We start from the raw sequence: 144,179 nt of genomic DNA on the forward strand, positions 1-144,179 counted from the left end.
TGGTGCAAATGTGCTTTAGGAAAGATATCTATATATAACTTGGAATATGGAATGTACAGAAGTGCAGACAGTATGGAGTTCCCAATCAGCAAGGGGGGCTATCAAACCTGTAGTTCCACTTTCGGGCCTTTCTGTTTTTATTAGGATGTATAGTTGGGGTATGACCAATCGTCTCATTAGAAAATATACTGAAAACTGAATTATTATGATTAATGGTGTGGCCTGCAGGGGACACACTAGCTTCCCAGACCCAACACAGACAGACATGAGGTACAAGTCCAACACAAAACAGGCTTTTATTCAGCTGTGGGAAATACTTCCCAAACTGTTTCCCACCAGCACAGTACAAAGCACAGTAACCAGAAGCACAAATAAAGTATACACCACTTTGTCTTCTCTCTCTCTCTCTCCTTCTGCCTCCACTCCTCCTCCAGCAAGCTTTGCCACTTTCCTTTGACTCTGGCTCCTAAAATGAGGGCAGCGGTCTTCTTTCATGCTACATCCGCAAGTACTTCCGGTGGACTGTTAGTATGGTCCAGAAGCACTTCCAGGTAAAGCAGAAATCCAACAAAGTAGGGCTCTGCAATTGCCAGAGTACCGCCTAGTAGAACCCATGGAGCCCAATAGGGTTGAGTTGCAGAACTCTGTGTCCCATGGTGCCCTGTGGGAATCCGAGGCACTGCTGCGACCCAGGGAGACTGCCATCTATCACTCAAGAGGAGATAACGACCTGACTACACTTGCTCTCCCAGTCTTTCCATTAATAAGGCATCCTGGACCAACAAGATCACCAGCTATCCATCACAATGGTTTGGCTACTGTTATTCAGAGGAGGGTCAGATATGTCTTGTTCTTTCATATTTCAATTAAAAGAAGATAGGGGTTTGTCAATTTCATGTTCTAAGTTTTGAAATATTTCTAATTGATTAAGTTGCAATAAATTCAATTCATTAGGTTGTGATACAGGCATATCTTTAGATGAAGACTCTGTAAATCTAAGAATAAAATGCTTTCACTGTAAGCTAGGTGCAGAAGAACCCCTAGAGGATTTGCCAAGACTGTTAGTGCCAGTATTAAACTCCACTTTGTGTGCCCTATCCTCCTGTATGACTAATGTATTTACTTTACATGTTTCAGACAAATACAGAATCCGGTCAGAGCATGACCGGACATCCACAGAAATAATGTCCAGTCAGAATCAACCTTATGGATTATTCATTCCTCAAGCCTAATGTAAGCAGGGCTTCAGAAAATAGTTTGATGGATACACTTGGATTTTCTGCTATTGTTGATAGATACTGTTGTTTAGCCTCTTGTACATGCTAGATGTAGATTAAGTGATTAAGTATAAAGAACATTTAAGTTCCTGGTTTCTGTTTTCTCTTTTTACTAACCTCATTTCAACAGAAAACAAAAGGTTAGATACTAGAACAGTCATATCTTCCATCTGAAATCAAATCCTCACCTTACTGTATTAGAATAATATTTTCACTTACTTATCAGACAGTTTTGGATTCATAACAATGCCTAACCCTATTTCACCTCTGTTTAAGGTAACACTCAACAAGACTTTGCTGCTTCACAATCTAATTTGGTATCTTATATTACATTGCTGGCATGTCATCTACTATTACTTGAATTTTGAAAAATAAATAAATAAAATCAGAGGCAACTGCTCAAAACCTTTTTAAAATTTACCAGACATTTATTTATGTGGTAGGTCATTGGGTCACATTGCAGCCTCACAGATCCAGCATCCTGTACCCGGACATCTGGAGTTTGCGTATTCTCCCCATCTCTGTGTGGGTTTTGCTCCAGGGACGCTGCTTTTCCGTCCACATCCCCAAAGGCACGCATGTTAGTTTAACTGGCAATGAGTCTGAGTGTGGGTGTGTGAGTGACCGGGCTTGTGAAGGATTGTGCCCTGCCTTGCACCCAGTGCTGTTAGTTTCTCATGTTCCTGAATCAAATTATGTGGACTTAATGTTATGCTATTAACGTTGACCTTAACTAAGCAGGGTGAAACTCTGCTAGCCCCAGTATCTTGAGTGATCACTTCATACTAAATCTGATGATTATTTGCTCGACAGATGAGTAGTGAAGGGGATATTGGGTTTGATTTCAGTACAGTATTTTATGTCTGACTGACTTTTAATTAATTCACTGTAACAAAATTTATAAATTCAATAAAAATTATAGACAAGTTAGAAAATGTATGAAGGTGTAACATTCAGGTTCATCCAGGGGCTTACTCATAGTTAACTGACTTAAAAGTTAAAACATTTTAATTTAATTTAATTATTTGTTTAGTTATTTCATAACAGTATCAGTATTCACATTTGTGCTTATTAAATATTTTTGCAACATTGAGTCACATACAAAATACCAGTGATAACAGAATACAATTATGTACATTAGTAAACTAAATTAAATAAATGCTTTTTAATAGTACCTTACCATGTTAAGTTGTTAAAAAGGCTTGTGGTGGCTCAGTATTTTTAATAGACAGCAAAATCAATTTCAGTTGATGTGCTGATGTTCGTTGTGGAGTGTCTATGACTAATTGTAGTAGTAGTTCAAATTTCTTAACCCTAACATTTTTGAAAAACAAACCCAATGGAGGATTAAAATTTCTGCAGAAGGCTTACGTTAGAAATTGTTGGTTGCTTTGGACCAGGATGGAAAGCAGGTGGAGAGCACTGCCAATAAGTTGTGTGTCAGAGAAAAATTAAATCATAATAACATTCAGATAATGTAGCCTTCAGTTTGTTTTTAGTATACTGTAAATACTGAGTATATTATTGTCCAGTCTGTGCTTTTAGAGCAACAATTACAGTGTATACTCTATATACAGTATATAAAAGCCAAATACCACTGACTCATTCATCATGAAATCTCCCGAACCATGAGGACTTGGGACTTGAAATTTAAAGTTACCTTTGGCTCATAGGTGCTTGCTAAGAAACGGATTTAAAAATTTCGTAGTCCAAACACGAAATGTCTTATAGTTTTTTAGACCCGTTTGTATGTCTGTCCGCTTTTCATGAGAGAACTACTTAACAGATTTAGATTGAGTTTTTTTCTATAATTTGCTTGAACATTCAAAAACTTTCTCATCGCGCTAAGTATCATAGTTCGCTTGTGCTACCGATTTATTAGCGCGAATCCAAGAAAGACTCATCGGGCTACAGCAGGGGGCAGGGCCCTCCTCGCTCATGCATCTGCTGCTGGGCATAACCTTAACTCCACTTAGTTAGCAAACAAGAGAACTACTTAATGGATTTAGATCTTTTTTTTCCTATAATTTGCTTGAACATTCCGGTTGATTTTGTGAGTTCTCTCATTGCGCTAAGAATCATAGTTCATTTGCAGGAGCAATATATTCACGCTAATCCGAGACAGAGGCTGCGGGCCGAGGGAAGGGGGAAGAGTGACTTCAGGAGTAGAGAGCTAGGCAGGGCCCTCCTCACTGTCCTATTTCACTAATACGCGGGCAAAGCCGCGGGGGATGGCTAGTACTATATAATTCTTTATCTTGCATATTCATTTCTAGATAAGTAAGTTTAATATTACTTTTACTGTTATCTTGCCTCAAGCAGCAAGAGAAGTGAATGAGTTTACCCCTCCTGGGATTTGACTAACCTGAATCAGGGATCTGTTCTGCCATTAGAAGCAGTTGTCGGACAGATTATAGAGGTAAATATACACAATATACAATTTGAAGTAACCTCTCTCAAGGTAAAAAGCAGTGAGTTTAAAAATTCACCAATGCCTTTCAAAGGGAGATTTTAAAATTCAAAAATGTGTATAGTCTGTTCTTTTTGGGATATGTCAACAGAAATTGAACATCCCTTGCAAATGTCCTTGCAGAATGAATGTGCCAAATTTTAACAAAATCATTCCATTGGGGGCTAAATTGTTTCATACAGATAGAGAAAGACATACCAATGAGAGTAGGTGCTTATCACATGTCAAGCCATGCCTGTCTTCCCCTTCCCCTGAACACAGTACTCCAGATGAGGCTTTGCTAATGCGTTATATAATTTAAATAACTTAAGCAGAACCTCCATAGGTTTGTACTCCTCGCATTGTGTCATGTAACCTAACATCCTATTACCTTTCTTGATTGCTTCTCTCCACTGTCTTAATGTAGATGGTAATGGGTCCACTATGACTCCTAGCTAATTCTTACAAAGTGAACTTTCAAGTTTCAGATCTCCCATTACATATTTAAATCTAACTTTTTAATATCCTACAAGAAATACTTTATATTTACTTACATTAAATTTAATCTGCCAAAAATCTACTCCCTGGTAACAATTTAGGTGATTCTGCATTATCTGTCCTTCCACCTAGTTTGGTATCATCTGCAAACTTAACCAACTTATTGGTTACCTTCTTGTCTGGATCATTTATGTACAGTATATCAAAAAGAGCAGCAGCCCCAACACTGATCCCTGAGTGACACCACTTTTATCATCTCCTAATTCTGAAATATTGTCCCTCACCATCACCGTTTACATCCTGTGTTTAAGCCAATTTTGTATCCACCTACACACCACACCCTGAATTGCCACTTGTTTCTGTTTCATCCTAACCTTTTGTGTTTCACCTCATCAAAAGCCTTCTGAAAACAAAGATAAATTAATACAGTATATCAAATACCAAAATAATATTGTATGATTTTGTTGCTTCTTTAAATGATTCCATAATATTAGTGAGAAACAGCCTCCCTCATCTGAACCCATGTTGCGTATGTGCTAATATGTCTGCCTGTTCTAGACATGTGCAGCTCAACACTTTTCTTAATAATTCCTTTCTAATTTACCTGTGATGCACATTAAGCTTACTGGCTTATGCAGTAATTATTTGAATAAACCCAATCACCCTTTTTATACAATGGGATACCATTTGCTAGCCTTCAGTCTTTAGGAATTTCCCATATGCCGAGAGTTTTGAAAAATATGTGGCAAGGGTTATATTTGTATTCAATAAATTAATTTGCTATGGTTCCTGGGTTTTATTATGTATAGTGTCTTTTTTCATTTCATACAACAAAGTGCATTTTTTAAAAGACCATAAAGTAATTTGGTTTAATTTATGATAAAGTGTCCAATTTATACACATTTTTAATAATTCTTTTTACATTTTAGGAAACATTTCAACAAAATTGATTTCCAATAAATTTCTGCAGGTAATCCAAAATGTAAAATACATACTTCGTTATCCAGCACAATATAAAGGGCATCATATCTTCTCACATAAAATATGTTTGACATATCTGAGTTATTAAGTGGTCAGAAAGACAGTTTGCAAGGCTATAAAAGTAAACAGTTAGATTATATCCATATGGTGGAAGCTAAGATTAAAATTACTATAAAGTGATCTACAAGTCCATAAAGCAGACTGTGTCATAACATTGTGGGAAACATTTAGTAGGCCTTTCACACCTCATGAGATTTCATTTCTACTTATAAAGACACCAAATACTGGTCAGGGTTACATCCTGTCTGTCAGTTGATTTTAATGAAGAGAGAAAAATAACACAATAAAAAAGATGTGTTTGAGCATCAGTGTTTTAGAAGCAAACTGTCAGGAGCCAATATTTGCCAGCATGAGTCTGAAGTAGATTTATGGCTTTATTAGCGTATTTCATCAGGCAGTCCTATAAACTGTTTATAACCTGTATAGTGTTTCTTTTTTTTCTAAATCATTACTACCGTTCACATCAGGTTTTGTTATTGCTGATTCTAGTCTTGTAAGCCATAAAATGTCTCAATAGTGTCTTAAAAAGAAAAATGATAAATATTAATGCATATAGCAATTAAACATTGATTACCTATGGGCAATAGGTAAAAAATAATACCAAAAAAAAAAAAAAAATGTAAGATTTTATACATTATAAATTTGTAGCAATTTTCAGCTATAAGTTGCTCTGTAGAGTATATTGGAATGTCAAGGCCTTATGAAAGCATTTTACTTGGACTTCAAATGTTTGTAAGAGTTGATTTAGCACTTGCTATTTCCTAAAAATGTCAAAAATATAAACAAGACTTTTACCAACCTTGTTGTGTGTCACAATGCACTGAGAGGAATATTTTCTATATAGCCTCGACCTGGGTTTGATAATCAAGCCACGCTATTAAATAAAGGGTTGCAACATTGTTTATTGTTATGGAAAAAAACTTTCTTTCAATGCCAGCAAACCAATGTCATTATAAATTTGATAATAGTTTTGCCTGAAGAAGGGGCTGGAGTTGCCTCAAAAGCTTGCATATTGTAATCTTTTTAGTTAGCCAATAAATGGTGTCATTTTGCTTGACTTTTCACTACATTCATAATGGCTAACACGGTACAACACCCTAGTACTATAAATTTGATAACAAAAAAGACAAGGAAAGATGCATGAATTTTTAAAATGACATTTTTGCTTTCACTTGTCTTGATAAAAGGCAGTTTGTTGAATTTATGCTGATCCTGGTTTGATCCCTGGCTATTGAGGCTTCTGTGTGGACACTGCAGATTCTCCTTGCTTTTATCTGCATTTCCTTCTGGGATCTTGAATCCATATAGGGTGACTGGAAGCTCTAAAATATATTTGTATGGTTTTCCAGATAGTCGACAAGGCTCTGAAGATAAAACCAAGTTGCATTCAGATCTGGGAAAACTCATTTTTGTACAATGACCATTTCAAATGAGCCCTGTGGATGTAGGTGCTTTGGGACCCATTTTCAAAATTGTTTGCCATGCTTTTCCTCTTTTTGGGGCTTGGTCGACTAGAACATCAATATCACTTCAGATTCACACTGTTTCTTGACCATCCTTACATACTTTGATGATACTGTAAACTCCCTTCTTTCTGGTGTAATGAAATAACAAAACTTCCACGAAGAAAAAGAGTTGGGGACCGTCCCTGTATAATGTCCAGTGGACAAAAGAATGCAAAAAAGGCAAATCGTTGATCAAAATACTCTTTACAGCAGTTGACAAATGTGACTTACAAAGATGGCGTTTTTATACTGCAACAAAATGGCTGGCGGAAATGATGTGGCAGGAGATGACGTCATGACTGTCAGACAGATGTGATGTCATCAGAAGGAAACGGAAGTGATATAATGGTGGAAGTGACGTCATCTTCTGTCAGCCGGACATGACATCATTGAGATGGAGCCGGCAGTGATGTGTTTGCGATGAGGCCGGATATGACGTTATCAGAGGGAGCTGGATGTGGAAATGACGTTTGGTGGCCATCTTTGTAACCTGGAAGTATGGAAGGTATGTTATTTTTCTTCTTTTTGTCTGACAAAGAAGAGAGAGAGGCATTAGTGCTCCAAATCAACCCCTTCTCTCAGAATATTTCACTCGCCTCAGGGCTTGTTGACTGCCTCCTAAGCACACGTGTGTGACACTGGGTATGAGATCCCAGGTAGCCGCCTGCAACATTCATTTACAGAACCTTACTAAACAACTGAGGAACTTTGAAATCGCTTTAACTGCCTATTAAAAGTATTCACCCACTGGAAATTTTCACATTTTCTAATTATAATTGATTCATTTTTAACAAGGTGAAAACAGATCTCTGTAAAATGATCTAAATGAATTTCAAATACCAAATACAAAATAATTGATCACATAGGCATTAACCCCCTTACAGGCAGTATTTGGCAGCCATTCCAGCCTGGACTCTGTGTGCAGAGGTCTCTATCAACTTTACACATCTGGACACTGCAACATTTCCCCATTGTTCTTTGAAAAAGTGCTGAATCTCTGCCAGGTTGCATGGGGAACATGAATGAGCAGCTTTCTTTAATTGTTGTTTTTAAGCCATTCCTGTGCAGCTTTGGCTTTATGCCTTGGGTTGCTGTCTTGCTGGAAATGAAACATCTCAAAGTGCAGGTTTCTTACAGACAACATTAGGTTTTCCTTCAGGAATTTCTTATATTTTGCCCCATTCTTCTAGGACCTGCTGCTTTAAAAATATCCCCACAGCATGATGCTGCCACCACCATACTTCGCCAATGAAATGGTATGTTTTTGATAACAGGTAGTGTTCTAACATGGAGTTTAGTCTGATGGACTAAAAGCTCAATTTTGGTCTCATTAGTCAATGGATCCTTCTTCCAGCTGACTTCAGAGATTCCCATATATCTTCTGGTAAACTGTAGCTGAGCTGTGTGACATTCCTCCATTTCAGGATTGTAGGGTACTGAAGCCAATCACAGAACCATTAGGTGCAAGCTAGGAGCCAATCATATGCAAGTGGCCAATCTATAAGAAAGATCTGAAGGCAGCTTTTATTTTCTGTGAAGTATTCGTGGCAGCCAAACCAGAGGGCTGCAATACTGCATTAAGCTGCATACAAATATAATTCTCAACTCTAAATTAGCCCAGTATGAGTTTGTGAGTAAGTAAAATGGTGGAAATCCAGACTACATTCCTGTCCTGTGACCCAGCGCTGTCAGGATAGGCTCTAATCACCTATAACCCATCATTGAATTAAGAAGGTTTGAGTAACCCATATTTCTTCCATATTCATGCTTACAAAATATTGTACTAAATGGAAGAACACTCTCTTGCCTCTAGTATACAGTTAGTTTAAATACCAACAAAGGATAAAGTCAACGTGTGAGCCTCTGATGGACTTTTGTCCTTGCTGGATTAAGTTCTCAGTTTTACAGATTGCTTGCAGGGTATCTAAAATGGATAAAGCTTATTCAAAAACTGGACAGACATACAGTATACTAGGAAATACTCAGACCCCCCAGTCCTCGAAGAAAGGTGGTGTTATACGTTTCTTACAAATCACAGCACCCAAGGTCACTCTGACAAAGATGTCGCCACTTCTTTCATGCCTTAACAGTGTGAATGACTTTTGTGCTCGGAGTGTATGACTTGCGTTTGCACTGAAAACAATCAGACGGCCTGTGCAATGTACTTCACTGTAAGCAGATGTCAATGAAGTTCTTTCCCCGCCAACCATGTCACGAGGCCACACAGCCGTTTGCTGTGAGAAGGACCCGAAGCCCAATGACATGGTAGCAAGGCACCTCCAATTATTTGGTCATGTATGATATTTCTTTGACTTGAGTTTGCAATGAAGATTATCAGTTGGCCTGTGCAATGTGCTGTACTATCAGCATATGTTACCACAGTTTGTTTCCGCAGTGACGCATGCCCGTACTGCTGTTCTTTTTCTGTCAACCACAGCAAATGGCCGCAGTGCCACTTGCCTTGAGACGGACCCAAAGCACAATTATTGAGTGGTGTTACATGTATCACATCATAAGCTCTCGATTAAAACCGAGATCAAGGTTCAAGGCCCAGTGGTTTGTGAGTTTTTGTTTGGCAGATTGACAACCCTTAGAATTTGAAATATATGTATAGAAAATTACGGAAAAGATAACACAGCCCCCTTGTATCACATAATACTTTTCATGGAAGCCTGTTTTCTTTTTTGTGCTATTTGGAGCAATGTAAAACAAACTTACTGCGCTTAGTGCTTTCAGAAAGATTTGCACACAAGGGTTTAGGGATTTTTTCTGTAATTCTTCTCTGCAGATTCTCTCAAGCTCTGTCAAGTTGGAGGATGACCATTGTTGGACAGCTATTTTCATATCTTTTTAGAGGTATTCGATTGAGGTCAAGTCCTGACGCTGCTCAGCCCAGACAGGGACATTCACAGAGTTGTCCCTGAGTGACGTCTGTGTTATCATTGCTGGCTACTGTATCTCTTTACTCCATTTCATTCATCTCCTTCTAAGCCTGCCATTGAAAAACAATCCCACAACATGATGCTGCCACCACCATGCTTCACTGTTGAAATGACATTGCACGGGTGGTTAGCATGCAGTATGTGGTTTCCTCCAGAAGTTACAAAAAGAACTGAAAGTCTTGGTTTCATCAGACCAGATAATCTTCTTACAGTCTGAGAGTCCTTTAGATTTTCTGCAAACTCCAAGTGGACGTTCCTGTGTCTTTTACAATGTAGAGGCTTCCTTCTGGCCTCTTTGCCATAGAGTTCAGAACAGTGGAGCGTTGCATTGATGGGTTTCCTCCTGGACGTTTCTTCTATCTCCACACAGGATCTCTAGATGTTGTCCAAAGTGAGCATCAGGCTCTTGGTTACTTCACTTACCAAGGTCTTTATTCCCCAATTGTTTAGTTTGGCCTGGCATCTAGGTCTAGAAATGGTCATGGTTGTTCCAAACCTTTAAGAATTATGGAAGCTCTATATTCTTTGGAAACCTTAATTTCTGCAAAACTTTTTTTGAGCCTTCCCCAGATCAGTGCCTTGTCACAATCTTGTCTCTTAGCTTTGCCATCAACTCCTTTAACCCATGGTGTGTTTTTTGCTCTGACACACATTTACGTTTTTTGAGGGTTGCTTAATGAATAGCATACGCCTGCACCAGAACAAAATGTGAAAAAAGTGAATGGCACTGATTACTTTCTAAATGCACTGTGCAAAATTTTATTGTCTTTTCTATGTATTAAGCAGCAAATCAGCTCACTCTCCCCCTGGAAACAGTGATAGAAAATGAACATATACCAGGCATTGAGATTTACATTGCTTGTGAAATTGAAGTATATGGCCTGTGATATTTTTCAAGTTTAACAACCTGATAAAACATGATGACAGAATGCAGTTGAATCAGTGCTGGCTCCCTGTCACCACACATTTCTTGGTAGGAAGATGTTTTGCAATTATTAAGCTTGGGGCATTCGTGGCACTGCCAGCCACAATGCAGGACTACAGGTTAAAGCTATAATGTAAAGTCCCAGTCATGCTAAAACAGGAGTGAAGCCTCCAAAATAAGCTCCAAAAGACAAGTTAGGCCCCTTCCTGACCTGTTCAAAAAGGCCTCACCAAAGGGAGACTAACCCCAATTATATACTGACCAGCTTCGACCTACAAATACCCAAAAGGGAGTTTGACTTCATAAATACTAGATGTGGCAAAAATATGTCAAAAATGCTTTTATTGAGACAAGTTTGACTAAAAAAAATCTTTGCAATAGAAAAATGTCTATTAACAGAGTAGGGAAACATATCACAAAAACCTCAAAAAGACCACAAAAGAGTTGCCTAAAAGATAACCCAAAGGCTTGTATGTAACAAGTCCCTGTATGTTATCCAATAAGAGGAAAACAAGAACACAAGCAAAAATTCACAAAATCAGAAATAACAAAAGAAAAAAGCAAATATTTACAATAATCTCCACAAAGTCAATGTACCACTGCTGAGATCCTCGGTATACAGAAGAGCCAGAGGGAAGTGTCAGCACTAGTGATGTCAGGGTGGCCACATATATTTGAGGAACACCCAGAAAGCACAAGAATTAGATAAAAATTTAACATGACAGTGCATAATTACTTAATTGTAGACAAACATAAAATAATTTACATCAAAATATTAAAGGTAATTAAAAAATAATAGAAATGACAATAAAACAGAAAATAAAGTTAACCCGAGGAATAAACTCTGGCTGTAATATAACAGCTGAATTGTAAACTGTTTTTTTGCTGTGGCAAAAATGAGTTCTTATCCTATGTTTGAAGGCAAGTATAAATGCATTGCAGTACAACTAAATATCTATACAGCCCACAGAGAGGTATGGCATTGTGTTTTTTTCCCATCTGGCAGTAAATGAGGATAGAGAGTCTTGGCTTGTGTTTGTATTCTGCAGACTGGTTTACATTATTCACAGATGACTTAACGTAAACTACCTGTTGAGAGACAGAGTAATGATACAAAGTGGTTTAGAAAATAACAAAGGAACCTGAAAAGAAGTGTAAAGGAGGAAAGGTTAACCTTAGTACTTTGTTACGGTGCCATGAATCAGAAAAAAACCATCAGGTGAAAATGTACTAAAAATAACCACATCGGCTGTTTTCAGATTGCCATAATCAGGGTATGGCACTACCAACTAAAAGAGTTAGTTCTGTTCTGGATTCGAACCTGTACACATCTGTACTAAAAATACATCCATTTTCAGCCAGGAAAAATTATATGGTTGGCTGCCCCAACTCTTTTTTTTGGCTCTTGTCTCATCTTTGACAAACGTATCTAGTTTCCATTTCTTCTCTCTTTTCCCGTTTCTTTCCTTTTCCTCCATATCACATTCTTAGACATTTGTTTGGATTGGTCTGAAGTAACAGGTAGTATGCACTTAAAATGCATTGTCCCCCTCCCTCATATACCAAAAGTTTGATTCTGCCTAAAGACTTTAGTTCAACCTGCACAAACAGGTATGAAGCCAATGGTCATTCCCATTTCACACAACCTATATGTTACAATGAACTTGAAAGGATATTTCTGTCATTTGTAATTTTCTGTGGGTATTCACCTGGTTCTGCCTTTGTTTGTATAGTATATTTTTTTCTGCTACATGTGATATATGTCACTAGCTGAGCCACTCGTCTAAAGATGGGTTTATATCAAGCAATCAACATAGACCTTATGTTTTTTTTTGTTTTTTTTTGATAAATGGATTATCCATTTGGCTGGTATAATGATATGCACCCGATCCTGCTCCCCCATGGCAGCGTTTTCCTCTTTGGATACAGCCACCCATTTTCATTGCTTCCTCTCAATGCTAACATATCAACCTAGCTTTAGGAACTCTGGCCTAGTTGTGAAGGGGGTTTGTTTCCCGATGTGTACATCGAATCATCATTATTTTCACTTATCCAAGTTATCCATCATTAGAATTATAGGTATAACCCTCATTCACGTGGCCAGTGCAATTTCAAAAATGTCACTACCATGCTGCATATAATGTTGTACAATAGAATAGGCTGATTAAACCAATTTTCTTATTTTTAGACTCTTATTTGATACTTTTATTATTTTTTTATATTCTTTTGAAACTTTTTCAACACGTATTGCCTATTAAATCTTTTTCTTCCTAACCCTAGCAACACATTAATGTTTTCAGAGCACCATCTATTGAAATGTATTTTGTAATTCATATATTAATAAAATGTGTTGCATTTTTCATTCCAACAGATGATGCATGATAAACATTAGTACTCTTTTTACCATTTCATATCAAATAGCATATAACAGAGACATAGCAAGTGGATGGACACACAGATACACAGCCACTTGTCCTGTATAACGTAGAAAATTTCTGTTGTATTTGTTGATTGGAATACGCCACTATTTACTTGGTTTCTGTAACTTATGTGTTGTTATTTCTGCTTATATTTGTATATATATATATTGTCAACTAAACAAACTACACGCCATGGTGCAGCATGAAGGGACTTCATCTCTGACGCTGACATCCGAGGTTCGATCCCCACAAGGGGAGCATAGAGTGTGTACGCCTGATGAGCCCAAATGAAGGTGAAACACGTGTCTTGTACTCTTTGCATTATTTAACAGTAAACTATGCAACATTAATATGTTTTCTATTTTGTATTCTTTTCTGTAAATATGTTAACATGATGTATTCATTATATTGAATCCTGCTTATACTTGTCATTAATACAGGGTGGTGCAGGGAAACAAGAAATTTTGGATCTAGATGTTGGTGACCCTGGGTCATCGGCACTTGTTTGGGACCAAGGCAACCTTGTTTAGAACTCCTTACCATTAGTTATAATGGAGCAGTGGAGTGGTGCACAATGAGCCTTCACTGTGAAAGCCATTTATAAAAATTGTGATAGTGGGACTACTGAGCAAATGGAATTTTGGCATCATTACCAGTTAGGACATCATGATTGTGCCCTGTTTGCTCATGTGATTACAACATGGGTGCATAATTTTGAAGAAAAGGGTTCAGCCTTAAAAAAGAAGTCCCCAGGTGGAGCCACTTCACATACTGCGCGACAATCGATGGCAGCTATTCAACAATTGTTTTAATGCAATCGTGACATTCCATGGCCTCTGATATCCCGAGATCTCACTCTTTGTGTGTTTTCTGGTTTTTCTGTTTTTTTTTCTAGTTCATTGCTGAACTAAAAAGGAGGATTGAGGAGGAAATCACTGGCATTCCTCTTGACGTGTTACGTCGAGCAATGCAGAATTTCCACAACAGGCTGTCAGAATGTGTACGGAGAAAAGGACAACATCTTCATGATGTTTTCTTCAAAACCAAAAATGAATATTGATTATTATCATTAATTGCATCCATCCATCCATTTTCCAACCCACTGAATCCGAACACAGGGTCACAGGGGTCTGCTGGAGCCAATCCCAGCCAACACAGGAACCAATCTAGGGCAGGGTGCCAACCCACCACAGGACACACACAAACACACCAAGCACACACTAGGATCGCCAATCCACCTAACTGACATGTCTTTGGACTGTGGGAGGAAACTGGAGTGCCCGGAGAAAACCCACGCAGACACGGGGAGAACATGCAAACTCCACGCAGGGAGGACCCGGGAAGCGAACCCAGGTCTCCTAACTGCGAGGCAGCAGCGCTACCACTACCGTGCCGCCCTTCATTAATTGCATATCCTGTAAAATACATTTCTTCATTAATGTAATGTGTTTATTCATGAACATCAATTGAAAAGTTCCTGTTTCCCTCCGCTACCCTGCACTAAGGTTTTATTATAAGCAGGCCTCTGACTACCTTGATGGTGTTTTTTGGTATAGCAATGATTGTTTCCTATGGAAAATATGCTGGCAAGGTATCAGTCACTGGTACAATGCTAAATGTTTCTTAAGTTTGCAATGTAAGCATTTATTTAGAAAGAGCAGGCGACTTGCAGGACTGAGCTTGAAACTGCCAAGCATGTGAAGAGAAGCATGTGGAATAAATGAAGCGGGCAAGTTTAATTTCACATTTAATTTGGCTTTCATAAAACTCAGTAAAACAGAAGCAGGGAAAAATTTACAAATTTGTGTTATATTTAATGCTCACTTTGTGTTTTATTGATTTTAAAATAAAACTTTTAAAACAGATTTTTCCCCAAACATAATATTATTTATTATTTTGGCCATTGTTCCAAAAATATATTGTATCATGGGAGTATTTTATTAAAACTTCAATGCAGACTAATTATATTGACTCATATTTAGTAAGGATACACATGAGGGGTGGCAAAAATGTGCCTTGCTTCTGCTGCCCTGTTTAACATGCTGGTCCTGCTGTTGCTATGAATGTTAAAATTGGAACGTGAGTTGGGATAGGGGTTTAAGTGGCAAGCAGTAAGTCCATAGTGAGGGAGAAGAATAAGTGTGTTGTTTTGAATGGTTGGTAATCAAATTAACAATTCTGTAATCTTAACAGTTGTAAAAATGCAGCATTTGGACACAGTGAAACAGGTACAATTTAGTTTTGTTATTGTTTTTTTCTTATATTATTATTATCCCTTTGATCATCCCCCTATGTGTTCTTTTAACATAAAAATATTTTTGTATAGCTAGATTTTTGAAGTTTTTGAATTTAGGGTAGCATACAAGTGTTTCCTGTTAGACATGGAAGAAATGGTTTATGAGGGATAAGGTCACACAAACTAGTGTGAGGTGGTGACATGAATTGTAAATATACTTTGGTTATTTTAAATGTATTTAGTTTTAAAGAGTAGATAAGATAACAAAGCAAGGACAGCCTTGCTAAACTTTAGGATTTATGTAAGCAAGTGGATGGCATAAAACTAGAGTTCAGTATTATTATTTCTATGTCTAGTTTGCATTGCCATTTTTAAATTGTACTCAACAAAATTCAGTTATGAAACAGTTAATCAATTAACACAGATAATTCATTATTAAGCCATGTTAATGTTTTGCTGCCTTAGACTTTAGAATGGGATTTTTAATAAAATTAATAGCTTGCATCTGCAAAGCACACACACACAGTTTCTGAATTTCAAAATGCTACTGAAATTTATTTTTTCTTAAGCTAAGATTTTCAGTAAACCACATTTTATTGCATTGTATTCAAATCTAGCCATTAAGAAGACTACTATGATTGCATTTTAATGTTACGGCATTCTCACTGGAAACAATGAACTAAGTGCTTCCTGGGTAAGTGAGCCTCTGTGCCCTTGACATTGGGTAATCACAGGCTGCTGGCTCAGTGTTTGCTAGGAAACACTGGAGTCCTCTGTTTCCTTCCTCTTTTCAGAATGAATAGTTAGATTATTTTGAGAAGGTTCCTTTTGTGATGTAACTCCCAGGGAATGTGGACCCTGTTAGTCAGTCTTTCCAATTTCAACACGTTCTTAGTGTCCGTGTGTGAAAATGCTGGAGAAGAAGAATGTTTCAGCTTGCGGGTGGCACAAAGATGCCCAGACCAGTTTGAATTGTGTGATTATAAAAATTCTTTGTCTCCAGAACTGATTAAAAGTTGAAATAGTTGCAAGTAAATTAAAAGTCCAAATATAACTCTTTATTATTTGGTCATTTGTACCTTCTTTGTTCTTCACTATGCTGAAATTAAACAGAAATAATGATGGGGACTTTTTGAAAGGATGCTTATTTGGCAATGGATTTCTTGCTCCAAAAATATCTCCAGGAGGACAGTTTTGATAAAGCTAGGCGAACCCCAGAGAGAGATTGAGGATCTTCTATAATGGCAATAACAGTGCATATCAGTGTGACAAAAGCCTTATATATAAAATGGGTAACTGGAAGAAAGAAAGTTAAGGGCACCAGAGGGACAAAGAGAAAGCAATGCAATGGAAGGATTCAGAACTGATTGACAAAGGGACCCAGAAGGCAGGAGATAAGTATGGGAACTGAAAACAGACAAGGAGGATTAGTGAAATGTCTGGAGGTTTAAAGTGCAGCGCATAGCCCCTTACTGGAAGTAGTGGGAAAGCATTTCTCTTTTAATATAAGAAGCATAGAAGGGCCTTTTAAATGCTACTGAGGGCTCTGGTGGTTGTCTTCTTGTCTCTCTAGCTACACAGATCAGGTTACAGAGATTATGTTTTTAAGGTTTATTTATTTTGGTGTTTTTGATATAAATATATATAATACTTACATATTGCAATTTTCCCCCCATATCCTTATGGTCTAGACCATTTTCTGAAACTTTCAAATCTTCCGATTCTACGTGTATGGCCATAGGTTGCAAGGCAGGAAGAAACCCTTGGAAGGTCACCAGTCCATCGCAGGGCTAACACAAACACATACACACACCAATTTAACATCACCAATTCACCTAATCTGCATGACCTTGGACAGTGGGAGAAAACCCATGCTGCACTGCTCTAGGCACACCTTTGCTCATGTCCACACATGTACAGCCTGAACTTTTCATTTCCACCTTGGTTCTTGATTCCTAGATCCATTTAAGCAACCCATTACTTGGTCTTTGTCAAACGATTTACAGAATGCATAAACTTGCAATTCTTTTTTGGTTGAGTCAATGTCAATTACTTATATAGAATCTAATTTAGCACTTTGCCCACTGAACAAAAATTGGATATTTTAGTAACTGTTGAATTTCTGCATTAAGTGTTGTAACAACACTAGGGGATATGCCAGCCACCCAGCCCAACACAGACAGATGCTAAAGGCACACTGATAAAAACAAAGACATTTGTATTTTCATTTTTCTTCACCTGTGGGCAATGTCTTCCCTGTTTCCCACAGGCACGCAACACAGTCTCGAACACAAGTACAATCCACACAATACTTTACTTTCAATTTCTTTTTCTTTCTCCTCCACTTCTCTCTGGCAAGCTTTGTCTCCCTTCTCCTGACTCAGGCTCTCGGAGTTGTGGCTGCTGGCTCCTTTTATACCCCACCCAGAAGTGCACCAGGTCCTTGATGACACTTCCGAGTGTGGCGGAAAAACTGCTCTGTAGCACTCAGCAGCAGCTACAGTCTCCCCTGGCGACGCTCACGGAACTCAAGAAGGCTGCACCAAACTCCAACTCCCATGAAGCCCTGCAGGAGTCCTAGGCACTGCTGCAACCCAGGGGGCTGCCATCTAGCGTTCTGTAGGAGATACAGTCCTGACCAGTCCTGCTCCCCCGGTCTATACAGTGAAGAGGCATCCCAACTGGACAATCCATGTGGATTCAATAACCTTTTTCTGCTTCATCCATTGCCTGCACATTCACACACATCTGCACTCATTTTCCCCAACTCCATTTCTCAAAGTTTTAACCTCTCACTTTATGTAACTTCAAGTAAAATGATAGGTAAAAAATACAGTTTTATGTGAACTGTACTTTTACTTCTGCAGACACTATTTTAATGGTGAAGGAGGCTAAGTTTTGAAAAAAGATGGCAGATATGCATTTTCATTTGCAGTTTAGGTTATGAAAAGCAGAAAAACAATCTTATTGTGAAATAGTATTTTAAGAAAATTAAAATGTAAGGATTTTTCTTTTTTTTACGATCACTAATTTGAAGAAGATTCTGCGCAAAAAACATTGTACAATATATGTGTAGGTGTGCTAAATCCAGATTTGAATTGAAATTTCAAATGAAATCTTGGAATTTCTCTACAACAAACTATTTCTGTGAAATTTCAAATTACGTGAAAAACACTTAAAAAATTAAAATTATTTATGTTTATTTTATGGTATTTTTGATGCTCAGAATATCATTTAACGTACATTTTGACCTGCAAAATGTCAGTCTTTCTCAATCTTAACATTAGTTGAGGTGAAAACAACACAAATCAAATATTAGCTGCACGTTTATTTATTTATTTATTTGCTCTCAATCAGATTTTTTCCACTCTTTATCATTTTTTCAAATCTGAATAATTCATTTTCTAAATATATTACTTTTTTCTCAGAAAAGTTTTTTCCTTATAAAGTTTTATCTGTCAAAAACTGATTTAGATTCAGTATCCTCAAGTTGAAGAAGAACACCTACAAATTTTTAACATTTTTGAAATTTTTTTGAAGGAGTGAAAATCTTTTTTTTTTTGCAGACCAGTTTATTCAAAACAAACTACACAGATTATCAGACGCTGGAACTGCTCAGCTGCTCAGTGATTTTTTGTAAAGGTTTTGAGACAGACATTCTAAATAACAACAGATCAGGCTAAGATCAATGTAGATACAGAATGGGGATAGCAAATTCATACATTATACAGTATGTTCAAAAGAGAGCAACATAAGAAATATGATTAATTACAGCTTTGTCACAGATAATTGGTGTTGTGAGCATAGAATAATGCCGATCCACTATATCTATGGCGGCAGTACCACATTTGATAACTCCCAGTATCCTGAACAAATCATATTACACAATGCATAAAAGCTTTTTTCTTTTATGAAAGACATAATGAGGTTCTGGTTGTGTATAAAGACCAATATAAAACACCTATTTGCCATTTTTTACTCTGGCTAATTATTGTGTAACATTTAGTGGGAGTAACTGTATTTGCAAGGGGCTCATGCTTCCAGACAAACCTATTAATTTACCTTGAATCCTATTGTGATCTAAAAGACATACACACTTAGAACAGGTGGTAAAGGACAAAACTCTTGAATGGTAAAGAATAAAAAGCACTTAGCTTGACTTGTGATGCTGATTTAACTTCTTCAAACAGCTATGGGAGTACAGGGAAGATCCACAACAATCCCTACAAAAAAAAATAAGAAAGTATCATTTCTGTATTGAGTGTCTTGCTATATTCAGATGTCTAGATTCACAGAAAATGTGAAAAGACTGGATGACTCAATGATTTCCAACAATAATTCACATTACTGTTATTTTTAATAATTTCAATTATTTATTGCAATGATTGTCATATATTCTCCAGTGGCACTGTGTGTGATATCAAGATTATCAGCACTATTTAATATGGTGCCCAAGTATCACATGTGTCCAGGTTCAAGATTTTTGCATAACAAATTTTTTTCCCTTGCAAATTGTGCTTTGATGCCTATTTCTGTGAAATCATAGTTCAGACCAAAGTCTTTTTTATAAATATTCTTTTCGTTGCCCCTATTGGTACCTTAACATATGTCCCTCAGGGAAGACTAGTTCTGTTTACATCACCAGGCTTTATGTTGTCACCCGAGACTCTGGAAATGATGAGTATTATACCAAAAGGAAGTAATCATGGGCCCTTGTCTGAGAAATTCCCTCAATTTGCCAGAACAGTGTGTTTGGGGTTGGAAGGTAGATCTGGACAAAGCTCAACTGGTGGTAGGAAGTAAGGTGAGAGTGATGATGGAGAGTGGAGATGGAAGTAGAAGGTGAGCAGGTACAGTGTACAGAAGGTAAGTGGAGCAACCACCCTATGAAGTGGGCCTGAGGAGCATAGTTGCTTTTGTTGAATTCTGTCCCATGTTATAATTATTCTCTCAGCTTGTAAGCATTTTCTGTAGTCTACCACACACACACACACATCATATAAAAGTATATATATATATATGTGTGTGTATGTGTGTAAAAGAAACACACACAGTTACAAATTAAGGTTCATTGTAGTATAAGTATGCGGATGTCAGTAATCTTTGTAAACTGACTCACCATAATGATTCATTATTCATCATCTCCTTTTTTATTGTTTATGAATTTGCACATAGTCTCTGAATGAATAAGTTTTTCCTTAGTGCATGTAGACAAGCAAAAACAAAAGTAAAAAAATTGACTTATCTATCAACGACTTAACAACATTTCTTAGAATCCACTCTGCAAACTACAAATGAAATGAAAAGAAAAGAAGAGTAGAAACAATAGTAAAAGTCTACACTTCAATCACATAATGATTGCTTATTTCAAATCCATTGTGGGGGTGCACAGAGCCAAAATTAAGACAATTGTGTCACTGTACAAATATTTATGGACCTGACTATAAATGGTACCAGTTAGCAATAAGCAGTATTAGAATTTTGTCACAAGAAAATTGTCCCTTATTATTTTTAACAGGTGCAGTTCTTAAATACCTCATGGAATAGATATGAACATATGAGGGGTACAGGTTCATATACTTTGTATCAGAGCAGTTTAATTGATGATGTGCACATTGCCCAGATTGTCCATAAAAGATACATGACTAAGAAAGTAATAAGTGACTGAGAATTAAAAATTTCACTTATAAACTTAAGCCATATTCAGTAATGAATGCCACCTAGAGCTGCAACATAAAAGTGGCATATTATAAACATGCTCATTTTGCTTGACACATTTCCAACACAATCCCTCATCCAGCCCACTCCACCACATGTAACAGAGACAAAAATAAATTAATTACTGAATGATCAACTTAAGCTGATGTTAAACCTGGCAACTGTGAGATGAATTTCCAGCACCATTACACATTTCCAAAATATTGCCAGCTCACCATTTTTTCCCATGCAAAGGCTTTACAGGTATGTCGAGTTAAACTGCAACCTCAGATCATTTTTCGCTTTCCATTTTGTCATGATACATAAAACATCCAACAGATGAGTCTCTTTTCTGTTCGTCAGGTCCAATACACCATTGTTACTTAATCATTGTAGCTGTGTTACATGCATTGTACTTCCGGCTGAGCATTCATTGGTTGTCAGCTCCCATACACACACAAGCCCACCTCTACGACTTAGAACAAAATTAAACCTGTTCGATTTTGTCAGGGCGATTTGCAGAATGGTGAGACTGAGTCACAGGGCATATCAGACATGTCACAAAAGTGCAGTGTGACCCACTCCATCTCGCTAAGACTATATAAAATAAGTTTGTGACTGAAAATCGTTGGAAAAGTTGTCTAATGTGACAGAGCTCTTGGCTGTGTCATTTACAGATAACTTGATAGTTTTATCACTTTGTTTTATAATAATGATCAAACAACCTGGAAGCATATAATTAGTTAGTGCATTTGATGTCTACTAACCAAATTATTTAATCTTAGATGAAAGCTCTTTGAGTAGTGAAAAAAGCGCTATATAAATGCAAAGAATTATTATTATTATTAAAACCCTTATGCACACATCAAAAGATGCTAGTAAATACACATATTTGAAGCTTAAAAATGAATTTAGGTAGAAATAACTTATCCAAGTGTTCACAAATACAGTATACTGTATCTGATGGAATTAGCTTGTCATTGACATTAACCATATGTGTATACATTCCTTTATTTTTATTTATTTTACAATAAGTAGAGCCCCCGGATGTTTTACAGTATAGGGTATGTCAATATAGTGATGTAAGTAGTGGAGATTATTGATAGTTTTAAATATCTGGGGACAATCATATAATCAAAATGGACTTCTGATGAAAACACAGAAGCCATCTGCAGATAGGGACAGCAGCACATCTACAGTTTAAGGAAGATGAGTCTTTTGAGTGTGAATCCCACCATTATGTCATGCTTTTATAAATGTTGTATTGAGTCATCTATCTTTTTTACATTCTGCTGGCCAGGTTTGGATATCTTAATGTCATCAACAAAAACAAAATATATTAAATTGGAAAATGGAGCTAAAAAGTAACAGGGTCTGAACAGTTCAGTCTAAGAGGCCTGTTTAACAAGCAATTGTCTTGGAAACCAGAGTGAGTTCTGTCAGACCGGACTCACCCACTACATTCTCAGTTTCATTTGTTGCTTTCAGGTTAAAGGTTCAATAATTCTTTGCATTTATATAGCACTTTTCTCACTACTCAAAGTGCTCAGCAATTGCAGGTTAAGGGCCTTGCTCAAGGGCCCAACTGAGCAGAGTCCCTAGTGGCATTTACAGGATTCGAACCAGCAACCTTCTGATTGCCAGTGCAGATCCCTAGCCTCAGAGCCACGACTCCGCCTAAAGGCCCCAAGGCTAAAAAGCAAACAGTTCAAATACTCTTTCAGTCCAACCTGCTATTAATCTTCTCAAAAAATTAAATTTTAATAAACATCCATTGGCTCCAGTCAACCCCCGTGACCCTGTAGTTAGGATATAGCGGGTTGGATAATGGATGGATGGATGGATAAACATCCACAGGCTTCAATCATAGAATGAACAGTTAGCATTTGCATCAATCGTGTTCTCCCTGGCCATTTGACCATAGGATTGGACTTATCTTAAAACTTTAAATTAAGATTTTGCTGCTTGTGTATTTGTGTTACAGTACGTAGGTGCATATTTATTCTTTATAAATTATTTTTTTATAATTTATTTATTTAGTTATATATAACTATCTATTTCTAACTTACTGTTTTTTCTCTTTTATATTGTGTAAAGCACTTTGAGCTACTGTATATACTTGCATATAAGTTGGGTCTTAAAACCCGAAAACTCGATCATAAAATCAGACCCTGACTTGTATGCCCGTTCAAAAACACGACACTTAGATTTTTTTTTTTTACATGTTCTTGCTTCCCTTAATCTTGCATCTGTTTCTCAGATACATGAAATTTTGTTTTAGCAGTGCAGTTACCAATTTCTTTCGCCACTTCAACAACTTTAAATTTAAAACCAGCTTCATATTTTTATCTGATCGAACACTCCATCGTAGATAAGGAATGCTCTTCCGATAAAGGTGTATGAGGGTATGAGATACAAAAAAACACAAAACAGTGCAAATGTCACCTTGGAATAATTCTGTGGTCATGTAGGCACAATACATAGAAAAACAGGCTGTGTGCTTCGTGGTTACTCTGTCAGGTGGGCGTTAGCATATCATAATCACTTGGACCAATAGCGTGAGTTTTCCGCATTCGACTTATACGACCGACATTATTAAATACTGGAAATTATACTGTAAAATCAAGCCCCAACTTATCCACGGAAGAACTTATCTGCAAGTATATACGGTACATTTCTTGTATGAAATTTTGCTATAGAAATAAAAATAATGTTGTTGTAAGCATAATATTCATTGCTAACTTTCATTTTATTTGTAGTGTTTATTTCTGATGGTGGTGTTTTTTGTTGATGTTTTTAATGTTATATCATGGTCTCATTTCCCTCTTGGAACAATAAAATTGAATTCAATTGAATAAGTATTAGAATCTAATATTGTACTTATTAGATTATTTACAAATTTTAAACATTTCACTAAAATGGAACATATACTGTATACCCAAAGGAAAAAAATCAGATGTAAAATGTATGATTAGTCTCTTAGAAAATATGGTTATTTACATGAAATTAAATATTCCTTACATTTTTTTCTACATCTTAAAGAGGACACTGCCCCAAACATCTACCTATTTTGCCTACTAAATGATATTAGGTTGTGCAGTAGTTAGCATTGCAGGCTCTTATGTCCAGAAACCACATTCTTTGTCCGTGTGGAGGTTATACACTCTGTATACCAGTTTCTTCCTACATTCCACAGACGTGCGTGGTAAATAAACTGGAGACTGTAAATTGGCCCAATAGTAGTTGACAAAGCATCATTTATAGGGTTGTTCCTGCTTTGAATTCACTGTTGCTTTCATAGACTCTTTCTCAAGCTCTGTTATGGAAAAAGCAGGTTTCCAAAATCGACAGAGAAATGTCTAGAAAAGAAACCCTAGTTTGATTATGAACCATGCAAAGCTCAGATTAATGTTAGAGATTGTAATTATAGAATAAATGCATCCCAATGAGTCAGCAACATCTTTAAATAAGGAATGCATTGCCTGCCAGAAAACAATTTGCTCAGATTCATACCATTAGCTGTTTTCTCATGCTAAACACATAAATTAGCAGTGTGCAGACTGAATGTCATATCCATTGCGCGACTCTATTGATTTGCTGAAAATACTCATTTTGAACAAGAAAACTGTTATTTCAGTGTGCAAACCTCACATTGTAACAAATAAAATACATAAAATTAGAAATATAGGCAGAATAACGGATCAGAACACCATGCACTGTAAAAAAAAAAGGATTGCCTATAGTGGGGAATTATTATAAATTGACTTATAGCTAGAGAAGGCAAAGCCTGTAATTTTAAAATTGAAGAATTTGAAAAAATATTTTTATTTGTACTGTAGGAATATTTATTTCAGCTTGCAGTGGTTGCATAGTGTTGTTAGCTTTAGAGTGACAGCTAAGAGTCCCTGTGCCTGCAGCTGTGCAAAATGATTACATTGAGAACAAGTAAATGATCAAAACAGCAGGGGAAAAATCAAACACAGATGCAATCAGGCTAACAGAGCCACTTTCCAAATAGTAAACAAAGCATTCATTCTGTACGTAGTGTAAGAGATTAACTGTGAGAAATCTGGGGAAAATGAGTGAAGGCAACATTATAGAGCATATGGTACCCACATAAATATGTAAAATGTTAAAACAATTCAATGGCTGATATTTTTAGATTACATTTGGAATAGGAAGTATGTCGGCAATGTCCATATGCGTGCCTGCAGTTGTGCACATCTGTGCCTGTGTGCACACCCCTTTTCCTAAATTCCTTTCTAAGGAGGAACTGATAATATAAGTAAAGTGGATATTAAACTTTTTTTCCCAAAAAGAATAAAACTCCAAAGTGTGAGGTCTAATATTTATTGAAAACAAAACTTCATAATGGAGATCAGGTGGGACATCTTAGCATGGTTTTGATAATCTCGGTCAACATACCATTGCTTGCAATGACAAATGAAATTTCAGCTGCCCTGAGGCTGTGGCCTAGCTCTGCTATTTATTTGCTATTTCCTGAGGTTACATATTTTCTCCTGGATGTTGATGGGAAAGTGCCAATTCCTGATGTTTTCATTGGAGGGGAAGAGCATGGGAACAGGCTTGATCTCCTTAGAGGTTTGTAATGTCTCCCCGCTTTGCAGCTGACTTTTACGGCACACGCCTGAAACTTGAAGAAGAATTCTCTGACATTAGTTTTCTCTTATGGTATTTAATTTATTCAACAGAATTCATTTAATATGTCCCTTGTTACAGTTATTAGACTGTTAGGTATAGTACAAGGTGATCTGCAAACTATCTTGTGTAATGAAATAAAACTTTATAGTTTATAGCTTTATTATTTTAAAGTGAAATTAATAGTATTATTGATTTTATTCTATAAAAGTGTTAAATTGAAATGGCACACCGAAATGCAACAGGGACAGTTACAGTTACATAAGAACATAAACGGTTTGACAAAGGAGAAGAGGCCTTTAATACATCAAACTTATTTGTTTACCAAATAGCTAAGATGCCCTAATATCTCAGATACATTTTAAAGTTGTAAAGGTTTCTACTTCAGCAACATGAGTACAGTCTTAAAAACACTTATTCTTAACTTCCAGCAATGTTCTTGAGTGCATGATTTACTACTTAATTGAAGTAACTGTATTTAGATAAGGATTGCATGCAAATGTCTCTACCCAAGACTAAAAAAGTTTGATTTCCTTAGCCTGTCACAAAAGGTCATGTCCTTTTTTGGCATGTGTAATGTGGTCAGGCCCCAAACAATAAATGTTGGGGTGCCAATCTGCTTGTCCCCATTTACTTCCCAACAAAAACTAATTAAATACAAGCAGCCAATGGCATAGAGGTAGTGAAATAAATAAAAATAAAAGAGAGCCACAATCGCGCTTTGTATATCATTTCATGCTTCTTTTAGGTCATTTGCTTAGGAGCTTTGTCCTGTGTCATGCTCTTTTCACAAGGTGATGCCTCCCTCCATTGACCCCATGATGATATAGGCAGGAAACTGCAAGGGGTGGAGTTAGGTGCCCTCACTGGGCATCTTCCCAGTTCTGTGGAAGGAATAAAAGAGCATATGATTAGTGGTAACACCCCCTTGATCCTTGATCCCCTTGACAAACGTACATATGTGACAGAATTTGTGTTTTTTTTTTTTTTCAAATTTTATTTTTTTTCTGGTACATGGGCTAATTTTTTGGGATTTACTTTAGGTTTTGAAACATGCATATTTGCAGATTCCAATTCTGATAACGGTTTTCCTAATTGAAAGTTATTTAATTAAGTTGAATTATTTTTGCATGTTTCTCATGGGTGCCGCCATTGTGTGAAGTATATTAGAACAGGATGGTTAGTAGGAACTGCAAAGGACTTGTACCCCATGTCCAGACCTGATTCTTGCCTTGGCCCCAAAGCAGTCATTACCAAGTTACTTATGCAATAACCCAGAGTGTACAGTATGTGATCAGCACTGTCATGGTACAGAATTGCATGGAGAACTGGGAGATAATGTGCAATCTCATTAGACAGTTTAACTTTGGTTTGATTGATCAGTTTTAACTTTGTTTGCTCAGTCAAATGCGATTGAAAGAAAAAGTGCTGGGCAAGAGAGGTTGAGACACAAGAGGATAATGGAGAAAGGCATGCGAGGAATGCTGAGAGTCACCTTTAAAGACAGGAATACGAATGATGTTTTCACATCAGGTAATGGTGCCCCATTTACCATTGATGGTAGATCAAAAAGTGGAGAGGAGGTGATAAAGGCCCCTTGAAATGACAGAGTCTGAGAAACAGGCTTGACGGGGACATGATCAAGAGAGATAGTGCCAGCCAAGAGAGTTTGAGACACTCAAAAATACCAAGGAAAAGCATAGGAGGAATGCTGAGGGAACAAATAAGACAAACGATTTCTAATATCCAGTTTTTAAAAATGTATACCATCACCTTTCTTCGCCAGGTAACATAGCTAGTAAATAATTATACAGAATGTAAAAATAACCTAAAAATTCCAAAAATTAAAAAAACAGGTGCTAAAAAGCCAAAAACACAGTTTCATTAGAGTAGGTTGTACTGCTACTACATCATTTCTGCCAAAACTCTCAAAGGAGTGGGAAAATCACACCCATGAGACAAGCACAAGGGGAACAGAGTTGCTAGAGTAAATTCACCAAATATTATCATGTAGAAGTGAAACATACAGGGGCACTAGAGTAATGACATCCAAGTTATCTTGCCAAAACTATAGGGCAAACAACCTAATTCATGCTGTTGGTGTCTGTCCCTCAGAGATTTTCTTCCTGGCGTCACTCATACTGATTGGTAACACAGGCTGTGAAATAATGAACAGAATAACAAGTAGAACACACCAACACACATTTGCATTCAAGTAAACTCTTTCATTATCCCAGAATAGAAATGTTCTGACCACTCTAATGTCTGTTTTCTCTTGAAAATGGTATGTTAAGCATTTTAAAGTGCAGTAAAGCTCAGTCTTCCATTTAAAGATACACAGTCACTAATGGCTCTGATGCAAGCGTAAGAAAAAAGGGATTCATTTACAAGGCTTTGCAATGGAATGGGGCACAGGAGCTAGATTTACTTACCCAAGACACACAAGATTAAGAATGTTAGGATAATGACACTGGATTTAGTTAAATATAGAGTTTCTGCAAACTGGACAGCAAATATAGATTCTTAAAGTCTGCATAAAGTGGTCATTATGCTAGGGACAGACAGTAGAATTGCACCGAACATTATGATGCACTTTTGGGAAAAAGGAAAAAGGCAGTGTTGATGTCCTAGTAATTGTGATGACTTGCATTGAAGTTATTGAAAACAAACTTAACAAATAAACCACTTAGACTTTCTCTTACTTTGCGAATATAAAAACTAAGTTATTCTGTGGGTATTATGTATAACTCAAAGAGTGTCACTGGGAGAATGTGTTGCATTCTTGACAGTGTGGTCGACTTCATGACAGTTAATACTGCTAACCAGGAATGATGTGTAAGAATCTTACTGCTTTATAATTAAACCCCAGAGAGTAAAACTACATTACATGAGCATTTCTGTTTTAAAGAAGTAACTGTATATTAAAACCTTTAACTGTTAATGAATCATAAAGTAGTTTAAACAAAGTGATGCAGCCTTTTGAAGAATTTAACTTATGATAAAAGGATCTTCATTGTCTCTTGATGTAGTAAGAAATGTCTTCAAACTTGAAAGCCTTACTGTACTTAACAGATGTCTGTTTTGCATAGTGTAATCTACAGTGCTAGGAAACCAACCTGACAGAAAATGTTTCTTTGAACATTGTGTTGAGACAGACTATTTTTCTGTACAGTACATTATTTCCTTTCTCGTAATAATTGATTTAGATACCTGTATAAATGAAGCACCAGCAGGTTAGGTTTCTTGCTCAGGGTCACAGTGAATCTCATAAAAGGGCATTCGGCTTTGTTCTTGACAAATCCCGAAATTATTCTGTATAAGTCATTTTTCCTAGTGGATGTTTAATCTCTTTAGCAACAGTAAAATCGGATGAAAAGGATGAATACCCTCACAATTTTTAAAAAACAGATGTAAACACACTTAATCTATTTTAAGGAGCAGGTTCTGGAGCCTATCATAGAAGCATTAAATGGAAAGCAGGAATGAACTCTGGATAGGTCTTCAGTCCACTACAAGGCTTTCTCATGGATTCCAATCAAAATCACCTTCAGTTAAGATAAGATGCAAATCTTTTGGAATGCCTATAGAAAAATAATAAGAAGATGTACACTGCACACAGGTAGCTGTGAAGGTATGACATTTGAAACCATGACTCTGGATCCAATAAGCAGTAACATGAATCTATGTCTGGTTACACCACACACATATAAAATGACATACATACCCGCAATGCAACACAGGCTGGACACACCAGTGAACTAAGTGTCTGATTACTTTAAATTACCTCAGTAAATATGAGTGTGCTTGTGTTTGTAAGGCTACAGCCTCAGGTGGTCTGAAGTTTGACTTCTACTTTGTGCTTGTTGCTTCATGTGTAGATGATGGCAGCCCTTAACACATTAATGGATTAATAAGGTTCAGAGAAGGAACAAATTAACCTACTATGAGGTAAATTTACTTTCATCTACCTGAAGAGATTAGGTACCATACATAAATACAATACAATAAATTATAATAAACGTTAAAAAAATAACACAACAATGGACTGGTTCCTGTCCAGGACTGTCTCCTGCTCTGAGCACAATGCTGTTGAGATACGCTGCAACCCTCTCAGGACCTTAAATTACACTAGAAGGTTTGAAAATGTTATGTTAATTAACAAAATGACATTACAAATGATGAAAGTATACTGAAATTCTGAAATAGCACACATGATTAATTTCACATTCCCATTTTTAAAGCCAGTTCTTTTTGGTTATAAAATGTTAAATATTTTGTAGGTACTGTAGGTAGCTGTAAATTAAACAATCATAAAAAAAAGAAAATGATTCTATTTTATCTTCACAGATACTCAGAACATTCAGTTTTTTGCTAATGGCTGGAATAACCGCCACCCCCCACCACTACTACTGCCACAACACCACAAGTGCCACCAATTTAAACAGTCACCTTTTGACCTTTCTGTTTTTACTTTGATGTAGTTTAGCTCTTTGAGGCATTCCAGCTGAAGTTGTCATATAAACTTTGAACATGTCATTAAAAGACACAGAGTTCAAGGAACAGTATAATGGTAGTACTCTGTACAGCACCCAAATTAAAAAACATTGTATCTAGGGTAAAAAAGATAACTGAATTGAAAATAATATTATAAATACCAAATTTTCATTTTTTCATAGTCCACTTACTTTTGTTTACCCCAGCTCACAAGAAATTGTACCCAATGTCTTATTATTGTTCAACATAAACAATAGCTTGAGAGTAAAACAAAGTTACTGTTAAGAAAGGAATATTTATCATGTAAAATTTGTCTTTTAGATAGATAGATAGATAGATAGATAGATAGATAGATAGATAGATAGATAGATAGATAGATAGATAAAGTAAGTGGACTATGAAAAAATGAAAATTTGAACATCTATCTATCTATCTATTGCTCAGCGCCCATCTCTCTGCTACAGATGTTAATCTGTCCAGCTTCATTCCTACAATAGAGCCTGCCTTCCTCACAAGTTTGTCCAGGCGTGAGACGTCCTTCTTCTTTATGCTGCCTCCTCAGCACACCACCGCGTAGAAGAGGGCACTCGCCACAACCGTCTGGTAGAACATCTGCAGCATCTTATTGCAGATGTTGAAGGACGCCAACCTTCTAAAGGAAATATAGTCGGCTCTGACCTTTCTTACACAGAGCATCAGTATTGGCAGTCCAGTCCAATTTAAAAAAATCAAAATCCACTACCAGTTCCTTAGTCTTGCTGATGTTCAGGTGTAAGTGGTTTAAGTCGCACCATTTAACAAAGTCTTTGATTAGCTTCCTATACTCCTCCTCCTGCCCACTCCTGATACAGCCCATGATAGCAGTGTCATCAGCGAACCTTTGCACGTGGCAGGACTCCAAATCGTATTGGAAGTCTGATTTCTAGAGTATAGGCTGAACAGAACCGGAGAAAGTACAGTCCCCTGCGGCGCTCCTGTGTTGCTGACCACAATGTCAGACCTGCAGTTCCTGAGACACACATACTGAGGTCTGTCTGGAAGATAGTCCACGATCCATACCACCATAATTTTCATAATCCTGAAAAAATCAGAAGCAAAATTGTGACAACATCTACTGAGTTGTGTGAGCAAAAAATGTCTAGGATCACAACTTCATAGTGAGAATACCTTTGTCATATTTCAATTGTACCGTAAAAGCGATAACAGCATGGGAATCATGCATGGTATGAGCTGGCATTCCATCATGTAAAAGAACAGCTCCAGAGTCTTCTGCAGAGAAGCCTAAAAAACAACAAGTAAGTTAAGTCACAAAAGACTTCAATTTAAGGTGGTAATTGTCATGTATAGTAAATAGCAAAGAATCCATATTGGCACTAGTTGTCAGTGCTACATTGGTGTCAGAAGCGGGACAAGGATAATCCTGTACATACCGTTCAATGTCACAAAGTGCCGAATGCTGTGGAAAACTAAATTAAACTAAACTAATTAAAATGAACTTGCTGTGTTCTTCTGAGGAGTTGTTGGAGAGTTTCGATTCTGAGTTCTAGGACCTGAAGTGCCGTCTGTTTGCAACATCAGTAGAGGGAGGGAGATGGCTGGGAGATTGCTACCTCTGCAGCCCTACCACAACTACTCCATCTACTAAGGTTCATTGACCTGGGAGTTTCGGAAAATTGTGGTAGATTGAGTTGTCGCTGACCATAGGTGAGTAATATGAAGCAAAGCTGGAGGTAAAATTGCACAGGCAAAGGGCAAGGCAGATCACAGAGGTATTATCAATCAGCCATGGAGGGAGACCCTCAAAGCTGAGATCTGACCCAGATGCAGTGTCAGTAGAGTTAAGGAAGTCAGCCAAGACTGGTACATCTGTAGCTCCACACAAGGAGGTTCATCTACACATATATAATGGACAAATCGCTGCACAGAAGTACAGTGTTAAAAACCTCTTCTTTGCCTCAGAATGGTGCAACAACAACAACAACATTTATTTATATAGCACATTTTCATACAAAAAATGTAGCTCAAAGTGCTTTACAAAATGAAGAATAGAAAAATAGAAGACACAATAAAAAATAAACATAAGTCAACATTAATTAACATAGAATATGTAAGGTCCGATGGCCAGGGTGGAAAAAAAAAAAAAAACTCCAGAGGCTGGGGAAAAAAAATAAAATCTGTAGGGATTCCAGACCAAGAGACTGCCCAGTCCCCTCTGGGCAATCTACCTAACATAAATCAAACAGTCCCCTTTGTATTTAGGGTTTTCATGGAAGGACTTGATGATGATGGTCACGTAGACTTCTGGCTTTCAGTCCATCAATATTGGTGCATCATGATGCTCTGAGTAGGTGGTGGGGCGCAGGCCGCCACCACAAAGAAACCAGAAAAAAAAACAGAAGAGAGAGTTGGGGTCAGTACGGATTTTAGAGCCACTATGAATAGTTATTATGATGAATTGAACATACAGAGTATCAGGATTAAGTTAAAGTGAAGTTATAAAAAGGCCATGTTAAAGTAATGTGTTTTCAGCAGTGTTTTAAAGTGCTCTACTGTATTTGCCTGATGAATTCCTATTGGCAGGCTATTCCAGATTTTAGGTGCATAACAGCAGAAGGCCACCTCACCACTTCTTTTAAGTTTAGCTTTTGGAATTCTAAGGAGACACTCATTTGAAGATCTGAGGTTACGATTTGGAATATAATGTGTCAGGCATTCCGATATATAAGATGGAGCGCGATTATTTAAGGATTTATAAACCATAAGCAGAATTTTAAAGTCAATCCTGAATGACACAGGCAACCAGTGTAGCGACATCAAAACTGGAGAAATGTGTTCGGATTTTCTTTTCCCAGTTAGGATTCTAGCAGCTGCATTCTGCACTCGTTGCAAACGATTTACAGTAATCCCTCGCTATATCGCGCTTTGACTTTCGCGGTTTCACTCTATCGCGGATTTTAAATGTAAGCACATCTAAACATATATCACAGATTTTTCGCTGGTTCGCCGCTTTCTGCGGACAATGGGTCTTTTAATTTAGGTTACATGCTTCCTCAGTTTGATTGCCCAGTTGATTTCATACAAGGGACGCTATTGGCGGATGGCTTAGAAGCTACCCAATCAGAGCATGTATTGCATATTAACTAAAACTCCTCAATGCTATAAGATATGCTTCCGCGCTGTGCTTGTTTGCTTCTCTCTATCTTTCTCGCTCTCTGCCTGACAGAGGGGGTGTGAGCAGAGGGGCTGTTTGCACAGAGGACACGGACGCTCCTCTACAAAATGCCGCTTTATCATGGTGCTTCTGTATACTTAAAAGCATGTATTGATTTTTTGATTGTTTGCTTTTCTTTGCGAGCGCTCTCTCTGACATTCTCTGCTCCTGACGCGCTCCTTTATGATGGCGCTCCTTTGAAGATAAGATATGTTTGCCTTCTTTTAATTGTGAGAAAGAACTGTCATCTCTGTCTTGTCATGGAGCACAGTTTAAACATTTGACTAAAGGGTGTTATTTCATGTCTAGAGGGCTCTAATAATGTTAACAGGGTGGGAGAGTTTATAAGGGCTTAAAATATATAAAAATAACCACACAAACATATGGTTTCTACTTCGCGGATTTTCACCTATCGCGGGGGGGTCTGGAACGCAACCCCCGCGATCGAGGAGGGATTACTGTATATCTTTTTTGGGTAGTCCTGAGAGGAGTGCGTTACAGTAATCTAGTGTACTGAAAACAAAAGCGTGAATTAATTTCTCAGCATCTTTCAATGATATAAGAGGTCTAGCTTTTGCTGTTTTTTAAGTGAAAAAATGCTGTCCTAGTGGTCTGATGAATATGCGATTTAAAATTCAGATTACAGTCAACAGTTACCCCTAAGTTTTTTACTTCCGTCTTAACTTTTAATCCTAATGCATCAAGTTTATTTCTGATAACCTCATTGAATCCATTATTGCAAATTACTAAAATTTCAGTTTTCTCTTTATTTAGTTTGAGAAAATTACTATTCATCCATTCAGAAATACCAGTAAGACATTGTGTTAGTGAATCGAGAGAGTCAGAGTCATCAGGTGCTATAGATAAGTACAGCTGTGTGTCATCAGCATAGCTGTGATAACTCACATTGTAACCTGAGATAATCTGACCTAACGGAAGCATATAGATTGAGAAGAGCAGTGGACCAGGATACAGCCTTGTGGAACACCATATCGGATATCATGTGTCTTTGAGATGTGATTACCACAACTCACAAAGAATTTTCTACCTGCCAGGTAGGATTCAAACCAATTTAAGACACTGCCAGAGAGGCCCACCCATTGACTAAGGCGATTTCTAAGAATATTGTCATCAATGGTGTCAAATGCGGCATTCAGATCTAAGAGGATGAGAACAGATAAATGGCCTCTGTCTGCATTTACCCGCAAGTCATTTACTACTTTAACGAGTGCAGTTTCTGTGCTATGATTTCTTCTGAAACGTGACTGAAATTTATCAAGAATAGCATGTTTATTGTGGTGGTCATTTAACTGCATAATGACTGCCTTCTCTAGAATTTTACTTAAGAAGGGCAAGTTAGAGATGGGTCTAAAATTTTCAAAAGCAGAGGGGTCAAGATTATTTTTCTTGAGCAGGGGTTTAACTACAGCAGTCTTAAGACAGTCTGGGAAGACCCCCGTATCTAATGACGAATTTGTCAAGAATATTGTCAATTAGCACGACTGATACTTCTTTGAAAAACCTTGTTGGTATTGGGTCAAGGACGCAGGAGGAGGGTTTCAGTTGAGAGATTATACTATGTAATTCAGGTAAATCTATCCTGGTGAAAGCATTTAATTTGTTTATAACGGAGTACCGGGGCTTTGGAGGTTCTGCAGTGTTGGAGAGATATACTATGTTATCTCTAATATCATTAATTTTTTTTTAATTTATTTATTTATTAATTTTATTACAATCAATACATAGCAATCAAGTTTTTACAAAAAAAAAAAAAGAATTATGCTAAGAGCAGATCGATCCCCACCCTTGAGAGAGAGAGCAAGCCAAACGGTGTAAAATTTAAGGCTTTTAAAAATACCTAAATCAACAAATTCTCTGTGCTTTATAAAATCATTTCAAAATATTACTGATTAGATCCTGCCATGTTTTGAAAAAAGTCTGCACAGATCCTCTAACTGAGTATTTGATTTTTTCCAATTTTAAATAATATAACACATCAGTTTCCCACTGACTTAAAGAGGAGAGTTTGGGTTCTTCCAGTTTATCAGAACAAGTCTGCGTGCCAACAGTGTAGTGAATGCAATCACAATTTGTTTGTCTTTCTCCACTTTAAGACCCTCTGGAAGAACCCCAAACACAGCTGTTAATGGGTTAGGAGGGATTGTGAGTCCAAGACTGTCTGAGAGGTAATTAAAAATTTTTGTCCAGAATAATGTTAATTTGGAGCAGGCCCAGAACATGTGACCTAGTGAGGCTGGGGCTTGGTTGCAACGTTCGCAGGTTGGATCATGCCCTGGAAACATTTTGGAGAGTTTTAGTCGAGACAGATGTGCTCGATATATAATTTTGAGTTGTATAATTGTATGCTTTGCGCATATGGAGCTTGAGTGAATTCTCTGCATTGCAACTTTCCACTCCTTTTCTGATATATTAATTGAGAGGTCATTTTCCCAGTGTCCTCTTGGATCTTTGAAAGGAAGGGATTGTAAAAGGATTTTATATATTGTAGAGATATCATTAATTTTTTGATTGAAAAATACAGCAATATTCTCACAGGTTTCACTGGAAGTATTCTGGGGGCATTCCTTTGTGTTACCTGGGTTTAACAGACGATCAATTGTAGAAAATAAGACTCTCTGATTACTAGCATTTTTATTTATAATATTAGAGAAATAGCAGCGCCTCTCAAGGCGGACTGCGTTATTGTATTCTGTTATTTTAACTTTCAATATCTCATAATAGATATTTAGTTTAGTTTTCCTCCATTTACGCTCAGCTCTATGACATGTTCTTTTTAAATCAGACACTCTTTGGGTCTTCCATGGAATAGCAATGCTAGAAGATTTTTTAAATGTCTTTTCAGGTGCAACTATGTCAACAGCAGCTCTTATTTTAGAATGAAAGTTTTCCACTTTACTATTTACATTATCCTCGCTATTATAGTTGGCACTATAAACAGACTGATTGCTTAGAATGTTTGTAAGTTTTAAAGCTGCTGATGAGTCAAAGAAGTGTTTTTTAACAAAATGCTTCTCATGAGTGTTTTCTATCTTTATTTCTATATTAAATATTAGAAGGAAATGGTCTGATAGACCTATATCAATAACCTGCTTTATATCAACTTTAAGTCCTTTAGCAATCACTAAGTCTAACGTATGACCTGCTTTATGTGTAGGTTGATTAACGAGCTGTCTCAAATCAAAAGAGTCCACAAGGTTTATGAATTCTTTTACTTTTTGGTCACACTGATTGTCGATATGAAAGTTAAAGTCGCCGACTATTATGTCATAGTTCGTAATTAAAATTGACATTAAGTCAGAGAATTCCTCAAAGAAAGACTTGTTATATTTAGGAGGTCTATACACGGATAATACTAGAACGTGAGAATCTCCATGAATAACAACGGCGAGATACTCAAAGGACTTAAATTTACCAAAACTAACATCTTTACATTTTAATCGGCTCGAGTAAATGTTTGCCAATCCGCCTCCCTTTTTCCCCTGGCGGTCTGCACGAGTAAAACTGTAATCCGGAGGCGCAGATTCGATTAAAACAGCCGCGCCGTCTGAGTTAAGCCACGTTTCACTTAGTGCAATAAAATCAATGTTTCTATCACTAATAAGATCGTTTATAAAAAATGTCTTGTTAGTTAAAGCTCTAACATTTAATAGCGCCATATTTAATGTTTCGGAAGGGCAGAGCTGTCTCAAGATTTATGTTGCACCATGTGACAACACAGCATTCAACATCTCTGATGTGCCATCTGAGCACAAAGCACTCAAGACCCGCATTGATGACCACCCTGCCATTTCAAAGAGTTTGTGCACCATTGCAAAGAGCTGGACATGGTCAGTGAGGACAGCGACTTTGAAGGGAGTTCTATGTAATTGTGCTGACATGTTGCATCAGCCCAGGGATGAAATGCCGGTACTATGAGCTGGCATTCCATAATTTAAATTAGCAGCTTCACAGCCAGCTTCAAGGGATCTCATAAAAATGGCAAACCTGCAAAGTCATAAAAGAATTCTATTTAGTGCGGCAATAATGAACAGCCATTTAAAGGATAGTGAGCTACGCAAAAGAATCATATAAAGAGCAAAGAATCCATATTGGCTCTCTGTACCGGTGCTACATTACATTCTAAGGATAAATGAAAAGGACTGTTAAATGCATTTTTTATAAAATTGCATGGAGGTCTCTGGTTAGAGGACACAGTTCCTTCTGGGTGATAGTTGTCAACATGCAGTCTGCAGAAGAATTAAGTAAATCCCTGATGGAATTAAAAGCCACCTCCCGTTAGAAGTCCAAGGGCTCTAGAATTGCAAGGAAAGTTAGGATATCACTCAGTTTATTAAGGCATTTTGCGTTCTTCTTTTGTTCATTTCTATGTATTGGTTTAATATGAGACTAACGTTATACTTTTAAGATTATTATTTGGTTTAATATAGGGCTAGTTTTACACTTGGGGTGGGTTACCTCCAGGTACTCCGGTTTCCTCCCACGGACCAAAGACATGCAGGTTAGGTAGAGTGGCGATCCTAAATTGTCCCTAGTGTGTGGGTGTGTGTGTGCCCTGCGTTGGGCTAGCGCCCTGTCCGGGGTTTGTTTCCTGCCTTGCACCCTGTGTTGGCTGGGATTGGCTCCAGCACAACCCTGTGACCCTGTAGTTAGGATATAGTGGGTTGGATAATGGATGGATAGTTTTACACTTTGTGATTATTTTGGGTGTTGTTGACACTAGACTAAGGGAAAATATCAGTAATCAAAAATCAATACAGGTTAGGGCTGAAATGTTTTTTAATTGCAATATATTGTTAATGCAATAAAGATCAGTACTAGGATTTTAATTTTATTTTTTTGTGTCATATGTGGGAATTTTGGAGCAAAACAAATTAATTGGTACTGAATACAAAAGATACATTCTGTCTAAATTCCCCAAAATTTGGTGAGTGTAACAAATACAATCACTAATTCCATTAGAGTGTAATGTGTAATTTATTTGCTAATACAATTTTACATATTTTTTGCTATATTTATATATTTATACATAAATTTAGCTTGCATATATACACTGTAACAAGAAAAAAAGACGCAACACTTAATTGTGAATTGGGGACCCAAGTCAGATGGCTGCTTTAAATGTGAATGGATGTATATTGAAAGGAATTAGCAATATATGCCAAATCTACATAAAAGAGCACGTAATTCATTTTCTTTAATGACTTTTTTCCCATGATTCCAGACTCTGCAAGTCATGTTTTTTAGCTTTTTTTTTAAATATTAAGTTTGTCTTCCTCTTGCCTTTTCACAGGAATAGAAGACCTTGATAATACTCTCTAAATCCAGTCGTTAATCTCCTCCTCTGAAGATTATACAGGTTACATTTAACAAACTTATCTCTGTAAACCAGTCCTTTCAACCCAATATGTTATTCTCTGCAATCCATTTTACTTCAATTCCATGTTTTAAAAGCTGCAACCATAATTTAAATCTTTATGAATAGTTTCAATATGACTTCTTCCAGTTTTTATTTTACTGTGCTTGATACCTGCAGGTAAGGCCACATTGAATTTGTCTTTGCCATATCTGAGGTGACTGGGCTTACAGAACAAATCATACATTCATTCCTGAAAAGGCATTTCTCACAGTTTTTTTAATCATGCATTTCTGATTGTATTACTGGCTTATTATGACCTATATTGGGGCCTTATATCATTTTATCTATTGCAGCTTTTCCATATGCCCCATGCACTCAGCTTCAGGTCATTCTAAATTTCTTACAAACTTCTAACAGCTTTAAACACTTTCATTTTCATATCATTAGATTTTATGGTTTGATAAGTAGCAGAAAAAGGCTTCTGATAGGGTCCCTGATGGATACTGTCTTTGAAAAAGACTATTGCATGTATTGCTTTTGATTTTGACAACCTTTTTTTAACAATTAACTTTAACAATAAATGCTCATAAAATCTTTAATTGAATATTTATAAAAGCTTTGATTCTGATATTTGTTTATTTTATTTGGTTTCCCATGCTTGAAGAGCTCATTAAAATATTATTAGCCTTTATCTAAAGACAGGCATTTTTCCCAATGGTCATATTAAAACTACTACAACAACTACTACTAATAATAATAATAACATCACATCAGCGCAATGGCATGATGATTAGCATTCATATTATCTGTTTTGGAACTAGGTTCAAATCTAGTGTTCTAGTTGAGCTCACCATAATACCATTGCTTTTCAGAATTAATGCGTTCATGTTCATGGTTCTAAAGACACCTTAATGGGTGTGCTAATGGCTCTTGTGTCCAGATGAGCACACTGGTTGGATTAAAACAACCAAGAAAATTGGATAATAATAATATAAACAACTGCAGAATGCTAAATTTATTTTCCCTTTGTTTCATAGACATAGTGACAAATTTAATATTTCTAATTATATCTCTTCTATCTATTTTCACTATTTAGTCAAATTCAAAACACTCTAAGTAGAATTTTCAAACTAATTCATAAATATATTTATTATATTTAAAATGTGATCACATCTGACGTTTTTCTGTGTTGCTCTTCTAGAGGATGATAATTCTGTTTCATAGGACTTGGTGTTTACATTCCTAATTGCAACTCCAGTCCTGGAGGGCCACAGTGGCTGCAGGTTTTCATTCTTACCATCTTCTTAATTAGTGCTGATTACTTCTTTAATTAGCTTGACTTAGTTAATGTAAAAATAAATAGTTATTTCTTTTTCCTTAATTAGCAGCAGTGAGAAACAAAACAGGCCGCCATATGACCAGCCCACCTGTGCTCATCACAAAATATGTGAAAATAAAGAAAGGTGAAGGCCTCATCAGTAATGCTGATTTCCGAGGTCACCAAAGCATAACGACGGTGTTCTTAGAAAAGGCAGAAAAACAACAGCTTTAGAAATGTGTGCTGTGGCAGAATGAGAGTAGCAACAAGCCATGGAATTAAATAATGGGTTTAATTAACAGAAGAATCAGCTTCTCATTAAGAAAGTGATTGAAGTGAAATTGGTTGGAGTTTGAAGCCCCAGTTTAGCTGGTCATATTTTAGCTCATTTCACATTTCATTCTGTTCAGCTGTCATTTAATGAAGAAAGGAATCAATTCAGAGGACCATAGCACAAGGTCAGGTCTGAGGTTGGTAGATGCAAGCAGAGTTTTTGACCTAGGTCCACCAACAACTTCCAATCTTGCACACCACCTGGCTGCCTAGAGTCTGGTCCTGGAGTGGCACGTCTGTCACGACCCTTTCCTTCCTGGACAAATACTATTACCAACTGATGGGATAAAGGGGGAGGAAGGGCATTAACACTTGTTAATTGTTGTGCTGCCAGGTGTAATGGCCTTGAGAGAGACTGGTCTGGCAACCCACCAAGATGTATTTAATGTTGCTAGTGAAGAGGAAAAAAGAGAGAGTATGTGGGATCATCTACATACCACTGGCTTAGATTTTTTGGAGATGGCAGGACATAGCCAGCCTTGATGGTGAAGCTCACTCTAAATGCCTCCATCTCCCACAGATGTTTCCAGGAGAACCTTCCTCTTCTCTTCTCCCTCCCATCTCAGCCATTGCACTTGTTTAGCCTGTGCAACAGCCTTCGCCCAACTTGTTGCCTCCTCTTGCTGGTGAATCTCCTGCACCACAAGTGTGTGACTCTGAGACAGCGTGACTTTGTTCCCGGATGGTGGGCTGGCCTCAAGTCCAAGACCACCCTTCCTTGCAGGACCTGACCCACAATCTCCCTGGGAATGAGTACTGCCTTTGCAAGCTTAGTTGCTTATGCTGGTGAGCATTTCATACCAGAAGCTAAGTTTGGGGCAACTTGGGCAACAACAGGATCTCTTGACTCTTTTAGCATCATCTCCAGCCTCACCTTGGTGCACTTGTACTCCTGTGTGGGACTGGAGATGGGTAGTTCTAGTATGCCTTTGCCATAAAGCCCAATGTTGCTAAGACACCTGGGGAGACCATGCCACTTGTTCATGTAAGAGCTAAGCAGCCGCAAAAGCTTTTCCACCTTCGTGACTGGAACTTCATGCAGAGTTAGCGACCACATGAGACATGGAAGGAGGCCAAATTTCAAGCACCAGAGCTTCAATTTTCCAGGGAGAGAAGTTTTGTCGATGGTCTCCATGCCACAGATAGCATCCTTGCTAATCTGTACTACCTGGAACACTGTCCTTGAGCGATTCACTGTACCAACACCCTAAGCTCTAAACTGGCTTCTCAGAGACAGTGAGATTCACCTCATCGCCAATATAAAATAGATAGATAGATAGATATTTATTTGTCCCAAGGGAAAAAATGAGCTTTTAACATAACCTAAATAAATAAGTATTACAAATAACTACAACTTCCTACAGATACACACAAAAATTACTAAAAGGGAAGAAAACCTCTGACTTGTCTAATGATAAAAACAGCAGTCACAGTCACAGTGAGGCATTATAAAGGTGTATTGCCATATGGTAGGAAGGAGCCCCAGTAAATTTTCTTGACATACTTGTGCTGAATAATTTGTTGGCTACAAGTGTGTAAAAGAGATAGTGAGCTGTGTTGTTCATAATGGCCGACATTTTTATTCTCGTCTCTTCTGCTGCCTTCAGAGTGTCAAGAGTGTGTCATATAACTGAGCCTGCCTTTTTAGTTAGCTTTGTTAATATTTGGTGGGCCTCTATTGAAGTCATATTACCAACAAAGTACACCACAGCACACAAAAAATAAACTGGCCATTGCAGAGTTGTAGAAGATACAAAGGATGTCACTGTCCATATTAACACTAGAATTACCAGAGCCTACGAAAAAACTTGTTGATCCGTCCCACCTTAAATCACTTCTTAAAACCGTTCTCACCTCTCCGCCAGCGTCTTTTGTAATCTAAATGTGCTGATAAAGAAAAGCTGCAAGTAGCCGGCTATTCCATCCCCCACCGACTTAGAACGTGCACAAACTTCTCCCAGCTCATGCCTTGATTGATTATCTGGGAGTGAAGTGGAGTTTTAGAGAGGAAATAATAGATCGTTATTTGGAATACACGCATTTCACGTGTGTTTCGTTTCTACAGTAATCCATGTAAACAGATTTTTAAAACAGAAATGTTTTTCATATTGTAGTAGTAAATGACAAAATGTAGGCATAAACTTTATAATGTATGAAGCCTGAAGTCCAAATATCAAAGAAACACTTTCACAAAAGGTACAAATATAACAGAACAAGTATGCTTTTATTAAAAAATAAATGTAGTGTAATGGTATCAGCTGCAGACTGGAAATCAAAAGGTCATGAGTTTGATCCTGCACGACTAAATTTTGAGAAGTAAACTGCTCTTATTATTACTATTTTAGAATAAAAACATACATTCGATTTCAGTGTGTAACAGCCGGTGTAATTTATGATACTTGTAAAGGTTAGCTTTGTTTTTTTTTTTTATTCACTTTTCATTCTCTCAGTCGTGTTCAGGATCCTTCCCTACCCCACCCCACCCCCCATCTCACACTGCTGTTTTCACATAAAGATGCGCTGTAGCTCTGCAGTGTACTTGTGACTGCATTCTCGTACCAATGCTTGCAAACTGAAGTGCCTGCGTGCACTTTTCGTGGCATTACACGTCTATTTTCTTAGCATTCCCGTGTTGCTCAAACACTGGAACATATGCTGGTGTACAAATATAACAAAACAAGTGCACTTTTATTCAAGACTATAACCGAAGAAAAAAGAAAGCAAACTACAGTAGGCGGTTGATACGACGGCTTGCGTGGTGCAATGCTAAGAACTGCTGATTTCCGATCCATGCTATATTAAATCATCACATTCAAATATTAACAGTTCCCACACACCTTTCCTACATTTACGACATGTTTACTTGTTGCAGTGTACACACCTCTCTGTGCTATGGTTCCTATTACACTGAATGAGCACCTGACACTGTACTTTCTTCCCTACATAAATAACATTCGAGCTATAGCGTGTCTATATAGATAGAAAGGGAGTTCAGGCAAGCAGAACGCCGAAGGTTAAAAAAAAAATAAAAAATCTTACCAGTACGCTACGGAAGCTGTTGTAATATTCTTGAGCCTTTTATGAAAGTGTTTATTTGATCTTTGGCCTTCAGGCTTCACACATTTTATAGTTTATGCCTACATTTTGTAACATTTATTACTAAAATATGAAAAAGTTTCTGTTTTAACAATGTGTTTACACAGATTACTGTAGAAACGGAACACACATGAAATGCGTGTGTTTCAAATAACAATCTATTATTTCCACTCTAAAACTCCACTTCACTCCCAGAAAATCAATTGAGGCATGAGCAAGGAGAAGTTCATGCACGTTCTAAGTCGGTGGGGGGATGGAATAGCCGGCTGCTTGCAGTTTGTTTTTATCAGCATGTTTACAGGACAAAGGAGGCTGGCGGAGAGGTGAGAACGGTTTTAAGGAGCAATTTAAGGTGGGACGGATCAACGAGTTTTTTCGTAGACTCTGGTAATTCTAGTGTTAAAGAAACATTGTCTCCTGCCCTTTCTTATATAGGTAGATCCTATGTGTCATGTAAGCAATCCAGCCTGTCACTGATGTGGACCCCCAAGTACTTGTAGGAGTGCACCACCTCTGCCTCCATTCCCTGAATAGTGACTGAGTACAGAAGCTCTTTGGTGAAGTGAGTCAATAATCAGTTCCTTGCTTTTGGTTATGTTAAATTTCAGAGAAGGCTTTCTGCACCAAGAAACCTGACTCATATACTCTGTCTCATCCCCCTTATCAACACACCATATTATTGCAAAATTATCTGAGAATTTCTGAAAGTCACATGACCTAGTGTTATATTTATAGTCTGATGTTCTCAGAACTGTTCTTTGTGGTACTCCAGTGTTGTACCCATCCACATCAGATGTCCAACAGATAGTCCATTATCCAGCACACCATAAGCTCATCCACCTGCATGTTTCTGAGCTTACCTCTTAACAGGGCTGGCTAGATGGTACTAGAGAAATAAAAAAAATAAATAATCATCACGGTGCTTCTAGATTTGTCTAGATGGGAATAAGCCTATCTATCCATATTTCTAAAATAAAGTATATCAAATATATATTTTATTTGCAAAGGTTCTATGAGAAATTAAAAATAAATTATATTTGGAATTATATAAACCAACAAACATATGTGTTCTGCTTACAGATAAGGCAATGCTTTTTTTGGGGAAGACTTGATTTTGACACTTCTTTTTTTAACAACAAATTCCCTCTGAACTTACTTAGCTTTTCCCAAAATAAAGTGACTGGTGCATTTTATAATGAGAGCCTTTGTTTATGTATTCCTTTAAAATGTTCAAAATGACTGCCTCCGTAATGTGCTGTTCACTGTAGTTTTGAATGATCCCAGTTATGCAAGAGAACTCATTATCATGGTCAAGGCAAAGCCTGTCTGTAACCATGGAAAATGACTAATTAGCAACCAACACAAAACTACTAGTGGCCCTTTTACTTCTCCTGTTCTCAAGAGCTGTCTATAAAATATGAAAATGTAATGTTGCAAATACTATACACCCTTTATTGTTAGGAGAGGATTTTGTATTTGATGTGGCACAACAAATCCAGCTTAAATATGTAAACATAAAATGTAATCTTACTGACTGGAGTATGATTCATTACATCTGGAGGGAATACACTCAGGTATGTAGTGCATTACACAGTTGCCATAATTAGAGATATGACACCGCTTCTGACATTCCCGTTAATATGCGGTTTCTCATCTACTGTAATAGCTGACCTTGTAATATAAATGTGCAGCTCCCACAATTAGCTGATTACCAGTTACCAAATGCAGTCCATGAAGCAATGCTGGATTTGCCATATCAGCGTCTCGAACTTTACTTTGTTGTTCTGAATAAATGTAACTTCTAGTAGTTTCTGAGTTTCCTTCTAACTTCACTTGAATTTCTTTTTTTGTTGAAATGAACAAAAAAACCCAGATCTGTCAGCACTGGGTACAAAGGGCAAGAGGGCAGTGCTAAAGGACATGTACTCAAAACAGAAAAAGTAAGAAAAATACATGGAAAATGTGAGCAGCCACTGTTTATTTCATAATTCATAGAAATGCTGTTTCTAAACTCCTTTCATATATAACATAAGAATTGTAATATAACCACCTGTGGACCATCCCCCCAACCACACACACACTACCGGTAGGCTTATTTCCTTCCAGAGTTAACTAGAATTTTTGTTTTCCTCTCTTCTGCTATCATTCGGCCATGCTTCATTTGTTAAGGGAAATTTTATTGTCTGTGATTTGTCAATGTTAATCTTGTGTGTTTACACATTTATGGCTTAATAAGGTAGTGTTAGTAAATTATAACTGTAGGCATGTCTAAAAGTTCTGCAGATGGGTTCAGTGAAGATTTGTCATATAAAAAAACTAGGGGGCTTTGCCCCACTCCCTGGCCACTCACCAGCCTCTTCGTGTCTCTGCTGCTCGAGTTGTGAAGAGGGCAGCTGAACGCACCTCAAGGAGACACAGTCGTGCCTCCGAAGCCCCCTCTTAAATGGTGATATAATCAGAAACAAATATAGTTTTTTTTTTACCTCCTCTTTGCTTGATTAGCTGCTGGATTGGTGCTGCTGCAATGTCCATATATTCGATCTCTTTTCGCTTTTACCTTTTCATCAGTATCACATTGAATTTTGATTCCGTGTTTGGAATTACATCATGACAACGCAACATATAACTGCCCGTGAGTTAATATTGTTTCTTTCTATCTACAAGAAATGTGTCTGACAATATCTCACGGGAATGTGAAAGTGTCTCTCTGAGAAAATCACGTCTCATCTCCTTCCAAGATTTTTTTTTTATAATAGAGAGATATCATTGTATTGAATTACAGTAGCTATCACTAGAGTTTGAAATGGACTACTACAGTATTACCTAGTAGTACCCATCAAAACTATTTATTTTAAAACTAAATAAGCATATTTTTGTACAAGCATTGTGGAATAATTGTATACTTTAATAAAAGCTAAGCCATTAAACTGTTATAACTAATGACAATTTCACAATGAATGTTAACAATATTCATTAATAAAATGTTAAAAGTAATTGTTCACTATGGTTCTTTACTGGGTTGAGTGTATCCTCATAGAGCCATTGCTTGACAAAGCACCATATAATTCTGGGGTTCTTTGCATATGAAATAGTTTTTTTGTGCTTTGAAAACCTTCTAATATGTACAGTAGAAAAACAAAGCTAATTTTTTTTTATATATTGTAGGCTACCTAGCAGAATACTATCCACCCATCCATTTTCCAACCCGCTGAATCCGAACACAGGGTCACGGGGGTCCGCTGGAGCCAATCCCAGCCAACACAGGGCACAAGGCAGGAACCAATCCAGGGCAGGGTGCCAACCCACCACAGAGCAGGATACTAACAGATTAAGAAAACCTGGACTTAGCCTATGTTAATGTATGCAGTGAGAGTCTTTTTAAAATCATGAGACATTTGTATCTCACAAATCAGTTACCATCTATTCATGGCTTTTTGTGAAGCCTGTTATGGATCTAAGTCAATAAAGGTTTGTTTTGGAACCTTCATGTTGATGGTGTTTTTGGGAAACATTATGGCATCGCTTTGAAGAACCATTCTGGCACCTTTATTTTTAAGAGTGTACTGTAATCCCTCGCTATACTACACTTCGACTTTCACGGCTTCACTCTATCGCGGATTTTATATGTAAGCATATCTAAATATATAACAGAGTTTTCACTGGTTCTTAAATATAAATAATACTTCCAGAAAACATATTGTACAAGATAAACAGGAAACTGTGAAGACAGGACTCTTTAGCCATTCATTTAGAATCTTTGCTATGTACAAAAACAGTCAGTCAGTCATTCTCCAACCCGCTATATACTAATACAGGGTCACAGGGGTCTGCTGGAGCCAATCCCAGCCAACACAGGGTGCAAGACAGGAAAAATCCCCGGCAGGGCGCCAGCCCACCCCAGGGTACAAAAACATGAGATTAAAATTTTTTCTCAGCCACCACTACAAACTACATGGGGTAAGTAACATATAAAACAAATATCATTTTTAGGTGGAGTATTCCTTTAACATCCTGTCGCCCAGAAGAGGTTGTGTAACAGGCAGGTTGGAAGCAGGCCTGCAAGAATTCCTCCACGTCAAGGCCCTACTTCTGCATAGAAAGACAATAGATGGAAATTCCTGGTGCTACTTCAAAACCTTCTCACGTGCCCACTCTAAATCAGCCCCCCAGACATATGACAGTGATATGAAGTATTTAAGAACACATTATAAAATCATTGTCTAATATTTCATAAAAAAGAATAAAACAATTTATTTCATACCAACTTCTGGTGTGAACATCAATCCAAGACCCTTCAAATGAACAGTGTAAATCAATTTAGTTACATTAGTCTGATTTCTAGTCTTTCTGTTAATGAATAAGCTAATCGATCTTTATTTTACATGGTGCCACTTTAAATCTGGATGACCATAGGTATCTAAATAAACTAAATATAATGTTAAAGAACCCATGAGTACAAGAATTTAGCTTATTAGTGTATATCAAAACAAGAACATACCACACTTGGACATCACAAGGAGTTTAGAATTTTTTTAACAATACAATTCTGTATTATGAAAACAGAATAATATACTGTATGTAACATAATCCATTTTAGATTGCAGTAATGGGACTTCAGCCTTAGGTGTTACAATTTATGAAGTCTCCCAAGCAAATCTCAGTAGAGAATTCAAGTTGAAACCAATAAACTTCAGGACAAAGAGAAGATAGGCTTTAGAATATTTGCAGTGTCTTGAAATTTATACAAGGTAAAACAAACACTTAATAAAGCTGAGTCTAGAGTGTTGATGTTTGCAGTTTTATAAGCCAATGATATCAGAAAATATCAAAAAAAGTTTTGTTACATCTGTATTGCTCCCTCTTATGCTTTGAGTAGGGAAAAAGGACCAAGGCTTAAAAGAGCAGTAATGAGTTGTGTTGTTCAGCAAAATTCACCAAAGCGTTTTTTTCGCAGCAAATATGCTGTGTTTGCCAGTGACCTTGTTTGCTGAATATTTTCCTGGACATTTCCTGTGCAAGTGGCTTAGAGTAATATTTTCTTTCCAAACGCCCTATGATGCTTTGTAAGGCTATCATGACATCACAGAGCTACTGCAGCATTATACCAAAATGTAATGAATTTATATTATAAAATTGCTGCTCAGTCTGCTTCAGGTCCATGTTATATCATGAGCCTATCAAGGCTGGTTTGCACCCACATGTGTTTTAAAAAAAAAAGTCTTTTTATTTGAGGAATATATAAGCTGACCATAATGACAATATTATGAGTACTGCTTTTGAATATATAATATTGATCCATTCACTGGCAGTGCAGCAGCGCATGGCTACTTAATCCCTCCTCGATCGCGGGGGTTGCGTTCCAGAACCCCCCGCGATAGATGAAAATCCACGAAGTAGAAACCATATGTTTGTATGGTTATTTTTATATATTTTAAGCCCTTATAAACTCTCCCACACTGTTAACATTATTAGAGCCCTCTAGACATGAAATAACACCCTTTAGTCAAAAGTTTAAACTGTGCTCCATGACAAGACAGAGATGACAGTTCTTTCTCACAATTAAAAGAATGCAAATATATCTTCTCTTCAAAGGAGTGCGCGCGCCAGGGGCAGAGAATTTCAGAGAGAGAGAGAGAGCGAGCGCTCGCTAAGAAAAGCAAACAATCAAAAAATCAATACGTGCTTTTGTGCTTTTAAGTATGCCAAAGCACCGCAATAAAGCGGCATTTTTTAAAGAAGCGTCCGTATCCTCTAGGCAAACAGCCTCTGTGCAAACAGCTCCTCTGTTCACACCCCCTCCGTCTGGCAGAGAGAGTGAGAGAGACATAGAAAAGCAAACAATCAAGCACCGCGCGGGAAGCATATCGTATATCATTGAGGAGTTTTAGTTAATACGTAATACATGCTCCGATTGGGTAGTTTCTAAGCCATCCGCCAATAGCGTCCCTTGTATGAAATCAACTGGGCAAACAAACTGAGGAAGCATGTACCATAAATTAAAAGACCCATTGCCCGCAGAAATCCGTGAATCAGTGAAAAATTTGTGATATATATTTAGATATGCTTACATTTAAAATCTGTGATGGAGTGAAGCCGCGAAAGTCGAAGCACGATATAGAGAGGGATCACTGTATATATATATATATATATATATATTTGCAGCTGGAGATCCACAAAGGGAGAAAATGAATCACGTATCAAAAGTAGTTTTTTTATTCCTGAGCTTTCAACCTCTGCCAGGGGTCTTTATCAGAGGATAATGCTTAGACTTACAAGAATCAAAGGCAATATATAGCAAAAGAATTATGTGGGAGGGGGTTGGAGGTGGGGGAGGTGGCTAAGCTGGGGTAACAAGAAATCGACAGCAGAAACACAAAAAGCAGTGTACAGCATTCCATGCAGCTCATGCTCAGCGGTATACATTGGACAAACTTCAAAAAGAATCACAACACGTATACAGGAACACCGCAACGCCGTTAGAAAAAAGGACTGACTATCATTGATCTATACGCATACCAAATCAACAGGACATACATTTAACTGGGACAATGTACAAGTAAAATTCAAGGCCAGTACGAGCGGGACGAATCCTGGTTATCAAATGAGAACGCCATCAACAGACACTTGGACATAAATCCAGCATATGCAAACTTAAGAACATATTCATAATAAACAAGACTTTACACCCAATACCCCCGACTTTGCCACCTCCACCCCCACGTAATTTTTTGCTATATATTGCCTTTGATTCTTGTAGTCTAAGCACTATCCTCTGATGAAGACCCCTGGCAGGGCTTGAAAGCTCAGGAATAAAAAACTACTTTTGATACGTGATTCATTTTCTCCCTTTGTGGATCTCCAGATGCAAATATGTAAACTGTATCACAAACGTTCTCTTCCATATATATATATATATATTTTCTTTTGAGACTTATTTCTAATTTATGGCAATTTGTTGTACTTTGTTTGTGGTTATCCTTCCATCTGCAATTTTTGTTGATTCAGGCACAATGAGGCAGTGATTAGCAGTGCTGCATCACAGCTCATATAACGTTTTTGGTCACAGTAATCGGTCCAGCATAATTGTCAGATGCTTCTCTATCCTTCCAGGACACTTAAAAGATAATGGCACCATTATAATTCACTCAAAACTTCATACTGGCCCATTAATTTTAATGCATTTTGTGAATTTATGCAAAGATCCTGAACATTTCCATGATTTCATGGTCAAGTGAACTCCGTGGTGCACAAAATTGAATTCACGAGAAAACTTTAATGTTTTACTTTACAAAAAAAAAGTGGAAAAAAATTGTGTTTTGATTCCAAGATAAGAAACTAAAAGTATTATTGTGTATAATTCAGCCTACATCTGCCTGTCATATAATATTTACATAAATAATAATAATAATAATTATTTGCATTTATATAGAGCTTTTCTCACTACTCAAAGCGCTCAGCAATTGCAGGTTAAGGGCATTGCTCAAGGGCAGAACAGAGCAGAGTCCCTTTTTTTTGGCATTTATGGGATTCGAACCAGCAACCTTTCGATAAAGATCTGTCTCTTCCTTGTCATGTACAGACATTTTATTGAGTCATCATACATGTGCTGTATTTGTTCTGGTAAGAGAATACCCACTTTGTCAATTATGATGACAATCTTGGTGATCACAATCCAAAAGACGCACTGGAGACAGAAATGAAACGAAGCTCTACAGGGCAGGCATCAAGAAAAAGGAAGGGACAGGGGAAAGTGGTTTTCTATAAAGTATATTTTTCTTTAGAAAATCATAGTACTGTGCATAAAGTTGCTTTTCAGAGTGTCTTATATGCAGAATTTCCCTTTTATTAAAAAAGTAATGTGATGTGAACAAGAAACATAAATAGAATTGATGTTAAGGATGTGCTGCCAGCTAGTTGAATTACACACAAGTACACAAGTGTGGCTGAGGCTTTTGAACAATATTGCCTGTTTTCCAAACCAAATAGTGTTTAAAGGTTCCAAGAACTCTTTTTTGTGAGTTTTGCATAGCTGAGGTCTGTGCCAGTTTCATGAAATGATGCAAATTGAAAGCTTTCCTGTTTCACACATCACTACAAAATCATTAGAGATAAGATAGGAATAAACTGTGACTGAAACTCATAGGAAAAATGGGACACCATCACACACATTGCACTTAGCCATTTTAGTGTTGGCAGTTAACTAAACATTCACATTTCTTGGATGTGTGGGGAAATCAAGATTAACACAGAAAGACCACACAAGCCAAAACAGAACATACAAACTCCTCAGAGAAAGTGACAAAGTTGAAAAACAAGGCCTGTCTGGAGCTGTGAAAGAACAATGTGAAGTACTGTGAACTAATGTGCCACTGTACTACCAATATTTTTAATAGTTAATCACTAATTGTGTTTTAACACTTTGAAGGATTTTCAATTTAATGCAAAATTTACAAAGATTAAGAATTAAAGCAAGATGCTTTATTTGAATGATTAAAGATAGATGATACTGGAACCCATAATACAGTGTTGCTCCAAAAGATGCACTAGGGCTTATTTTTAAGGGAAATCTTATATTTATTCATGTACAACAATATACATTTATCCAAGTACAGTCATGTTGTCTTCTTCTGGAATATTGTCATAACTCTCCACATTCAAACCCTGAATTCCATCCTGAAATTCTTGCTACTCAAGCAGCTTTTAGGATCCTCCAGGATCAAAGTGTGTACTTCGATGTTTGATGAATGGTCCGATGTGGTGAAGCAAAATGCTGACATACAAATATATTCATGTTGCTTTTATATTCAAGCGTTGCATATTCCCCAAAGTAATGACACGATACATTTTAAAAGTCTCACATCGTCATTTTACAGATATGTCGTTAACTTCATTTAAATAATGAATACTTATGAATAATTACACATATGGGGGTGGCACAGTGGCAGAGTGGTAGCGCTGCTGTCTCACATGGAGTCACGTCCCTTGTGATCCCTGCCTCGACTTTGCGTGTTTTCCTGGTGGGTTTCCACAGTGTGCTCAGTTTTCCGTCCAAAGACATGTAGGTTTGGGGATTTGGTGAAGCTACAATGATGTTAGTGTGTGTGTGGTTGTGTTCACCTTGTGATGAGCTGATGCCCCGTCCAGGGATTTTGTTTCTGTCTTGAGCCAATGCTTCTGGGATGGGCGCATCCCCAAATTGATGGATGTAATCATTAAACATCCTTTTCAGAGATATTGTGGCAAGGTGTCCTCGGAATTTAATGGATGTTTCGGGCACATGCGTCGCATCGCGTGAAGTATAAACCTGGCCTTAGGCACCTTACTTTTCAGCTGACGATCTTGACTAGGGCTTATTTTTGGGGTAGGGCTTATATTACAGAGCAGCCTGAAAATCATGCTAGGGCTTATTTTCGGTCTAGGTCTTATTTTCGGGGAAACGCTATAATAAGAGCTTTTTTTTCTTTTTTTTGCTGTGCTTATTGCTACTGTTACATTGAACATCACAATTAAAAAAATAAATTTGCTCATGTTATCCTGATAATGCAAGTGGGTGATTTCATTGACTACAGGCATGTAATAATTTTAAAATAAATGCAGATACTACAAAGGATAGCTTTATACAGAAGTATTCATGTTACCTTGAATATGACGGAGGTGCTGTATGATCAATATCTTAGTCTTTTCTGTCTCAGTCCTAAAGGATCCCCTGTGGCTGCCACTTCTGATTCGAATGAATTCCTTATTCACTGACCAATTCCTGACTTTCATTGAACTTCCATCTTAATTAAACATGCTGCTTCTAATTTTCTGCATTTAATGTGTCAATCTAGAAATACCCCAAGAGGATTGTATTACTTTTAAATGGAACTTAGTGATTATGTTAATTTCACAATTGTACGTCTGTGTTTTATATGCAAGAACATTTCACATTTTCTTTGGTTAGATTTTACTGACGTTTGTGATTTTATATTTTCAAAGTAACCACTTGTTGATTAACAAACATATTCAATGCAATGAACAATCAATGATTTGTTCCTACTTAAGAGGCACTGTTTGCAGCTATGGCAGCCTTTTTCTAATCATTATATTAAAGTAAAACTGCTTAAAAACAAAGCAGGAGGACAAGATAGCTGAAAATGAAAAAAGTGAACAAGGTACAGTAGAAGTCGCATCTGCAATACCGGATTTTCTGGTCAGGTCAGGTCAGGGAGGGGAGCATGCAGGGGTACAGCACATTGCCACACACCCACCACACGACGAAACACTTCTGGATCCCAGCTGGCCACCCCCCAGGCAGAGAAATGAAATGGCCATCTATCTGTTGCAGCCAGGTGTTACCTGGGAATTCCCTTGGCCTGGTCCAGCCACCCAGGTCTGTAGCAATGAGGATCCTGAGAGCCAGATCACCCTCAGGGAATCATGCTATATGGCCATTGTGCTGTAAATAACTCTCCCTCACAATGCAGGTAATGTGGCTCAGTTGGGAAGCACTCAATCTGTGTGATGATTTCATACTCTCCTTGTTTCTGTGTGGCCTTCTTTGTGTATTCTGGTGTTCCCCCATATCATAAATATACGCTATTTAGCCTGATAGAGTGATCCGAGTGTGGTGTCCCATTCAGGGCTGTGATATAGCAGGTCTGCAGCCCCCGACAGAATGGTATTTTTTTATTTAAATAATTCATTGGCCGTGTCAGTCTCCGTGGACACGCTTGTGAAACCGCGAGGAGTTAATGAGGTAGTTGGGGTGAGACTCCCCTGTACATGAAGGTGAGTTGGTTCGCAATTTCTTCATTGGCTTCCTGCAGTGAGTGATTGAGACGCTGCACCCATGAAGCTGTGTAAGTACGGGCCAGCACAAGAGAGAAAACTCAGAACGGAGGTTAGTGGAGAGAAGAGAAAGGCGGGAGGAGAAAAGAGCCAGTGCAGGAGCGAATGAGAGAAAGCAGGCTTGCTGGATATCCCCTTAGGAGGAGTGTCTGGCCGACACTCGGTGGGGGCAGTAGGAAGCGGTTGCTCCAGATCAGCGATTTCAAGGAGCTGGAGTGACCAAGAAGGTGGATGGCTCACTGCGTAAGGCCAGGAAGGCAGAGGGGGTCAGGGTGGCTTGGGAGGTTGAGCCCCAGCGTAAGTGCCCTGGCCGTTGGGGGGACCCTAGTCTCAGTCCGAGGAGTGAGCTGTACGTAGCCAGGGGACAGAAGGCTACCAGACCAGTAGGAGTGTCAGCAGGTACTCCCCTGCTGCAAGGCCCTTATGGGAAAAGCATGGGAACCAGCAGTTAAAAGGGAAAAGGCACTGGGTTTTTTTAAAGGACAACTTCCTGCCATGGTTTTAACCTTGTTTTAAAGGCTTTGTTTTTGGATTTTAACCTCCACTTTTTCAATTGTTTTTTATGGATTATTTATTTATTAATCTTTGAAGCACTGCACTTTATTTGGACACTGTTTAATTCTGATTGGTTTAATAAAAGCACTTGTACACTTTATGCCTTCCCCTTGATCCATGTGTGATTTGTCCTTATTGCTCAGCTCTTCCAGTTACATTACCGACGGTGTTGAGTTCAAGAGGCTCCCAAGACAAGAAGAGGGAGCATGGAGCAGGAACCGCACCGTCACAAGGGCTGGTTCTGGTCTTGTGTCTGGGGCTGCTTGGGTAAACTCCTGCACTCTGAAAACACAAGTAAGTGGGTATGGAAAATAGTCAGTCAGAGAGATGACATACAGGCAGGAATTAGCCCCATCTAAAGCTATGTCCACATCTCTGCGTTTTCATTTGAAAATATATGTAACATTTTCACATCATTTACAAAAGTATCTCTGTCCACACTGAAACGATTGAAAATTCATATGATGTAGATGTCTGCCTACACTGGTCACACACACATTGGTGGAACATTCCTTGAAGAGGTGGTAACGCTTCCAGCCAGGGGATTTTTTATGAAACTGTAGTGAGCAGTAAATTATTTGCCTTTTGCCTGTGTACGCATCATTCAGACTGTAAAAAACACAATTTAGACACACACAGGTAAGAAACATAAAAAGCGCTATCGAAAGCAACTCTTTCTATGTCAACTATTTGGGAATGTGATTTTCTTCTGTGAAGGGTGACCAATCAGGGAATGAAATGTTGCAATGAGAAGGATCCCATTAGGGAAAGACTAGGTAATAAGTATGAACTATTAAGACTGTGCTTAGAGTGTTCATATTTTTCCTATACTAATTGCAGCGCCAAACTGCCGTTTTTAGAGGTATACATTTCTGGTGAGTGTTTTTAAAAATATTACATTTTGGGAGTTTAATTACTGTGGTAATAATGGTAGTGCCAAACTGCTATTTTTCGAGGTATACAGCTCTGGAGAGTGTTTATAAAAATCTTAAATTTTGGGAGTTTAATTACTGTGGTAAGTGTGGATGAAAAATGGAAAAGGAGACAAAAACATAGTAGTGCGGGCGTAGACTAAGAATATAGAGTAGTCACATGGGGCATCTAGAACATCCATTGGAACGCCTTGTACCGAAATATGCAAAAAACCAAGATCCCTTCTTAGAATATGATCAATATAACATGACTTGCAGCCTTTGTAAAACAACATACTGGTTTTATTGCAATTGTGCCTCTAGTTTAGAGCAACACAATTAATTTAAATATGATAAGCCATGTTATTTTACTGAATATATTGTACCATTGACTCCATGTTTGGAGACAGGAGCTCTTTCAAGTTTTTAAGGCCAAAACTAAGCAGTAAGAAGCATCACTGACCTTGTGTTTGGATTCCATGTTAGATTGTTGGATTTGGATTTGGATTTTTAGATCTGCATAGATTTTAATTCAGGTACTCTGGTTTTCCTCCTGCATTCCTTAAAATGTGCAAGTTTATTGGTGATTCTATTTTTGTTCTATAATGGACTGGCACCCTGTCTAGATTTGTTTTTTGGCTTTTGCCCAGTTTGGTGGGCATATCCTCCTGTAGAGGCAGGATCAAGCATGGGTCAGACACATGCCAAAAGAAACTTCTCAGTCCAAAAGTTCATTTTGAAAGTTTTAGTGAAAATTCAAGCAAACAATCCTCACATGAATAGAGATGAGTTGTTACAGATGTAGAATAAAAGGCAAAAAAAGGAAAAAAGTTTCTTCTTGTTAAACTTCAATTGTTTCTATACTTATGGATGAATTTTTCATCTATGCTTTACTTCACATTCCAAACGTACGGCTCTGCACATACAACTGAGCACGTTAAGGCACGCTTTGAAACCGTGCGCCTTCCATGTCTTACCTATGGCAAGGCAAGACACTAACTGAGACTAACCTATGGTCAGAGGGACAAGAAAGAGTTAGAATTCAATTCAGCTTGTGTGGGCTATAAGACCCTCCAAGAGAATATGCACTAATATATAGGCAGACATTTAATACAACTTAAATAACTAGCAAATGGCTCTTCCATCCTCCATTTCTCTCAGTTGGAGAAATAAGGAATGAGAATATTATTATCATAATCTGTGAAGGACAGGCAGCTATCCCAAAAGATTTTGGCTGAGAAATTATAGGACCAGAAGATGAGGAACTGAAAGCATCAAAAATTTATACATAGTCAAAAATTGATTAGAGAGTTGGTAGCTTGCAACCATAACAAAACAATGAGCAAAAATGAAGGTTGAGGAAAGATGTGCATACAGATTTCTAACAATAACTAAGTAGCCATTCTGTAACTGTACTTTCACATTCTGTACATTATTTTAGTTTTATTTTATTCAAAAATGTAGACATGGAGAAAAGTACATTGCATCTGATAAATTATTTTGATAAACATATGATTGGATCAAAGTATGGCTGTGCTACTGCATTGGACATTGTGAGAAAAAGCGGGTATACAAATTGAGACCATTAATATGACGTCATACAGAATAAGAAAGGTAATTGAATAGAGTGAATATTCAGCCAATTTAACTCTTTTGCTTTGATAACAGCTTAACTTTCATTACCTTATTAAACATTTGGTCAAACAATGGGCATTCTTCAACTTTAGAAAAAATAATTTAAAGAAACCATCCAGTGACTCTGTGAAGAGACATGAAATTACTCACATAAGAGAAATACACAGACTTTAAGGTGGAGAGTGAGGATGGAGGCTTGAAACCTTAATAGATCTTAGAAATGAGGCACTAGAAGGATTCAAGCGGTGAACAGTGATCTTATCTTGAATGATGGTGTAGACATCATGGCATCTGAATGATGTGAACAAGAATGTTGCTCTCTTATGAGGTATATATATGGTGGTGACGGTGGGGGGGTTTGTCTGAGAGGGCAGTGGTGGGAGTAGGGATATCAGGTGCAATTTGTAATGAGTAAGGAAATGGAAAGCAAAGAGCTAGAACAGCTGATCCAATTTTGAAAGAAGCCTAAAATAAAATCAGCTTGCATTCTAAAGCTAAACATAAACAACTTGGCATTATACACCTTAAAAAAAGGATAAGTGCCTGTGTATCTGTGTACAAACACTTATGATGGAATGAAAAATGCAATGCATTTTATTACTGCAAATGTTTATGATGCACCATCTGTTGGAATACTAAGGCAATGCAATTTATTGCTACTATTTTGTGTGATGCACCATCTGTTGGGATGACAGAGACATAGAAACTGGACGGATTCAAAGATACGCAGACACAAAGTCACTTAACCTTTTATTACGGTGGATGCATTACAAAATACACTCCAACAGACGGTGCACTGCTAAAGTTAAGGCTGAAGCCTACGCTGAATAGTTAGATTTCAACCCCTCTTAAAGAGATAGCAGAGCTAGTTTATAGATAAAGAAAAGGGCAGTGGAATTTAAGAGCATTTGGGTATTCTGACCTTTTTTATTTTCCATTAAAGCAGGGGTTCCCAAATGGGGGTGCATTTACCCCCAGGGGGTAAATCTGCTTTAAAAAAGCAGAAGTTGTGAAAATCTCGATTAGTTTGCAAAGAATACAAGAGACATGTTCTTTCAACAACTGCACCAAGAATATCCTAAATAAAAGGTGAAAATCAAAAACAAGCTGACTAATTGATGTGTTTTCTCATTGACTCTGTGTGTTTAATTTTGTTGTACTGGTATCTGCTCATCATTAGCCATTTTTAAATAAGTGAAAAACATTATTATGTGCTATTATTATTGTTATTGCTATTTGAACTTAAGTTAAAAATTTTAAAAGCAATATCTTAAAAATTTGTCCTTTCTCGATTCCTTCATTATTGTAGAAGTATAAACTCCATTACTGAACCAACAGGGTGAGGATAAATTTATTTTCAAAATGTTCCAATGAGGTAAATGTAAAAAAAATGGGTGGGAAACCCCAGGATTACATGCACCTAAAATTCTATACATTGTGTCCCTCTTGAAAACAAAATAAGATCATTTAATTTATGTATTATGTATTTAATTTATGTATTAAAATGTAGTTGGTTACATCTGGCCTGAAGAAGGGGCCTGAGTTTCCCCAAAAGCTTGCATATTGTAATCTTTCTGGTTAGCCAATAAAAGGTGTAATTTTGCTTGACTTCTCACTATTAAAATTCAGAAAGTAGAACCTTAAGAGGATCTATGTTGGAGCTATAATGAACATCCCATTTAAAAATGGGTAAATAAGAAACGTTACCCTAAACAAGTGACCTTACTGGCTCTAAATAAAGGACATGACATTTTTGTCCATGTTGTGGAGGTAAAAAAAATGTATGCTGCCTACACACACATACATTCTGTATATTTAACACTCCACACTAAGTTTTTAATGCACTCTAGTGCCATTATATTATACTCCTGATGTTTCTTCAATATAAGATCATCAAGCAGCACACAGATGGTGACCATTAAATACATTTACTCAGACTTTTCAAAACACTTTACAACAGTAAGAATTATTAAGACATAAAAGAAATTGCCAAGCCATGTAGTGGAAGTGGACACAATGGAGTCCTTTAAAAATTTGGCTGAGCTTTTTCTTTTGAAATATATGAAGCTGCATAGTGAAATGTGATATGTGTTAACTGGACTCGTCTATTTGTTTATGCTTTTAGGTTATAATAATAACAGTGAATTATAACTCATTGTACAGTCGATTTTAATACATTTTTAATCGTTCTATTGTACAGAAATAAAGATAGAATTCAAATTTGGGTTATAAACCCAGATTGTCAGGGCCCTATAAACTAAACTAATGTATAGTATAATAGTCAATGAGATGTTATTTTTCTTACAAGTTAATCTTTTTTTTTTTTTTGGCCCAATAATATTCAACAATTCTGGTTCTTAGTGATGTGTATTCAAGCACCATGGTTTTGGAAAAGACATTTTCATGCATTCGACATGGTTGCATGTATTACCTACTAGTACAGACTTCAGTTTCATATTGATAGCACTGTTGCTTGTTTCTTGGGTTAACAGTCATAGTCATCTTCAATGCAAATGATCTGTAAGGAATTACTATAATGACATGTAATGATACAATCTGTGGGTGCTGTAGTTGTGAACAGCTGCCATTACGCAGTCTGCTGTAATGTTTGCAATGACCCTAATTGGCCTGTTAATTGCCACATGCAAAAGCCGCATTGCCAATCAGTGCTAATTAGGGTTTGATTAAGCTCATCTTTCAAGGCAGCAAAAGCAGGGAAGACAAACATGAAGCCTGGGAGACAATAAAAATATAGGTGAGATGACAGTGGAAGTAAGGGCCATTTATTGGTAATTCTTGTCATACAGGTGCCCCACTAGTTAATTGTTTGGTTTACTGTAGATGTTAAGGGACCAACATAGTGAAAAACATGGGATACCCTAAGAATATCAATACACAGTTGTCTTCTTTAAATAGCTTCTTAATAAATTGACTGATCATAAGCAAATCTCGATCTTTCAGTTACTAGAGGTGATGCAGCAAATCTCATTACGAATATAACGTATCTTGCATTATTTTCACAAATTTTAAACATGCTCTTTTACATAAAATAAGTTAATGATTTATACCTCCCATTGAGGTAATAAGTGCAATACATGAGTAACATATTTATGGATTTTTTTTTTGTCCTAAAACCACATTTTTCTGTTTTTCAGTGGTTGTGAATACTACTCACCTGCCGACTCCAAATCTGAAAAGACAATTCCAAAATCTTATTTTTAAAACTAACATAAGTCATCCGGTGTAAACATATTCCCAGCAGCCATACCATCTGCACTTCAGAACAGCTAATCCACTTGAAGCTAAGCATGTCTGAGCCAGCCCAGTACATCTTAGATCAGTAGAGTCCATCTAGGAAAAGTTTGGGTTACATCTGGAAGAGGTTTTGGTGAGGCCAGCAGGGGGTGCACACATTGTAGTCTGTGTGTGAATCAAACTGATCCAGTAGAGTGTTGGGGGCACTGTACTGAAAACAAATGGTGCCATCCTACAGATGGGATGTAAAAACAGAGGCCCTGCCACCCTGTGATCACAAAAGTTGTTCTGGCATCTTTCGAAAAGAGTAGGGTGTACCCCTAATCCTAACCCTAAACCCTAACTCTAAATTACCCAACACAGTCTGGCTGGCCCCCTAGTTATCTTTTGTCCTTTATTGGCTGTCTATCTCTTTTCCCACTTCACCACCTAACAGCTAATGCATAGGTTCCCAACCTTTTTTGGGTCACAGCCCACTTTTTCAAAGAGTGATTCAATAGCGCTCCCCCTTGGGTGAACTATACTATACTATAGGCTATATTGAAAAACAAGAACAGATTTTTAAGATTATTTTATTAGAAGATATTAACAATATTGGTGTATTGCTCAAAGTATAATTAAATACAGTATATATATTATTAATTAAAAATGAATATAATATTATAAGTGAGAGAACTGAGATTGGTGTGATGACACTAATTTTTCAATGTTTGGTGCCATTTTTGTCATCAGCAATCTTAAATCGCCGCAGTCCACTATTGACAATCTGTTTCTTTTCTTTGTTAATAGATTGTTGACAATGCTAAATCCTCTTTTGGCTAAATATGATTATGGGAGACTTGTAGGTCATCTCATTTGTGTTGCCATCAGGGAAAGTAGTGTTTCTTCCCAATGAAGAGGCCTATCCGCGAGAATTAAAAGATTTACTGTTTGCTAAAAGTGAAATCCACATACAACATTTATTTATTTATTTTTATATAGCACATTTTCATACAAAGAGTAGCTCAAAGTGCAAATACGTGAGCGGCAGAGAAACAAAGTGGCTGGCGTGTAGCGCAGGCTGGGGGTTTGGTGAGTGAAGCGAGCAGGGGGGCGAACCCCCTAGTTTTTAATAAGTAGGTCCAAAGTTTTCCTTTGAATGTGTACTGCACTGTAATTTTAGGTTTACACTTGCTCTGAAGGAATTCAGAAACAATCTGGTATTGATAGAAAAAACTTCTCACGTATTTATAGCAATGTTGAATGAACCTGCATAGATTTGGTCCTCTGCACGTGCGTTAGTCTTTTAAGGACTTGCATGATCTTAGAATGCATGACTTGTGCAAACTTGTAAATATAATGTACCAATACCTACTATTTAATATGGGTGTGTCTTTCTTAATGGTCCTTAAGAATAATTGGTTAAAACATGCATTGGATGATTTTTAGTATTAATCAAACTTTTCAGCGTGTTCTTGCAAGTATTGCCCAAGGGGGAGATGGCTGGTCCTCAACACCCCCTAATATATTTTGGACCAGAAATGCCCCCTTAGATTTCTTCAGTGCCCACCGGTGGGCAGTACCAACCCCATTAGGAACCTTAGAGCTAAAGCATGTCGAGTGTACTGGCACAAAATTGGATGCTACACATTGGTGGTGGTTGAAGTGGTTCTCCACTGTTAATGTGAAGTGCTTGAAGTAGCTAGAGAAGTGCTATATAAATGTAATAAATAATATAACACATGAGCCACTGACATGAAGTCCCACCTTGAAGAAAGACAATCCTTCATTTGATGTGAATAGTGTTGGCAGGCTAGATGCTTAGTAGCATAAAAAAAGTTAATTTTACATTATAGAAAGTAACAAATTACTTCCAAAATGTAAAACACATTTTAGCCTTCATTTTACAATGTCAGGCTCAAATTTTGAAAGAAAGCTTCTCCATAAACCAAATGTGTTTTTGATGAATGCTGTCATTCTGCACACTGAAACATGCCCTTCTTATCATCGTTCATATTTTTACTCAATAGTTTTCATGTCTGTTCCAGTTTTTTTTTCTTTATGTGTGGTAGGCTCTTTTGAACTCCTAAGCTTTAAACTGATTTAAATGGATATTAATCAATAATGTAAACTTAACAGAAATTAAACCAGTTCTAGACTTTTCTCTATGTGATTTTTAGTCTTCTCTAGTTTTCTCTACTTTTTTTACAGTAAATGTAATGGGGAATAAAAAAAAGAGATGACATCATAAAATTGATGTAACTATGATGTTATTGTGTTGTTTTGCTCTCTGAGAAACTAAACGAAAACATAAAAAAATTATTCTGGTGCAGGCTTTTTGCAATAATGTATCACTCTCAAGAAATTAAAAAAAAAGTTGGTGATCTTAAAAAAGTGAGGGTTATAAAAACCTTGTAGAATGCTGAAAAATGGAGCTGTTTTCATCTTTCATCTCTTGCAGACCTTAGAAATTGACCATGAATGGGAAATAAAGAATGAGTGAATGAATAGTCCAAATAAGAGCAGTGGTGCCAGCTGATACTAGGGAGCAATTTTTGTCACTCTGACAACATTGTACATTCTTGTAATCTTTCTGAATGCCTAAGGCCTGGTTTTACAAGATTTTTTTTGAATGCATTTTAAGACATGCTTGGAGGGAAGGAAAAAATCCTTTTATTCTTGTAATCTGCGGTACAGCTAGGAAAGTGTAGGCGTTCTGCTGGAACTTATACTTTTTAAGGGCAATCCATTCATTATGTTACCCTGCATTTTCTGTGTTTTAGTAACAACCTTTTTTTATATATATTTTTTAAACCACTTTATGACTCAAGCAAAAAATCTGAATAATCATCCACAATTATAGTATTTGTATTATTTAGGTTTGTGACCACTTTAAGAAACGATGAGTATGTCTTTTTAAAAGCCAGGACTCTAACCACATTAATCAAGATATGTCCTGGGATCAGAATAAATAACTCTGATTTCAATAGAATACTTGTTTGGTAATGAGTTACCTGTGCCTATCTATTATGAAATAGCTGCGTTCAGTTAAAGAGTCATAAAAAAGGCATTTTAAGTTTCAATGACTATAATTTTATAGTAACCATTTTATCATATTTTGGAATAGGCTCACCCATAACATTAGACAATACTATAAAATGACAATAATTAAACAAACTATATCTAGGCCAATACAGATTTGCAAAATCCACTTGAAAAAATGCACACGTATATGCAAATGCGGAACAATAATTTAGCAGCTCCTTATCAGGGCCATCATTCTGTTGCTGTGGCATGACTTAATTAAGCAGCACATACTCTTTATTGGCTCTGCTTTAATAACATGGCCACCAGGGTGCAGAGGAAACTTTTGAGGGAATTTACCTTTTAAAAAGTTCATGAGGACGGAAGCCATCTTTCAGTCATTTAATTTGTCATGTAAGCTGAAAAAATTAAGCTCATCTACTTTCATCCATACAAAACTTCCGATTCACCAACTTCATTTTAGCTTATAAACTTAAGGAACAAGATTCTAAACTCTGGCATAAAGCATATTCATGTGTTTTTTTAAAATTACCTATTAAACAGCAGCTTCTAAATCCTAAACACTTTCAAGAGTTACACAATAACTATGTTTTTGCAGCATGCTACACTGTGAATATCATCTCGAATACACTACCAGTACAGTACAGTTTACAGTTGTGAAGAAAATTTTAAATAACTTCTGTGATATCGGGTAGAGAAAGTCCAGAGATATAAATTGTTTCAAACCAAATTTACAATGCAATCATTTATATTGTGAATAGTGTGACAGTAGATGGTGTTATACCAGCGCTTAACCCAAAACAAACAGACGCAGGAGGCACACTAATATGCACAAAAGTTTTTTTTTTTTCTTCACCTGTGGGCAACATCTTCCCCGTTTCTCACAGGCACAACACAGTCCCAAAGCACCAACACCACAATACACAATACTTTCTTTCTCTATTTTTTTCCTTTCTGTTTTTCTCCTCCACTACTTCTCGGCAAGCTTTGTCTCCCTCCTCCTGACTCTGGCACCCGGAGTAATGACTGCTGGCTCATTTTATAATGCCCCCGGAAGTGCTCCAGGTGCTCATTGAACTACTTCCGGCAGCACTTCCTGGTGTTGCGGAAAACCCGCCCAAGAGGGCTCAGCAGCTGCTGCAGCACCTCCTAGTGGCACCCCCAGATCCCAACAGGGCTGTAGATAACTCCAACTCCCATGAAGCCATGCGGGAATCTGAGGGACCACTGCAACCCATGGGGGCTGTCATCTAACGTCCCGGGGAGGTACTGTGCTGCCCATGCTTGCTTCCCCGGTCCTCTTAGTGAAGAGGCGTCCCGGACAGGCAAGGACCCCAGTCGTCTGTGACAATAGAAACATAAATATTATAATTTTTTGTTTGACTTTAATAAAAGGAAACACAACAATGTCAAAGAGCTGGAGTACCATCCTGTTGACTCCATATAATAAGGTGCAAAATAAACAAAGAAAATACCCAATAAATACAAAGTACTCTTTTCAGACTGGAGCTACGAATAGAATTACAAGATGGCCACACTGATGGTCATATGGCTTTCACGCAGAAAGAGGCGGGACCAGGAGGGCAGACAATGGACATGAAGTCAGAGGTGGAATGGCTGTCAGTCTTCAGGGTTGAAGAGAGAAGCCATTAGCAAACAGCGCCAACCCCTAGTTTGGCAGGTAACTATCATCACCAGGGCCCTTAAGCTGTCTTCCAAGCACACATGCGTAAAACTATACTTCCGTCATGCGTTTTATAAATCTGAAATTATTTCTTGTTATTTTTAATGACAAATTTACAGTTCTAATTTACATTTGTTTTGACATAAAATATTTTATATACTCTTGTTTAGGTTTACTTTAAGTCAAGTCAAGTTGGGGAGTATGCACTGGTACAGTGCATTGCAGCACCCACTGCGCAGTGAAACAACTCAGGATCCCGGTTGGCAACACCCCAGGCAGACACGCAGTCCAGTCCTACCCTCCAGAAATGACCCTCCATCTGCCGCAGCCAGGTGTTACTTGGGCGACCCCTTGGCCTGGTCCAGTTACTTGGGTCCCCAACAATGAGGATCTTATGAGCCGGATTACCCTCAGGGAAATGCGCCACATGGCCATTGTAACTGACGCTCCCTCACAATGCAGGTAATGTGCCTCATTCGGGACTCCATGAGTAACCGCTCATTTGACACAAAGTCAAACCAACGGTACCCAAGGATTTTCCAGAGAGACACAGTACCAAAGGAATCCAGTCTTCATCTCAGGTCACTGGATAGCGTCCATGTCTCACAACCATATAGCAAGACAAGAAGCACCAGGATTCTAAAGACTTGGACCTTTGTCCTTTTGCATAGATATCGGGAGCGCCACACACCCCTTTCTAGCAACCTTATGACCCCCCATGTTCTCCCAATCCGTCTACTGACTTCACAGGAAGAGTCACCAGAGACATGGATGTCACTGCCAAGGTAAGCAAACCTCTCAACAAGGTCAACACTCCACAAACAGACACACTGCTGATGGCTGTGCCCAAGAGGTCATTAAAGGCCTGGATCTTGGTTTTTATCCAGGACACTTGCAAGCCCAGACACTCAGAAACCTTGCTAAGTGTCTCGAGCTCCCCAATCAGAGCCTCCATGGACTCCGCGAAGATCACAGCATCGTCAGCAAAGTCAAGATCTGTGAATCTTTCTTCACCAACAGATGACCCACAGCTGCTGGACCTCATGACCTTGCCCAACACCCAGACCATACAAGCATTGAACAGAGTAGGAGCAAGAACACACCCCCGACGAACCCCAGAATCAACTGGGAAAAACGCAGAGGTCCTGCCTCCACTCTGCACAGCATTTACAGTGCCAGTGGGTGACCGTGGTGAAAGTGGCTCCATGTTCCTTGACTTTGCAATAGGTCAGGGGCTTCAAATCGCTGGATCCTGGTTCCAGCGTCCTGAACCACATCATTGGACTTGGTACTACAATACTGGTGGTGCGGTGAAGGAGATCGATCACATCCTCATGGGCAGACACTGGAGGCACTTGCAAAACTGCAGGGTCTACAGAAGTTCCCAGTTTGGTTTGTGGATTCTGACCACAGACTTATTGTTGCTACTCTTAGGATCAAGGTTAGGTCCAGTAGGTTACGACCAACTAGGAAAATAAGCCTAGACTTGGCCAGACTCCAAGACTAGGCTGTTTCTAATGAGTTTGCACACAGTTTGTATGAGGAACTTTCAGATTTGGGTATGACTGCCGATCCTAATGTGATGTGGGAAACCTTCCGCGACAAGACCCTGAAGGTTGCTGAGGGTTGTATTGGTGTTACAGGTGTTCCCAGAAGGAGGTGTTTCATCTCACAGGGCACCCTGGATATCTGAGAGGAGTCGTAGCGCACGGCTGAATGGCAACTCTGGTCTGTAAAGGGAACTGAGAAGGACAATTGTGAGGGCACTGAGGGCAGAGGTGTTTGTTAGAGTTATCTGTGAGCAAGTGACACACCATCTGTGGTCTAGCGACCCACGTCCTGCTTACAGAGGAATCAAAGCATTATGCACATCTGAATCTGTTCCACGGAGTGTTGCAGTCAGGGCAGCTGATGAAACGGTCCTTTTGGATGACACTGTAGTTGTGACCCGCTGGGCTGTCTACTGAACAGCTGTTCAAAGTTGATCCTCTGGCTAGGACGTTGGATGTCTCTGGGTCCACGGTGTTTGAGGCTGATCCTCCAATTAGCTGTGAACCACCCAATCCCACTGGCATCATCCCAACTGACTGGAAAACGGGACTTGTCGTCCCTATCTGGAAAGGGAAGGGTGATCGTCTGGATTGCAGCAACTACATGGGGATAACACTGCTCTCGGTGCCAGGTAAGGTCCTTGCTAGGGTCGTCCTCAATAGGATCCGTGATCACCTGCTCACCTACCAGCAACTAGAAAAGTCTGGTTTTACTCCTTAGAAATCTACCATTGACCGCATCCTGGCACTAAAGGTTCTCATAGAGTGCAAACATGAATATCAGTAGAGTTTCTTTGCAGCCTTTGTCGAATTTCGCAAGCCGTTCGATTCAGTTGATCAAGCTTCCCTGTGGGACATCCTGAAGGTTAGCAGGATCCCCTCGAGGTTGCTGGATATCATGGCTGGCCTGTACACTGTACACTGGTTTAGTTTAGTAGTCAAAAATATAACAATTTCTTCAGTCATTCACATAAATTTCAACTTGTAAGGGTAATTATAGCTTTCTAGCATGAACATCTGGCCACTGTATATATTTCACGTGAGAGTCCTCCAGAGCAGACCCTAATTCTAAATACGACTACGAAGGCCCAGTTGAAACATAACAGGGTGGCTTATTGCATTCAACACAAACAGGGAAAAAGGTAACAATAATACAAAATATCAAAGCCTAGAATTACTCCTTTCCCAATACTCCCACTCCTGTTCAAAGTATTTCCAGGCCAGATCTAGAACTTTATATCTTCTGGTTCATTCCTTCATAGCTTCCACAGTTGGTCACAAATACAGTATACCTCCCAGCCTCTTGGACCATTTAGATAAGAGGGCCAAGTTATCTTTGTCTCATTGTTCCCAAAATTGCAGGTTGGATTATATGACCTTTTGTCCAGCATTTCTTTCCATTTGCTATGAATGCAAAGCAAGCAGTATTAGAATGATCAGGACAGGAATGTACAAAGACAGGCAAGGGGCAAAAACCGGAAAGATTAGAAAAAACTGTGAGAAAAGAAAAATGAAAGGCTAACTCAGAGTCAAAAACCAATAGCAAGAGTCATAGCGCAAGAGATTTAACCTACACAAGCAATGTCCTAATGATGGATGCTCAGAATGCTGGTGAGAATATGCAACCCCTAAGAACAGAATGATAAATGATTCCAAATATTGACATCAAATATCTGAAAAAGATCAGCAGTAAGAATAATTCCTTTATATCTGTGTATGGCTTGCGGATGAACTAGAAATTTAAATCTTCCATGTATATTCTCAAGCAGCATATAGCATAAAGCTACACAACATGCAGAAATGAATGCAGTGAATATGGGAATAATAATAAACACACCAAAAACTTCAATCAGACAAAGTCATTTTATGAGAAATTGCGAGAGGTGGTACTGCTGCTCTTACAAGGCCCAGTTTGGGCACCTGTATTGTTGCCAGGGACTTGTAATGTGGCATGGGAACTCTGTTGGGGTATCTGGGTGCCATTGGATGGCGCTGTGAAGACTGGATATCCCTATTATAGGGTAACTTCCATATGTCCCAGAAGCTTCCTTTAGGCAATGTCATACCATCACAAGTACTCCCGGTCCTGCATAAAAGAGGATGCATCAGGTGCCTCACATAAGAATCGGCAGTTAGTGGATGAGCCTCACAAAGGTTGTAGTGGAAGGAGACAGAGTTTCTTGTTTTTTAAATTACATTGTTTCAGACTGCCTTTTACTATGCTAAGGAACAATTATAAAATAAACATTATTTTAATTTACCTGCGAATTTGTGTTTGGTTGAGTTGTTGGTCACAGTGGGCAGTGGTAGCGCTGTTGCCTTGTAGTAAGGAGACCTGGGTTTGCTTCCTGGGCCCTCTCTGCATGTTTTCCCTGTGCCTGTCTGGGTGCTCTGGTTTCCTTAAACCTAAATTGTCCATAGTGTGTGCTTGGTGTGTATGTGCTATGGAGTGGGCTGTCACCCTGCTCGGGGTTTGGTTCCTGCCATGTGCCCTGTTTTGTCTGGGATTGGCTCCAGCAGACCCCTGTGACCCTGTAGTTAGGATATAGCGGGTTGGATAATGGATTGATGGATGAGTTGTTGATGGTTGGGGCTCTGGGGTACCCCCTACAGTCCACAGTGTGTTTATAACTGTATTATTGCAAGCATATTTTATCAACCTTTTAGCGTGCAAGCAAGTGTTCAATTTCCTCCATCTACATTGTTCAGCAAACTTTTTATATTTATAATATTTATTTATTTTAGTATTTATTTTACACATAGCCAAGCATCTGGTCTAGAGCAGCTAGACAATTAGAGCAAAAGTTAAAATAAAAGTTCTTTAATACAGAAATGCATGGAAAACTAATTCCCAATGAAGGCAGAGTATTTATTTAAAATATTTTGTATTAGTATTTTCTGTCTAAATGTTTTATTTAATTTAGTAAGGAGTTATTGAAAATATTTTGTATTAGGAAGTATTTTCTGTCTAAATATTTTATTTAATTTAGTAAGGAGTTATGTAAGCATACAAGTACATATTCAATAACATGTCACGCATGTGCATCAGAGATTCGCCTTCCAGACTCACCTCAAGTATGTGGCACCACTCCGGGACAACAAGGGAATGCTGTCGCTACTCTTTTTTCCCCACACAGCCTCAAGGAACCGCCCCTTGAGGGCAAGGAAGCCCCACCCCTTCCAGTCCACTCAGTATAAAAGGGAGATACACCCAGAATGCAGTGTCTCATTTTGTTAACACAAAATAGACAGAGAGAGAGAGAAAGAAAGAGAAAGTGTGTTCCTGAAAGAACACTGATTCAAGGGAATTGCCCCAAGCATTTACAGTTACAATTACAATTACAGTTTTGTTTTGTTTTTTTTTTGTTGGAATTAAACAGGGTTTTGCTCGGTTGGCCCTCCAAGCATTTTGCTTTTGCCCTGCCTCGTCATTTGCCTCTCTACAGTTTACCAGTATACATAGAAGCATGTAAGCGTACACTTTATTATTCCATTTTCTCATCCTTTTTTTGCACTTACAGCTGTAAACACTGTGCACACCTCCAAATACTACAACCTCCTTCCCACAAATGGCAGGACATGCTGTTTGGGCTAGTCCTTTACTATTTGACTGTGTAATTGATATGACAGATATTCTTGTCAATTTGTCTTCTCTTGGCTTTCTTTCCTGGACAGGTTAATATCCAATTTCCTTTCAAGATGATCCTTACTAGATGCCATTTCGGGTCCTGACCATTGGTACTTTTACACCTTTGAAATGAAGTGTGGTTACTTTCAAACTTAATTCTCCATCAGGATGTGCATATCTCAGAAATAACTTGGGAAGTCTTCACAATAATACTTAAAGCAGCTGAGGCCTTAAACACTTAGAAGTATGTGAAGCACAGGGAACTAACCTTAATGTGAAAACCTGACTCAAGTGCCTTTGCGCGTGGGTTTGGATTGCACCCTGACTAAAGGATGTAATTACTTTACTACTCTGACATATGTTTATTAGCAGCAGTTGAAATCAAGGAAGACAAACTGTTCAATTTTCAACCTGCCTAGTCGGGAAAACAGAGGGCAAATTATGTGTCTTCGGTATTATTATGTTTGTTTATGTTTTTTACTTGCTGTAACTCTTTGAGGTTTTGTAAGATCGCAGTACCTTTTAGTTGAAAATAAGGAATAAAAGGAAAAATTAATGTCAGGAAATAATGAAGAAATGTCTAAGTGATGTGTTATATATACTTTATAAATCAATGGCATTATTGCAGTCCCTGAATAATGCAGATCTCAATAGGAATTTTGTTACTTTTCTGAATATATATTGATTTTTATTACAAACTCAGGTCAATTCACAATTTTAAACTAAATTTTAGCAAAGCAGGAATATCCCAATACCATCTCACAATTTGTAGGCTCCATAAAATGCACACATTTTTTCTGTCTATAAATATGTATTGCTTATAATTTCATTGGGATTTTTCTCAGCAGCATGTATCTGTAGTAGCTCACAACAATTTTAAACCATCAGAGACATACTTTGTACATTTATAGCAGAAAAATGTCAGTGCACTTTTCCAGCCTGAACATGGAATAACTATTAATAAAAAAAAATCAATGTATCCTTAGATGTACTCTGTAGAAAAAAGGAATCCACTTTTGTTTTGGTGCCACAGCATTTAGATTTGCATTGAAATGTAAATAAAATCAAGTTTAGAATTAAATTTAAATAACCAGCCAACACTCTGCTGCAAACAATAAGGAAAGCAACAACTACCTTGTGTAAGGAATTCATTTTTGTCACTTATGTTCCAGATCCTATTTTATCAATCGTTGCTAAATACTGACAAGTAAAACATTAGTGTTGTCTGGTATATTTACATAACTTGCATTGCTGTACTGATTCATTCCTCAATATCATGATTACATCTACCCTTAAACACAAACAAGATCTAGAAATAGTCAAACTGGGACATCTGCTATCACTGCTTGGGGCTTAAAATGCCCTTACACATGAACTTCTTTGAACTCAGAGTTTGGAGAATGGTTGTGAAATGGTTTAACTGGTGGGAGAAAGACAGGCTAGGAATTGTACAGAGAAGTTTCTGGGAGTGTGAAAGCAATGTTTTAGATCTTTGTTGGCAGTTAACTGAATTAAGTATCCAGTCTTATAGTAAAGGGATTCTAAATCCATTTTATTGCAAGCGACTAAAGTGCCAATAAGTTTATTATTTTCCCCTTTTTGTTGCTGCTTTGAGTTCTCCCTTAATATTCTCTCCTTGTAATTATGTATTTAACAGAACACCTTTGTTTAAACCCATTTTGCAATGTGTGGATTCATTTTGGGTTCCAGTAAAGCTCATGAGCACCCCCTACAGGCAAGCAGTTCAACTGATGACTCTATAAAGCTTGGCAAGAAGTGTTAGTGTATGAATGTACCATGTTCTAGACCAGGGGTCCTCAATCACGGTCCTGGAGAGCCGCAGTGGCTGCAGGTTTTTGCTCCAACCCAGTTGCTTAATAAAAAGCACTTATTGCTAAAGTAACACTTCTGCTTCACTTTAGTGATTTTGAGCCCTTATTGCTTAATTTTGTCTTAAACAGCTATTTTAATTGCTCCTTATTATCAATAACATGCAAATGACAAGAGAGAGCAGCATTTCTCCATTTAGCTTATTTACATTTACACCTGTGTGTATTTATCTGCACTATTGGGTTTAATTAAATACTTGGAAGAAAAATGAAGAGAAAAAGTGAAGGACTGAGAATTACTCGTCCATTTTAGCCTTTAAATCATTTGCATGATAGAAAGGGAAAGAAAATCTAGGATATGAGAATGACCTGACATAGCAGAGTTAATTTAATTTCATAGCTTGTAAGTGCTTTATTGGCAAGAATTGCTTTCTAATTAAGCAACCAGGTCAGAACAAAAACCTGCAGCCACTGCGGCTCTCCAGGACTGGGATTGAGGACCCCTGTTCTAGACTGTCATCCATTCCAGTATGGATGCTACTCATGCATGTAACGCTTCTAGGATACCCTGTAGACACCCATGATAAATAACTACATAAACCTCTTTAAGATGTGGAAGGAACCAGTAGTACCTGCATAATCTCACATTGCAACAGAGAGAACATGCATAAAATACAAAGAGAATGACTTGGCAAAGAACCAAATCCATTTCCCCAGAGCTATGTGGTGGTAGAGCTGGGACTAATTATGGAAAATGTAATGTTCTAAAAGTGGCTTGGCAGTAAGACTAATGAGAGTCTTAATGACATTACAGAGCTTTAGAAAATGCATCATGTGCTGCACGTTACAGAGTAGAGGCTGAGAAATACAGGCAAGTCTCTTGGTGCAAAAAAAGAGCATTGTCACATCTTAGATTTCTTATTAGCCTAATTAACAATCAGTTTAATCAGTACACATTCAGTACATCTGAGAGGTGATTGGCCAACATGTAGAAACATATCAGGAAACAGAGAATAAAACTTGAATACAACATTTAGTTCATGATACACTAACTTCATAACAAAATCACAAACAGCCAATGGTTGAGAAAGTCGATACAAGCTGTCGGCATTTAGTTGAGAACTGAGATGCCTTATAAAGAACCAAGTCCAATATGTGCAATAATCAATATAAAGCACACATTCATAATTTATATCCATACATCTATGTAGCATAGGTAGATTTCAACCAGTTTTCGATGAGTAGCTCAGCTAGTATGTATATGTGCATGTGTGTATATACTGTATATATATATATTCATAGGTCAGAATCTCAATCTGATTATTTGGATGCTTACCTACCAGAATAACGCTTGTGGTTGGTCAGCCAGTCACCAAACATATCCTCTCAGTTGCGAGAAGCAGATCATAGATATGTGATAAGCCCCAATTAGGGCAAAACACATGTTGTGTACTCTTTTTATTATTTGGTAGGTAAATAAATAAATTGGACAAAACAAATATAAAGAGTTCGGGCAACAGCACAACTCTGTATATTATAAAGGTAGAAGAAATGCAGCTTTTCAGCAAAAGAAAATGTCATTAAGGATATGAGTCTTACTATGATAAGAAGTGCAACTTCCGGTTAAATGCCAGCCAGGCAGAAAGAAGTGTGTTCATGGGGACGGATACCAGAAGTGATGTCAGAGGCAGCAAGGTTGTCAATCATCCAATCTGTACAAGGAGAAAAGGAAAAGGTGTTAGAATACAGCCCCACCCTGTGGATTAGCAAGGAATTGCTACCACCGGAGCCCAGTGTGTATATGTTTATATATATATACAGTATATATACCAGTAATGACGCACTGCACATTATTGTATACATTTGACTTGAGCATTCATAGATTTCATACACTTTCTCTGTATGTTTAGCATTTGTTTGCTCAGAGTTTGATGCACTTGCTGCTTCCTGAGCATCTCTTCTTTTCTCCACCCTAGTGGCCCACTTCTTCTCTTCTTTTGTCTGCGTCAATTCGTATTAAAACGGATTAAGTCAGAGTTTGTGTTGCAATTACTTAGTACATTTTCCTTAATTTTTCACTTTAGCTGGCACTTAAGTCTTCAATTTGCCTCAAGAATGATTTAAGATGTGAAGAGGTACAGTAAGTGATGGCGAAGGTAGTAGGGATGAGAACAGCGCCTTTACGCATGTGCCACATGGCCGAGAGTTGATTCTGTAATAATATAAAATAAAAATAAAAAGATGAATAGCCTTGGAGGTCAATCACCAACCTGAAAGCGGATAGTAGACATCACGTAATATATGTGTACCAAATTTCAGGTCAATAGGTCAAACGGTTTGCAAGCTACAGTTGATTTAAAATCCTGGACAGACAAACGAACAGCCACAGTAGCGTATTATATACAAACATATATATATATATATATATTTTTTAATTTATTTATTTTTTTTTCGTGAATGAGGAAGGAGTCAGGAGACAGCAGAGATAATGCATGCAAACAATGGAGAATATACAGACTCCACCATGCAACTGTGAGGTAGCACTAACTTCTGCACCACCATTTTTCACTGTTTGTTTTTCAAGAATATGGCTCCAGCAGACCTCCGTGACCCTGTAGTTAGGATATTGCGGGTTGGATAATATATGAATGGATGGATATTACTTGTGTTTTTCATTTTAATCTCAAATGTGTAAACATATTAAATACAAACCTTCTATACTGAATACATTTGAAGTATTGCACTATCAATTAGGTAAAATTGAAAAAAAAAAATCACTTTCGAGTGCCCTGTCTGTCAGGATCTAAAATTGCACATATATCACTGGCAACATAGGGATGTCTATGTTATTGAAGAACCAGCACAAATTATAACATTTAGTGGTTGGTTTCCCACAAAAGATTTATGGAGTCTGTAAAATAAATTAAAAAGTGAAAAAATAAGCACCATGTTGTTTAGCTTTAAAATAACCAAATTGTGGAAGAACAGTATTATACATAATAAAGTAATCATAGTCTTTAGAATCCTCTTGTTGTAACCAAATTTGCTTTCTAATGATTACATTTGTCTGTTAAACTGTGTTACCCTTCATTCCTCCCCTCACCATCTCCCTCCCTGGCCTCCCCTGACCAGAAAGCGAGACTCCCAGGCAGAGATGATTCTTCACTTAGGAATGTGGCAGCTCACACTTTTAGAATAACAAAGAGGATCTTTGCCAAAGTGGAAGCAATCTTTTAATTATAAGATTCCAGGGCGGATAACAAAATAAATTCTTTCAAGACTTCTGATACATGTAAAAATATACTGCTACTGTATGTATCAATGGAAATCTTACATGCATTTCACTTCATAGAAATATGAACATATAGTATATTAATTCTCAATTTTGAATCAAACCTACATCCTCTGGAGGCAATCATACCCAGCATCACTTTCCCAATCGATATTCAATCATAGTTATGTTAGCCTTAGACCTCATTATACCTTTCTAACTGTATGTTGCAGTCAGTTCTACTTAAAGCTTTTTATTTTTTTAACAACTGTATTTTCAGGCTGAATTTATCATGAAACAGACTGTAACTGGAACAGGTTTACACACATTTGCCCTTGGTGAACAATAAGAAGGTCTCAGTTTCATTCCCCTGACACCTAATTAAACACTAACGAAGGGAAAAAGGTTGCTTACAAAAATGAACAAGTAAGGCATAAGATGTGTAGCATATCGTATTAAATTCACTGTCATGGGTGTGTATAAATGAGAAACACATTTACAGTAATAAACACTAATTATCCTAAAGAATTGCAAAAATAATTACATTCAGAAATTTGTTGCTGCATCTTCTTAGTTGCTATATTATTCATTTGAAACATTTAAGAATGGTGATAATTATTTGAAGTGCCACAGTTAGTATGGGGATTCTGACCCTATGGTCCCTTTTATAAACATCAGGAGGACTGAAACCCAGTAAGGAAATAATGAGAGTAAAGAACAGAATAGACAAGTAGCGATAATCAACTTTGTACTGGTGAAAACAAACTCTGATATCAGACATGAGATACAAAATTCAAAAGATGCACAATCTCCCTCATTTCTGAACACTAACTAGCACATATACAAGTGGGTTGGCAGAATTGCATATGGGACAGAAAAGAGGGCTTGGAGTAAGGCCAGCCCAGGTGAGAAGCTTTATTGACTTTCAGTAGCCCTCGGAAATGTTTTGATGCTCAGTTCTGTTTATATCCGTGCTACAATCTATACATCCATTTTCTAAACCTGCTCATGCTGAGGAGAATCACAGGGAAGCTGGGGCCTATCGCGGCAAGTATTAGGCACAAAAGCAAGAACAGTCCAAGGACAGGACACCAGCCTTTCTCAGGTTGAATAAATACATAAACCCACATCAAGTGCCAATTTAGCATTGCCGGTTCACCTAACCTTCATGTTTTTGGATGGAGTGTGATAGAAAACTGGAGCACCTGGAGGAAATCCATTCAGGGGCAATGTGAGCTCCGATCTTCTCATTGCAGCAATGACCGACCATGTCAATTGATGTTTTTATTATTATTAATAACACATTAAATTAAATAATAAAAACTCTCTAAGGCCTAATGCACTGTTGTGTTAGGGGGACATGTGAGTCCTTATGATCCTTAGAGATCCTTAGAAGGATTTTTATGCTTCTGGTAGGGCCATCCATGGCAGAAAGGTCGTTGGTTAGAGACCAGACTCAAGGTAGACCACTACCAGCTCTGGCAGTGTTGTTAAATATTAAATGAAAAATGGTTATAACAAGAAATGGAATTCATACTAGCTCAATCTTCATCCATGATAAGAAAGGCCACGTTCGTGAGTTAGCTAGAAGCCTACGTTCATAAAATGAGATATAATCTCCCTTGGCTACTGGTGGTGAAAGCAACACCGGCCCACATGGCTACTTTAATGGTGATTGTAATGGTCTGGTGGGCTAGATAATCGGACCCAAACTGCTAAAGCTGTTTCAAGGCCTCCCAAGTCCCTGAACACCAAAACAGATAAGTGGATCAAATGGACAAAAGATATTAAATAGTTCATCACATGTATTGCACAATTATAGAACCACCACATTAGTGACAAAGCTTAAAATATGAAATTAACAAAACAAATATGCCATGAAGATAATGCTCTTTTGCTAAAAATAAACATCTATTTTTAAAACAAAAAAAAGATGGTAATATAAATAATGCATTTTTTTGTCCCTTAAATGACAACTAACAGCAGGATTATCTTCTTATAGGTTTGCCTGCCAAGCCATGCAGAGACTGCATTTAGAAAGGTGTTCTTTAACTACACTTAATAAATTACAACAACTAATTAGACAGAGTATTTTATATACAGTAATTGTTAATAATAACGTACACAGTTTCTATATTGACAAATGTTTGGTGGTGCAGTGGTTAGCACAACTACCTCCCAGATCAGAGCATCCTAGATGTGAATCCCAAGCTTGGTTTCTGAATTTGTTAAGTTTGCACAACAATAGCTCTCTATTGTTTTTCCAAATGATTCTTCACTTTTCCTTTAATATCCCTCTTGGTGATTCTAAATTTCTCTCCATGTGGGTATGTGCATGAGTGTGTCTTGTGAAGGCCTGGCACCCATCTTCAGTTCTGGTTTGTGCCTTTCGCTCAGTGTTATCAGAGTTGGCTTCATTCGGCCCATTCTGTCTCTGAGTTGGATTGTTAGAATCTGAAAATGTTATTTTAGTTTAGCAGCTCATTATTGAACATTTGTAGTCAATTGAAAAGCTCAGACTAACAAGACTGTTAAATAACTCACAGTATAATTAAACCACTTTCATTATGTATCAGGACATTACAATTACAATTAATTAATGGATGGATATGCAATTAATTAATGTACAGATTTTGTGGGCTCCATTTATGTTAATCAGTTTCCAGCCACTTCTTTCCTGTCTGTTTAAACAAATCTGTGTCTTTACGTGTACTCATTATGTAATTAGTAATTTGCAACGTTTGTATTTGTACAAACCTGCGAACTTGAAATAGCATATTGAGCCTGCACTCAATGAAAACACTCTGTAAAAATAAACTGATCTGAATTGAATTGAATGTCTGTACAGTTTGAATTGATCTGGCTTAAATAACTGTTATTTTCAAAATACTAAGACTAATACAGTATGTGCTTGTCTGAAAATTCAGATCAAGATTTGAATTAAAATGACAATTAAATTGAAACTGAAAAGTACTTATTTCTCTAATGTGGAACCTACCTTTACATTGATTTCTATATATGTTCCTTTAAACTGATGATTGGCCCTGTTGGGCCACTGACATGTATTTGGACATTGTAATCATGCACGTTTACATGCTGTTTGCATTGTGTGTCATTCGATAGATAGATAGATAGATAGATAGATAGATAGATAGATAGATAGATAGATAGATAGATAGATAGATAGATAGATTTTTATTTTTCCCCAGGGGGAATTTGGCTTTTTACAGAAACTCTTTAAATAAATAAACATATGTATGCTTTAAGTGCTGGACTGGATGGACTAGCATTCCGGGAATAATTACTTGCCCATCTGAGAGGCTATATTGAATGGAAAATAAGAATGGAGACACAACCCAGTGTCCAGATGGACAAGGGATGAATGGACCTTTTCAAGAAATTATTAACCCAGCATGAAAGGTGGCACTGCTCCCACGGATGGAGTCTAGTATGGACATCCTCAGAGCTGCCTGGGTTCTTGGTTGCTACAAGGGAGCACTGTGAAGAATTGACGTCTCTATTTTGTGGCACTTCCATATGACAATGCCATGACACTGGAAGTTCTCCCAGGTCCAACATAAAATAAACCTCATCCAGCTAATTCAGAGTTGGAAAACAGAGGGCAAAAAGTCATTTAGAGGACTGGAAGTAGACAGAGGATGAGAAGAAGATTTAAACAATAATAAATTCATTGTGAGACATGTCAACATATCTCTGTATAATCAAAATATTTTATTTTATCCATAACCCGTGTTTGGTAGAGTTGTGTCTGGTGTTCAGGGCTGAGTGGAGCCCCGTGCTGGTCACAGCACACACTATGATTTGAACACACTCCAGAATGACTAAAAAGGAATACATTTTAAAAAGAAAGAAAACTTTTGACTTGGCAGTCCCAGTGAGGCATTATACAAGTGTATTACTTTTGGTATAAAGGATCCCCAGCAGCGTTTCCTGACACACTTCCACTGAATAATTTGCTGTCTGAAAGTCCTCAATGTTAGTGTGTCAGAGAGAGGATATGCAGCATTGTTAATAATGGCACTCAGTTTTGTTTTAATTCTCTCTTTTGCTTACCTTGACACCTAATTGCAACTGGTCTGCAGTCATTAGGTAAAAAAGCTGTCTGTTGACAGAGGAGGAACTCGAGGACTGACTCCATCTGGTCCTGCAGATTTTCCTGGGTGTTATTCTCTCAATTGTAACATTTTATCACCTATACTGCTACTATTTAACAAAAAAATCATACATTAATAGCCAACTTTATCATTTTTATCACTTTTCTTGTCTTATCAAGGGTTTATATGGGATGGTCACCAGAATATATTCCTTTACCAAGTGCTTTATAGCTGTACCACCATATTAGGAAGGACTTGCAGAGCCTGAACAAAACTACAGTACTTGAATTGTGTCAGCATCTGTTTTTAATTGCTATATATTCCCAAATATGTATCACTGTCACTGCAGCTACTCTACTACCCCAAATAAATCTATAGATAAGCAATCTACATTCTGTATTGTAACTAGAAAATACTTCATTTTTGAACTATAAAAAGACACAGCATCTGCATGTTATGAAAGTAAGCAGAAGAAACAGTATAATATTGGAAAAAAAAACTCCTTATAATATCAAGACATAGATCAAACATTTACAAACACTAAATAACAGATTTCCCATCAAAAAGCACATTAGGTGTTCATTTAAACTACACTGACTAAACTGACTATTATATAGTAGTGTAGCATACCTTTGAGTTTTTCTGCCATAGCATCTGGACTCTCCCAATTATTTTTAATGTAAACCTACACTCATTGGCACAGATTACTGCCTGCATTACTTTCCAAACATATTTATCATCATCCTTTTACTATAAATACTACAATGCGCCCACGAAAATTTAAATAAACTGACTGAAATAGAACAGATAAAATGAAAGAATACATCGCTAGTTCTGTGTAGAACAGTACTACTGTTTATATTCAATCTCTTAATTTGTTTATTTTGTAGAATTTGATTAATCTTTAAAGTGCTTTAAGATATTTTAGATTTTTAGTTGTTATATAGATGTTTTATGTAATATAGATACTGTCAACAGCTTATTTTTAGCATAAACAATTTAAAAGACCTGTTTCAAAACAGGAGAAGTTATCCCCTCAGCACACCTTGATACACAATGAAGAAGACCAACACTTAACCATTCGTACTTCTTTAGCCTAGCAAATAATGTCACTTAATTTTGCTGTTAATTATGAGGTCACGGTTTTAAATAAAACTGAGGTTCTCTCTTTAGCTATGCAATAGACAGCATGGTTTGGCTGGCATCCTGGCCGGGTGGATGGATCCTTTCCTTACGTGGAGGCATTTTAATTGGAAGGATGTGGGTGGACAGGCACCCTGACTAGGTTAATTAGCTGCACCTTTCCTGGTTGGAAGGCTGTTATAATGGATGGACAGGGGGATTCTGCTTCTCAGGGCCATGGGCTTCCCCAGCACACTGGGTGGCAGTATCCCACTGGCATGCATCCCATTTGGACACCCACAGGGCTGCATGGGAGTTAGTTAGGTTTGGTGTGCAGCACTGTTGGGATCCTCGGGTGCCACTAGGGGGAGCTGCTGGAGGCAGACTCTCCTATCACAGGGGGCCTGACCTGGAAGTGCCTAATTGATGCAATGTGATGACAGTGGAATTACTCCCAGGTCAGGTATAAATGAAGCTCCTCCACTTCACCCGGGGAGTCAGAATTGGGAGAGTAGTCAGACAAAACTCACCTGGGTGAAGTATAAAAGAGGAGAGTCATCTTGCTGGAGCTGTGGAATGTATTACGGTATGTGGCAATACACCTCTTTAACACTTTCTGAAAGTGATTTTGTACTGTTGCATCTGGGGTTTGGGGTGCTGCAACGCCCCCTAGTGGTTCACAGCTGTCATAGAACAAATCTTTTATAATACAACATAACATAACATTCTCAAACCTACTTAATTATGATATTCTATACCAAACACAATATAAAACAGTAAATTTCTTCAACCTGCTTAAAAATTCAATAACACAATAACAAGGTTATTTTATCAAACCACCTTTATAAGAGCAGTTTTCCTCTACAAAAAAACCTGACACAATTTTGGAAGGCACACTTACATTACTGACAGCTAAACCTGAGCAGGATTTCTAAACACTGAGAAAGTAGATTGGTAATTTAATGTTAAACTGTATAAAGTGTGGGTTACAGCCCGGACACAGACAGGCAGACATGTTCTTTCTCCTCACACGTGTTTATTTACAGCTTATATTTACAAGTAAAGTGCACTAACCCAGTGCCGCAGCACCAATCACCCCTTAACGTCCTGGCCGCACAACAATGCCTTGCTCAGTCCTTCTGACAGCCTCCATTCCTCTCCTCCGAGCTCCATCCTCTTCCACCCGACTCTTGCTATCGACTGGAGGGAGGCGGTCCCTTTTATCCGCACCCGGATGAGCACCAGGTGCTCCCCGGCAATCTTCTGCTGACACGCCCCAGTATGGCGGAAGGGCCGGCTGTTCTCCCGGAAGCTCTCCGGGTGTCCCTGCTTCTCTTCCCCCCAGCACTTCCTGGTGTGGCGGAAGTACTGGGGTCCAGGGTTCCTAAGGCACTGGGGCACCCCCTGGCGGTGACCACGGGCCCCTACAGGGTTGGGCTTCCATGCCCTTAACCCGTGGCCCCCAAAGCAACCAGGGTGGTGGCCCCCACGTGATCCACGGTGGGCGTAGACCCTCCTCCGGTCCCTGAAGGCGTCCCTGACAAAAGAATGTTAGCTACACCTTATATATGAGTTATCTTTGCTTTTTGTAAAGAAATATAGACAGGAGCAACTTAAGTATAGAAAGAATGAAGAGATTAGGACCTGGAGGATGGAAGACCTATTTGCTAATTCCACAACTTTCAGCAGTGACTATTGCAATAGTGGTATTTTAAATATTGAATGGTTTTACTTCTACCCAGGTCATGTTACTTCTTGTAGGAAATAGAAAAACAGCATATGTTGCAGTTTTGCTTTTAGCCATAACCCCTTTCTGTGTTCCCCTTTATTTAGCCCCACTTAAGAACAACAGTAGAGGGCACACTTGAGGGCCCTGTGTCTTCAGATGATGGTTTCTCATTATCTGTTTGTAGCTTACAATAAAAAAACAACTGCAGAGCATCACTTTCTAATTTTAAAGCCACATATTTACTGTCAGTAAAGAGAGTGTTTTCACAGCTCTGTGATGGTGTTGTGAAAGATTACATTCCTGTTGGTAGACACATGGGTCTTGTATATTTTCATTGGTAGTTGATAATGAGAAACTTGATAAGCAAAGGATTCATATTTTTGACAATAAAATGTCATCTGTTTGCATGTAAATGCTTGGATAATTTACACACCTTGTGTTGTATGAGACAGTTGTGTTTTTAATAAAGTTACACTGTTTATAATTGTTTTCATATGAGGTGCAAAGAAAAACTAAATATGCATGGATGAAATATCAGTTTTATTTATCAAACTCAATAAGCTAATGTTACATTGGATGTCCAAATAGATTTGTTTAACAATATAACTTAAATTAATCTTGAATCACAAGCAGGAAATACTCATATGCAGACTCCTAGCCCAGAATGATACAACTTAAGGCCCAGATAATAAATAAAGGCAATCAATTAAATAAACACACAAAAGGAAAAGTAACAAAAAGGAATTAAGTTAAACGTAACTTTAATAAAAGAAAACCAGTTGCTCTCTGGGACTGCTTATTACAAATAAGGGACCATATCTTGCCATGGGGCTGTTGGTGCAGTGTCCAACAACTTATAAATAATATTCCAGTCAAATATGATGGTTTTTTTTTATGTTACTTAATTTGTATTTATTTTAATTTATTAAATTAATTTTTTAATTAATTAATTTTATTTATTTTAATTTTAAGTTTTCAAGGTGGTTTAAGGTGACCAATGTCGGACCACAGAAAATAACATAAAAAATGACCATGGAAAAATGGTCACGTTACTTGCTTCAAAACGGACATGTCAGATATTCAGTTTTATGCCTACAGCACATATATTTTGCTAAAATATAGTTAAATAAATGCTTCTTAGAAAAATCAGTGCAAAGCACAAACAGGAAACACAATCTACATGGGATCCGGATTTTGAATTGAAAATCCTTCACCTTCCCAAAGACTTTTGATAAACAGAAGAGTGGGAAGAGATGAATCTTCAGATTAAAAGCACAGTCCCATGCAAATTGCATTTCCTGTTTATACCCTGCCGTGACTTGTCCAAAAAAATCATTTTAACAATATTTTACCAAAAAATGTACATGTTTTACATGTTGTAAGAGTAGAACTGGATGCGCAACATGACATAAGTAATGTAAGATTTTTTTTTTGGACATTTTGTGGGTGCTTGTTGTGATGCAGTGTTGGTCGTCATTGATAGCAGTTCTATTAGTAATGTTTTTATTTATGTTCTCCATGAACCATCAGATTAAATTTTTTTCTTCGATATCACTACAAACCCCATGGAGTAAGTAATATAAAGACATGTTTTTGCGTGAAGCATTTCTTTAAGCCAGCGGTCTCAAATTCCAGTCTTGGAGGGCACCATTTGCTGCAGGTTTTCATTGTAACCCTTTTCTTAATTGGTGACCAGGTTTTGATGCTAATATAATTCATTTTCCTTTCATTTTAACTGACTGGTTTTTTAAGATTTGTTCCCCTGAATTTCTTCATCATTCCTCTGAATTGCTTCATTTCTTTCCATTAATGGCACCCAAACAGAAATGTAATGTGAAGTGAGTGAGCCAACAGAAGACCAACTAAGTCAGGGCCTCAAAGTCCAACCAATTTCACTCCAACCAGTTACTTAATTAGGCATCAAGTCTTGTTGTTAATTAAACCCGGTCTTTAATTCCATGGCTTGTTGCTGCTCTCACTGTGCAATAACATACTGTACATTTCCAAAATTATTGATTTTCTCTTTTTTAAGAGGATTGTTAAAATGTTTTGTTGACCTGAGCAGATCAATATTCCTGAGACCTTCATCTTTCTTTATTTTCAGATATTGTGTGATGGACACAGTTTGCTGGTCATGTTTTGGCTCATTTTGTACCTCATTATTGTTTGGCTGCTAATTAAGGAAAAATAAACAATTGAAGGGTCTGCGTCTTCAAGAACAAGTCAAATAAAATTAATTTAAAAGAAGTTAATTAGCAGCAAAAACATGTCACTAATTAAGAAAAGAGTTAAAATGAAAACCTGCAGCCACTGCGGCCCTCCAGGACTGGAGTTTGAGACCACTGCTTTAAGCAAAGGTAAATAATCTTTTCTATTTCCAACCCCTTCCTCTTAAATTATAGTGGACTGTGTTCCTTACCCTTGCCTAACCTCCACATCCATCTCCAACCTCATCTACCTGAAGGCCAGGAGGCACTTTTAAACTTGATCCATACGCAGTTCTGGTCCCTCTCAGAACACTTTCTGGATCAGGTTTAGTCCTATGAATTTCCTAGGACCACTCAATAAACACTCACCTTGGCAATAGTCCCAGCAATTAGCCAGATCCATTTGGTATAGCCGTTCCTGAACTTGCTCCTGGGGATCCCATGCGACTGCAGGTGTTTGTTCCAATGAGTCAATTTATCTGCGATTCTCTTCTTTTATTTTGTAGTTTTGTACAGCAAAGCAGTGTGATTTTCAATTTGTAAGACATTCATAAGCTCTCTTTTGTTGTTTTCCTATTAATTTGCTTTTTTTCTGTGCAGTTTTCTCTCTTAATTATATCCTAGTTATGACAATTAACTAGAAGCAACCAACACATCGATAAAATGACACTGAATGCTGAAAGGTTACAACTACTTCAGCGTTTAATGCACTAACATGCTTATTATTAAATAATAGAAAAAATAACCAGAACACCTAGTAAAGCAGCATAAAATGATGATGATTAAAGTCTTAAAAACACATTGAAGAAAACACTAAATTATCCCATGCAGCATACATAAATACTTAGTATATTCTAATAAACTGATCAAACTTAGTTGTTTAATTTCTTTATTGACCCAAAAAAAAATATAACAGCAAGCTGAATGAGGCTTCATTAGGCTAAGGCTCCAATTAAAAACAGACATTTTTGGAATAAAACCCCCAGGACTGAGTTTGAGAACCAATGATTTAGTATGACGGGCAACCCTACAGGGCCATGAATACCATAGGCTGCAGGAGGCCAGACATAAAACTATGTAGCTGCCACCTATCTACTTGAGGAACCTGGAAACTATTTAGCTTTGATCACAAACTGTTCATTCACCAACCAATCAGGCATCTTTCCATTAAGTATAAAGTTGTGATGCCTGCAAATATTATTGTATTTACATCCCCTCCGGGGCATCATCTGACACATTACAAACCTGGAGCTGGCAACAACAAATTTATATTAGTTAAACTGAACTCACTTCCCATCCAGAGCTAACTCCTACCTTTGTTTCAAGGCTGATACGATAAAATCCTTAAACTGGTTAATTGAGTGTAGGAAACTGATGAGGTGGTTAGATAGATAAAACTGATTTATCAATGGCATCCTGAGTACAGAAACCTGCTTTACCATTAATGTTTTCATTATTGTATTTTTTCATAGAATCTGTACATTGTGGAAGCTATTTGAAATTACAGATATGTGAACAAATTGCAAGCAGCCTGTAAATGTATTTTTAAAATAACTGAAGAACTGAATTATATATTTTTGGCTGCATGTAGAAGCTTTTGTTTTTAGATTAGATATTAAATGGACTAAAAGTCCCTCTCTAAATGAGCGAGAGTGCACTGCCTATCTGATCTTTAACGAACCACAGCAGCAACAGAATATCTGCATTCATAGCCTTTACTGGCAAACATAATGCTTTATTAAATAAATAAATATAAACCAGAGTACATTTAAAAGGTTTTTATATTTTTACATGGAGAATAGTGAATGGCCTTTTTAGTATCCAGTCAATTTATTTGCTATTATATCTGACAGAAATTGCATGTATCTATTCAGTTTTATTTTTCCAGAAAGCAACTACTGACCCCTCATTGTCAGCTGCTCCTATTCATTAACATTTAAAAGAATATATGTTTTACTATGGGCAGGTATTTTTTATGGTTGCCAGTTAAATATTTTCCTATTCACTGCTGGCTTTGTCTTATGTCTTATACATGCCAGGATAGATTTTGAACCTATAGACTTGAATTATACTAAGTTTTGAAAAATTAAATAATGAAGGAAGGCTTGCATGAATTAATATAACATTTTTTAAGATTATCATTGATGTCAAACATTTCAGATTTTTTTTGCAGCTGCCAGTATTGAGTGTACAGGTGTGTGTGTATATATATATCTATATATATATATTTATATATATTAGCTGTCTAAGACCATGCTGTAAAAAGCCTGGTGTCCTAGAAACTATTAAAATCGTCAGAAGAAAAATTGAAATTAGAGATGTCAGGTAATTTAAAGGAACTACTCTAGGCATCTCTCTCCTAGAAGAATTCATTTTGCCGATGTGCTCACATCGCTTGTGCATTAGTGGCTGGAGGAAAAGTAAAAGAGATACCGCTTTTGTCAACGTTAGCGGCTAAGCGAGTTTGCCTTTCTTCTGGAGTTTTGTTTCGCTAATGTACTGGCCTCACTTGTGTTATTAGTAGCTAAGCGAGTTTTCTGTTTCCTTGAAGGCAGAGCCCTTACCCTGACTCCACCTCTCACTTCCAGGCTGGACAGACACACACACTTCCATGTGTAGACGTTCATATATAAGATACTAGCAAAATACCCGCGCTTCGCAGCGGAGAAGTAGTGTGTTAAAGAAGTAATGAAAAAGAAAAGGAAACATCTTGAAAATAACGTAACATGATTGTTAATGTAATTGTTTTGTCACTGTTATGAGTGTTGCTGTCATATATATATATATATATATACACATACATACATACACACACATTATATATACAGTATATATATCTATATCTCTTCTCTCTATATATACACATACATACTGTACATACATACACACACACAAACATTATATATATATATCTATATATATGTATATATATAGATATATATATACATACACACACATTATATCTATATCTATATATCTATACTAATAAAAGGCAAAGCCCTCACTCACTCACTCACTCATTCACTCACTCACTCACTCACTCACTCACTGACTCATCACTAATTCTCCAACTTCCCATGTAGGTAGAAGGCTGAAATTTGGCAGGCTCATTCCTTACAGCTTACTTACAAAAGTTGGGCAGGTTTCATTTCGAAATTCTACGCCTAATGGTCATAACTGGAAGGTATTTTTCTCCATTAACTGTAATGGAGTTGAGCTGGAATGGCGTGGGGGGCGGAGTTTCGTGTGACATCATCACGCCTCCCACGTAATCACGTGAACTGACTGTCAACCCAGTGCGTAAAAAAAACCAGGAAGACCTCCAAAAAGCGCTTAAGAAAACATGCATTATATAATTGAGAAGGCAGCGAAACAATAAGAAGCGAGCGAGTGACATATACTACCATATTCATGAGTGCTGCTACCTTGGAAAGAAAGCAAGGTGTAAACCTAAACTTTAAATTAAGTTCATAGACAGGCTACCGCTGGCGTTTCACATGCCCACAGGTAATCGGGATACAAGTTTAATGAGAGGACGCAGGATATAAGCGAGAGTTTTGATCACTTTGTAACTAAGTTAAAATTGTAGGTGAAGGGGTGTGCTTATGCAAATTCCGAGACTGTGTTTGTGGGGATTGACAGTTAAAGGCGGGTGGGGAGTCACGTCATCATCTCCCTCCCATTCATCTCATTTCTCTCTGAGCTGAGCTCAGCTAACGCCGTCTTCGAAGCAACTTCAGACTGCCACCAAATACTCACAGAAAAATCCACAAGTTAATACACACGCTGTCTCTAGAGTTTCTCCACACTGAATCCTCCAGGCACTACTTACAAAAGGTTACATTGACAATCGTGTTACATTATTTTTAAAATCTTTCCTTTTCTTAGCACAAGCACAGCTGAGAAGCTTGATGCATGTGCTCCATAACGCTAAAAATAATGCATTTAATCACACTTTGCATTACAAGCAAAGGGAGCTTTTGTCAATGCATGATTTCCTGGTACACGATTACATTGATCAGCGCATTCCGATTCATTTTACCCTCGCACCACCTTAGTTTGAGAAGAAGTATGAAAAAATATGAGGTTAACACAGAAAAACAGATCACCAATTCAAGCTTTATGAATAATCGATTCGCCATCAATAATTGTTTTGGTAAAGCCATCCTCCTTCCATTTTATAATTTTTCCGCCATTAGCCATGATTAAATGAGCGGTAAATAAAGTAAGAGCAAAGCGAGGGTGACTTATTTAGGCAGGCATATATATGACAGCAACACTCATGACAATGTCAATCATGTTACGTTATTATTAAAATGTTTCCTTTTCTTTTTCATTACTTCTTTAACACACTACTTCTCCGCTGCGAGGCGGGTATTTTGATATATATATATATATATAATATATGAATGACCTCCAAAGAGCTGAGACTTTTGATATCATGAACGTGTCTGCAAAACTGGGTCTCCTGCCCTGCAAAAGTCGAGCAGCCAGCGCGTGCATAGCTGTGCCGGCCTTTGAGACGCTGACTGCGCTTCTGCCTTAAGTCAAAGTGAGCACTTTTAATTTTTTTCATCCTCCCCCTGCGCTATAGCCCAGACAAGTGCAAACACGGGACCCCTTTTCTACACCACGGCAAAATAATATTAAGGCGATTCACACTTTCTTTTGCACGTATCATTATGAGGTCCTCACCTCGGATTATGAAGACACGCACACGAGTGGAGGACTGACAGTGCCATCACAGTCGATTAATGGCGGGGACGTCTCACCAGTCTACACAAGACCCACGCGACTGTCCCCAAAAGGCGATCATAACGTCAGCGAAACCAATCTCTCTATACTATATAAAAGAAAAAGGCAACTTTCCTTTCTTTACACCTTTTTCCTTTTATCCCAAACCAAAGCCTTTCTCTCTTAACACTGCAGAGGACACAAAACTAATTTTCTTTAAATGCCGGTAAGGCACATTACCAGAGGCACAAATTTGAATGTTCACATAGAAAATGTAATTTCTATACCACAGCCGTCATGTAGCGCCTTTCAAAAGGGATCTACTACCGAGAGATGATCCATATACATTTTAGCTGCTGTTAGTTACTTACCTGTTGTGTTACACAGTCTTTAAAATGTAGTTTACCCCAACCACTCCAGTAGTGCTCATTGTACCTGTACTTCTTAAAACGTTAATGTTTTACTGTTTAATAACTTATAGACTATATTTTATTATTTTTCCCTTGCACTCAGTGACCAAAGCTATACACACACATATAGACACATACAAACATACACACAAGTATATGTATGTGTATATATATGTATGTATATGTATATATATATACACACACACACACCTATCTACATTATATATATATATATATACACACACACACACATACATACATACATACATACACACATATATATAATTTGTGTGTGTGTATGTATGTATGTGTGTGTATATATGATGTAGATAGGTATGTATATATATATATGTATATGTAGATATGTATATAGATATGTAGATATGAAGATATGTATGTGTATATATATGTATATATATATATATGTATGTATGTGTGTGTGTGTGTGTGTGTATGACAGCAGCAATCCAAGCTGTGAAAAAACAGTAAAAAGGAGGCGTGTCAGACATGGTGGTACATTTTCTGATGCAGCTAGACGAAAAAAACTTTGTGACGCTGCCGCCAAATACACAAAACAATTACTTTGACAATCATGTTACATTATTTTTAAAATGTTTCCTTTTCTTTTTCATAACTTCTTTAACACATGACATCACTGCGAAGCGCTGGTATTTTGCTATATATATATATATATCACAGCGACACTCATAACAGTGACAAAACAATTACATTGACAATCATGTTACGTTATTTTCAAAATGTTTCCTTTTCTTTCTCTTTCCTTCTTTAACACACTACTTCTCGCTGCAAGCGGGTATATATATATATATATATATATATATAGATAGATAGATAGAGATATATATATATAGATAGATATGAGAACAACATATATATATATATAGATAGATAGAGATATATATATATATAGATAGATATGAGAACAACATATATATATATATATAGATAGATAGATAGAGATATATATATATAGATAGATATGAGAACAACACTCATATCAATGACAAAACAATTACATTAACAATCATGTTACGTTATTTTTAAAATTTTTCCTTTTCTTTTTCGTACCTTCTTTAACACACTACTTCTCGCTCGGGCAGGTATTCTGCTAGTATATATATATATATATATATATATATATATATATATATATAGCAAAATACTCGTGCGTCGCAGCAGCGAAGTACTGCCTTAAAAGTTTTATTAAGAAGAAAATTAAACCTTTTTAAACTGAGGGAAAATATACCAATAAATATTTGTTAAGGATCTCTTTGTATACCACATTGTGAATTCGGCCTTCCAGTTGTAATATGACCAAGCTGTGCACTGAGCTTACTCTTAAGCATACAACGTACAGTTGGCCATGTGAACAGTAATCTTGTTTTAAATCTCACAGCTTGGATTGCTGCTGTCATAATCGGTTTGAGTTTCATGGTTTGTTTCAATTACGACAGTATTTGTAGGATTTGTGTTGAAGTGACATTCGGCATCTGTCAAGCGTTGTAAGTATACAACCAGTTTCATCGATAACTTCACATCCAGCTTTTGAGAATTTAAACATTCATAAACATCAAAGTGCCCACTACTGAAATCGTCACCTGTGAATCTAAGATGTTTAAGAGGCATTGGCGGTTGTCCAAAGGTGTAAAATATTTGGCCATTTCGGTACACTTGAAAGCGACAACCGAACAATTTAGCAGCAGCCATCAACTCACATGCAGATGCATAGGTGAAGGGCTTAAGCATTTCACTCTTATAGTGTTCCTGTGTAGTATAATTATCTCCTGAAACCGTCATCAGTCCACACCTTGAACCTGTCCCAGTCATTCAATACATAAGACACAATGTTTCTCCAGATATCAAGAGTGAGCCTGATATGGCCGTGCAATATGTACCAAAGAGAATGGAAAAGATAGGTGCCATCTCCGGGCATGGAAACCACTCGGTAAGTGACATTTCTTTGATCGATGGTGATCACCTCGATAGACATGCTAATGGGGGTACGGTTGGAATGATAAAGGAAATGGGTACCTGAACAATGTAAAGTAAGTCTAAAATACAATGTAAAGTAAGTCTAAAAAACACAATAACTATAATCGTAATAAATGAACAATAAAACAGCGGAGAAGCCGTGGATTAAATAAAAAGGCTGTAGTTATCATCAGGGAGACGTGAATCCCATGGCGAAGCAAGGAAGGGAATGAAGTTACTGGAGCGGCGGACGGCCTTATATAGGCAGGCAGCCAACAACGTGGGAGGTGTTGGGATGGGGGACCAAACGCCGCCTGACACGGTAACTGAGCTGCAGGCTATGGACGTATATATGTACATAAGTAGGATTCAGTTAGCATTGGGAACCTGCGTACCAAATTTCTTGAAGATGGGCCCATAAGTAACAAAGACTGTTGAAAAGTTCAATTTGGCGGCCGACAGTGGCATCATACCACCGAAATAAGTACCAAATTTCTGCCTTCTACCTACATGGGAATTTGGAGAATTAGTGACGTTGGAAAGTTCAATATGGCGGCTGACAGTGACGTCATACCACCGAAATAAGTACGTACATTGGTTTCCGTTAGCGCAGGGAAGCCGCCTACCAAATTTCGTGAAGATGGGGCCATAAATAAGAAAGTTCAACATGGCGGACATTGTTGACCGTTATAACCGTTATGCGTATAATTTCAAAATGAAACCTGCTTAACTTTTGTAAATAAGCTGTAAGGAATGAGCCTTCCAAATTTCAGCCTTCTACCTACATGGGAAGGTGGAAAATTAGTGACGTTGGAAAGTTCAATATGGCGGCCGACAGTGACATCATACCATCGAAATAAGTAAGTACATCGGTTTCGGTTAGCGCAGGGAAGCCGCCTACCAAATTTCGTGAAGATGGGGCCATAAATAAGAAAGTTCAACATGGCGGACGTTGCCGACCGTTATCGACCATTATGACTGTTACGTGTATAATTTCGAAATGAAACGTGCTTAACTTTTGTAAGTAAGCTGTAAGGAATAAGCCTGCCAAATTTCAGCCTTCTACTTACATGGGAACTTGGAGAATTAGTGATGAGTCAGTGAGTGAGTGAGTCAGTGAGTCAGTGAGTCAGTGAGGGCTTTGCCTTTTATTAGTATAGATATACTGTATTGTGAAGTCCAGAGCGCGCAGAGCTGCCCTATTCCTGACACAAACAGGCAGGACATGACTTTGCCACACAGCACAAAGTTTATTTATTCAGTCCAGCACACGATGCTCACATAGCACAACGCAGTCGCTTTGGCTGCCAGTTCTTCCGCCTCCACTCCTCCTCCTCCTTAAGAGGTTCATCCACTTCGACTCAGGCTATTGAGTGGTGGTGACTTGTTCCTTTTATAAGGCACCCGAAAGGAGTCCAGTGCCCAAAAGGCTTCTTCCGGCAGCACTTCCAGGTGTGGCAGAAGTGCTGCTAAATAAGGCCCTGTAAAACTCCAGGCACCTGCTGGCAGTGGCCACGGGCCCCAACAGGGTTGAGATTCTATACTCATGACCCATGGACCCACTGGAAACCAAGGGGGCTGGCTTGTGTCAGTTCGGGGAGAAATGGTCTTGAAAATATTCTCTCCTCTGGTCCTTCTATACTTAGGGCATCACGGGCAGGTAAGGGCCTCGGCTGTCCGCCACAATATATATATATATAAATACATATGTAAATGCACATAACAATTATTAAAAGCTAGGATTATATTTGATCTTAAGTGACAAATTTGTGTTTCTCAAATACTCTCAAATACTTGATGGCATGATTATATTTCTAGGTATGATGGTATGAGTAGCTGTGTTGTCCATCAGGGACTTTTGATGTACTGGAATCCTAGTCGGTAAGGATTGCTATCTTGTGCTAGTTGCACCATGGATTGGGCGGTCATTATTGCAAATCAGTGAACAGAGCTGTGGAATCAGAAGACTAACACAACAATATAAATGAAAAGTTAGTCTCTGCAGTCCAATGCAGGAATATTTAAATATTTAATTTAAATTAAATAGTTTTTAATAGAATAAGAAGGTGAAGAGAATTCCAGTGACTTTACTTTTATTTTACAGAGAACATTTTACTTTAAAATTACAATTTCTTTGCTATTAGTCACAGCAACTAGTAAAGCTAGAAAAACTGTCAAACATACAGTTGCTATTATATTATTATCACTAATCATGGTGCCAAAGAGTGTCAACGTGTTGCATGTTGATTAGTGCATGCTAATAAGAATTTTGTGTGTTATGCATACATGACAATAATGAACTTATAAACTCATATATAGAAGAAATAATTTATGGAATTAGACTTTTCCATTGTGATTTGCATGTCACCTTGGATAAAAGTGTCAGTTAAGTATGAAAATGCAACAAAATAAAAAGCATTTCAGTAGTAGAACTTAATATATGGGACAAAAGTAATCTATATTGTTTAACACTTTTATTAGCTTTGTCATGACACAAACCCATTATTACAAAATAAAAGGAGTAACATATTTAGCACATGGCCTTTTGTACAGTATCAACTATGAGAATTGCAAATAAGGAACCTTATGACAGGAAGCCTGGAACTTTAAAAAACAGCTGCCATTTAGCACAGATGCAAAATGGCATATACAGTGGGATGCAAAAGTTTGGGCAACCTTGTTAATAGCCATTATTTTCCTGTTGTATGGGATGCCAGTGGCAACGACCCGTCCGGGACGCCGTGAGGGACCGGAAGAGGGTCAGAGCCCACCCTGGATCACGTGGGGGCCACCTTCCTGGTTGCTCTGGGGGCCACGGGTACAGGGCATGGAAGCTCCACCCTGTAGGGGCCCGTGGTCACCGCCAGGAGGCGCCCCAATGCCTTGGGGACCTGTCCTGGTGTGGCGGAAGTGCTGGGGGGAAGATTTAGGACGGCACCCGGGGAGCTGCCCGGAGGACAGCCTGCACTTCCGCCACACTGGGGCGTGGCCAGAGGAGGAATGCCGGGAACACCTGGGGCTCATTCGGGGACTGTTTAAAAGGGGCCGTCTCCATTCATTCAGCGCTGGAGTCGGGTGGAAGCCGGACGAGGCACGAGGAGAGTGTGGAGGCGGCCCGAAGAAAGGCATTTTGTGGCCAGTACTGTATGGATTGGGGTTTGTTGTGCACTTTATACTGTGTCTGAGTGACTTTAAATTGTAAATATTTGTAAATAAATACGTGTGGTGGTGATGAACAACATGTCACTAGATACTACTACTTGCTTGGCAGGTTCTGAGAGTATAGGTCTTTATTGCTTTATACCCTTTTATTATATGTTTCTGTTTCTTCCTGCTGTAATTAATCTTTCTTAATCAAGGTTTTTTTGTTTTATTTTGGTAACCTGTGCCGTGTTTGGTTGTGACTGTCCACAACAGTTTATTCCAGTATTTCAGTAAATAACACATCTTCAGTTACAGTGATTTTTAACAGATAGCCGGGTGGGTTCACATCTGGCCCATGGTCATTCTCCACAAATGCAGAATTAAGACTGAATTTCTGAGCTAATAAGGTAAGTACCATTATCAGATAATAATGCAGTGAGAATAGTGGAAGTTTTGGTGGTCTTTTCCTCTCTATAATATGATCTAATAAAAGCAAATTTAGTGTCACTCACCATTGACTCGTCTTGTCACTCACAGAAATTCATCAGTGCACAACACAAGCATCTAGTAAGCAGGCTTGCTGCTGTTACCCGACACTAATTGCATTTCTAATTGCAAATCATTTTTGTGTGTCAAGTTCTGTGGGAAAATGAAAAACACCATGGAGACTGTACAGTGATGAGGCTTGTAAATATCTTTCATAAGAGTTCTAGTCTGCAACATCACATCTTCAGAGCCATACAAGAGAAAATGTCAGCTGATCGTCACAAACTGTTGCTGAGAGACATTGAGCATTACCTTAACAAGAGCCAAGTGTTGAAGAGTTTGGAAGCAACATGATGAAATTTGTTATTTTGTAAGCAGCCAGAATGTCCATACCTTTCAGAATTTTCTGAATGATAGATAAAGAAATGGCATATGTGTACCTTTTCATTAATCAACTTAATTTGCAATTGTGGGGAAAGAATTGTACAATTGTAAATATATATGAAGGGCGCTGATGTGTTCTGTTAAAAGTATGAACATGATCTACATGAAAGAAAGTTGTAGCTTCCACAGCTGTAGCAACACTGCAAGAAAAACACAAAGTGAGATGATTTGCTGATGCCACTCTGCACTGATAAAGAATTGCAAGAATTTCAGCCTGTAAAATGAAATCCTCTTGTTCTCTGTTTTTGCAGATAGCTAGTAGACGGCTGAAGTCAAGAGGCTGTTCCCATCCTTGGATGAAGCATCTCTTCATTTGATATACTTTGTTAACCCCTGAAGGGAAATTGTCTTTTTGCTCTTCAACTGGAAAAGTAACTCAGAATTAGTTTGCTTAAATAAAAACCCAAGGATGTTATTGTGATGGACTTCTGGGGTCTTGTTCAGAAAGTGGACACTATCTCCATCTTGTTGTTTGTTTTAGACTGGCCTACAAACCCAAAACTTAAGGTTCGTGGGGGTAAGGCCAGGTACACCAGGGTCCCTAATCTTAAAAATTTAGAGTAGGTGCCTAATCTTAAAATAGTGTAAGGGTGCCTATTCTTAAAAACAAGTGGCATCCGCTTCTAGAAAAGTGGTGTCCGCTTTCTGAACAAGAGCCGACTTCTGTATAAACATGGGTCACTAATTTATATGTACAAGAGTGATTACAATGCAGCTCCTCAAAATATTTTTCTTCCCCTAAATGTGTGAATCAACATGTTCTTTAGTTAAGATTATCAAAATGAAGGACAGGGGCTTTCCAATTAGCACTTGAATCTGTGACTTCACCCTGCTTCCAATTATCACTTTGCTACAAAAGAACACCACCCCAATTTCATGTCTCTTGTGTAAATTTATCATTAAGTGGTGAGCAAAGTCTAATTTCTACAGTTAGGACTACCTGATTAATTACTCTTCTTCTTCTTATTACTATTATTCTGTGTGTTGCTCTTACAACTCATCAACATGATTAGCAGATATAATCTAGGGTAGCAGTTCCCAACCTGTGGTATGTGTACCCCTGGGGTTACGAGGTGGACAGGTTGGGGGTATGCGAAAATAATATTGCTAATGATGGAAAACACCGAAAAAAGGACAAATGACAAAATCGAGTCTATGATCAAGAAATTGGATTTTTGAGAATCGTATCAAAAAAGACCAGTGTGATGTTTTTGAGACACTTCACAGGTTCTAATCTGAGAACGAGCTGAAATTGTCAAAAGTAGTAAAAAATAGTATAATAGCTCACTTAAAAGGACTTAAGGTGTCGTTCAGACAGTATTTTCTGAAGCGAAATAGTGAAGATAACTGGATTTTAAATCCAGTTAAAAACGAATTGTTTTTTCAATAAACTGAAAAACTATCAGTTTCTGAAAAATAAAAACTGATTGAACTTTCGACTGATTTTTCTTTACAATCTGATTTCAAAAAAGAAATGCCATTGACTTCTGGGCAGCAGTTAAAGAAGAGTACCAAGAACTCAGTGATAAAGCAATGCAATATTTATTACCTTTCATGAACACAGAGCTTGTCAAAAGAGCATTCTCGTCTTTTGCATATATTAAAAATAAATATCACAATAAGCTTGACAAAGCTCCTGATTTGAGGTTATATCTGTCTTCATTTGAACCTGATTTTAGAAAACTCGGATGCATGAATCAAGCTCAAGGATCACATTAAAATTATTAAGAGCCACTTTGGAAGACTTGTATATGAAGATGAATAATTGTTATATACTGTACTTTCATTATAAGTTAATGTGGGTAAAAATGATTTTAATGCTGTTTTTATTTGTTTTGACCTTATATTGGGCTGCTATTATAAAAAAAATTGAAATAAATTGTAAAATGTAAAATCAAAAATAAAAGCCTATAAATATCATTAGGTTAACTTGAGTCATTTGATTATTTAGCTAAACTAAGAAAATTAAAAAAAAAAAAATTTTTGAGGGATGGGTGGGGGTAATGAAGAGAGGGGGTACTCATAAATAAAAAGCCTAATCAAGGGGTATGGGAGAGAAAAAAGGTTGGGAACCACTGATCTAGGATGTGTCCTAGAGAAGGAGCACAGGATACATGGATGTCCTAAAGCATTTTTTCAAAGGAAAACAGTCAACTAGATCAAATGCTCGGCAGAGTCAGGACATTTAGTGATGACATCTGAATGAAATTCAGACTAGACAAGTGTGACAAAGTAACAATCAAACTCGACAAGTTTATCTTAGGACCAAGCGAAAGGATAAACAATGATACAGATATTTGAAATCTTGATCAGGATGAAGTTTACAAGTAAATAGGAATAAAGTAGAGCAGTGGTATTCAGCATGAAAATGAAAGAACAAATCTGAAATGCATACTATTACTTAATCAGACTCATCCTCAGCACTGAGCTCAACTCAAAGGACAAATTACAAGCTTATTAACAGCTTAGCAGTGCCAGTGCCACGGTACAGCTTCAGGATCATGGACTGGAGAGAACAGAAAATCCAGGAGATGAACAAGAAGACTAAAAAACTACTAAGTATGGTTTTACGCAACTGAAAGTTGACCTAGACTGAATTTACATCCCCAGAAAAGTGGTGGCAATGGACTCATAGAGCTGGAGAGCACATGCGAGAGTGCCATTGCCAGCCTCAGTGAATACCTTGAGCTTGGAACCAATAAAAATTACCTGACTTATAATGAGATACAATAAACATAAGGGGAAATACCCTTTTGTCAAAATCACCAAAGAAATCAAGTACCAATACTTCAAGCTTGATATTTGTCCCCAGATAACAGCATCCTGTCTTGAGGCCATCAAGAGCAGGATGAAAACTTCACCAATCTATGAAAAACTAAACAATCTCTCACCTAAACTATTCCATGGTCAGTTACAGACAGACATTGAACTATATAGACAAGAAACTGACCTCCCACAGAACTGAACTACCAGATAGAGAGTCTCCTCTTGGAAGCTTAGGATCAGCCATTTAACACACACTATTACCCAAATAAAATTGTCAAGATGGATGTTGAGAGCAAGCGCAAGTTATTCCAGCAACAAGAAGAGTATATCAGTCATATTGTTGTTGCTGCTCAGTGCCATCAAGACAGAGAACATCACCATTATGTACAATATGGTTGTGCCACTGATTGTACCATTGGAGCCAACTGATTGGACATCAATCTTCATGACAGAAGCAAAAGGCAGTGTCTACTCATTGATGCAGCCATCCCAGAAGACATTAATATCTCAGTCAAAGAAGTAGAAAAAAAAGCAAGATCTCGTGCATGTAGAATGTAAAGGCTTATGTTATAATGGTTGTAATCGGAGCATTTGAAACTGCTCATCTAGTTCTCCAATAATATCTTGACGAACTGCCAGGTAATGCGAGTTCCACCCAGAAGCAGAAAATCACTCTCCTAGTAACCAGTAACAAGCAACCAGCACAATTTAAAAGAAAAGAAAAATAATAAATATAATAATAAGACAACTGCAACAAGAAATACTGTACTGTAATTATTAAATGGTTTTGCATTATAGCATGTATTTGTATTTGAGGAAAAGAATTTGGGAATATGTACTCTATGATATTTTAAGTTTGAAAAACAATATAATGGTTCAGACTAGACAGTCATTATATTCACATCTTACTTTAAATGCCATAAATTAATTTTAGCTTTGATCTCCTTACTTTATTATAACTGACAATAAGACAGACATATCAATGTGACCTCATACACATGTCCATCATTGAAGTTTGTTTTATAAATCGGTTTATGATGGTGATTAATCAACACACTAACAATATCTAAATTATTTTTCCTTCCAGCAAAATAGTGGAAAAGATCATTTGTAAGAGATGTTTTATTCTTTTACCTAAAAGTTTTAAATTGGTTTCCAATATTGCCTTCTTTTATTTTATTTTTATTGAGTGTTCATTATCGACATTGTTTTTCTTGTCACAAAAATTTTGTTTAAACAGGGTTTCTCCTTATTGTTTTGGTATTACAAACTATTTTAAACTTGTTTTAACTTCTTTAGTGTTACTGTACACCCGAATGTCATTCAGGCTGTAAAAAAAGCACTAAAAGCATTAGTCCCGAGTGTCTTGTGGGCAGCAGTATAGGTGTGTCTTGCGTTAAGTGTCAGGCCCAAGTGTTACCCGGGCAAGGGTGTACAGTAGACATGTCCTCTCATAGCCTCGTAATGGCGTCTAAGACATATGCCTCTTAGCAGTGGTGATGAGGTGAATCTGTCTTCAGGAAGTGAAGTTGAAATGGACAGAGAAACCAAAAGTGATTCTTGTAAGTGACACTCATGTCACTCACACATGTGCAGTGTGTTGTTCATATTATTATTATTATTATTATTATTATTATTATCCTTTCTACACTTCAAACTTTGTACTTTTAGTGTTTTGCACATTTTACAGTAGAAAGCTGAGATTTAATAAATATGTAATTTTTAAAGCCAAAAAATACGATGCTTTTTACATGTTTTTTTTTGAGAAAAAATGTAATGCTAAAGAGGTTAAACTATTTCAACATTTTGGTTTTGTTTTTTGTTTCAGTTTTGGATTTGTTTTATTGTTTAATTTTAACATTATACTTTCAATATCATTTCAATGCCATTTTGAATTTTTTGAGTGACATTTTTGTCACTGCTATTTTGGTATCATGGTCATGTTGTTTGTGACGTGTGATACCATCATAAAAGAGAGTGACGTGTAGTATTCAGTATTCAAGTGTGACAGAGCAGGTCCAGCTCCATGCTCCCTCTTCCATATTTGGGAGCCTCTTGACCCCGACACAGTCGATAACATAAATGGATGAGCATGGCAGATGGGGATAAAACACACTAAGCAATGGGATGGTGCAAAGTAAAAGTGTTTTTATTAAACAAAAAAAATCAAAGCAATGTTCATATCTAAAAGAAAGTGCACTGTGTACAATAAATAAATAATCCATAAAAGCAGTAAAATCCATGAGATAAAAAGGTTTAAAGGAAGACTGAAATCAGTGTCACAGCAGGTGGGTCATTGTTGTTTTTCTGACCTGGATGAGCTCAACACAGCACCCTCTTCTTCTCCCCAGCTCACCCATAACTCACACAGCTGGCACTTGCATTTGCAGTCCTCTCCTCCTCCTGACCCCCATCTTGGCTGCCTCTGTCAGCATCTGCTAGACTGCTTGGGTTCGGTTGTCTTCTCGTCCTACTTCATGCTCATGCAATCATCCCTTGGATCCCCAGGAAAGATGTCACCTTGATTGTACTTGCTGTTCCCAGAATTGTCAGTGGGCACGATCCACCCCTTGAGCACCAAACCCTTGCTCCTATGTGTGGCTAACAACTGATCTGTTTTTCTCCATGCTGCTGGCTCGACCTGTCTCTCCACCTGCTGCTGTTTTCATGGCCCTTCTCGTCTTTCTCTGTTCTATCCCTTTTTCCTTTCCGTTTTTATATAGCTCCTTGGGCACAGCGCCTCAATCATGTGCTGTAGGAAGTCGATGAAGCAATTGAGAAAGATTGCACCCTCACGTGCATACCACTTGCCCCAATTACCTCACTAACTCCCCGCAGCTGTGCAAGTGGACCCACAGAGACTAACACAGCCAATGGATTATTCTAAAATAAACCTGGGCATTTTTTCAGAGCCGTGGACCTGCTATACCACACCAAGCTTTTAGATAAATTTCAAACATAATGAATTGCCATTGCAATCACTAATACTAGTTAAGGAAATAATTTGTAACTGGTAAAACCTTCATGTTTTGTTTTTTAGAATGAGAGCTGGTTAAACTTTTGCCATTGGTTAATTAGAATATTTACATTCCTGGCTTAAGATCTGAAAATGATTGTTTTTTTAAACTTTCTTTTTATTTGTCTTTTAACTTCTGTGTACTCATCTCTTCACCTTCTTCAAACTTATCATTATAGTCTTCGATCTGCAAATTTCCATCTTGGCCAAAATACATTTAAACTAGTCAGTTCAGTATTTTTACGCTTATCTGGATCTTTTACCAAAAGTCCAAATTGACTAAAGTAGTACTTGTTTTCTGACATTAGAAGGAAGTCCGGCACTGCTTAGGTCAACAGAATGATCATTGAGTTCAGAGAAATACACAAGTTGATGCCAGGCATTTCTACACACTAGAAAATTGGTTTTAATAAGTTCTTTCCTTCATTTTCCAACATATTTTGGACACTGTACTCATTACAGAAGGAAGACAGACATTGTTTAGGTCAACAGAATGATCATTGAGTTCAGGGGAATTCTCCAGTTGATTCCAGGAATTTCTACACTAGAAATTGTTTTCATGAGATCTTTCTTTCATTTTCCAACAGATTTTGGACACTGTTTTACTTGCTTTTTCATCTTATGAAACATGGCCATCATGAAACCACAGGTCATTGGCACATCCACCACATATTTAGGAACTATACGGCATAAACTATTGTGATATGTGACTTTGCTGAAACAAAAATAAAAAAAAAACAGCATTATTTTTGTAATCCTGACAGAAATATACTGCTCAAAAAAATTAAAGGAACACTTTTTAATCAGAGTATAGCATCAAGTCAATGAAACTTCTGGGATATTGATTTGGTCAGTTAAGTAGCACAGGGGTTGTTAATCAGTTTCAGCTGCTTTGCTGTTAATGAAATTAACAACAGGTGCACTAGAGGGGCAACAATGAGATGACCCCCAAAACAGGAATGGTTTAACAGGTGGAAGCCACTGACATTTTTCCCTCCTCATCTTTTCTGACTGTTTTTTTCACTAGTTTTGCATTTCGCTATGGTCAGTGTAACTACTGGTAGCATGAGGCGAAACCTGGACCCTACAGAGGTTGCACAGGAAATCCAACTTCTCCAGGATGGCACATCAATGTGTGTCATTGCCAGAAGGTTTGCAGTGTCTCCCAGCACTGTCTCAAGGGCATGGAGGAGATTCCAGGAGACAGGCAGTTAGTCTAGGAGAGCTGGACAGGACCATAGAAGGTCCTTAACCCATCAGCAGGACTGGTATCTGCTCCTTTGGACAAGGACAAACAGGATGAGCATTTCCAGAGCTCTACAAAATGACCTCCAGCAGGCCACTGGTGTGAATGTCTCTGACCAAACAATCAGAAACAGACTTCTTGAGGGTGGTCTGAGGGCCCAACGTCCTCTAGTGGGCCCTGTGCTCACAACCCAGCACAGTGGAGCTCGATCGGCATTTACCATAGAATACCAGAATTGTCAGGTCCACCAATGGCACCCTGTGTTTTTCACAGATGAGAGCAGGTTCACCCCGAGCACATGTGACAGACGTTGAAGGGTCTGCAGAAGCCATGGAGAATGTTATGCTGTCTGTAACATTATTCGGCATGACCAGTTTGGTGGTGGGTCAGTGATGGTCTGGGGAGGCATATTCATGGAGGGACTCACAGACTTCTACAAGCTAGACAAAGACACCTTGACTGCCATTAGGTATCAGGATGAAATCCTTGGACCCATTGTCAGACCCTACGCTGGTGCAGTAGGTCCTGGTTTCCTCCTAATGCACGACAATGCCCGGCCTCATGTGGCAAGAGTATGCAGGCAGTACCTGGAGGATGAAGGAATTGAAAAATTGAATGGCCTTCACGATCCCCTGACTTAAACCCAATAGAACATCTGTGGGACATTATGTTTCGGTCCATTAGGCGCCGCCAGGTTGCTCCTCAGACTGTACAACAGCTCAGGGATGCCCTCATACAGATCTGGGAGGAAATGCCACAAGACACCATCCGTCGTCTCATTAGGAGCATGCCCCGACGTTGTCAAGCATGCATACAAGCTCGTGGGGCCACACAAGATACTGAAAAGCATTTTGAGTAGCAGAAATTAAGTTTTTGAAAAAATGGACTAGCCTGCCACATCTTCATTTCACTCTGATTTTAGGGTGTCTACACAATTGAGCCCTCTGTAGGCAGAAAACTTTTATTTCCATTAAAAGACTTGGCATCCTTTTGTTCCTAAGACATTGCCCTGTCGTTATTTGTATAGATATCCAACTTCATATTGAGATCTGATGTATCTAATGTGTTTCTTTAAAGTGTTCCTTTAATTTTTGTGAGCAGTGTAGTTTTCATTAATACAGATGTGTTAATTCTGAAAGTACAGTAAATGGTTCTTTGCTTTTGTTGTAGAGCCTAATCCAGTGATCATGTATTTAGTACTGCCAGCTAGGCTGAAATGGCTAGCTTTGAAATGCAAGAGAAAAACAACAGCATAAAGAAAACCCTGGGAACAGCAACTACATTGAGAATAAAATGTGTTTCTAAAGCTGTAAGGAAGTTTAACTAACCATTGATCAATTATGCTACGTTTTTATTTAAAAAAATCTACACTCTAATTTAAATATTGGGTTGCAAGGAAGTGGAACCTATCCAGGCACCATACAGGGAATGCAAAAACCAACCCTTAACAACTATTGCAAAGCACCATCTCAAACCTACGACACTGACACTCTTGTCAGTTGAATTTACTGTCACCAATTAGCCTAAAAGATACTGAAGGTAAACTAATGTCCCCACAGAGTGTGTAGAATGTATCAACTCCACACACAAGGATTATCTATGGTAGAATCTGAACCTATTTTCAGTGCCATGGTTTTTATTAATCCACTATATTCATTCTTAACAAAAAACGCCCTTTTCCTAATTCGTTAGTTATTTCCAAAATCAGTTTTACAACTGTGTAAGACTTTGTAAACTTTTTAGGATAATTTATTTTGCTGAACTTTTCAAGAACATTGGATCTCGGTTTGCATTATTAAGGCAATTGGTAGCAGGAGAACAAGTTTCAGGCAGGCTGTAAATTCAAACTAATTTTCTGATTTAGTATTTATGGTATTCATTGGTAATTACTCTTCACTAGAAAGGTGATTTTTTTTTCATTTTAGTTTTTTACAGATTTGATTTCACTTCTAAATCCTAACCACTAAAGAACAGAAAATATTATCCTCTTACATAAAATAATAATAGGCAAGTAAGCTTAACATGCATCACAGATAATTTAATGGAAGGAATTAATAAGGAAAAGATTAAGCAGCATATGTCTAGAACAGGAGTATTAGCAAATACTCAACATGGCTTCAGATGAAGAAGGTTGTGCCTCACTAATATGATGGAATTCTATGAAGAAGCAATAAAAGTATACAAAGAGGTGCATGTGATACTATTTACTGCATCTTGATTTTCAGAAGGCTTTTGATAAGATACATGTGAAAGGTTAGTGTTCAAACTAAAGAAGTGGGAATTCAGGGCACAATGTGTAGGTGGGTACAAAATTGTCTCAAACACAGAAAGCAAAGGGTTATGGTCATCTTTTTCAGAATTAGGTGATGTTAAAAATGCAAATGATTTGGGCAAAAATATGATAGATAAGATTGACAACTTTGCAGACGATACCAAACTAGGTGAAAGAGCCAATAATGTAGAATCGGCTAAATTGTTGCAGGACTTGGGGAGCATACAGGCTTGGGCAGATGAAATTTAATGTAAGGAAATTTAAGGTGTTACATGTAGGAAGTAGAAATGTTATATTTGAATACATAATGGGTGTGGGTCTGAAATTACACCTTATGAATAAAATGTAGGAGTCCTAGTGGACTTGTCACTATCTACATCAACACAGTCTATAGAAGTCATTAAGAAAGATAATTGTTTTTTAGGTTATTTATCACGATGTTTGGAGTAAAAGTTAAGGGAGGTTATTCTTAAGCTTTATAATGCACCAGTGAGGCCTCACATATGAGTACAGTTTGGGCTTCCATATTACAAAAAAGGCATAGCAACACTAGAGAAAGTCCAGAGGAGAGTGACTAGGCTAATTCCAGGACAAAGAGATATGAGTTATGATGAGAGCCTGAAACAGTGGAACCTTTTCGATTTAAGCAAACGAAGATAAAGAAGTAACATGACTTAAGTATTTAAAATTATGAAGGGAAATAATGCTTTGGATTACAGATGTTACTTTAAAACAGATTCTTCAACATGACTATGTAGAGATATTTGGAAACGTGTTAAGGGCAGATTTCACACAAATGTTAGAAAGATCAAACAAAGAACCATAGACACATGGGATAAATGATCAAGTCGTCTGATGAAGAATAGAAATTTAGGGACCCTCAAATATTGACTTGATGTTTTCTAGACAAGGTCAATGGGATAGATGAGCTGGTTTGACTGAATGGCTTTGTCCTCATCACAGTTTTTCTATTGTTTTAGGAAGAATACATCTACACCCAATGTTTTACATTTTCTGTATTCTTCAAAAAATTCTGTATCAATAAAAGTGCTATTATTGCTCAAAACTGTAGCCAATTCAATTTAAAGATTATAGTTAAGGTACCTGATAATGTAGACATCTGGAAACATGAATCTGGGGCATACCTTTTTCTAAATATAATTTAAATATAAAGTTGTCTTTTCACATATAACGGATCAATATTCCTTTCTTACATACAGGTTTCTTTATTTGAAATTGATGCAGAATTATAATGTGTGGTATAACCTAATTATGATACACAAAAGTTTACAGTATTCAGCCAGAAATGACTAATTTAACTGGTCCCAGATTTTAGTAAGATACTTTAATAAATTTTTTATTTTCTGCATTACATATGCTGGCCAATGGGGGCGGAGGGGGGTCATTCTGCAGTTTGGTTTTTGTTGCACTGGGTGTAATTTTTAATTGTTCATACATCTTTTTGTTACATTTGTCTTTCTTTTTCTTGGACCAACAAGAACTTGGAACAAGGTTTGAACTTTCACATTACCCAGTAAGAAGTGATTTGATGGCAGAAATAAAAATGTTTATAACATGAAACCTTATTAAAATATTACTAACAGCAGTTTATAATAAACCAAACTTGTTTTGTCTAAAGTACCAGCCACAAAAATCCTTCATTTTAGTGTTCTACATGTAGTAGTAAAATTAAGGGAGATGGCACCGGCAAATAAATTTTTGCTATTAACAAGAATTCATGGCTAGATCATTAGCCTTCAAACTGTGAATTAAATTTTTATTATGTCTGCTAAGGACATTAGCTGGGTGGTGACCTGAAACATGTTGAGGCATAATTGCTCTATATGAAATTTGTATTTATGATATAAAAATATCTGCAGTTAAAGCTTTCAATACACTTACTAAAGAGATGGCATGTAAAAGTATTTTCAATAGGTGGAAGAGCAATGAACAATTTTAATAGGGGATGGATCTTAAAGAATATATCCTACCAAAGCATATCTCTCCGTGAACAGATTTTCTGCACAATGATAATAAGTTTCTTTCTCACAATACTAAAGGATATCAATATAAATCAATATCATTGGCCATGCAACCTTCATTATTTTATTACTAGCTCCCTCTTTCAGACTAAACATCTAGTTTCTGCTTCCTTATGAAAATAAAATCTTACACCTGCCCAGTCTAAGTAATTTTAACCTAAAATCAATTTTATCGGACCTACTTGTTTAACAAAACACTTAAACAAAAATCGACTACACTGCCATAAATAGCCAGACTAGTTTGTGAGACTCAAAGACTATGCTTTTGATGCGGTCGTGAGCAACACTGGAGCACCACAATGAACAGTCCTGTCTTCTTTTCTCTTCACTCTGTATATCTCTGACTATAAATATAATACCAGGTGATGTCACTTACAGTAATTCCCTGCTGATTCTGAACTTATGGGGTATATATATAAGGGGGATGAGATGGAATATAGCAGCCAAGGGGAGAATTTTGTTTCTTGGTGCAAAGAGAACTGTCTGCATCAAAACATCAGCAAAATATAGGGAGTACACGTAGAGGTGGTCCACTCCTACAAGTACTTGGGGATCCACATCAATGACATGTTAGTATGAACACAGAAACACTGCATACGAAAGGGCAGAGCGGGCTCTTTATCCTTAAGAGACTGCATTCCTTTCATATGGGAAGTGACATCCTCCACATCTTCTACAATTCTGTGATGGCCAGTGCAATCTTCTATGCTGTGATGTGCTGGTCTGGTAACATGAGTTCAAGAGAGACCCACCGAATTAACAAGCTAATTAAAAGGGAAGGCTCAGTTATGGGATGCACTCTGAACCCCCCGGAGGAAGTATTAAAGGAGTGAATTAAAACATTAAAATGAGTGCCATTATGAACTTTCTTTTGGCTAAAACAAACAGAATTTTCCTTTGGCTAAAACAAATTTCAAAAGAATAAGTCCAACCCAAAAGATGATTAAATAATATTAGGGCTGATCAAATCTAAAGCCGAAAATGTTTGAGTAGACCCATCATTGAGTAGGACAATTTGCATGAGACAGCTGAATTTTAATTCTTGAACAGATACCCTAGTTTTTTTTTTTCTTCCATATTATACATCAGTCTTTTTAGGGAACACATTCTGTGCAGATTGACTTGTTTCACTTCACATAAGAATGCACATCAGATTAAAGCCATACAGTTTCTTTAAAATGCATGAATCCATAAATCTCAGGGCTGTCATTTTTGTCACAGTGAAGTGCACACTGTGAATAAAGTTTTACACGCCTTACCATTATAACATCATCAGCTTAAGAAACTACCAATGTATTTGGCAAATAATTAACCTAGATTTTTTCAGAAAAATGTATTTTCTGAAAAAAAAAATTAAACAGGTCAGTGCATACAGTATCAGAGTAATTGGGATCAGAAATAAAGTACAGCAGTCTTTTTATCAAAACATTAATCACTTTTTTATACCTACTGCAATAGTGTTCTTTCTAACTTAGGGTTTGGCTTTCCTATAGTATTGACTGTTATGATCAAAGCCTTTTTTTTGCTGTGCTACTCCACTGTGCTCAACATGACATGGAATTTCTCCACAGCTGGGTACTGCACATATGGAACAGATTTTTTTCAGGTTAGATTTTTACCAATGAATTGAAAAAAAAAAATCTATAAAATATTTTCAGTCACTTCATAACAAAATAAAGTGATGCAGGTACCATGATTTTAACTATTTTTATTATTGCATTTACAAGCTGTCTTAATTTACTGCTTTATTTTCTTTGTTGTTTTATTTTTTTTTTCCTTGGTAGAAGTGTAAAGTATGATTTAAATTAAGAGGGTTGGAATAACCCAGTCTGTCCATTATGTTTGTCCAATTTAATCATTTCTTATATGAAATATAAAATTCATCTTACACTCGTCTCTGACACACAACATTTTAAAACACATTCAATATCTTCATGGGGCATACATTAAAACACTATACATGGAAATAAGGAGAATAGCATAGGAAAGTGCAATACAAATGTTTGGAGAAATAATGAGGTAAGAAGGTGATCCCTGGTATTTACCCTGAGATATGAAAAGCTGGAGCACTGTTGATTATGTATTGATACAGTTTGTACAATCCAGTGAGAACCTTGTGAAAAAGATAGGATTTATGAAAAATATATCTGTGCTGCCAGCAGCATGTTGGATATCACAACCAGTGCCCCTCTCAGCAATAAAGAACATTAAAAGAAATGAATGTGGCCAGAAGTGTACATTCCTCAGTTGATGTGGTTATATTTGCCATACATTTGCCTGTTTATTACGGATAACCTTTTTTGCTTCTGCAACGTAAGGGTTTCTGATTTCTGGTAGCCACTGTTTATCAGATTAGCTTTAAGATGTACATGCAGCATATCCACATATCTAAACTCTATTTGCTGTTACTATGCCATATACTAATACAACAGTCAAAAATGCAGAAACATTTTCCAAATGTGTGGAACCAAGTACCTGCAGTGGTCTACATGTGTCTGTCCGTCTCTTCTGTCACCGTCACCATATATATGTAGTGACCGAGACGGTGGCTGCTCGATATTCCTGCCATTTGTCATGCTGTTCGTTACCAGTGGCTGAACACAGAAACTCTGTTAAATACTCTGTTAAACAGTATTTCAATGAGAACCAAACACACTGAAGTCCTGTGTGGGATCAGCAGCACTTGGAACATTCTTAGAACACTTAAAGCTGAGCCTTCACTTACGCTTTGACTCTCTCTATTGTCAGTCTTTGACGAGGAAAGCTTTGTGTTCTTTTAACCTGAAGAAGCAAACTAAAGCAGGACGATTGCTGCGACTTGTCGTATGTGCAGTGTGTCTGTGTGCTGAAGAAAAATTTGTATTTTGAATAAAGCCTTGGGACTGCATTTGTCTTTTCAACAATAAAGTTATTTTACTAGACTTGCCTTCCTATCTCTGGTGTAACTCTGTGACCCAGATTTACAAACATACAAGTTACACCAGACAGACATTTAACTGAGACACTGTGAAAGTAAAAATCAGAGCCAATTCTAAGAGTGTCATTGAGCTGGCTTAATCTTGGTTCTCTAATGAAAATATGCAGACTTAATAAATAAATAACATAAATAATAAAAAAGACTTTATGACTAACACTTTCTGAACGCCACCATACTAATCCACCCTGCCCCTTACAACTTCCTACTCCATCCCATCCCTTCACCAGCTACACAACATATTGTCTTTGATTCATGTATGTGTAATCATTTTCCTCTGATGATGACACTTGACATGTTGTTGAAAGCTTTGGAATAAAAACTATTTTAAGGAACGTGATTCATTTTCTCCCTTTGTGGATCTCCAGCTACGTATCTTGTATATAAATGTCTACGAGTGGAAGTGTGTGTGTCTGTCCAGCCCGGAAGTGAGAGGTGGAGTCGGGGTAGGGGCTCCACCTCTGAGGATACTCAAGAGAGGCGAGCACATCGGCAAAACAAAACCTCCAAAGAAAGAGTCACTTGCTTGGCCGCTAAAGAAGCAAGGCGAGCACATTGGCCAAACGGTATCCCTTTTACTTTTCCTCCCGCTGCTAATATAGAAGCAAGGGGAGCACGTCAGCAAAAGGAAACATCCTAAGAAAGACAAAGTTGCTTAGCCGCTAATACACAAGCGATGCGAGCATGTTGGCAAAAGGAAACCTCCTATAGATAGATGCCCAGAGTAACTTCCTATCAATTACCTGACATTTCTGCATTTCATTTTTTTTCTAATGATTTCATTAGTTTCTAGGACCTCAGGCTTTTTAAAGCACGGGCATACACAGCTAGTTATATATATTAAATGATATATTTTACATATTATAAATGTTTTATATAGATAGGGGTGGGCAAAATCAGGTTTACAGCTGTTCATATGGAAAAAGACATGCAAGTTATTATTGCTACACTCAAGCACACATTAATAACAGTAAAAAGACAAACAATATAAATAAATAATACAGTAATTAATAAAGAAATAATAATACAAGAATAAACTGTTTTGTGTACTCATGACCGTAAACCCCTGTATATGTAAATGGAAGCCCAAGCTCTATAAGCTGTCAAGCTATTTACAATATCACTAACATGGCCAGTAAAAATAACATGCGCTAAGGTGCTTCTTTATTATATGCACTGGCCTAACTGCAAGTTGTTCTCACAGCAGCCATGATGCCATGAAGGAAAACACTTGATCAGGAATAATTTCTGATATTCATGTCATTTAAATATAGCTCAGCTGTTATCAAAGACTCAGTGCCATGAGAATACACTGAGTAGTACCAATCCATGGATTCATAGGGCCTTGAGCTATTCTGATCTTTCCATTCATGTAAATCAGCAAACTAGATGTTTTTGCAGGCCTCTAGTATTCCTCTTTCCTTAGCTTAATAAATCTGCACTTTCTTGTTTTCTGTTGACAGGAGTATAACTAAAAAGGTCATTAGCTGCCATGTTCTATCTATGAAAAAACAGGAGTTGTACATTCTTTTTTTTATCATTTTTTTCACTGAAACCAGACAACTAACAGGAACAAGGCCAATATCAACCAACAAATTAAAAGAAAGAAACAGATATTGAAATCAACCCTCATCTTAATTCTCCACACCAGCGTTCAAAATGCAATAAGAGGATCTCCATTTTAAAGTTGCCCGCTACAGAACGCAACCCAAAAAAAAACACTACTGAGAAGGGGAGATGAGGAAATTAATCTTAGAATTATGGCAAAATAGTCACATTGCAGATCGCTACCTGACATTGGAGACAGGTGACCTATTAATCTGTGCCGCAGAAAGTTCAATCAAGATGAGATCAAAGGAAGAGATTTTCTAAAAGTTAAAAAAAGAATAAGATTCCCAACAGGTTTTGGCAAAACGCTGTATATATCACTAACTCTAGCTCATCTACCACCATGCACAAGATCTTACAGAGTTTGTTGGCTGATTTCATCAAAAATATCTTTATAACTATAAGAAGCACTATTTCCTGTGTTTTTCTGAGTTTGTAATCCATCCTCAATATAGCATTTTGCTGCTTTTTCTGTGTCTTGCTGGCAGTATCTCATGTCTGAAATGCTAGCTTCAAATATTCATGAACTTTTAAAGCTTCTCCAAAAGACATGTACAACTTTTGGTATCTGCCTTCCAGCTTTACACAGCTTTATTTGCCCATATGATGCCGTCAATAACTGAGCAATCATTTACGTCAGAGAGGGCAGAAATACTTCAAAAAGGAGTTAATTAAAGTTTATTAAAGCAAAACATGAATTATAAAGGGTTTGTAATAGGAGTTTCACTTTTCCAAAAGAACCATTAAAGGAATTACAGACAGAGAGTGGTTCTTGGAGAGAAAATGAAAGCAATTATTGTTCCAGAAGTGAAATGTTTTTAAATATCTGTTTATTTACGTATTTACCATGGATTGACACATAGTTAGTGCACAATGCCCCATGCATGTTTTCTTAGATAGATCAAACAAAATCAAGACTGGTCTTCAATATACTGTATTTACAAACTTTTCCTTTATGGGAAACCTGTTTGCAATCTTTCAGCAGGAATGCATCCAGTTTTGTACATTTCATATGAGGGTCCAGCATTAAGCATTAAAAAATATATGTTGTTAATTACTTGAAATTAACACTACCTAGCTGAGTATTTGGGTACACAATTGGCTTATTGATGCTTGATAAATTATACACATCCAAAATCAATATATATATATATATATATATATATATTTAAAGATGTATAATAAGAAATGCAAACTCTCCCATGGCTATTGTGCTTTAGTTTCAGAGGCATTTAACTTCAAAAATTAGGCAAGTTATTAAAACACCATTTTAAACCTGAAAGGAAAGGCTTCCATGGCCTCAAAATCAAAGCAGAATGTAAACAGATACCAAAGTACGCTGCATTAAATTAACCATAAAGTACCTTGCAGACTAAATCTAGCAATACAGGTCATCATTCTTATTTTGAAAAGGGCACAAACTTCTTAAATGTTCTAGACACTTTTTGTGTCAATGATACTTATTAAAATGGATCTCAGATATCCCATTTGTCATGTTTATTACAGCTAAATAAATGTGGTGAGGTACTGGATACAGTATCAGCTTACTACTTTTTTACACTTTGGCAATTACTGTTACACTACTCTGTACTTCTCAAATTGCCAGAAGAAAATTGATTGCACTGTCTGAGCTATTTTTATGGCTTGCATATGAATCTTACCTGTATGACTTGCAACCAAAAATGTTTTCCATGATGAGGTTCTCAGGCTGAAAAAATCGGAAATTCATTTCATCAGACTAGCCCAATAACAGAAAGGTGCTGAATTTAAAGCTAACACTGCATGTAAATGCAGGTGAACAACTAGCCAGCAAGCAAAAAATTTCTTTTCTCTGTAAACCTAAGACTCTGATGGTTCACAGAAGCAGAAACATATTGCTGTAATGCATGTCTGCTCTAGTGACATGGCCCAGATATTTAAACGGGAAGCTTGTTAAAGTTTTCTCTAGAGAAAAATTGCATAACTGCAGGTGTGCTGTTGCAGCTGGTCTCTAAGCCTGAAGGCTGTGTTACTGCTTCCAGTAAGAGATCTGCTAGAAGCTATCAGCACAGATTTTGTTTTTTGTACAATGCTCTTTATGCAGCTTACTAAATGATTCTTGTTCCCTCATTAAAAAAATATACATATATATAAATAAAAAGAACTGTGGTATAAGGGTAAATGAATTTTGGGAGCTGTGATTACAGAACACTTGAGCATTAATGCATCTCAATCCTCTCCTAAAAAGTAATTCTTGTATAATTGCAGGTAAGAACCTTTAAAGATGGGATATCATGTTCTGGTAAAAAATTAATAAATGTACATTATTGACAAAGCACTAGAAAACATGAAAGCTTAACAGTCAAAGAAACATTTTACTTTAGGTATCCATTCTAACAGTTAACAGTCTATAAATATTTAATTAACAATAACATATTACTATATTACAAATGGTGAGACCCCAGAAATATGTTTTTTTGTATTGTGCTATTAAATATCACAAATGTGTTTACAAGTATTTAACTTGACAAACAGTACAATGAAGGTAATTTATTATATTAGTTATATGTGGGGCAGCATGGTGGCACAGTGTGAGGACACCTGCCTTTCAGCAAGAAGACTAGGGTTTGCATCCCAGGTCCTCCCTGTGTGGAGTTTACATGTTCTCTGCATGTCTACATTGGATTTTTGTCTATTGTTGATGGTAAGTCAATTGAGCAAATATTGTAAAGAACAGCAAACAATTCTATTAAACATTTTATTAGACCTCCTTAAATTTATACACATTTTTCTGGACAAAGGGTTAAAAATAATAACTAAGTGAGGTATAATGAATGCCATAAAATGCATACATATTTAACATAATATAAAAGCAAGTAGAAAGACAATAAAGCATATCAGATATTTCAAGATTAATTTATTATTAGTATTATCATAGTTAGGAAAGTGTTTACATAGTGCTAATAGATAAATGCAGGTAAAACAGACAATAGCTTTGTATAATGTTAACGTTTCTCCCCTACACTGTGCAAATTGAAGAGTTGCATAGTGTAGGGGAGAAATAATCTCCTCAGTCTGTCAATGGAGCAAGACAGTGACAGCAGTCTGTTGCTGAAGCTGCTCCTCTGTCTGGAGATGATACTATTCAGTGGATGCAGTGGATTCTGCCTAAATGGACAACAGCCTGCTCAGCGTCCGTCGCTCTGCCACGGATGTCAAACTGTCCAGCTCCGTGCCTACAATAGAGCCTGCCTTCCTCACCAGTTTGTCCAGGCGTGAGGCATCCTTCTTCTTTATGCTGCCTCCCCAGCACACCACTGCATGGAGGAGAGAGCTCGCCACAACCATCTGATAGAACACCTGCAGCATAATAGTTGCTTATAAAGGATAAATAAAACCCTAAAAAAAGAAACACATGAAAACAGCTCTTATGGGAGATGTAAAACTCACAGCTCACTGGGAGAAGAGCAAGGGACCATCTAGGATTACATCTCTCAGTGTTTCTGCAAGTATCTGAGTATTTTCCCACAAAGGTCTGGAGAGAGTTGTTAGAGGGAGAGAGGTTCAGTCAGCCATGCTCCTTATTTTGATATTAATCTCACCTAAAAAATGGAAAAAGATGATTATATTATTATTGTATTATTTTATGTTATCCATCAATCATTTTTGCATTTCCACCCTCTCCATCCCAGACTCTATATTTAATTGAATAACTGCAATAAATGGATCAATGAACAGATTCAGAAAACACATTTTTTCTCACTTAATAGTGGACATTGCATTAAAGAAAATTAGTAAAGACTGGATCCCAAATTATCATGGCACTTATGCCCCAATTTTATTACATGAGGGGGCCTTGTCCTGTGTAGTGCTCTTAGTTTCTCCCAGTGGTCAAGTATATTTTCTGTGGAGCTTGTTTCTTTGCGTTGACCTGTTCATTCTGCTAAGCTGCTACATTGTGTGTTCAAAGCTTAATTTGCTGCTAGTAACAAAAACATCTGAATTCTTAATTAAACTTCTATAAGTTATGGATAAAAATGTTATCTAAATTAAAAAATATACAAAAAAGAAAAATTGATTGTGTGGGGGTTTGTTCAAACATGGTATGTTCGTAATGTAATATTGCTTTAGCCATTTTTGGTTCCTGCTGCTTCTGCCAGTAGAGGAATTAGTTCATTGGAGCTTACAGTTGCATAAGTAACTACAAAAATTATTAGATGGATGAAAGAATATTCCCAAAACTCAGAACTCTTCTTTTTTTCATGGTCATATGTATAATTTCACCTGCATACTTTACAGATCCACTGAATAATGACTTGCATTACTTCAAGGTTAAATTGTTTTTAGTTCTTGAAAAGAAATCTTTCTGTCACAACATATGTGAAATAAATGCCTTGAAAGCAGCCAAATGAATTCCACTTACCTTGACCATTATAGGGGGGGCCTTTGTATTTGAAATGAATACAGTATGTCTATTGTCTTTATCTTCTGTACCAGCTACCATCTTTACACCACTGTGCGAGAAGTTCAGTATACTTCATTAAACAAAGCAGCCCAAATGTTTTGGAGAAAATGTTAAAATTGTGAACCTAGAATCAAAAGGTAAGTCTGGATATGTTTAAACATCAGTGTAAAGGCAAGTGGGAAATAATTAAAATAATTTGAAATGAAGATTAGAGATTAGCACAGAGAATGCAAATGAAGAGGTTACGCTGCTGTGGCACCACAAGACAGAAGTAGCAACATAATTGCAGAAAGTGGAACAGAGAAAAGAAGTGGAGTGACCTTTTTTCTTTGTCTCAAAGTATAGAAGCACCTCATAAGCAATATAAGTACCACGTGTCCCTGATTTAGAAATTTCTTCAATGTTTAAATGCTTTGATCACTATTTTTTATCAACATCCAATGTATCTATTTATTTTCATGTTTTCTATACAATTGTTGTAATTATTGTTTCATACATTAAAGGTCTCTATATTGCATATTACCAGCACAATATTTTACATGATTAAATAAACGGTTCAGAACTGTTAAAGGTTTATGAAAAAGAATAGTATTAAACACAAAAAGTAAAATTAGGTACATATGACAAAGTATTCTTACACCACCCATAATGTAATTATCCATCCATTTATTCACCCGTTATCTAACCTACATATTCAGTTCATGGTGGCAGGGAGCTGGTATCTATTCTTGCACTACTGGGCACATGGCAGAACCCAACCCTGGAAACTTAGTCACACCCACATACTCCAATACACCTACACTGCTTAATACAATTCAGGGTCTTGAAGGGCTGGATCCTACTTTTGCAGTGTCAGGCACAAAGAAGTAGGCTGCCCTGAACAGGGAAGCAATCCATATATACACCCTCACTCACACAGTCGCCATTTAAACTGACCTGCATGTCTTTGGGATGTGAGAGGAAAATCAAAGTACCCAGAGGAAAACCCACATTGACATTGGTAAAATTGCCTAATGCGGTACTTGCCAGAAGTGAGTGACATTTAAAATGTATTAGTAAAGCAGAGTGAATTTAAAACTGGCAAAGGACCTTTAATTAGCATTTCGATCTCAAGTCTTTGAGTTCCTTGTGCACGTTCAATTCATCCTTACTTATGGTACTGTACCTGCATCCAAAATCAGTATAATAAACACAACATTAAATATGTATTGACTATACCAGCCTGAGGGAATATGCATATAGCAAAATAATGAAAAAATAACTACTTATTTCTGGTAATAAACTTGGCAACATCTGTTATTTTTTATTTCTTTTGAACATATTTAGCATATACTCTGTATTGTGCTTATAAGCATGCCCTTAAGCAACATAATATTCTATTCATTAATAGCAGATTAGCATCTGTTACCAATATTACTTTGGAAATGTCTACATTTACCAAAAAAAATAACCTTATATAAATGATTACAGATGTAAAACAATTAGATTAATAATGGTTAAGGTAGAATAACTAAGCTAATGATGTTAATATATGGTAGACCATTTTCACTACTGCTGTTTGGTTTACAACAGTCAACTTATACAAAGCTATAAACTGTTCATCGTGCATCTGGAATTTTATTAGAAATAACAAAATAAGTAAGCAAATAAATGAATGCTTTGTTAGTTTAAATTGTAGAATGACAGCAGAAAAGTGTGTATATTATACGGAAGAACAGCAAAAATGTCTTTAATCCTGTTACTGGAGAAAAAGCACATTTCCATATAAAGAAACATATATTGTACACCAGGAAGAATAGTTTTGAAATTTAAAAAAGAAAGCTTATGGTTCCACTAGCAAATTGATGAAAACAAACCACAACAGTGAATTTTCAATCCTAGCTCATCCCCAAATTATGTGAATATGGAGGATTGTCTCAGAAAAGAAGAGCCTTACCTGAAAGATGAGACAAGCTGAGTTTACTGCTAGTTACTGTCTGAGCTGGCCACAGGCAACATTGGTTTTAGTTTTAAAGGAATAAGGTCACTTTGCTGTGGGCTGAATATGACTGACTCCTAAATAATAATTTAATATATCCATCCCTTCAAGCATTTTTCTAAACCCAAGAAAGTTACAGGCTATTCTGACACACTGGATAGAAGGCGTTAATGCACACATCCAAAACCGTTCGTATTGGTCCAGTTTAGAGCTGTCAGTGAAACTTCATGCACATTTTTGGAATAAGTATTAAGAAACTGGGGAGAATCTACATGGGAATGGAGGAAACATATAAACACCACAGAATTCACACCCACACACAGCTCCAATTACATCATCTGAGTTCACTAATGACACGACTGTGCAAGGTTTAATAAGTAAAGATAATGAGTCAACATATAAAGAGGAGGCAGAACAACTGGGGCCACATGTATGAATGGTGCGTATGCACAGAAATGTTGCGTAACAACGTTTCCACATTCAAATCGCAATGTATAAAACCTTAGCTTGGCGTTAAGCGACGCACATTTCCACGGTACCTTATACCCTGTCGTACGTAAGTTCTCCGCTCGGTTTTGCAGACTGGCGGCACCCAGCATCAAAGCAGTTCTGCTGTTCCTGTGTGGTTACCCGTTCTTTCTTAGATGCACATTCCTGACACGGCATTATAATTACACTGAAACTAACTGCATATTGTTTATTAGTGTAATGCATCTGATTGTAATTAACCTGTAACAATATAATGGTCCTGGGAATAGCCATAGTATTCCAAATACCATAACTGCTTTAGCGTTGTTACTCTCACTGCACCTTCTTTTTCTGCTTTCAGCTGCTCCTGTTAAGGTTTGCCACAGCGGATCATCTTTTTCCATATTACTCTCACTGCACCACTCAGAGTATTTATATCACTGTATCTGAGTGGTGAATCACAGCAGCAGCTGATCGGAATGAGAATTATCGGGTTACAGCATCAAGCACACGCTGCCTCGGCCATGGCAAAACACTTCAGAGTCTTTCCTGTATGGACCTTGCGGTTCAGAAACAGTTTCATCCCAAGAACTTTAAACATAGTCAATCAGTCCATCAAGTGCTCTTTGTAGAACTGTTTGTACTTATAAGTACAATTACCTCACTGTAAACTTGCACTTCGGTTATAATATTGCACAACCTGTGCCACTTTATAAAGCATGTATTTACATTTGATGACTATATAATTTTTAAGATGAAATGCAGCAAAATATATTGACTATATTATACAGATAAAACTAACTTCATTTAAATAATCTATATTGTTGATAATTAAACATGTGAGGACACGGTGCTGCAGTGCTGGCTAGTTCAGAGATTGATCCTGTTTGATTGCTGTATGCTGGAAGGATAGATGGATAGAATAATTAAACATGTACTACGAAGATATTTCAATGTTCCTTAAAAGTTTTGAAGAATCGTCGTTGTAAGCTTACAGATGGCTTAACATCTATTACAGAGCTGATTGTGTGGCGATTAGGTATTTGGAGAAAGAAAAGTAAGGACAGGAATTGGGTGTTAGTACGTTTGAAAGAGACAGTACCGTCACCGTGTTCCCATGTTTAATAACATGTTTTCATTCCTATCATCATGAAAAAGATATCACGTAAACATCTCAGTATTTTAATTATTCAGACAGCTGTAATATCACGAATGTAATGGATTCTGTGTCCTGTCGGAGGAAGTGAAAGCCAGTTTAAGAACCACGTAGTGATTCACACATAGAGCACAAAGAAAATCAAATACAAAATAGAGCATTTAACGTGTTACTTTAGTTATGATGGGATTTGAGAAACTAGTAAATTACTCGATTTTAAGATGAAGTTTATGATGTTCTACTTTAATGACAAAATAAACTACGTGATTAAAGTGGAAATTTCGAGATTAAAGTTAACATTTCCTGCTTTTTTCCCCACTGTGTGCCTATTTTTTTTTCTCTGTACCCTAATAAGCTTTCATATGAGACTCAGACGTTGGGCTACGACTCGCCTTTTCACTGCGACTTGGATATGTGACAACTTCTTTTTATTTCAGGTACTGTGCAACTTTGTGGACTTGAGCTTTCGAGTTTCTCCAACACTCTGTCACTCGATCAGCTTCCTTTTGTTGATTATACCACTGTTTAAACCAACAAATAGTACGTTTTTTCTTGCCTCCACTTAGTATTTGCTGAAATTCTTATATTTTCCCCCGTGCTTTTCCCATTGTCTTTCCACAGAAGGCTGAGCTTAAGGGCTATTTATATTGATTTGCATATTCATAGAGGCGTAATTCTGGGAGGAGTTGGGGTGGGACAGAAGACGCGTGCACGAGCATTACTTTTCACACTGACCAGGATTTATGTAGCGGAAGAACGTGGAAGTTGGAGTACGCACAGATTCCTGCATCTAGATCTCTCTGTGTGTAAGCACATTTCGGCTTTTGTGCTTACGTCATGTTATAGTAAGAATTCTACGCACGGCGTTATGCATGAGGCCCCTGGTCATTTAGTGCAGAGACAACAATCTATCACTCAACATTGATAAGCCTAAAGAATTAATTGTTGACTTTTGGAAAAGAACGCGCACTGACTACATCCTAGTCTGATATAAATGGCTTCACTTTGGAGAATGTAAGAGTGCCTGTGATGATCCGGGTTAGCTCCATGCTCCCATTTACCACTGGGGAGCCTCTTAAACCTGGATTGTTGATAGTCATAACTGAGATGAGTCAGGCAGATGAGGACACATACATACCAACAAAAGTGAACAGTGCTTTTATTAAAATCAACCAAAACCAAAAGTGTTCAACCGTGCAATGCAGTCAAAATTCTAAATAAATAAATAATCCATGAAACAGTGAAGAATGTGGAGGTTAAAATCCATCAAATAGACAATCCATTAAAACAAGGTTAATATGTTGAAAGGCAGGAACCTTATCTAAAATCACTGTCCCCGGTGCTTTCCTTTTAAACCGACCTTTTCCTCTGCACACCCCTCAATAGGATCCTGTAGACAGAGGAGACGTCTTGTTGACAGGCACAGCCAACCTTCTCTTTCAGGTTCAGGTCTATGCTGTCCATGGCCACCAGCAGGGTGTCACGTTGAGCCTCATTACTCCTAAACTCGAGTCACTGCAACCATCTGTAGCCTCGACAGGACACCACACCAAGCCTCCTCAATTGACACTGCCAGGCTTGGGTCCCTATAGTCCATGGCACCCCTGCAGAGCACCGTGCCATTAGGCGCGAAAACAATTCTTCATGTCGTCAGTTCGCATACTTCTCGATGGTCCAGGATTTTTTGGGTGATTTTCTATGTAATAAACTTAAAAAGTTCTAGCGTAATGAAAATTGTATAATTAGATCTGGACCACCCAATAGATTATTGAACTGTGGAAGCAAAGCTTGTGAGCAAGCTGGCTGCGTCTACAGGGGCTTTATACTGAAATACGAGTTATATCACATGTCGTGCCTTGACAGGCTCAATGAGATACGACTTATCTTGTACCTCACATTCAAAGTGTTAAATGAGTCTCTGTGTAATTGTGGCACTTAATTGTATTGGCATATTTCCTAATTAAACAGTGTGTTATATGGTTTTGTCCATTTGTGAACATTGTCTTGTTTTATTTGCACTACGTGTACACTGTGAGCCCTGAGCTTCATCATTCAATCTCTCTTTACACTTGTATAGGGTACTAATCGCAATAAAGTTTACTTTGACTTTTAAGATTTGAGGCAAGTTTCAATAATAATTTGGAAACTGTAAAGAGTTTTATTTATTCCTTTGTTATTAAAAAAATGTAAGGCTTATTTCCACACATACTTCCCCCATTTTCATTCAATTTGTGTAATATAAAATGTTGATCAGCCATTTGAACAGGCATCTGGCTAACCTGAAATTACCCAGGTTGTTCTAATGCTTAAACTGGCAGCTCTTAAAATCCAGCAATTTCTGAATTTCTTAGAAATAAATTATGCAGTGCCACGGTTTGCAAGTGATTAAACTTTAATAGGAATGTTTGAAATGCTGAGAAATGTGATAAGCATTTAGAAGAACTGGATCAAAAGAAATCCCCACTACAATAAACCCCTGAGTGTCACTCAACATGGAAAAACCCCAAAGTTAAAAAGAAAATCATACTTGAGGCATTTTAGATTTGGCATCTGGGAACACACTGTAGTTAGAGCATCCGAAACCAAAGTATCTGTTTTTAGTATTTGTGAGATTAGTTTAGTAGGTGATATTGCTGTCCTTCTTCACTGTGTGAGTGTAGTATGCTGTCAAAAAATGTAAAATGGTGAAAGAGAGAATTTATGGAATGAATGCTCAATAGAAAAGGTATTGAACAAACCAAATTAAAGACTACAAATTGATCAAAATGCTAACTAAGGCGATATCTATTGAATGCTTTCAACAATGCCCTAAAACTATAAGGGTTACAAAATAATTTGACACAGAAATGTAAATGAAACAATGATGGGACATGACTCTACTCGTCAGTATCTTAAATGCCTAAACTGTAGTTTAGCGGCTATTGTCAGAATTTTAGTGACAGCATTGCCATGTATGGAACAACCATTGTATTAACTAGCACAACAGCATAAGACAATCAATTTTTTTGCATAACACCTGTCATTGCGAATGTTCTCATTAAATGTTTTTTTTAAATTATTATCACATTTCTGAAAAATGAATTATCATTCAAACAGCACAGTTATACAAAAACACAATCTAACTGCCATAATGCTAAAGTAGTCATTAGGCAAAAATCCAATTCATAATGAGAATCAGGCCCCCGGCTAACATTTTTTTTAACTGCCCTTATAATACAGAACAACACCCTGGTATTTTACTACATTCTATATGCAATAGCCTCCAGATCACATAACGCACAAACCAAGGGCACTTATGTTAAACCAACACAATGAAGGCAAAGAAAGAAATCACCGCAAAACAGCACATGTCTACTCTGGCTAACTTCACTAAACAGGCATTCACTGTAATGGTTATATTTGGGGTACTTTGAGTCCCTCTTTTACTAATTTTCACATTTAGGGTACTAACATTAAAAACGTAATTTCTCTGTCTCTCACTCTCAATTCTAAATCCATTATTAGAAATGAATTATTTACTGTATAGTTCTTCTCTGGATCAATTGGATCACTGACCACCTTAAAGGAGTGCTAAACCTAAAAATTATATTTTTTTATATGTTACTCCACCAACTAATTTGCGGAAAACAAATAATGACCTATGCTGTTCAACAGCAAGCAATGCGAAAAATGTCCATGGGGAAAAAAAAGAAAAACTCTTGTTACTCGTGCCACAAAATCATGTTGGTTTTCTATACATATGTGTAATATGCTGAAAATGCATTCATTTTAGTTATAACATTTTTAAATATATACCTCCAGAATTATTAGTGTACATCATAAAAAGTAAATTAAATCTTAATGGGACTGAATTTTTGAATTGAAAACCCATCGTTCTTTGTCATTGATTTGTCAAGAGTCCTGTCTTCAGTGTAGATGTTCATATGTAAATGAGGATGTCAGTTGTAATGTTTCTATGTTTGGCTCCACTGTAGTACTAGTAAGTGTTAATGATAAATTTGATTCAACTTGTCATGCACAGAGTGGAACAAATTGTGATTATGTGGTTGAGAATGAATCCATTGGTCAGGCCTGTTCATCATTTAGAGATCTTGTGAGATGGCCCAATGAATTTCATGCAAAGACTAATGCCATTGATACTCTATTGAAAATACAGTATATAAGCAACATGGGCACCCTGAGCTTCCCTCTACTGCCATAAAATTGGTTCAGATCTCCAGTGATACTGAGTTTCAGAATACATCTGGTATGAGTTACATTTACTTTGGATGTAAGGATCAACTTGTCAGTCATTTGAAAATGTATCCACAACTGTTGTTGAGAGATTGACAAATGTGGGGATACCTTTGAATGTTGATGGTGTATCACTTTTCAAAAGTAGTCATCTGGCTAGTACTTTGTGAGATTAATTTGTCACCATCGTCTGCTTTCCCACTTTCCTTGGCAGTTCAAAGCCAATAAATCTGGACTTTTTTAAAGTCATTGTTAGTGATTTGGAGAATTTGATGGAAAATGCCTTAACACTGGAAGATTGAGTTGTTAATGGCAGTGTACATAGTGTGACTTCCTAAAGCTCTTGTAAAAAGCATTAAACAATTTTGAGATTACAATGGATGTGATTGGTGCACTCAGAATGGTGTGTGGGAGGGCAGTCGGATAATATGTTATTGGTATTTCTTTGAGAACTGACAAAAGTTTTCATGAAAAAAATACAAGAAGAACGGCATCTGAATAGTGTTTTGCCATTTTGTCAGTTTCCTATTGGCATGATTGCAGAATTCCCTTTAGATTACAGTCTTTAATGTTGTCTCAGTGTCATGTGTAAAATGATTCATTTGTGGCTTTGTGGAAGAAGAAGTTAGAATGTCCTCTCTGCAAATTAAAGAGGACAGTGCAAGGCTTGCACAACTTAAAGGGTCAATTTCAAATGTGTTTGCTAGGGTGCCATGTGGTTTAGATGAAGTTGATAGGTTGAAGGGAACAGAGTTTAGGAAGTTTGCTTTGTATACTGGAAAGGTTATTCTTTTAGGGCTTTTGAGTGATGAACCGTATGAACACTTCCTTGCATTCAGTGTTGCGTTATCCATTCTTGTTTGCCCTAATGTGGCAAAGAAGCTGAATGTTTATGCAGGCAGGCTTTTGGAATACTTTGTCATAAAAGAAAGGGACTTGTATGGGAGTAAACATCTGGCATACAATGTCCATTCCTTACTGCACCTTGCAACTGATCCAGTATATTTTGGGAGCTTGGATGAATGTAGTCTTTTCCTTTTTGAAAACTTTTTCCAGCAACTGAAGAATATGATTGATTCAAGGAAGAACCCCCTTTTTTATTACGTTTCAAAGAGCGAAAAACACAGGCAGTTGATAAGGTGCACACAAAAAGGACTACCTATGTTTATCTTGTTCTGAGGTTGTTTCGGTAACAAATGAGAGAGAGAGCATGATGCAAGGGTGTTGCTCTGTAGGGTGTATCACAGTTTCCTAAGCCTTATGATTCCCAAATTACTGCTGTTTTCAAAGCACATGTGGGAGAGCACAATCAGAGAGACTGGTAAACAGAAGGGCAACCATGGTAGATATGAACCAGCAATGTTGTGTTGTCCTTATAGCGTTGCACACCATTTATGGACTTGTATGACTTGTTTTTCTCCTCTTTTCTTTCTTATCTAATTAGGTAATACATTATACTTAAAAAAAAATTGTCGTACAAAGTTCCAATAAGTTCCAATTGGTCTACTTAAGTGTTTTATATGGAACTAGCCAACCCACGGCGTAGCATACGCCGTATAATTATGTATTGATGGGTGAACACTTTCTGAAAGACACAGTTGTCCAAATGGGGTTGGTTTTGAGGATACGACTGTAGGTGAATGAAAAGATGTAATTCTGGAGAGGGCAACATACTGTACAATACAGCGTTTTACATGCTGCATACAGCATTTCACATTCGCGACAAACTGTTTTACACGCCGCATACAGTGATTCACATCCGCGACAAATATGATTCTTCTTAGATGGTGCTGTCGTGTCCACCAACGCTCTCGAAGCATACACACTGCCTGGACATGTGCCTGCTAACAAGAGCAACCAACAGAGACCTGCCCACCAACTCTAAGACCATGGGACACCCCTCGCAAACTGTTCTACACGCCACATACAGTGATTCACATCTGCGACAAACAAACTGTTTTACATACTGCATACAACGATTCATATCCGCGACATGATTTTTCCTAGATGGTCCTGTCGCGTCCACCCTCGCACTGGAAGCATACACACTGCCTGGTCATGTGCCTGGTCGCAAGAGCAACTGACAGAGACCCGCTCACCAACTGTACAACAACAACAACAACATTTATTTATATAGCACATTTTCATACAAACAGTAGCTCAAAGTGCTTTACATATTAAAGAATAGAAAAATGAAAGACATAATTATAAAAAATAAATCAACATTAACATCGAATAAGAGTAAGGTTCAATGGCCAGGGGGGACAGAAAAACAAAAACTCCAGACGGCTGGAGAAAAATAAAATCTGTAGGGATTCCAGACCATGAGACCGCCCAGTCCCCTCTGGGCATTCTACCTAACATAAATGAAACAGTCCTCTTTGGATTTAGGGTTCTCACGGAAGGGCTTGATGATGATGATGGTCACGTAGACTTCTTCCTTTTAATCCGTCCATCATTGTTGGAGCATCATGAAGCTTTGAGTAGGTGGAGGTGGCGCAGGCCACCACCACAAAGAAACGGAAAAAGAAACAGAAAAGAGAGTAGGGGTCAGTACCGATTTTAGAGCCACCATGAATAGTTGTTATGATGAATTGAACATACAGAGTATCAGGATTAAGTTAAATTACGATTAAAATGAAGTTATAAAAAGGCCATGTTAAAGTAATGTGTTTTCAGCAGTGTTTTAAAGTGCTCTACTGTATCAGCCTGGCGAATTCCTATTGGCAGGCTATTCCAGATTTTAGGTGCATAACAGCAGAAGGCCGCCTCACCACTTCTTTTAAGTTTTGTTCTTGGAATTCTAAGGAGACACTCATTTGAGGATCTGAGGTTACGATTTGGAATATAAGGTGTCAGACATTCCGATATATAAGATGGGGCGAGATTATTTAAGGCTTTATAAACCATAAGCAGAATTTTAAAGTCAATTCTGAATGACACAGGTAACCAGTGTAGTGACATCAAAACTGGAGAAATGTGTTCTGATTTTCTTTTCCTAGTTAGGATTCTAGCAGCTGCATTCTGCACTAGTTGCAAACGATTTATATCTTTTTTGGGTAGTCCTGAGAGGAGTGCGTTACAGTAATCTAGTCGACTGAAAACAAACGCGTGAACTAATTTCTCAGCATCTTTCAGTGATAAAGAGGTCTAACTTTACTTATGTTTCTTAAGTGAAAAATGCTGTCCTAATGATCTGATTAATATGTGATTTAAAATTCAGATTACAGTCAACAATCACCCCTAAGCTTTTTACCTCCGTCTTGACTTTTAATCCTAATGTATCCAGTTTATTTCTAATAGCCTCATTGTATCCATTATTGCTGATCACTAAAATTTCAGTTTTCTCTTTATTTAACTTGAGAAAATTACTATTCATCCATTCTGAGATACTAGTCAGACATTGTGTTAGTGAATCAATAGAATCAGGGTCATCAGGTGCTATTGATAAGTACAGCTGTGTGTCATCAGCATAGCTGTGGTAGCTCACGTTGTGCCCTGAGATAATCTGACCTAACGGAAGCATGTAGATTGAGAATAACAGCGGACCCAGGATAGAGCCTTGTGGAACACCATATTGGATATCATGTGTCTTGATTTGTAATTCCCACAACTAACAAAATATTTTCTCCCTGTCAGGTAGGATTCAAACCAATTTAAGACACTGCCAGAGAGGCCCACCCATTGACTAAGGCGATTTCTAAGAATGTTGTGATCAATGGTGTCAAATGCAGCACTCAGATCTAAGAGGATGAGAACAGATAAATGGCCTCTGTCTGCATTTACCCGCAAGTCATTTACTACTTTAACGAGTGCAGTTTCTGTGCTGTGATTTGTTCTAAAACCTGACTGAAATTTATCAAGAATAGCATGTTTATTTAGGTGGTCATTTAACTGCATAATGACTGCCTTCTCTAGAACTTTACTTAAGAAGGGCAAGTTAGAGATGGGTCTAAAATTTTCAAGAGCTGAGGGTCAAGATTATGTTTCTTAAGTAGGGGTTTAACTACAGCAGTCTTAAGACAGTCTGGGAAGACCCCAGTATCTAGTGACAATTTACTATGTCAAGAACATTATCAATTAGCACGCCTGATACTTCTTTGAAAAACCTTGTTGGTATCGGGTCAAGGGCGAGGTGGAGGGTTTTAATTGAGATATTATTTTTTGTAAATCAGGTAAATCTATCCTAGTGAAAGAGTTTAATTTGTTTATAACAGGATGTTGGGGTTTAGGGGATCCTTAGTGTTGGGGAGATATACTATGTTATTTCTAATATCATTAATTTTTGATTGAAGAATACAGCGACAGCCTCACAGGTTTCACTGGAAGCACTTAGGAGGCATTCCTTTGAGCTACCTGGGTTTAGTAGGTGATCAATTGTTGAAAATAAGACTCTAGGATTACTAGCATTGTTATTTATAATATTAGAGAAATAGCAGCGTCTCTCAAGACGGACAGTGTTATTGTATTCTGTTATTTTGACTTTTAATATTTCGTGGTGGATAGTAAGTTTACTCTTCCTCCATTGACGCTCAGCTCTACGGCATGTTCTCTTTAAATCAGACACTCTTTGGGTCTTCCATGGTATACAATGCTAGAAGATTTTTTCACTGTCTTTTCAGGTGCAACTATGTCAACAGCAGCTCTCACTTTAGAATTAAATCTTTCCACCTTACTATTTACATTGTCCTCGCTATTATAGCTGGCACTATAAACGGACTGATTGCTTAAAATGTTTGTAAGTTTTAAAGCTGCTGCGAATCAAAGAAGCGTTTTTAACAATATGCTTCTCATGAGTGTTTTTTATCATTATTTCTATATTAAAAAGTAGAAGAAAATGGTCTGATAGACCAATATCAATGATCTGTTTTATATCAACTTTCAGTCCTTTAGTAATCACTAAGTCTAATGTATGACCTGCTTTATGTGTAGGCTGATTTATGAGTTGTCTCAAATCAAAAGAATCCAGGAGGTTCATAAATTCTTTTACTTTTAGATCACACTGATTATCTATATGAAAATTAAAGTCGCCAACTATTAGGAGTGTGTCATAATTAGTAATTAAAATTGACATTAAGTCAGAGAATTCCTCAAAAAACGACGCGTTATATTTAGGAGGTCTATACACGGATAGTATTAGAACTTGAGAATCTCCATGAATAACAACGGCGAGATACTCAAAGGACTTGAACTTACCAAAACTGACATCTTTACATTTTAATCGGCTCGAGTAAATGTTAGCCAATCCGCCCCCCCTTTTTCCCTGGCGGTTTGAATGAGTAAAACTGTAATCCGGGCGCAGATTCGATTAAAACTGACGCGGCATCTGAATTCAGCCATGTTTCATTTAGTGCAATAAGATCTATTTTTTTATCACTAATAAGATCGTTGATAAAAAACGTTTTGTTAGTTAAAGCTCTGACCAACTGTAAGACCATGGGAAACCCCTCGGAAACTGTTTTACACGCTGCATACAGCGATTTACATCCGTGACAAACAAACTGTTTTACACGCCACATACAGCGATTTACATTCATGACAAACATGCCTCTTCTTAGATAGTCCTGCCGCGTCCACCCTCGTTCTCGCAGCATACACACCACCTGGTCATGTGCCCGCTGGCAAGAGAAACTCACAGAGATCCGCCCACCAGCTGCCTTACTGTGTGCCTCTGTCTGTCTCTGGTGCTGCCTGTGTGTGTGCGAGGCTTTCTCTCGCGCTGCCTCTGTGTGAACCGGTCAGGCACAGAGAAGGTCAGCTGCTGAGAGAGCGTCTCGACTGTTGCAGGGCTTGCATTGGCGAAGCAGGTGAGACGGTAATGAAACAGAGGCACAGGGCTTATTGGTTTTTAAAGACTGCTTCCTTCATTGTGTTTTAACCTCAGTTTTAAAGGATTTTTTTAAAGATCCCATGGGATACCCCTCGCAAACTGTTTTACATGCTGCATATAGCGATTCACTTCAGAGAGAAACATGCCTTTATGAACAGTCAACGTGGCTCAGAGGTGCATGTGGACTCTACGACAGACGAGCATAAATGACACCGTTTTTCCTGTGTCATCACATCCGAATTGGTGGGCGTGGTTCTGCGAGTTGTCGTTGTATCCAATGGTCTTAGAGTTCCACGCCCCTTCCGGGGTGCTTTCCATGGGTGTCTTGCCTTTCCATGGGTGTCTTGCCTTAGTGAAGTATATATATAGATTCTGTGTTTATATGGAATATGGAACAATGAGAAAATTTGACATTTTGAAAGTTCCAAAAAAATGTAATCAATAATTATAGTTCTGTAAAGGTTGCAGAAAGGATGTACAAACTTTGTAGGACCGTTATTTAACAACATTCCCAGAATGTCCAGAAAACTGGACATTTCAAATATTCTACGTATCAAAAATCATAACTTTCTAAACACTCAGTCATAACTTAAAATTGTTAAGATGCAAACTGAGTAAACTTGATGCCTAAGCTTGTGGATATTCTCTTAAAAAACTTGCTTTGGTTAGCAATTTAAATAGGACGTTGATTTTTTAGGTTGCCAGGACTCATTTTTTGACAAACCTTTTTTACCCTTTGTGTTTTACATTGGTGCCAGATTTTTGCTCATTGCAGTTTTGACTTTAGCTAATTCTTTGACTATTTTGTTGGGGTTTCACCTTTTTATTGCTGCATTTCCTGGTCTATGTTTTTTTCTTCGTTTTGGAGAACTGGATCAATAAACTAGCAAACAATTATCGACCACCATTCTTTTAATGTTATAGTTTCTGGCTGACATTTTCAGCTCTGCCAGTCAGAAAGTAAATTAACAATAAGTACCTTTTCCTTCTAGCTAAAGAGACTCATACATGTAGGGATTGCTTGCGACGCATTGTAATGAAGTTGTAATTCTGATGTGTTTATTGTGCACAAACAACACAGAAAAACAGATTTTTGTGTTTCACAGGGCACACTACAACATACATTTGTCTGCCTGGTATTGGTTTGGACAAATTCATTAGGATCATTCAAGTCAATTTATATGAACACTGACATCCCTGATCATCAATTATCCTTTTCCAACATTTGCTAATATTAAATTATTTCTTTTTCATTTATATTTAGTGAGAATTAGTAAAGTTATAATATAAAGAAAACTAAAAAACAAAAAACTAAAAAAACTAAAAAACAAGAAACACTCAATTGCATTTTATCTCAGGAAGAAAACATCAGCCATTTTTACATGACATTGAAATTGTGCATTTAAATCCGGTGTTCAGTAATCAATTAACTTTTATTTTATGAGCTGCCTTTCATACTTAAAATCCTTTACACAGCACTCAATAATGCAAGCAATTATCTAGCAGAAAAACTGAAAAAAAGCAAAAATGTGTAATGAATGCAATCAGACTATTCATGTATCAGAGAAAAAAGAAAACCTGCATTTTTTTCACAATGGTAGTGTATATAATTAAGGAGAACATGTGTAGTTCTGGTTAGTAATTCCCCTGTTTCAACAAAAAATACTACACTGTAAGGTATGGATCAAAGTCATTAACTATATAAAAAACATTTTCTTTATATGGCAAAAGACCTGGCATTTACAAATCTGATGCTGGATTCACAGCCTGTATTTAGGTTGCAAAGCCCTGATTTCACTTTATAGAGAATTTTATGACGTTAATTAAGACTTACAGTATGTTCTTTTCATGGGAACAGGGCTGATATTTGGTCTTTGGATAAAAGTTTGTCCTTTAAAAGCATTTACATTATTACCTAAATTAGTTTTGTGATGGTAATTCACGAGACACAGTTACGTCAGTACTACCAAATAGTGGAGTTTTACAACCTGCAATGTGATTTTAATTTACTGAAGATCTGTGATGGTCTTGGATTGTGTGTGTGTTTGTGTGTGTCTGGATAAGCCCCAGCTTACCATGAACCAGCATTTAAAAATAAATTTAAAAGAATAATATGGATAAAGAATCATCTTTCCTAAAACCAAGATATTCACTATCTCATCCTATGTATTAGCAGAACAATATATTTTTTCACTTATATTTTCAAATATATAATTAACCTTTCTATTCAAAAAATTTTTGTTCTTAGACTTGGTTAGATTTAACAATATTATTTTGTGCATATGTAGCTGACTTTAACATGGCCTTTTTATAACCTCATTTTAATCGTAATTTAACTTAATCCTGATACTCTATATGTTCAATCTCCTCAAAATAACTATTCATGGTGGCTCTAAAATCGGTACTGACCCCTACTCTCTTTTCTGTTTCTTTTTCCGGTTTCTTTGTGGTGGTGGCCTGCGCCACCACCACCTACTCAAAGCTTCATGATGCTCAAACAATGATGGACGGATTAAAAGGCAGAAGTCTACGTGACCATCATCATCATCAAGCCCTTCCGTGAGAATCCTAAATCCAAAGAAGACTGTTTCATTTATGTTAGGTAGAATGCCCAGAGGGGACTGGGCGGTCTCATGGTCTGGAATCCCTACAGATTTTATTTTTTCTCCAGCCGTCTGGAGTTTTTTTGTTTTTTCTGTCCCCCCTGGCCATTGAACCTTACTCTTATTCGATGATAATGTTGATTTATTTTGTTTTATAATTGTGTCTTTCATTTTTCTATTGTTTAATATGTAAAGCACTTTGAGCTACTGTTTGTATGAAAATGTGCTATATAAATAAATGTTGTTGTTGTTGTTGTTGACTGCAATCTGTCTTTCTCTGCACTGTATAAACGACAGTCAAGTCAGAGGCACGTAGGGTTGAAACAAAAGTTTTTATTTTTCTTTCTGAAAACAAAAAGGGAAAAAAAAAAGAACAGGACGTCACATAAGTGGCTTCTCCCCTATGCCCCGACAGCGTCCACTCCGCTTCTCTTTCCTTTAATTACACAATAAACACATTGCATATAAAACTATTTACAAAAAATTACTTAAATTTTCCAGAGAGAATTATTTACAATATACATAGCTTTATACAATAAAAAATCCTAACTTTATAATCATATATTCTTAACAAAAAAAAAAAAAAATAGAGTAGCATACCTTCCTGAAAACAAAAAAAAAGAACAGGGCGTCACATAAGAGGCTTTTCCCCAATGTCTATTAAAGTATAAATTAAATCAATTACAAATTATTTTAAACAAAACTATTAATCCAAGATAATTAAAAAAAAAAATCAGAAAATGCTTTGGGAGAGCTGAAAACACCACCTATCCCAACCACGCTTCTGGCGGTAGAGCCAAGAAACATGGTGCATGCAAGTTGTGAGGCGTAACACTAATTAACTAACCTGTACTACAATATATTTTACAATTGGTTTACTACTAACTATTTACAAGAATGAATTAATTCTGTGGAAGTTCATAACGTAAAATAAAACAAAATTACAAATAACATATTACACTTTGCTACACATGCTTAATGTAATAATTGCAAGTGATTTGAAATAGTCCAGTTATCATGTTTGAATACTTTAGCGGCTTCTCTTAGAGTATGTGGAAGAGGTGTTCCTTAACACAACAGACAAAATAAGGCTTTTGTGATTTAACTTATAAGTGCGGGAATCTCTGTCTCCAAAATAGCAATGATGATTATGTACTGTAGTTATAAATATAATTTGTTTGTATGTAGTAGTTAAAAAAATAAGACCTTTGTCATGTCATGTTTAAATGCTGATTAATATTTAAAACATTTAGAACATTAGATTCAAATGCTTTATCTATACACCTAAGCAGTTTTAAAGTGTTGTCATGTTTCCAATACTGTGCATTGTGCTTTGTTTACACCAGGCAGTCTTCTGTGTATAAAGTACTATAAGCATGTTATTAAGTGTCCGCTGTAGCAGAAGTAATAATAGTCACCAAAGAAGAAATGAGGCCTCATAGGAATATGTTGTACTTAAACATTTAATAAATAACTGCTATAATCTTTTCAATAAAAGTAACAGAACTGATGTTTATCTACACATATAAAGCAGAGTTGGGATCCGAGAGACTGTGTTTGTGGAGAGATGGAGAGTTAAGGCGGGTGGGGGAGTCACGTGATCATCTCCCCTCCCATTTACCTCATTTCATTCACTTCATTTCGCTCCGAGCTGACGCGACCTTGCCGTTCTTTTTCCTTAGTGTTTAATCCTCTCTTCTTTACTGATTTACTGTTTACTAGATGCAGTACTTACTGAATAGTATTTTTTCCTTTAGTGTTTCTTAGTATTTAGTAGACGCGTGTGCCGGTGTTCCCGGTGGTGTTGCGGTTTACTGTTACTTTCTACTTCGTTTTTGTACTTTAGTGTTTAGTAGACTTTTACTTTATCTTATTTACTGTTGTTTTTTACTGTTCCCAGAGCTGTTGCCATTTTTTACTTTTTCTCATTTAGTGTTTGGTAGACTTTTACTTTATCTCATTTACTGTTGTTCCCGGCGGTGTTGCCGTTTTTCCCGTTTCTATTTTTTATGTAGCCTGTTCATGAATTAGTCATAGAGAAAATTAATATATTTTGGCTCCAGGAGGACAAACCAAAAATGTTGTACATAAAGAAGCTCTATAAGTTGCATGTAGATACACAATTATTCCAACTACAGTGACTGCAGCGAAGCGCACGTGGTTTGCTAGTTAGTTATAAATGGATTACAGGATTAACCTATAAGGACGCTCTACTATAATATAAGATTTTTGTCTACAAATACATGAGAGTGTTCCTAAAGTAGTCTGCCATCAGTGATGGATACCAAAAAGCAGAAAACTTATTGGGAGTTAGAATGTTATTATTTTCATAATTTTGTTCCTCTACTTCTTATTTTGTCTAGGAGACACTCTCCTCTCAAAAACAAAAAACACTGTCAAACTTCAATGATCCTTTCTGACTTTTGACTTTCTGAGGCACTTTTATACTTTGCCAGTACTTACTTCCTAATTTTTTGCCTTTTTTCAGTCTTGGGAAACTTTCTTATAGTATGGATTTGAATACCCATCATTGGCTTTGTACTTACTTCTTATAGCTGTTCAGTCTTTTGTTACTGTTTGGGTCCACACTCATGGCACGAGCTTTTCTTCTGATTGATTCTGCCTTTTATCCTTACATAATACAGAGAGGCTGCTGTAGGTCAGACTAAGAATATGATCATCTCTGAAGGCACTGTTACATGGAACTCTTCAGATAGGTATAAAGTAGCAGATCTTCTAGAAATGACGTATGCAACAAAATGAAGTAAATATATAGTACAGGCTGTTAAAACAGGATTTAGGTAGCTTGAAAAGAAGGTACATACCAGATAAGAAAATATGACCTGTATCCAGTTTTTGATGTTTACATTTGGTAAAATGAACATGAAAGGTGTGTATAAGTCTAATTCTTCACATGATTGTATTCTCCGTCTTATGAATGCAAGAATTCTAAAATATCATTTCAATAACAATATTTATTTATATAGCACATTTTCATACAAATGATGTAGCACAAAATCATTTACAGGGTGAAGAAAGTGAAAACAGACAAAATATATTAAAATATAAAATTAAGCAATATTAAATAACATAGAATAAAATTAAGGTCTAATGGCCAGGGAGGACAGAATAGACAAAAAAAAAAAACCATCAGACGGCTGGAGAGAAAAATAAAATCTGCAGGGGTTCCAAGGTCATGAGACCACCCAGCCCCCTCTAGTTATTCTACCTAACATAAATGACCTCAAACAGTCCTCATTGTATTCAGGGTTCACATGGAAGAACTTGATAATGATGGTCATGTGGACCTCTGGCCTTTAAACCATCAATGTAGGGAGAGCATGGTGGTTTGATCGGGTGGTGGTGGCACAGATCACCATCACAGGAAAAAGAACAGCAGAGAAAGTAGGGGCTAGTATGGATTTCAGAGCCACCATGAATGATAATGATAATTAAATGCATATACAGAGTATCAGAATTAAGCTAAAATGAAGCCATGTTAAAATAATGTGTTTTTAGCAGTTTTTTAAAGTACTCCACTGTGTTAGGCTGGTGAATTTCTGTTGGTAAGCTATTCCAGATTTCAGGTGCACAACAGCAAAAGGCCACCTCACCACTTCTTTTAAGTTTAGCTCTTGTGATTATATGCAGACACTCATTTGAAGATCTAAAGTTACAATTAGGAGTGTAAGGTGACAGGCATTCTGAAAGATAGGATGGAGCGAGTTTATTTAAAGCTTTGTAAACCATAAGCAGTATTTTAATGTCAATTCTAAATGGCACAGGTAACCAATCTAGTGACATCAAAACTGGAGAGATATGTTCAGAGTTTCTTTTCTTAGTTAAGATTCTGGCAGCTGCATTCTGCACTAGTTGCATCGATTGATGTCTTTTTTGGGTGGTCCTAAGAGGAGTGCCCTACAGTAATCTAGCCAACTGAAAACAAAAGCGTGAACTCATTTCTCAGCATCTTGCTATGTTATAAGAGGTCTATTAGAGGAAACCTACTATCCTAACTTCTGAAATGAATTCAATTGTATTTATTATTGAACTGAAGCAAATTTTTATAAATCCTATATATTTTTTGCTTCACTACAAGTCTGATGTACTGTATTCATACTTAATGAAGCTACAGTTTGTTTTCATCAGCACTGGATACATTTTGTAGAAGTGTTTTGATAAACTCACTTACTTTTTCTCTATTCAGTGATCTCACTGAATAAAAAGGTTAGAAGATTTCTTCTTGTTCAAAAATGTATGGTCTCAGACCTTACCTTATCAAGCCCACATTACATCTTAGTTCGATAAAAATAGCTTCTTGTCTGCAAATACTGGGATTTTTCTACTGAAAAAATGAAACTGAGGCAGTGAGTAACTATCTGCAATAAAACCACATTATAAATGTAAATTTCTATAGGTTTGATTTAACAGAACCTTATAATTTTAGGAATTTGTTACTTTTGTTACTTCCCCGTGACAGTCTTCTCACCACTTATTTTTCCATTGTATTTCTTTGATTTATATTGCAACATTATTGTTGTTTTATTATGTTTCATTATTTTCATCTTAATTCAACGTGAGGCAACCTTACGTTTCAAAAAGGTGCTATACAAATAATATTTTCTCTTCACTTCCATATTTATTATTATGTCCAAAAAATGTGAAGGTTAAACTGATCAGAGACTCAAACAGGACTAGTATGAGTCAATATGACTGAGTGCATGAGAGTTCTCTGTGACAGATCTGCTACCTTGTACCTAGTGGTACCAGGATATGCTCAAGCACCCCAAAAATTCAAAATTGGATTAAGCTACATGTATTGATGGGTATCGTAAAAGAAAGAACACCTTCTAAAACCCCTACTGCTTGCAAGAGTTTCAGATTTTGAAAGGTTCTTTGCCCTCCATATTGGAAGGTGGGGAACAGTTTTGTTTTCTTTAAGTCACAGGTGTCAAACTCCAGGCCTGGAGGGCCACAGTGGGTGCAGGTTTTCTTTCTAACCCTTTTCCTAATCAGTGGTCAGTTTTAACTTCTAATTAACTGCTTTTCCCTCTATTTTAATAGCCCTGTTTTTAAGTATTAAGTCTTCTGTATTGATGCTTTTCTTCATTAAATGACAGCCAAACAGAAATGAGACATGAAACTAATCAACAGATGACCAGTTAAATTGGGGCTTCAAACTCCAACTAGTTCCTTAATGAGAAGCTGATTCTACTATTAATTAAACCTGTTATTCAATTCCATAGCTTGTTGCTGCTCTCTTTTTGCCGCAGCAGACATTTCCAAAACTGTTGATATTCTGTTTTTTTCTAAGAACTCCTAAAATGTTTTGGTAACCTGAGGGATCAACCCTACTGAGACCTTCATCTTTATTTTCAGATTTTGTTTGATGGGTACAGGTGAGCTCATGTCCTGCTTGTTTTATGTCTCATTACTGTCCGCCTGCTAATTAAGGAAAAAACAACTAAGGGGCCGGAGTCAAGCTAATTAAAGCTAAGGCTAAAGAAGTTAATTAGCATCAAAAACTGGTTACTAATTAAAAAGATGGTTAAAATGAAAGCCTGCAGCCACTGCGGCCCTCCAGGACTGGAGTTCGACACCCCTACTTTAAGTGGTAAAATGTAGGTGCAATTTAACCAATATAAATGAAATTGTAAACAGCATTCATATCTGAATGTGAGTCTGTTTGTTTAGCAATCACACAAAAACACACAAACATATTTTCACAGAATTTTGCACGTGTGTTACTGTTATCCCAATTTAAAATATAGGCTATACAACATATTCGGGAAAAGAACTTAAATGTGATGTGAAAACCCAAAAACTAGGGCCAACGGTGGGACTACAATTCCCATCAGGCAACAGGAGTGTGCTGGGGCTGATGGGAAGATATCATCATCAGCACATACAAACTTCTCTACGGGCCAAAGTGAGATCTCATTCAGGAGCACAGGTACAGCAATTTCTTCTCAGCTAATGCCTATAACAATTTAATTGTCTCGCTGGACTACAGCTTTTGTCGAAAAATGTCTTTTTGTCTCTTTGTAAGTTGTGCTTAGCCTTGTGGAATTTCCAAAAGACATTTTGCCCCGGTTATTTATACACGGATAGGACAGCTAGTTTTCCATAAATTTTGAATGCTGTATGTACTTTGAAGGTAAATAGAGAGTCTGAATTCTTGAAATATTCCCCAAAAAAGTCACAAGAAACAGCCTAAAGAATACACTTGAACAAAAGTAGATAATAGACTGCTCAAATCACCTTATTCAACTGGATAAGGATACTCCCTTTGTATCTTTAAACTATTAGATCAGTTTCTACTTTGCCCCCGGAGTTGCTGATTCCATGCTACCCTAAAACAGGATGATTTGGTTTTTTTTAAAGGAATACAATGAATGTATGGATGAAAAAGTTAAGAACGAAAATTATGCACTAAGAAGCTATTATTTCTAATGGCACCAAAGTCTTGTTGGAACCTTGCCTGGGTGTTAACACTGGATGTGAATTGTGTATGCTTTACCTTTACTTTCACATGCAATATTGATTTAGAGCACCACATATCTGTCTATAGTGTGTCCCTTTGTTTCTGTATTCATTAATAAGTATATTTTTGGATTAACAGTTAATAGGAAAGCTAACAATTCCAAGATGATGTCTAGAGAATGTACAGTAAGATCAACTGGTGTCCCTCTCCAGGGATGGTTACTAACTTTCACCTAAACATGACAGGATTGGCCAATCCCAAGCTTTCATTAATCATATTTAGAAAATTAATAGTAGTTAAATAAATATATATTTATAACGTGTGTATATTCGCTTACAAATTCTAAGAAAACTTTTTAATGTTTTTCACAGTTTATAAAAAGATAAAGGAGTTTCACTATCTAATTTAGAAGAATGCAGCTCTCTGTGAGATGGGAAATGCTAGAATATCAAGGGAATCACTGAGAGACATATCTTCAGTATGTGATAAAATGCCAGTAGATTATCATACTGCTTCAGCTAATAATCCCCTGTCCAACAACATCTTGCATACAAATGCCTACAATCTGCCATTATATCTCTTTGATGTGAATGTTGCCTGCTGTCTCTTTAGCATAGCTATGTAGCTGAAATGCAACCCCCCAACTGCAGTTCTTGAAAAATATGGGTATAATGATACCCTTCCTTGATTATAGTTTTGTTTTGTTTATTACTGTTTAAATTTTAGCTCTTTGCTTGGTATTTGACTTAAGAATGAAATGTAGAATTTTAGAGAAAGTGCAACATTGACTTGTCTGTTAGGTCTGGTGCTTAAAAACAACTCAAGTTCCAACATTTAACTCTAGCTAGAATACAGATTTTGTGCTGATAACCCATTAAAGCTTACAAAATAGTTGCAGTGCTGTAAATGGCTACTTTTTACTTTTACTTTTATCATTGTTGTAGCTCACATTGCTTAAGCTCACTTAACCTTAACTAGCATCAGTGAGAGACATTTATTTTTTTATAGACTGGCTATAACAGTTTTAGGGTTGAAAACAACACACATGTATCATGCTGTGTAAAACCTGAATGCAGAACATATCTGTATATAAAAAATCAAACATCTGTCTGTATGTCTGTCTGCTTTTCATGAGAGAAGTACTTAACGCATTTATAATTTGCTTGAACGTTCTGGTTGATTTTGCAACCTTTCTCATTGCACTAAGTATCATAGTTCGCTTGTGGTACCGATTTATTTGTGTGAGACGCAGCGGGCCGAGGCGAGGGGGGTGACGCCCTTCTCACTCACACTCCAGCCTCAGAGTGTATCTTCATCTGCTTAGCTAACAAACAAGAGAACTACTTAACAAATGTAGAGATTTACTACAAATGTAAAGTGCCCTATAAATAAAACGCATTATTATTATTACCTTTTTTTTCTAGAATTTGCTTGAACATCGCACTAAGAATCATAGTTCGCTTGCAGGAGTGATATATTCACTCTAATCTGAGACAGAGGCTGCGGGCCGAGGGGAGAGGGAAATGCAACATCAGTAGTGAGAAGTTGGTCTATAGTATCTCTGTGTTTTGGAGCATAACTTACCCCTGCTTAGCTAACAATACCTTTTTGTTTATTGATTTTTAAAGTTTGTCCTGTTTCACTACACAGGCAGAGCTGCGGGGAACAGCTAGTCTTATATATATAAATGTCTACGCATGGAAGTGTGTTTATGTGTCTGTCTGTCCAGCCCAGAAGAGCAAGGTAGCCTGGAAGTGCGATGTTACAACATGAAGCTCAAAGAGCCGGCAAGGTGGCCCCAAGTTAACGATTTGGAAGAAGAAAGAAATATGAGACTACAGCATGAAGCTGTCAGAAAGCAACTCCGTCGCCAAAATGAAACCGCCGAGGAAAGTCAAATGAGAGATAAACTCACTTGGTCGCTGATAGACAAGGGGGGGATGAGCACATCCACAAAACGAAACCGCCGACTCTGCATTTCAATTTTTTTTCTGACGATTTCAATAGTTTTACACAGCTAGTCCATAATAAAGTTGTTCAGCAACACAAATTCATTCCAAGATGTGAATGTCAATAAATTATAAATGTGATAACATATATTCAAATGTAATAGTAGTTTTGAAAAGTAACTACTTATTGTCCCAATTCAATACCAAGGATTCGCCAAAAGGAAGATAATTGTGGGCATTGATTTTGACCAACTTTACATGACATTACTAGTTCTCTCTTCCTTCTCATTTTGGCACTTAAGGGACACAGGAAAAAACACAGGCAGAATTTAAGAATTTCAAATGCCTCACTGCTTGTTCTTCTCTCTCTTCAGGTAAGAGAACTAGAAATACATCACCCAGGACACATCCATGAAGGTCCTCCTTCAAATGATGCCTGGTAGCTACTATCCTCAGAAGAGACATGTGCAACGACATCTTCTGGAGGAGATGAAAGACTGCAACAGAGACATGTTTCTTAAATAAAGACTCCCTACATGACTAGACTGACATAAGAGCCCCTTTACATGCATTTACAGTATTATGATTTAAGGGATATCTAACTGCAGATAATTAGTTTTTATTATGTATTTGTGTCTATCTGTTCATTTTGAACATGTTATTAATTTTGTTATCTTTTGCTATTTTCATGCCTTGATATCGTCTAACACTGACAAAGTGATTTTGAGTGGTTTCCTTGTTGGTGCCCATGGCACTTTTACCAGTTATGGAACAGAATTTGCCACCATTGTTCTTTCTCTTTATACAATGGCTTTACAGTTCAAATCCCTAAGATTTTGGATTGTTTGAGGAAAAACTATTTACTGACATTAATATCCAAAAGAACATTTCGGGAATCAAAGTTTTTTTTTTTTTTTGTACTTTTGGTTTGCATATTGTGCTTTGTAATTTTGATTTAAAAACTTTTTGGCTAAGAACCTTGTTTGTTTAAGCTATGATTTGTTTACTTTCCTTTTCTTCATTTTTAATGTTTTTGTCACCTTGGTAGTAAAACAGTTTGGTTTGAGCATGCTCAGTTTCAATTATTGACCTGTTTAACTTATTGTACTCATTCGAAACAATACATTATTTACTATTCATCGTATTGCTGAATTATGTATGTTCTTTGTAGAAAAAAACTGAGGGTAAATAGAACAATTCACTTTACCAGGTTGTTTGCCTTTTTCTCTTTTACAAAATCTGATGTGGAAATGGTGTCATATTTGTGGTCTTATTAAAAATAAGAAGAATCAAAAGAAAATGTATGATGATTGAAGATGGTGTTGAATTTGCTTCTCCCAAACACTAAAGATCTGTTGAAAGTTACCTGATACTGTAAGTAAAATTTAAAAAAAAAATTACATTACATCCTATTCCTGTTGTAAAATGGTAGGTGTTTTGGGATTTTTCTACTGAAAAAATGAAACTGAGGCAGTGAGTAAGTAGATTAACATCTTGTTACTTGTTCATAATGCAACATTGTTCCATCTATTATAAGGCAGAATACCAAAGAGGCCTATTTTTATTAGTCAGGGTCTCTGGTAAGTCCAAGGGTATAAGTGGACAACAAAGATTTTGCTTCCTGCACAGTTTTGAGTGTATCATATGGATTTTGACCTGCAGATCACAAAAATTACCTTTACATTTTTCTAACACATATTGTTTTTGTTCAGTTGCCTATTTTTGTGATTCCTCTTATATTATAATGTATAACAACTGCAAATGGAACATCTTTGGTAATCTACAAGAGGTTTCACTGCTACTAGAAATGCAGTTTAGAAATATTAAGCACCGTTTTTTTCATTTGTGAATGGGACAGACATGCTAAAGAGTCTCATTACTTTACAAAGAACTGGCTTCTCCTGTATTTGGTTGCATTGCAGAAAAAAGTGGCACATAAACAACTTGTCTACTCAAGAAAGATATTTTTGCCTCCTCTTCATAAAACATCAAGGATAGTGAAGTATTTCAATATTTGAGACAGTTGTTTACATGAATAACTGATGGCAAGATTAAGAAAGGCATTTTTATTAGTGCATATATAAGACAAGCCTTCAATCAATCAAGCAGTTGAAAGATCTGCTAGTGGAGTCAGAGGAAACTGCATTGAGAATTTTCTTGGCAACTCTTGAGTGTCAAACTATGTCCAGCTGGTTGACAACCATCCATCCATTATCAAACCTGCTATATCCTAACTACAGGGTCACAGGTGGACGCCAGCCCACCGCAGGGTTGACAACCAAAACATACAAAATCATGAAGTGCGGCACGTGGCTAAAAATGCATTTACTGCATTCAAACCTGGACTTCTGTGCTAATTCGGGAGCATTTAGTGACGAACGTGGTGAAAGGATTAACCAGGACATTGCAATGATGGAAAAAGGTTATCATTGCAAGTGTAATCTATCAATTGCTGGACAATCATGGATGGAACACTGAAATTAGAAGCATTAGATGTTGAGTATAAATGGAAATCAGCAGATATATATGTTTAGCTCAAGTAAATGAATGCAGTGAGTCAGCAGTGTGTGATTAAACTTGCTAAAATCAATAAAATTCCTAAGCGATATAGAAAATTTGAAAATATATTTGTTTTCATATTGAAGATGAGTATCATAATCACCAACAAATATTTATGAAGAAAAACTTTTGAAAAAAAAAAGTTTTCCAGTGATTTGATCAGCAGGTAAAGTAAGTAGTCCAGTAGAGTATAGACTGAAAATATACCTGAAACTTATTGCGAAGTGATCTAATCGCTTAGATACATTTTTCACAATCATCATCTTGTACTGAGTAGGTTTGCCATATTCGAGAGGTTGGCCTGCCTCTTACTGGATTTGAAAGTAACAAGGGGGAAAGATTTGAGAGTTACACTGCAGATTATCAGCAGATCATCACTTGTCCCTACAGCCAAGAAGATGGAGATGAATTATAAGACCAGTGGTGCTGTCACAAGCACCACCTCCAGCCCCACCGCTTCCATTCCATTTCCTATATATCTGCATTTATCTAGGAAGTCTTCATCGTGAACTTACCAG

At 37.2% G+C, this 144,179-nt stretch overlaps 1 long non-coding RNA gene across 1 annotated transcript; it reads right to left on the minus strand.

Annotated features, from left to right (window-relative positions):
- Positions 1 to 31,136: 31,136 nt before the first annotated feature.
- Positions 31,137 to 113,837, minus strand: LOC120530020. The gene is made up of 4 exons (XR_005633874.1): positions 113,619 to 113,837; positions 73,979 to 74,091; positions 31,311 to 31,424; positions 31,137 to 31,221 (listed from the first exon to the last, which is right to left on the minus strand). It is a non-coding gene; the product is annotated as an uncharacterized LOC120530020 (long non-coding RNA).
- Between the last annotated feature and the right edge of the window lie 30,342 nt (positions 113,838 to 144,179).

This window comes from Polypterus senegalus, chromosome 5, assembly GCF_016835505.1.
Source record: "Polypterus senegalus isolate Bchr_013 chromosome 5, ASM1683550v1, whole genome shotgun sequence".
NCBI classification, from domain to species: domain Eukaryota; kingdom Metazoa; phylum Chordata; class Cladistia; order Polypteriformes; family Polypteridae; genus Polypterus; species Polypterus senegalus.